Here is a 144,179-nt window from a genome sequence, read left to right on the forward strand (position 1 = left end):
ATCAAAGGCTTCACAACTAGACTAAAAGATTATTCCTTAAATGGAAATTTTCAAAGATATTACTATTTTCTTTGCGACAAGTATACATGCTCATCGATCAGTTGCTAAAGGCGCACTTGATAAGACAAAACGATTATATTAGGAATCTAGATGCAAAACTGAAAGTGTTCCCCAATGCGAAATTAACGGACACTGGTCGTACTATTTTGAGATAGATACACATGTATATCGTGTAAACCAAAAAGAAAGTTGTTGTCAGTTGTCAAAATATTGCCAAAATATTGCAAAGTTTTAGATTTATTCACGAAGCTACACGTTTTCAGTGAAAACATGCAATCACTTTCGCTTTTTGGAATAGATCATTTTCGATGGAATTTAATCGGAGGGTGAATCAGCAGATACCATAGGCGCTTGCTGATCAGTGATTTGCAGTGACGTTGGAGTATGATCCGTAGGACTGACCGCTAAGTTACGAATTGATGGAGAACCTGGCAGTTACACAAAATGCCTTATATAGTAACATGAATAGAATTGGTACGAGAGAGGATGCGTCCGGGCAATAATGTGTGAAATATAAATTTAAACCAGAAATATAAATTTAAACCATATGAAACATACTTTTATTCTTTCAAAGTTACAATTCGATGAAAATTTTAAGTTCTGAGTTAAGAACGAACCAACAGTAAACAAGGACCGTTACAAACACAAATTACTTTTTGCTCACACAACCAATAACAACAGCGCTCCTTGAAGTGTCGCCCCATCTGTTAGGTGCAAACATCAATAATGAATATTGTCATCAATCTAATCTGGATCTTATAAAGTGTCCGATGTATCTATAAAAATCATGTCTGAATGAAAAAGGATGTGAATGGAGAAAATAAGATCGATCTATTTTAAGCAAATTATATTTTGTTTTCCGTTATAATATGCATTTGGCTTCAAAACGGCTGTTTTCTACGCATTTATAGAATAAATTGTCGCTACAGCAAGGTGCCAAAAACAGTCGACCATTGTCGGGCACACCATTTTATTTACACAGTACGTGCCTGATACACCATTCCTACTAGTACGGTATACCTTTCCAAACAATGTAAAAAGAAAACAGTTCAATAAGGTAGTACTCTTTCATTTTAGGAAATACAAAAGCCCCAAAATACCTTTATGTAAAAAATCTAGCGTTCTCTAGTGATACTATAAGAATCCATTTCCTTGTCACCCTGGTGATCTGAAATGAAATAATAATGACATAAAGCATAGGATATGAGCTATTTGCATTTAAGGCTCCATTTATAGCTTTTTTTAAATTTTAGTATTATTTGTTTCATTACGGGGATTTGGTTTTTGAAGCCAATTCCAAGAAGCAAACGTCATAATGTGCAGTATTCGCCAGTCACTCAGTTAATATATTTTTACCATATATAGAGACTACGTCGTTAACGAACGATTGGATTTATGCCGCTGAAGAGACGCTAAATACCTACATTCAATATCCAAATATTTGGCGGGGGTGGGTGGTGGTCTATGATATAAAAGACGTTAATTTCAACTCGAGGTCAACATCTATTGATAAGATATATTGAACTGAAATGATTTACCGTAGTTACCCATTTATAGTAGAACCAAAATGATAACATAGTTAAACACAAACACAAACTGCCCAGATTACCTTTGCACATCGGAGTTCATTTTAATTATTGGTAGAACGCATATCGTAAACTCGTAGACCGTACGTCGGTGTGAGAGTGGAAACGAAATTTGAGATCGACAAGAATTATGTGCTGGTTTGGTCATTCAGTGCAATGAGTAGAACAGGCCACTCGATACAATAATATTACCGTATATGCATTAAATATATATAGAAGGGCAAAATTATCTCCCTCACGTGAGCCATGCACAGTGTAAAACTGTCATTTAAAGATAGAGCAATCCTCAAGATCTAGGCCATATGTAAAATCCGTCTCAGAAGTTAAGATGAAAAGAATATTTAAATTTGATTACAACACTAAAATTTCAAAATGTATTCCAAAATCGAGACCACATCACATAATTTGCATACATACAGTGGTAGATGAAATAGGCCACATCCTGCTTCAAGTGAACACAATTTTTTAAAAATTTATTATTGCAGCCGTGATAAGTTCCGCATAAACTCGTATTCGTGAATGTAATCGTATCGAACTTATTGCATCGGCTCTGTCACTCATAAGGGTATTATTTATATAGCTACAACAATAATTCCGATTGGTGTTTCTGTAATACCTGTCGTAGGCGTGTTTTCCGCCGCACCAACGCCAACGGTAGATGTACTGCGGCGATTCCGCAGATAGCATATTTGACCACAGACACGCGCTTGTATAAGTAGCTCGGTTCTCTTAATGATTTCCGATTTGATTATTTTTCTACTTTAGCCGCATAGTTCTTCGATTAATAATGTAATCCCGAAGAATACTTATTAATCTTAGACAAACCTGCAACCAAATAAGTTCTAAAGGATTACATATTCCTTAATAAATGGAGCCTTGCCAACTACGACCTTGATAACACTTGAGTTTTATATCCATGTATTATTTTGTCGCAGTATCATCATCATCGATGAGTTCTTGCAGGAGTTAAATTCAATTTCCGTTCATATTTAGGTATCAGTTCCTTTCATCGTCACGCTTTTTAATTTTCGATTTGGTATTTGTGCCGAATGAGTCTTTGATAAACGCAATCGACATGCCAGAGTCTTTAATTCCACCTATTTCACTGATTTTTGCCAGATTTTTTGCAACAGCAAAAACCTAGAATGTTCAACGTTTTCCAATTCAACCTTCAAAAATCACAAGCTCTCCTGGTCAACGTTAGCTACAACCCAGCTGACGTGTGTGAGTGTGTGTTTGTGTGTGTGTCTGTTTGTTTGTGTGTGATTTACATTTTTAAGGTAGCTTTATTATTGTTTCAGTCGTATCGCTACGATGTCTGCAGTGTGGCAGTTTATAGTGGTGTCTAGCACTAAGAAATCATAATGCATACAAATAGCATCATGTCCCACACAGTCACATTATCCTGACACCAGGCCGACCAGTCCTAACACTAACCTCTTAATGCTGAGCGCCAAGTGAGGTAGATGCTTTTACCATTTTTATAAGTCTTTGGTATAACTTGGCCGGCGTTCAAACTCGTGATCTCCGCATCTGATTCGGACACTTTAACCACTTAGTCCGCCGGGACGGTCTCTCTCTAGATCAGTGATACATTTTCACTTAAAATCTGTAATAAAGTGAAATCAAAGAGAAAACAATGTAAAAACATTCGTAATATCCGCTCCTGGTAAATTTATCCAAATCCAGTTTGGTGGCAAAGATGAACCGCAGATACAAACAATAATTTAGTATACTAATTAGGCGTAATTTCTATGTTATAGTATTAAATCATGGTGTATGTGGTGTTGGTGAGCGCTCAAGTGAGCATAGCGCTTTAACATAAAAATATCTACATAGTGGCCTGTCCACCCAAGTCTTCAATTGAAGAGTCGAATAAAACAGTGGTTGTCGTCCCCAGTCTCGGGTTAAATAATCGACAACTTCTCGTCTTCTTATCAAATAAAGATGGAAATTACCTGTTTTCCACTTGCTGGTAATCATGGCTCCTAGTTCATCACGCATAAAAAAATATCGGAAATGCTTGATTGACGTGGTCATAGTTACTGAACTAAAATTATTAATGGACGCCTGAGAAGCTTCGCTTTTTTCAACGACGAAGTTATGACCAAAGGCTATGTGATATTGTCTCGAGTAGTCAAATACATTATTCTGATCGTATTCTGCGGGTCGTCTCTGGTAATCGGGGGTCATTTCCCTCTTGTATTTGTTAGGGAAACGCTGTATGGCATACAATAGCTTTTTGATCAAAGTGATCTCAGTGGCTGTTCCGTTTGCCCCATGCGCATCCACTTTTGAAACCGGAGAATCCGCAGCAAACAATGCTGAGATGGCCGCAAAGTCTTTGGGTTCACCATTAAGGAATCATGTCCAGTTAACTGTGTTGAAAGCCTTCACGTGAACTCGCAATCGTTTCATATTGCGTAACTTATTTTCAGAAGCTGCTATGGGCTATGGCCAAACTAATTTCGTGATTGGACATTATTATTTGCAAACGTTACAGGTTAAATTACTAGTTTGAGAATTCTTTAATTGTTTTCAACAGGCGGGTCAATAGGTCTCATACGGTCACATGTGCCTTCCAAGAACAGCATTTATCGAGAAAATCACAACAATGCATCTGTAACCACCGACGGAAATGGTCCATTTGCACATACATTAAAGTGCGTGTCAATCACAGATTGCATTATTCAGGTCCATGTGTTCGTATGAAAAGTAATAAATCGGGTAGAGTGTACAAAAGTCGTAACGGAAAATCTGCTGACCGTGTCAATCTTTGTATGCCGATACATGTACGACCAAAGTTTATGAGAAGCAAGTGCGACATAATTGATGGTCAAGTCAGGCAAACTTTATTTCAGTGGGTTTCCGATGACCGTTTAACTGCAAAGAAACTGCATAAACTCCTAACTGGTCAAACATAGTTTTACTAGTGATCTGTTCACCATTCACGAAAGGTATAGTCTGAAGAGTCAGGAACGAATGTCCTGGTTAATTAATTCCTCGCTGGGTAGTTATTTGTCATGAAAACTGTTGATTGTTGGCTTCACGGGAGCCTAAGGTAAACATGTGATATGATAGTGCTGAGGTACGTCCATAAATACTAACAAACTCGTTTATACTGCTTTCGAAGAGGTTAGTACAGGCATCCATAATATTAATCTTGTCAACACAATTTTGCCATCATTGATAACATTAATAACATCATCACCATGCCAAATATCGCGACAGTGTCTGCAGTGTGACACTTTATAGTGGTGTCCAGCACTATCATGTAGCATGATGTCCCACTCAGTTACATTATCCTGACACCAGGCTGACCAGTTCTAACACTAACCTCTTAATGCTGAGCGCCTAGCGAGGCAGCTGTTAGTACCATTTTTGTAAGTCTTTGGTATGACTCGGCCGGGGTTCACATCGAGCGACCTTCCGCATCCGAGGCGAACTCTCTAATCACTAGGCTACCGGAACGGTCGGCTTTGAAAATAACATCGCGGACATCTCTGTAAAACCCTAATATATGACTGAGAGGAATCTTACACGAAAAAAGATGAGGGTCCATGAAGATGTCCTCTACGATTTGCAAATCCAATATAATAATTATTATCGATGGAACCCAGCCTTGGATATGCCAGGGTGTTGTGGGCCACGAAATCACGCTGGTCAGTTTGACGTATGATATGCTAGATAGGATCTACATGGCCCGGTCAATCCTCCTTTCGAAACATCATATACGGACCAACGGATCTCACGTAATCATCGCTGTATCCGGCTAGTCCGATAATTTCTCTGACAATGTCAACACCGTTTATAATGGCTTCGATTTCCTTTCCATCCATGAGATATATTGCGCTCCTGAACAACGCTGAAATATCATTGTTGACGAATTCAACCTTGCTACAGAGGGCGTAATTGATATCGGTGAAGTTGTCTTGCACATGTTTTCTCTTCATTTCTGAAAAGGCACCACACAGAAAAAAATGCCGGGATATGTCAGGTACTTGTAGTACTAATATTTGTTCACCAGGGTATTTACCGGGTACGAATAATACTGGAAATTGCAGACACTTCGATCTATTAATACAGGCGTATCCATGTCAAACGTAGGGTCTGGTTCGTTAGTAACTTTTATCATTCTTTTTAATACATTTCCGGTTTCGTCTAATACGCCTCTTACGTTCAGGCTTACTCGGCTTAGTCCACAACAGTAATCCGTTTCGCATTTCCTCCGTTCAGGCTTATTCGGCTTAGTCCACAACAGTAATCCGTTTCGCATTTCCTCATTTGCAATAATCAGGCCGACGTTGTTGAGCGGCTTAAGTGATTATTTTACGTTGGCGTTGTTGCTATTAATGGTAATGGATCTGCACAAAGTACTAACCACGATGCTCGAGTCACTAATCGTCGTAGTCGATCTCGAAACGATTGAACCGCCTCTAACACTAACTTTCTTAACCGATTGGCCGCTTGGTTTTTTTTAAATATTTTCAACGATTTGCATTGCAACTTGCCAAATGATTGGTGCAATACGCGAAGCCAGACCGGAAAGAATCTTTGATCATCGTGTAAATAATCCACGAACTACATCTCTAAGACCATTTCCATAATATACCACATAAATGGGTTTTATGGCGTTTACAGTACTCTTCACATTCCCTAACACGTGTATATTAAGAACTTATAGGGGCGGCATAAAGTAGTCATAATACAATTATTAAGCTTTATCCCATGGTTAGTGAGGATAAAACAATAATGATGGCTGAATTGAATTCTACACGACGTTGGCCGAAAAATACAGGCAGTAGAAGTCTATTAATGTCCTTGTAAACGCAAAAGAATATATGAATGCGAAGAAAACATGCAGACTTTACACTGCATTTTATTGCGTAAATATAACGACTACATTGTTATATTCCTGCGAGACAAGTCCAATAAATGTATGGAATCATCTCAAGAGGCGTGCACACAGATTATGTACCATTACAAAAAGAAAGAATGGTAAAAAAAACCAAAATACAAACCTAGGACACCATTTTTGGTTCTGTTATTTTCTTGCAGTATTACAAGACAAAGATAATGAATACAACCATACATTCTATGTGAAAAATGTTCATTGTTTTCATTGATTCATCAATTTCATGAAAAAGGTAGTAAGATATTTATTGTCGAATGACTGCATAACATTTGCTTAACATATCCCAAATTTATGAGATGTCCTGTGTTTTGCAGCACACGCTAAAACAATGTTGCAAAATTTTCACAAATCTAAGGGCAGGGAAAAAAGCAGCACCGAAACTCGCCTTGTTCTATCCACAGTCTAAACTGAGAGATAATAGGAGAGAAAATAGGTCGAGCATTGTTACTTATTTTCTGAACGCATGTTTTGGTTTTATAGTTCAGAGTTAACCATAGTCAGGGTAATGCATTGTAATTTCACTCGCACCATTCTTGAAAAAGCCGTGGGTTTGTTGACTTTCTGAAAAACGATAGATCTAATGTTAGAAATGATTTCAGTGACACATTGCTGTGCCAAAATAGGGGCAAGCTAAGATAGCCGAGTTGTACAAGCTCAAGTCAACTCAAGATTTTATTTCATCCAACGATTTCCTGATGGAAGAAATAAAATCGTTCTACAGTTTTTAGGGTGTAAGTTTTTGAAAAAACAATTACACGACAAACGAAACAGTTCAGGTACTTATTATGACTACTGATCCCAATTTTGGAGAGGTATCTTCAAACAGCAACATATGCAATTAGATTTCAATCAAAATTAATATGACGGAGAGAAATAGAGAGAATGTTATTTCTACTTTTAAAAATACCGCGAATCTTACGCTTGTATATTTTCCTTACTAAATTTCAAAACCACGCATATCATTGAAATAATTACTCTGATTGGAAAAACCCACTATTGTAAAATATCACAAGAGTGAGCTGGAGACATAGGTTGCTAAAATCATTCAGTCAAAAACGTCGATATAAAGTTTTCACAGAATAATACATCCAAACATGCCATACTTATTTCTACGAGTCGCCCATGGAACGAATGTACATTAGTTTTATCGTTTATAAAGTGGCTAGTGGTCATGTACAAGTAAATCACGTCTGATCTTCTCGCGGTGCGAATAACAACTAAAAAGGATTTGAAGCTAAGGCGGTTGAAAATATCGTTAGCCAATGAAGTTTATTACAATGAGTGACACGTTTGTTTGGTTCTGAATTCATGACAAGTAGTGTAGTGGTCAGGGGCAGAAAAACATGTCTGATCTTGTCCTTGTGCGAAGCGCGAATAAAAGAGATTCGAAGCTAAGGTGGTAGAAAATAGGTGTAGCCAATACAATTTCTTCTAACGACTGACGCATTGTTTTGTCTAGGCTCTTGCGTTTTTGCTATTGCAGTGCAGACTTACAGGAGTGTGAACTTACAATCCTGAGTTGTGTACCGTAACATTTCTTCTTGCCACATCAAATACTTAACTGTACCATTATTGCTCGCGTTTAGAAACAGACCAAAACAAAATATTTTCTCATTTGGACATGTTGACGTACACACATTCGCATAGGTCGAGAGAGAGAAATGATGTAGTATTGATTATTAGTTTTTTTTTCAAACTAGTGAATTTGGGGTTAGGATGAAGTAAATAAACTAAAGTACAGTGAACCTCAAGGATGATAACCCAAGCTATCTGTCCAATTGATGCATGCATTTACATCCGAAGAAATATGATCTCTAAAATACAAAGATAAAAGCCAAGCATGATTAGAATAAATGCAAAGACAGCAAACTTTAGTAACAAAGGGGTGTTTTCCTTCACGTTCACGTGACTTATAGTTTCAATCCCCTTGCAAGACAAATCTGGTACCTTTTGTAATGCTCGAAATAAGAAAACTGAACAAATTTTAGCACTTTGCTCTGGATATTTTCTTTTGCAACAACATAAATACCGTTACAACAATAAAAAAATCTTACATCTTCTATAACAACAAAAAATACATAAAAAGAATTAAAGATTAACGATGAGTAACCAACAAAACCGAATTTAACAAAGGCTATGACATGTGTAGTAATGATTCTCACTTTGAGATGGTATGCGAATGTAATCTGCCATGCACCATCAACTTGAAAAAAGGAAAGAAACAACAGAGAGGAACCTGAATTCGATATTAATTTTTTTCAAAATTACACGTGCATACCTAACACTAATAAAGAGTGGAAGAGGAAAAATACACATAAAAGCTTTTATATTTCTGAAAAAATGAGCCGATATTCCAGCTATATATGCTTGGACTTGTCTGTGTGATGTCCACAAATAAAGAAATACACATTTCTAGTCACGTTGCAAGTTTGCGAGCGTTTGGAAAAAGGTAACATTTGGATATACAATTTTCTCCTGACACTTATAAAGTGAAGAGTCTGTGCAAATGTCAAAAGCCAAAGTCATATAACTTTTGTACGGCTTGTAAAGATTTCCACTTTAGAAAATGTGAAGTATTACAAGTTATCACCAACAGAAGTGGAACACAGGAGCTTGACAGTTGTTGTTTATATACATCCACTAAACTTCACAACTTGCTTGCTCTGTCTCATGCGTTGGTCCAAATTAAAAAACCTCAAGACCAGATGTGTTTAGCCCGTGTCATCGTCATAGGAGGAACGTATGCCGACAAGAACGACACGGTAGAATGGAAAAGAGCCTGGAAAACTAATCAATAATCGGACCGAGCCAAACAACAAAGAGAAGCAGAACTCCTGTTTAAACAAGCTGGCCTGTCCAAAGACACACCCTGTGGCATTCCTGAAATGCAAAAATTGCAAGACGTCCTAGCTCCACGCTAGACATTGAACGTGCACCCTCAAGAAGTGAGTGGACCTCTGTTGTTTCGAGGCAAACATTTCAAGGACGGAAATGCATTCATGTCTATCATCACAATGAACATTTCTATACCATTACCAGTATCAGTGGAATCCTGGGATACTTATATTATTGTGAGAAATCTGACCATGGCTATAACAATTGATAGCAACACAATCATTGTGGATCGAAATGCTCAGGATGTCTTGCCTCTAAGCCTTGTCTGGACGAAGGAAAACAACGAGTGCATTGCTTGTTAGTGCACTTTTGTCAGCCCTACCTGTTACCAACAGCTTTTAAAAACACAAGGTTCACAGCAGTAAAGTGCTTATCAACTCCTGAGATTATGCCCTTCTTGTGGACAAGTCATACGTAGTAATAATGCCAAGGCACACGTATGTTCAGGAAAGAAACGATGTCACATTTGTCGCCAAATCGTGGACTTAGAACATGAATGATACATTCAAAATTACCTTTCCAAACATTAAAAAGAATATGACCAGAAGAAAGGCAATTTCATCTTTATCGATTTCGAATGCATGCAAGAGATCGGTATCCAAATTCCTAATTTCTGCATGGCTGATCGAGCGTGCGAGAAGTGCATCCAATATCCTATCTTTAGTCATTGCCCTCATTGCAGCAAACTTCCTGGCGCTTAGACCCCACCGACGAGACGTGGAGACAAGAGGATATCGAACGTTATGGAGATTTTCATCGCCATGCCACGGTGATGGCTCACAATTTCTCGGGATACGATGGACAGTTTCTTCTCAGATAAAATACGGATCAAAGTACGAAACATCCTAAAGTCACTTTGAACGGAGCCAGAATCATTTTCATGCAAGTGGGTCAAGTACAGTTTAAAGATTCGATGAGCTACTTAGCTATGTCTTTGAGTCGAATGCCTAATGTTTGGAATGACAGAAATGGTCAAAGGTTATTTCCGCAATTTTTCAATACCGAAGCCAATCAACACGTCTTTCTACCCCATTTGTCTGAGGCTCACAACTACGACCCTACACCATGCGTACCAAACAACGAGAAGCTTTCTACGCTTTGTACCAGGCTGACGTCTCAGACCCCTTTGACTTTCAGGAAGAAATGTTAAAGTTTGTCGTTCCGACATGGACATTTTACGACGTTGCTCTGGACAATTTCGAGAACTGATCATGGGATACGGAGGGATCGATCCTTTGAAAGAAGCCTGCACCATTGCTAAAGCGTGTTAGTTAGTGTATCGCCAACGTTTCATGCCCTAAAACACCCTGGCTGTCATCAGCGTTCAAACCTTGACAGGAACGTGGGTCAGTCAAAGCTCTGGACTTGGGATACCAACTGTTAAAAGTGTACGAAATCTACCACTTTCCGAAGACATATACCACAAGGGCGACGAGACTCAGAAAGACATTTGCGCAGACTACATGAATGCCTTTTTAAACTGAAACAAGAAGCCAGCAGCTATCTTTCCTGCTGCCACACTCGTGAAGACCAAACAAATTCAAAGATAAATATTGGGCGCAGGAAGGCACAGCTTTAAATCACGTGGAGAAAAACGAAGGAAGGCGATCGTTTGCCAAAGTGATGTTGAATTCATTGTGGGGCAAAATGGCACAACGACCCCGTTTACCCAAGACGGAGTATTTGACAGAACCTTCATGTAACTTCCCGATGATTCATGTCAAAACCATGTACATGAAACACGTGAACGTTCTTCGCGAAGACTTGATCCTGGTCAATTACGATGAAGAACTGGAATCACTCTACGCAGATGAAAAAAGAGAAGGAACAAACATCACTGACCTCTTTCATTACAATGCCGTCACAGCAAAGTGCGACCAAGAAGAGAAATGATTCAATAGACCTAAATGAGTATTTTAGCATCCAAATGACTCAGGCAACGACCTCGTGAAAATGTAGAACGACAACCTATACCTTCACGGTGAAATTTAAAGATTTCACGTCTGACGTTCCAGCCGAGGAAGTAGTAGGGTTTATTACGGACCTACTTGACTCACTGGAGGAACTCAAATGTCAATGCCAAGTCAATGATTGAACTTGTTTGAGCCTATCTATGTATCACAACAGTTAGAACTCGCCTCTATGCCTCAGGTTTAGTACATCTGCAGAACTAACTTCAGCCTAACTCTTGAGGGCTATAGAAGGCGTGCAGAGGATGAGAGAAAAATTTGACCACCGATAGAGAAGTGGCCATTTATATGGCATACGTTGTACCTCCAAGGGAAGAAGACGATGACTGCACTTGATCTGCTTAGCGATAAGTGTACCTATCACGACGGACATAACAGCAGATTACGAATGAAAGGGAATACGTGATGGGAAACAACTACGCTGGGACACATATGGTAGATGACCAGATCTTAAACAACGTGTGTGACGGATATAGAAACATGAACTTTGTCCTATTTGAATGGTTGTTACTTGTTTTGTTTTAGATTTTTCTTATAAATGAACCGTTAATGTAAATACGTTGGATATGAAGTGATTTTAGAAAAGCGTGAAGTTTAATTTTAAACAGTAGTTTACTAGAACCAAGAACTAAATGACTCGTAAATAGGTATGATTCGTATTAAATACATAGTGCTTAGACCAAAGCACAGGCCAGACAGCCCATGTATATACTTGAACAAATATTTTGAACTCATAAAATAGACTTTTCTTTTTCGAGTCTCTATTCTATGTGTGAGTCTTTCTTTCGAACATTTCTGTCCTCTTTTCTGTGTGTTTGGATGTGTATTTGTTTCTTTTTGTAAGTCTATGTTTGTCCCTATAAATCCTTCATCCCTACAAATACAATTCACCCTATAAAATGTTTTGACCCTACAAACCCCATGACGCCACCCAAGGATCAATTCCCATTGACCTCCAGGTGACATTTCCATGTTAAAGTCCCATTGATGCTAAAGTGACCCCATTAACTACTGGTGTAACAAAACCTCTTTATCGAACTATCGAACAACACCTACGTGAGGCTGGCTTGAGGTCAATAATTTTAGGTACAAAAACGACGATATGCGGAATAATGTGATGATAGTATGATTGCTCCTTTGAGTCGATTTGGGGAATATTATAGAGCTTGGGGAAATTAACAACAGCTATGGACCTGAGACCCTCCCATATCACTTACCTCTAAATAAATGTGTTGGATGATTTATGCAATAAAAGCGATTTAACAGTTAGCGAAATATTTAAGTTAAATGTACATGTAAAACTATTCCCCATATGCTATGGACAACTTCGGCAGTATCCGTGACTAGAGTATGTAAACCGATCGAAGTATATGTATACGTCCTTACCAACAACAACAAAATCGATAAGCTAACATTTAAAAAAAAATTATACGATTCGTTCCTAGCGTAGAGGCCCTTACAGATCAAATTATCAAACATGTTCAAATTACATTACACCTAATAAAATATTTGCTAGTTCCACGATTTTAATTTCTTTGACTCCTACTGCACTGTTTTCATTAACTTTTATTTCCCGAAATATTTAACCAAAATTACAATAATGACGTCATGTCATTATGTCAAAGTCTGGCACGACTTTTATGTTTGGGACGGAATTATATATTGCCGCTCTGCATGGGGACCGTAGCGAAGATAAAACCTGATATGTTTGGCACACACTAACAATGTATTGACTTGTCTATGATACAGAATTATTGGCATTATTTCAAATACCTCGTGTTTATTTAGATATCATCTCTACTCAATGCTATCAGGTCTCTCATTTGCCCTTTGTTCTAAAGGATACCCTTTTCTGAATAAAATACTTCATCAAATTAAAATGATAACTGCAAACCTCGACAGCAAGAAAGATGGTTATATCGAGCATTACAGTGATGTTAATTTAGAACTCTAATTTATAACAGAAGGTGCTAGACACAGAACTCACCATTTTTGCAGACATTGTGCGTAATTACTTCCAAGGAACTGTGGTAAAATTGGTGTAATGTTATACTTTACTACTGTACTGTTGCCAAGACAAGTTTTGCACACAAAAATAAATATAATAACAGTCGTACCCATAATACTTTGTAGAAAATTGCTCGCAACGAGTTCCAAAAAATGGACGATATGTAAATAGAATTTCGGCATTTACTATTGTCTGCTAAAACCTATACGTCCAACTGAAACTTACTTTCAGTAAACTGATCAAAATTAACCGAATTCTCGTGATGTCACGGTTTTTGTTACAATTTATACGGTTGTTGAAATAATATGTTTTAGAAAAGTGGAAGGGTTCACGTTTTATATCAAGATGAAGTGAACTATAATCCCCATGTCTACATCTGCCTCCATCTCTAGTTCCAACCAACCTCCAACCTCCAACTTCCAGCCACCCTTCTCCCGCCCCCCCCCCCCCACCCCCAACCCTTCTTTTGATACTAATCGCTCTTGGTTTAAAAAATAACTATCTTTGTCCAGTACAGATATGTCTCAGTTAGACGATATGCTCAATTGAAATATATCATAGAGTTGGCTACGAATTGAATATATACTGTATCTCAAGAAAACATATTACTTAACTGATGTATTGCTTTACCAGAGCGGTGGCCTAGTGGTTAGAGCGTCCGCCTCGGATGTTGGAGTTCATGGGTTCAATCCCCGAGCCGAAACATGCCAAAGACTTACAAAAATGGTACTAACAGCTGCCTCGATTGGCGCTCAGCATTAAGAGTTAGTGTTATGACTGGTTGGCCTGGTGTCAGGATAGTCATAGTGTGACTGGATGGGACATCATGATACATTTCTGCGGCATTATGTCAGAATGGTAGACATCACTATAAACTGTCACACTGCAGACATCGTAGCGATATGACTGAAAAGTTGTTAAAAGCATCGTTAAAAATCCAAATCACACACACACACACACACACACACACAAATTTATTGATTGACCGCTGATTTGTCCAGATATTGTAACCCCCCGTGTGTTATATAACGAAAAGACGGGAGTTCAAGGTTAAAAATGCATTTTATTAATAATAAAGGTGAGATAGAACATGCTTCTCAATATGGCATAGTGACTTTGAATAAACACAGTGTTTGTCACAACACTATCAGACTTAATTGTCTAAATGCCAAAAGACAAAGTTATAATACACCATATTATCGTGAAATTAATTCTATTATTAAATTCCTGTGTATATTAACAGATAAATATTGGATTGACTGTGATACATTCTGACATGGTAGCGTGCTCTCGAATAAAAAAAATAATGTTAGTACTAGTGTACTTGAGCAGTGTGATGGGAGACAGCAGCGGCTTTGTGAAGAATTATATAATAATTATAAAGCATTTAAATTCAATAGCAATCATGTAATAAATCTAATTAAAACTTTTCATAACAATTTGATTCAGTTTTGGGATTTTAAAGTGCCAGAGTTAATATCGGTTGTGTAAAATATATAAGTGATGGTTTTAGAATACATGGCCGAAATTCTTTTCTATTTCGATTTTCATACTTTGCCGCTCTGGCAGCTATCTGCCAGTGCACTGTCTGCACTCGTATTTATAGACTCCTATTCACGTCACAAGACCTTAGTTACCCAATCAATGTTTTTCCTTCGCAGGGTTAGCCATGGCGGTAACCGATTCAACTGTTCAAAAGGCATTAAAAAGTCCCTCTGGACACAAAATTTAGACAGAATTAAGTTGTCTTCTCAATGTCCGTGGTGTGCGTTTTTACTTTTATCTTATTTATATATTCATACCTATGATTAAGTAGAACTGAACGAAACGGACAAGTGTATTTCGATGCGAATCGAGCGAGAGTACAACGTACTGCTGATGCAGCGAGTCTTGATACGGTTAGAAGTAATCCCTATCAAATGCATACTGTTTCGCACGTTAAAGTAAAATAATTTCTACATAACCAAGAACTTACAATAATGAACAGTAACATTAGTTCTAACTTATTGTTCAACAAAAGTCTGACAAGAGAAATGTGATTCATGCCTGGGCACATTGATTCCATAACTATCATGCATCTCCGCTGTTTCGGTACCAATACTCCAACCGGATGGTTGAAGTCACTAATTTATGGACTAACACTATATTTCTGGCTTTGATATTCCAAACTCATGGAAGGTAAGATAATTCATTTCCTAAACCATTCATGTGAAATTCCAGCACGACACACACATGGTCCAACATGAAAATGAATATGGCACAATAACTGCTATTATGCGAACTTCTTTCCACTTAATGTTGATGTCCCGGGGCTTGTAGAACTGTTGATGTCTTTAAATGAATTCCTTGACGAGTTCATTAATACTCATGACAGCAGCATGACATTACAAGGACCAGAGCAAGGTTTTATACTCACATTTAGTATAAAACACAGCGTACACATTTATGAGAGATGCCGATGGTAATCTAAGTAATGGTGGGTTGGTGGCATACGTTCAGGAACGGAAGAAGTAATTCACACGTGGTAGATGTTTCCAGTGACAGATAAAAATGACATGATCAAATATGAACAAGTCTCGTAGTTCAAACATCATATCACATCTCAACGTTTAATCATCAAGTAACCTTCACACATTAATTGGACAATGTGCATGCAAAATTTCATTTACAATACCATTAACTGCCTTATGTTTTTCTGACTTTGTTTCATGTTTTTACATTATCATTATTAGTATTACTATTGAAAAAGAAATGTAGTTCTTAATAGTGCTAAGTATTTTGGTTTGTTGAGTTAGGTATTACAATATTTATATGATCACATCTTTTACTACACTCAATCATATCACCCGTGTCAAATGCATCCCTTATACTTTCACCTCAGCTTTTTAATTGTATATCGTTACGTCATTTTATCAAGATAGCGATAATCATGATGAGCTTCCCACTGTGCGCCAATCAATAAAAATCAAATATTAATTTAAAATACCTTCAAAGATGACTTCACGGTTGTAATTCTTGTTATAGGTTGACCGGTATTTCTTTGAGAGGATGGGCTTTAAACAAAGCAATGTGCAATGGAACACATATATCACTTCCGGATCATCACCAAGAAGAACTGGAGTGGGTCAGCCGACCTTTCTTGGGAGGGGGGGGGGGGGGCAATCCGGGCCTTGGAGAATGATGATTTCCTAATCGCCAAAATCCAATCGAAGTATTGTATCGTGAACAGACCTTTTCCCTCTGGGGCGACGAAACCACTCTCCAGTTTATTATCCGGGCCATGGAAAACTTTTTTTTTTCTTAATTGCCAAAGCCTTCAATGTAAGCCTGGTTGACAAAATTCCGGTGGCGTTTTGAAATTCACTGGACCAACTATTTTATAAAACTGAACACACACACACACACACACAACAACAACAACAACAACAACAACAACAATAACGCCCAGTACATCAACATGATATGTACGGATCGATGTTAATTTGTGCATGGACACCATTCTAAGCTCAATAGAAAAATATTGGCACTGATCACTAGTGACAGATCAATTTTAAATACCACGAAAAGCACCATGGAAAAATACAGGCACTGATTACTCAACCATTCTAAGCTCAATAGAAAAAATATTGGCACTGATTACTCTTGACAGACCAATTTTAAATGCATCATTTTAAGCTAAATGGACAATTAATGACACTTGTTACTCTTGACAGACCGATTTTAAATACCACGAAAAGCACCATGGAAAAATACTGGCACTGATTACTCTTGACATAAGAAAAGGATAAATAAAAAAAAATCAACTAAAATGAAAATTTATCAGCCACTCTCGATCGATTGATATGTCATTTATGCGTGAATACACACCGTTTACAATCAATAACACCAGCGTCTGTTACAAGTGGTTTACACAATTAAAATCGGGCTGTCTGACTATGCTAGAGACCGATGAACACCAAATTAAAAGTGTAGTTTAGCGTTTTGATAAATATCCACTTATTAATTAAATTAATGAAAATATAAATGGACAATTAGTTATAGTGGGATCAGGTCAATTAACTTAAATACGTCACAGGGGCAATTCCATGTTATTTTCAGCGCAGTATAAATCACGACGAGGTCCGGACTTTGTAAGTTCGGTGGTAAACAAATAACGGTACATTACTTACTTTTGAACTAATAATTTCATGTTACTGAAAATATTATCACGATTGGTTTCTAATCATGGATTTTCTATCGAGATACTCTTTAATGTCTTTAAGTGTGCCCCCACCCCCAAACTTCGCATCGTTTATCATAGTATCATTCTAGCGCTGTATATTTTCCTCCCACATTTAACACAAGTTCAGACACTCCCATCACCCCATCCCGCATTTCATGTATGGTTTTTGGCCCTAAACGTCCTCGCCGGACACTCGCTAAATGAGATTTACAATAATCATTTCAATATTTTTTTCTACATGGGGTTGGCGATCCAATCGTAAGCCACATACAAGAGTTTTGGTCTCGTGACATTATTGTATAATATTCCAGGATCATGTTCAGTTAGAAAAAAACTTGCCTTAATTATAAAATGGGTAGGTGGCCTGAAGTAAAACAATTGCAATAATATTATTTTAATCGGTGGTAGACGAGACCTTGATAATTCAAAAATTGACTTTGAAAATTTGCGAGATCAGACTAAAATCGTTAGAAGCAAAGAGAGAAGTTTGCAAGATTATCTACGATTAAACCAACCAGGTTTGATTTTGTACAATAGACGAAACAAAAGCAACCCCCCCCCTCCACACACACACACACAATTTGATTGACAATTAGACGAACTTAGAATGAACAAAGAGAATTTGAAGAAGGACGATGCAATACATGTTTAGACAACATTCCGGATCGATCACGACGGTAATTTCATTGGTGCTACAATGAATGACCAACACGAGGGGATGATTATTGATCGTTTAGCTGATGATAAAAGGTATTTATTTAGAAATAAATTTATTATCGAATATGATCGTATGGATGGCCCAACATGGATTATCATCGATAAACCCAACTTCAAAAATCACGTGCATGTGGCCCGCATTGACAGGCCATATTATGAAAATTATATCATGTAACTACTGTTGCCTACGCACTTTATTGTTTAAAAGCGGCCGATTTTTAAGTTTCTTCAACCGATGTGACTGGTGTCTTAAATTGTGCAGCTCAGCGGGTCACAGAACATATGATTAATGCCTGACGAGGAAAAGAATTAACAGAATCATGAATCAAAATAATAATGTTAAAAAAATGGGTAGAGCGTGTTAACGACCATGGAACTCGCATGAAAGACATGGAACCACTAGACCACCGGAGCTGTCATTGTACTCTTTGGCGCCGAAGCTATGTGAAAATTGTGTAAATTCGCAGACCCCATGGAATAACCCCGCGCCCCTCTCCATGGTGAGTGGGGCGATCCGCTACCTACAGGTTGGTAACAACTGGTCTACAATATTCAAGAATGTTTTGCAACGTCAGTTAGAAAATATTATCGGAAAAATATAACATCCACATGGAAGCAGTGTTCTATATGTCAAGCAAAATGTATAACTTCTTAAACCGGGTTACAAGTAATTGTGCGCATCGTATTTCATTTTGGGTAAGACATATATGGTATTGATGTAAGTTAAACGATTACAAAACCAGTACGAACAAAGAATATTGATTTTACATTTATGATTCAAGTGCGCAGGACGGTAGTCTTTACAAAGTTTAATTGAATCGCACGTCAGGAAAACGTACATATCGATATGCGCTCGACTGTGACGGTCATAGGTTGTCATAGCGTAAATTGTATTGTCTATGTAAACCTGTGTTCAGACAGGAGTTTATTTCTTTCAGGTAAATTGGATGATGTTATTGGAGAGCGAGGGAGTGGAAACGTCGTGTTGATTGTATTTATTCTCAGATAACATTGAAAATGTTGGAGTTTTACTTTATTATAGTTTGTACGCTTTTTCTTGAAGGTAGGTATTAAATGTATGTGCGTGTTTGTGTGTGTATCTTAATTTTGTACAAAGGCATTTACATTATATAAGGACACCTATTTTCCTCTTTAAATTTATGAATGACCTTGTGGAAGATTCAGAGCTGTCGATGATGCAAAACCACCATTATAAAACAGATATGTAGATGAAGTGCAATCAAAATTAATTCCGATCTTGAATAATGAGGAAAACAGAACAGAAGGACAATAAATAAAGATACCAAATACATGTTGATATGTGCATCAAATAAACACAGTAGACAAACACAATAAAGTAATGAAGGAAGATAGGTCACTTTATATATATATATATATATATATATATATATATATATATATATATATATATATATATATATATATATATGTGTGAGTTCAAATTTCTTTAATCTAAGATAGCATTATTAAGTGAACAGGATCAGTTTACCCCTACCCATGTCCGCATATTCTGTCTATTATAATATACTTTAACAACTTTGGACTACAAAATATAATTTTCCATGCTACTATTTTCAGTTTAAATTTAGTCCTTTTAATTTTTGTTTTGTCCAAGTTTGTGCATTTGTTTGTTAATTTTAGTTTGTTTTCATCCATTTACGACCATGTCACTTCATTTTTGGAATTTAGGCACCACGTTAGAAAGCACATACCTTTCTGTGTCAAATTGATTTTGATTCCCATTAATGTATACGGAAATATCCGCTTGTTACTGAATACTACATACTGCAATCCATTAGCTAAGTATAATTCTGTGTCAAATTGATTTTGATTCCCATTAATGTATACGGAAATATCCGCTTGTTACTGAATAATACATACTGCAATCCATTAGCTAAGCATAATTCTGTGTCAAATTGATTTTGATTCCGATTAATGTATACGGAAATATCCGCTTGTTACCGAATACTACATACTGCAATCCATTAGCTAACCATAATTCTGTGTCAAATTGATTTTGAATTCCCATTAATGTATACGGAAATATCCGCTTGTTACCGAATACTACATACTGCAATCCATTAGCTAAGCATAATTCTGTGTCAAATTGATTTTGATTCCCATTAGTGTATACGGAAATATCCGCTTGTTACCGAATACTACATACTGCAATCCATTAGCTAAGCATAATTCTGTGTCAAATTGATTTTGATTCCCATTAACGTATACGGAAATATCCGCTTGTTACTGAATACTACATACTGCAATCCATTAGCTAAGCATAGTTCTGTGTCAAATTGATTTTGAATTCCCATTAGTGTATACGGAAATATCCGCTTGTTACTGAATACTACATACTGCAATCCATTAGCTAAGCATAATTCTGTGTCAAATTGATTTTGATTCCCATTAATGTATACGGAAATATCCGCTTGTTACCGAATACTACATACTGCAATCCATTAGCTAAGCATAATTCTGTGTCAAATTGATTTTGATTCCCATTAATGTATACGGAAATATCCGCTTGTTACTGAATACTACATACTGCAATCCATTAGCTAAGCATAATTCTGTGTCAAATTGATTTTGATTCCCATTAATGTATACGGAAATATCCGCTTGTTACTGAATACTACATACTGCAATCCATTAGCTAAGCATAGTTCTGTGTCAAATTGATTTTGAATTCCCATTAGTGTATACGGAAATATCCGCTTGTTACTGAATACTACATACTGCAATCCATTAGCTAAGCATAGTTCTGTGTCAAATTGATTTTGATTCCCATTAGTGTATACGGAAATATCCGCTTGTTACCGAATACTACATACTGCAATCCATTAGCTAAGCATAATTCTGTGTCAAATTGATTTTGAATTCCCATTAATGTATACGGAAATATCCGCTTGTTACCGAATACTACATACTGCAATCCATTAGCTAAGCATAATTCTGTGTCAAATTGATTTTGATTCCCATTAATGTATACGGAAATATCCGCTTGTTACCGAATACTACATACTGCAATCCATTAGCTAAGCATAATTCTGTGTCAAATTGATTTTGATTCCCATTAATGTATACGGAAATATCCGCTTGTTACCGAATACTACATACTGCAATCCATTAGCTAAGCATAATTCTGTGTCAAATTGATTTTGATTCCCATTAATGTATACGGAAATATCCGCTTGTTACTGAATACTACATACTGCAATCCATTAGCTAAGCATAGTTCTGTGTCAAATTGATTTTGATTCCCATTAATGTATACGGAAATATCCGCTTGTTACCGAATACTACATACTGCAATCCATTAGCTAAGCATAATTCTGTGTCAAATTGATTTTGATTCCGATTAATGTATACGGAAATATCCGCTTGTTACCGAATACTACATACACTTCTTTAACGTAAAGCTTTGGCATGTGTTTTCAGGATGCCAGCTTCGTGTTCTATGCCATAGGTTTAATAAAAAGATTGTTTGATGGTGAGTAGGGACACAAATCCTAGAGAATGTACATATCGTTTGAGGAACATGTAAAACATGCTAAAAGCCATTTAATACAAAGTGTAAGAATACTTAAGCAGACCGACCAGTGGTATACCAGGAGGATGTTGAGAGATCATGGAATATCAAATATAGCTGGTTTGATACGATTCAAGATGGCTGCCAGAGCTAGTATCTAATGTAAATTTCTCTCAATTGGTGGTGTTTTTCTTTAAGTTACAAATGTAATGGAGTGATTCAGGTTAGAAATATTAGTGTTTGAACGTTTCGTCATAGGATGTATGTACTCAGAATTCCGGTGCACGATACTGTTTAGAAGGAAAGCCTTATTTTTATATTCTACGGAAATGTTTTGGCATTATTTCTATGACGTGTTAGGACCTACAGTGACTACCTGAGACGAATCGCTATTGTATGTGGGTGCCTGCTGTAGAGACATTCATGTATTTAGGTTATATGTAGGCTAACTGCCAAACTTTCATGACAAAAACCTAAAGTACTTGCTATTCTAATATTAGCACCATGAGTAATAAGAAAACAGTTCAGACCACCCTCTACTCAAGTCAGCAAGGGCAAAGTAAGTTCAAAATCCCAAACCAGGTCAAGCAATAACTCAGAATCCAGTGCCAAACAAGACTCAGGGGTCTTAATTATGGACACAGAGGAACTGAGTGTTGTTTACCAAATCCAGAGAGATTTGCAAGATATTAAATTAACCCCGAAATCGACCGTGACAAAGGAAGACATCAACTTATTGTTTACAAAAGAGGAATTAAGTGGGATAGTGTCAGGCATTGTGTATCAAATGTTTGCCAAAATGAAAATAGAGTTAAAAAGATAACCGAAGCATCAAATAAAAGATGGGATGACAGAAATGCAAGAAAGGATGATGGAATCTTTAGTGCTTGAAAATGAACTACAATGTCACTGTACCTACCACATAATATGGGTAGTATTACTAAATGTTTAATTGCCTTACTGTCAGTCTACGTACTCCATAATATGAATAGTATTACTAAGTATTTGATTGCTTTAATGTCACTCTAGGTACTCCTCAGTATATTTAGTGTGATTCTCAGCTCCCAAATGGTCATGGCAGATCATTGCACTTCTCTAGGTTTACTTAAGTGTGTGTGTGTGTGTGTGTGTGTGTGTGTGTTTACTGTAGTCTGTTCCGGTCTAGAGTCAGTGCTAGGTAGACATTTTCCTGGCATATATCAAATCACAGATGTCGTTCATAATCAGTATGAAATGTTTCTTAATCTATATGTTGTATTTTCTACCACTTTCTATATTGATCACAAAACATGGAGCATTTCCAGCATGATGACTTTATACGTTGATAGTGAAACCGATAACTCAAAAATGAAAATACTATCTGCCAACTGTTGGTGACTTAGAGAATTTTAAAAATGTAAGGATGTTTTTGATTATCTTAGAAAAAATAGTGTAATATATATTGCCTACAATATAACATTTTACAGTGGATAAGGTTTCATATATCAGCGCACAATGGGGTTATGGATGTATTGTAAATTGTTACGGATCCAACTCTCGAGGAGTTTGAATTCTATTGAATAACAACTTTGAGTATGATATAAAAGAATGCAAAAAGGACACTGATGGTAATTTGATTACATTAGATATTCTAATTGGTGAAAGAAGTAAGATTTTGATTTCCATATAAAGGTGACAATTAATTCACTTTAATTAATGTCAATGGGCCAAATAATGATCACCCAGAATTTTACAATAATATAAATGATATTATAAATGAATAGGAAAATGAGTATGTTATTATATGTGGGGACTTAAATTTGGCTCAAGATCCATAATTAGATTCATATAATTATAGAAATGTAAACAATCCTAATGTTACAAAATGCATTATTAAATATAAAATAAACTTTTGGTCTTGTGGATTCATTTAGGGTAGTAAATGCAGGATTAAAGAGATATACATGGACAGGAAAAAGTCCTCTAAAACAAGCAAGACTGGATTCCTTTCTTGTGTCAGGATCTATTCTGACAAATGTAGGTAAAGCGACATTTGAACCAAGTTATAGGTCTGAACACTCCATGATAACACTGTATTTAAATTCAAATAATTTCATAAGAGGTAAAGGTCTGTAGAAATTTAATAACAGTTTACTGTTTGATAAAAGCTATACTGATGAAATAAACAAATTGCGTGCAAGAATAAAATTACATTATCACATAACACTGGTCAATAGCCAACACGCTTCCTAAATAAATGGAGTCAACATTCTGGATCACTGAGAACGAAAATGATACTTAAAATTGTTGATTGACTCTAGTTTTAAAGATATGAAACTGGGTCAGTATATAGGGCCCTTGACATGGGAATGGCGGAGGATAAGTAAGTTATAAATGAAAGGGATCTCAATTTAAACCAGAAATTGCTACAATCATCTTTGACTGGATCTATCAGTAAATATATGACCGAGTTGGGACAGTACTTGCTTTTTAGGCAAAACAATGAATGATGCAATGTAAAACTGGTATTGCGTCATACATGATATGAATTGTATCATGTTAGTCTTAGAAGCCATGGATGATGCAATCATAAATAAGCTTACCTCACTGTGCTGAACTAATTGCCCTCTATCAGCTCTAGAAATCACAGTGCCTCGTGTTCTCTTATTTGTCAGTGTTTGATTTTGCAAAGGGACACATTTCTGCTATCCAAAGTTAGCAGAGATGCCCTGTAAATGTGTGAACAATACTGATAACCTCTGCTATATTCGTGGTGATTTCACTTTTGAATCACAAAAGCGCAGTATAACCACTATGGTTAAAAAAACCTATCACCGTTATTTTTGGCTACAAAATTGGAGACAAGGACAAGAGATGGGCCCCACATATTCTGTAACACAGGACAGGTGAAATATTGTCATGTAAAGCAGCCACAAACACATGAAAAGCCATAGGTTTACAATTTATGATTAAAACTCTACCATCTACACAATATACACAAACGTAGAATGTAAAAACTTAAATATCTTGGAAACAATAACCAATCAGGTGTTTTAATTGCTATATTTGCATCCAGCACATCAAAATCCATAATAAAATGTACATTTTATCTTTGAAGTAGACTATTTCTATAAAAAAAAAATGCAGACCAGTGTAATCGGTACACTTTGCCTAAAGTGTATGCAGTTCCATATTTTTGATAATATCACATGTTAACATATCACTTTATGTGAGTATGATTGGTCCAAATCAGCCCATGAAATTATTTTGCAATATTCTCTTCAACGATTGGATGCGAACGGCGGAAAACTTTTTAACCCCGTCTTCTGGAATGTTTTGTTTTCAATGAATATTTTGGCGGCTACATTTCCGTTCGACTCAGGAAAGGGAATTGGGGAAGAACATGGTCTCGACTGCCTGAATATGACCAATTTACCAACACTGGGGCATGTTATGTCATGTATAACATATCATAACATGAAAACTGGCTAAAACCCCAGGAGAAGTACAACAGCAACAAGTACAACTAAGGGCACTGTTCCGTTCATAGTGGTATGTGCGGTGGGGTTGGAGGGGAGAGGTAAACCTGTAGCATGGAACCCACCCTTTAAACAAGCGTGGTTTAAATATAAACTTACAAATGTAAATAAACTCATACGTCTAATAAGAAAGAGCTTGAAAGTCTGAAAAAACATAAGCTTCATTGAAGTATTATTAGATCAAGAGTAGAATAGATAAAAGATGTTGAGGAACCAAGCAAATAATTTTGCCACCTAGAATACAGAGGATATGTTAATAAAATAATTTTAAAAAATATTTACAGGTTAAAATGCAATTATTACTGATCAATTTGATATTCTAATGGAAGCAAAAGAGTATTATATTATCCTGATTAATGAGGAAAAGAGGCAGAGAACATAGACCTAGAGGACCTTCTAAAAACTATTACATTCCTAGACTTAACCAAGAGCAAATGGAAGTATTTGATGCTTTTAAAAGTATGAAAAATAGCAAAAGCCCGAGATCAGTTGATTTCACAGCTGAAAATTCTCTTGAATTGACATTGGGAAATTTGTAGTGGGAACAATTAATAAAGCATATAAAACTGAATCATTTTCAACTATTTTGAGACAAGGTATTATAACTTGTACACCCCAAGAGGACAAACCTAAGCAGCACCCGAGGAACTGCTGTCCACGTTCTCTGCTTAATGCTGTATACAAACAAGCATCATGATGTATTGCCAAACGAATTAAGTCAGTACTGAATTAAATAATATCTAAGGATCAAACTGGTTTGTAAAAGGAAGATACATTGATGAAAATACAAGGATTGTATATGATATTATCAACATTACAGGAGAGTTACAAAGTCCGGGTGTATTATTAAAATTGATTTTGAAAACACATTTGATTCTATTTCATGGAAAAAATTTCACAATGTTCTTACTTCTTAATTTTTGACCAAGAAGAAGGCGCTGGGCTAAAAGGTTTTATTGCAATATCTCATCGGTAGTTTTACAAAATGGCTTCCTTTCAGAATTTTTCACACTGTCCATACGTTGTTTACAGGGTGATCCAGTATCACCATATCTCTTCCTATTATGTGCAGAAATATTGTCTATTTTATTAAAGAATAATAAGAAAGGTATCAAGTCCAAAAAAAAAAGAATCTTTACTATCACAGTTTAAAGATGACACTATTTTAGGTCTTTATAGCTCTTATGAACTCTAAGAATCCTCTATAAGTATGGAGCTTCTTTGCAATGATTTCAGGACTGAATTTTAACATTGCCAAAACAAAAGTAGTTTGGATAGGAAGCAAGAAGTACAGAGCAGAAACATTTCATGACTGTCTAAAGTCAAAGTGGTTAGATGAATTTACATTTTTGGGCATAACGTTTTCGGTGGATTTTGACGCAATGGTAAAAATGAATTTTGAAGATAAAACAGAAATGATTAAAACTCGTTTAAAACATTTGGAAAAGCGATTCTTAACACCAATTAGTAAAATAACATTTATGAAAACTTTAATTATTCCAAAGCTTAACCATTTGTTCATCTCATTGCCAAATATATCGCAAAATTTTATCAGAAACTTCAATGAATTAATTTTCACTTTTATATGGAAATCAAAAGTGAGCAAAGTTAAAACAGAAGTAATGATTCAAACTTTTTCTAAAGGTGGCTTGGTGATGACAGATATTGATAAATTTAAATTAGCTTTGAAAACAACATGGATTCGTAGAGTTATTCTACCTAACTAAAATCGCTCAATTTATTCGAATATGAAATACGCGAGATTAGACACCTGTTCCTACTAGGAGATAAAAAATGTGATGACCTTACCTAAAAAGACAAATAATGCTTTTTGGTGTGATGGTTTATTGCATTGGAAGCTGTTGCTAGAACAAAATATACCCGGGACAGGCGAATATGTAATGAAAACAAGGGTATGGATGAACTCCCTTATAAGTGTGAACAAGGTACCAATTTTCTATAGGAACTGGTTTGAATATAATGTAATCAATATTAGTGATATGCTTACAGATCAGGGAACTATGATTGATTCTGATAGCTTTAAAGCTATATATGGTCTCAAGACCAACTGTATTGAATTTCAAGAGATAATTCAGTGTGTAAAGTTGTTTTGTAAAAAGTTAGATAAAACGTCACTGGTATGACCATTTATCCCTTTCCATTTAGAAACCGTATCTTATAACAATAACGGATGCACAGACTATTACAATTTACATTTAGAAAAGGATGTTAAACCGACTAGTGAACAGAAATTGAATAATATTTTCAACCTGTATATGGATAAAAAACTTGACATATAGCCTAACGTTTTTAAATTAAAAGGAAACTCAAAATTACAATGGTTTTAATTTCGATTCACTCTTATGACTTTACTAAAAAATTCTTTTCTGTATAAAATAAATTGGTCCTGTAATGATAATACAGTTTTTATTAAAGTTACACAGAAAAATAATGCATTTCGTTTGGGAATATAATGTGATAATCAAGCTGGATTCAGAATAAAGTGAATATAGATACTGTACCAAGTGCAACAACTGTTGTATATTGGAAGATACAAATCCAGATGGAATATATGAACAACCTTTTTATTTTTGCTTCCATTTACTCAAATACTACGTAGGTATATGTAAAAAGAAAGGGGATAAGCCTAGATTAGATAATTTTAAAGTTTTTTTCCTCAAAGACCGCTATAATCTGGGAAAATATATTGCAGTCACATTTGAAAGGAAATAAGTATTTGTGTTGATTTGGGAACAATGGGAATCATTATTCCACCAGTAACTAAGAGTGATGTGTAATAGCATCATAGTATAGTGTACAGTATGTCAACCTCGACTCTGTATATTTGTAATTGTCTTAAAAGAGATTGTGCACTATACGAATGTGAGCACGTGCTCTTGCAGATATATATATATATATATATATATATATATATATATATATATATATATATATATATATATATATAGTTAATGTTCCTAGACTATATTAGATTTAAGGTGACCTGTGGATGGTTCCCCGACCCAAAGGTCAACATATTATGGGGACAATTAAAAGGTCTACTAAACTGCCAAAAAAATTTCAATGTCTCGTATATTTTACATTTCTAGTGCAGCTATCCTGGCAATATGTACTCTGTCGAATAAAGGAAAGGTCAATATCAATTCATTAGAATTTAATGGGTGGATATACCTTTAACTTTCAGTAGGTAAACATGTTTTTCAGTAATTCCCATTTTTTAAAAAAAAGGTTATATGTTGATCATGCATAGAGATTGTACAAAACCTCGGGAACAACATTAACAGAAGGTGTTGAAATAGATCAACTTTGCAATGATAGGTAATCGCCGTAGTTTCCGGATCAAACGCTCCTGAGCCGACAATTGCCTAATTACCATGTACGTGAAATTCTTTTTCACGAATCGACATGTTAAAAAAAAAACAGTTCGTGTCTGCAGTGACTGGGGGGAGGGGACTTAAATATATCCAATGAAAGTGTGATGCTCCTTAAATCATGTTTTTCTTTTTAAGGTTACATTCATTTTTGCCAATGATTGTAAAAGCCGTCTTGTTGGTAAGATGACAATGATCACTAAATTAGTTCCACTAGATCAACAAATACTAATCGGAAATAACTGTAATAAAGTCGCCCAAAGGGCCTCCCATCGATGTCTAAATAACTCTATCTCGAACTTCCAAAAAAGCCGTCCGTACACTTTCGATTTTATCGAACTTCTAATAAGGTCGTAAGTTCCCTTTGGATTCTAAAACTAATTACCACTAAACTGAACAAAAAAACAAAAACAAAAACCAACAACCATACTCAATCCAGAAATATTACTGAGCTCCACCTTGTGTCGTCTGCTCTCATCTCTGTCAACACTGCTGTTTCCAGTCTCTCCCTCTGTCAAAAATCAAACACTGCAACTCTGTGGAAAATATAAAACAATGACATCAGATAAGGAGCAAGATTATGAAGCAACATTTAATCTACTAAACTGTGAGTTAATTGGAGAGTTTCAAAGAGACATGGCTGAGACAGTTGTAAATGAAAATGATCAATGTGTTAGGGAAGACATATTTGTACACCATGAGCCTGATAAACAGAAATTTATAGAAAGTACGCAGAATGCAAACACCTTAAAAAAGACACCAAAGAAAGATGTGAATGGCCTCGATTATCCTGAACTCAATGAAAGGCAGACACAAACAAGAACAGGAGACAATGTCAAGGGCATCAGGGCTATTAATCTTAAGATGTATGAAAATAAAAACAACAAAGAGAGAGATCCAAACTTGCTATCTACAAACGGTATGCTGGGCTAAGACCAGCAGACCTTTGTCAACGTAAAGATTCTTTCTATATTGCGCCCAACACTATGCCAATCTCAGCGACAAACCCAAACTGGTTTAGGAAAGAAAGTCGTTGGAATTAACAAACTTGAATGCATCGTGAGAAAAATGAAAGAAAAGGGATCTATTACAGAAAGAAAGAAATTAACAAACACTAGCAGCCGAAAGTACCTAATTCAGAAGTTAAGAGATAAAAACATTCCCTCAACTGATGTCATGCAAAATTCGTGCCACAAAAATGTACAGTCTATAAACAGCTACTCAAACATTAGTGACAAATAACAACAGACGTACTCCAAATACCGGAGGAAGACCGGCCACCCAAGTAACGATGCTGCCACCCCCCCCCCCCCCCACCCCACTCCAACAACAAAGAAATATCCAACTGCACAGCAACAGACTGTATTATATAAAGTTCCCAAATGTGTAATATTCAAAAGAATCAGATTATCAGCAACCCATTCTACGGATCAAACATCGTCGTACAAAATATGTTTGTTAAGAACCTTCCGCAAAACGTGAACGAGATCGCTAACTGGGTCCACATGGGCTCGTAGCGTTGCTTACAGTTGACCTGTTATACATGTAATATATAATAACTACTAGTTATTATATAGTACAAGTACGACAGGTCAATTTTAAGCAACGATACGAACCCCTGTGACTGGGTCAACTTCTTTCAACAGGCGAATTCTCAAACAATGCCCACACAGCAGAAACGTAGGAGAATTATTGGAAGTGATACTGACGGTCAGTAGGTATAGCGAAATAAGGACATAAACGATATCAATGAAATGTGGTTAAGGTTAAATTGCTTAATTACCTCTTGTTCTTTCATTATTTTGATGTTTCTGGCTCAAATCGTACTGCTGCTATAAATGCAAATGGCCACCCTGTTACAAAACTGTTCATGACAACAAATGCTGCAAATTTAATGTTTGCATGCACATTATTTAAAAAAAAATTGAATGTTAACTATCAGCCTAGTGTTTTCGTTTCATTTAATATTGCTAAAGGAAACATATAGGAATTAATATGAATGAAGTGTACAGGAAATTATAAATCACTACAGAACTTCTACTTTGAGCGTACAAACATACATACGAGAGGTTGTAAAGAGTTCACTCCCCTAAAGTGCACTGTTTATGGCCGTCAGTTTTATCTCCCATATAAAATGAAAACTTCAACGTGGTATAAATAAAATATTAGCATAGTAAATACACTGTATAAATGATATACAACTCGTTGTATAAATTGTTCATTAAAAGGAAACTCGGGCGAGCCTCGTTTCCTTTAAATGAAAAATTTATACATATTGTGGTATATCACTGATATAGTGTATATATATATATATATATATATATATATATATATATATATATATATATATATATATATTCAGTGATCGATGGTTCCTTTTCAGCCACACCGGTGGAGGCTGCCGAATATTGCCAGTACGGCTACAGTTCCTATTATGGTAGCTACTACTCAACATACTGTGAATATGGGTGTTGTGACAGTAAATACAGCAACGAAGAGGACGTTTGTTGTGCGTAAGTAACAAATATAGATTTATTTATTTATTTATTTATTTATTTATTGATTCATTTATTGATTTTAGAGATTGATTTTAATTTTGTCATCAGGTAAGGCAGTTATTTGGTTTCAACCAGGCCAGGATTTGCACTGGAGAGATCAAATAGTTATTTTATGGGAAAGTTGAGAATGAGTAATTTTTTTACTTCTATCTTTTGAGTAATTTTTTTACTTCTATCTTTAATCCAATATGACAAAACATTGGCATATACCTGTTCAGTACATATAGTACAAAATCAAGCACTAGTTGACTACATGTTAGTATCAATTTAGTAAAACATGAAGCACTAGAAAATGAAACTACGACCAACCCCAATACTCCTAATAAAGAGATAAAACAACCGTGCTCATCCACTCATCCCCCCGCAGAACGTCATGCAAAATGTTTTTTCCCCCTCTGACAGTGGGTACAGCTAAGGTAACAAGAAGAACGAATCTCGTAAATCACTGTATATAGTGTATTGAAGAAATATACCTTTCACTATTAAGTGAAACAGGCACTCATTACGTCTGTTTGTGTCAGTTGTTGTTGCTGTAGGGTTTTAACGCCATTTTTCAGCACACGATACGCTATTCATGGCGGCCAGTATTAATGGCGGAGGAAGAACCCGGAAAAAACCGGGAAAGAACCGGTATTATACTGGCTGGCAAGTTTTCTCACGTACCCACATTGGTCGAGCCCGAGACTCGAACCCACGCAGACAGAGGTGAGATGGCAGTGATCCTTAACAGTGAACGCTTTAGACAACTCGGCCACTCGGGGCCCCTATTTTTGCCAGTAAAAACCAGTATGTTCCGAAAATAATTCCTACCAATACGTCTTTTCGTTCTAGCGATGTTTCCGGTATCACAGCGGGGGCAGTGATTGGGAGTCTAGTTGGGCTTGCTATCATCATTGGCTTCATCGTATTATGTTGTGTTGTAGCAAACAATGCAAAAAGACGTACAGGTGCCGTGATCCAACCGCCGAACCCTACCACACAGACGTTTGTTGGTAAGTAATCGAATAATTAAGTAATTACTAGTGATAAATGGAAAAAGGATAGTAGAAAGAACAATATTGAACTGGACTGAAATAAAATCGAAGTTAGAACAACAGTATGCTGCATTGAAATCAAATAGCAGTCGAATCAATTCTGTGCTGCATTGAAATCAGTATATTAGATACAGTGAGATAAATCAGTATATTAGATATCGTGAGATAAATCAGTATATTAGATATCGTGAGAGAAAATATTCTGCAACAGATTTATAAAAACATTTTTTTTTTTGTAGCGGGACAAATTATCTTCCTTTTTCATGTTCAAGATTTAATTATGGATAACACTCGACTAATGCAATTAATACCTAACGTAATACTTGTAGATCCAATCTTTAGCAATTAATACCGAACATAATACTTGTAGATCCAACGTTTAGAAATTAATACCGAACTTAATACTTTGGCATCCAACATAGAGCAATTAATACCGATTATTAATAATTAGATATCCAGCCTTTATATAGAATTTCATCATACAATTATTTAGTTTCAAAATTGTTAGAATATCATATAAATACTCTTGATTTATATTTAGATTCTACTATTTGCGTTTGCATGGATTATATGATTTTCGGCCAGATAAACGTATCCTGCTTTATTGTTCATTAATGTTGTCACAGGCAGACATTCAGAGTCACAGGAAGGAATTCTATACCTCTTGCTGCTGTTTCTAAATGTCTACTTTTTGATGATGGGTGTGAGGATGCTCTCTTTTACCATAATACATTTACTACAAGTTAAGGAGGTCTTTGAAATAATACCGTTGTGTTTCAATTGGTTATTCACAGTACAAGTCACAATAAAAAATAAAACAATGATCATTTTAAAAATAGCACTTACAAGAAAAAAATTACAGCTTTTGAAATATTCGTTTATCTCCACAGATAATGAACTAAAACATAAATCACACATAAATAGTTATTGATTATTTACTACTCTTGATTGAAAATATTACAATGACAGGAGGAAGCAATAGTTATTCATTCAGAACATCCACAGATCCATACTTTGTAGATTGCTTACAAGGTCACTGGTGGCGCATTAATACCATGTACGTTTTAGGGTTACTTAGACATTCGACGGTATCACGGTTATACTTCTAGCAGTTCTCTGCCTTGCAGACTTAGGACAAAAGATTAACTGTCCTAGCACTAAACGGTAAATTAACAATATGTCCTAGAAATTCTTTGTTCTGAAGGACACGGTTTGTTGATGTGCAATAACGTCATTGTCACCAAAGGTCACTCTTTTTTTCAAGGCACCAGCTTCGATCATAGGTTAATACACAATCTCGTATCGTTGCTCCATCGTCGGTTGCACCTATCAGGTGTAGTGCAGCAAGATTGATACCTTCAGCGATTTTTATCACGAAACAATTCTTTAGAGGGCAAATAATCCTTGGTTACTTCTGAAAACGAATAAGAACGAATTGAAACGATTTGCAAAAGTTTTGACGTAAAGGATCAACAACTCTTTTATTTGGAGACGTGAAAACCTGAACCTCTTTCCCAAGTAGAGAAACACTCTTGAATTTGATATATCTCTACAGCAAATGGCGAATCGCTAATTAGCATCAATGAAGGAGAACATTCCTTCCATATTTTCAAAACCACATTAAAGATCTGGCATATGTATTGTAGTCCAGTACGCCTTCTGACTGGAGTGCAACGGAAAACAACCTAAAAAATGGAATGTGATAAATAAGTAAATGAAACTGTTGCTCTTGCCGACGCTTAAATTGTTGTAACACACTTTTGACGCATACAATGGGCATCAAGACAACGATTGTTGTCAACTGAAGAACATTAATGGTCGTAATGCCCATTTACTAAGAACACATAAGGAAGTACGTCCGCATACCTACTTCTCAAGTACAATTATTCACTTGTTTTCATCTGCTTGAAAACCACGACTGTCATTGCTTATCCAGTTCAGTCATGTGATATATAGAGTAAGATGACTACTAAACATAATTCTCTTACTGCTATAGTATAATTGCTTTAAGTATTTTAGTTCAATATCTGTCGCACCACTTTACATTATTTTTTCTCCGTATACGTTATTCATAATCTACATTGAAAAACATTCGTTACGTTGTTCTTTTCCAACAACTACCAAACCTGGCTGTTCACTTCCTACCGACGTTGTAAATATCTACAGACCAGCTCTCGTCACATTTACAGCAAACACACACACACACACACACACACACACACACACACACACACCACATCTCCTTTCCCTATAAATAATACCGCTCCGGTGACCTAGTGGTTAGAGGGTCCGCGAGATGCCGTGGTTTCGAACCTTCTGTCGAGTCATATCAAAGACTTAAAACCATAGTAGCAACAGCTACCTTGCTTGGCGCTCAGCATTAAGAAGTTAGTGTTAGGACTGGTCGGCCTGGTGTCAGAATATAAGTGACTGGGTGGGATATCTTGCTACATGTCTGTGGCATGATGTACCAGTGCTAGACATCACTATAAACTGTCACACTGTAGACATAGTAGCGATATGACTGAAACATTGTTAGACTTACGTTAAAAATCCAAATAGCACACACACACACACACCTATAAATACTTTACATAGAATAATCGCATCAAAGAACCAGTCACCAATTAGTATTGCAGATGGATGCTAGAATACAACTCCTCCGACACTGTCTAAATCACGTTAAAGAGTTATTGTACATACAGCGGTGTATTACATGTTCTGATTGGGTACCACTGAATGAAAGTAAAACAGCTGACGATGGATCTTTTCCTTAGATGAAATCTGAATCAACATTCAGAAAGTTCAACTTAATTTTTTGGAAACTTGTGAATGAAATCCTGTTTACACATATGGCAAACAGGGTTATTTATAATCAGGATGTTGTTGTTACAGTCATTATTATTATTACCAATAGTGTGTGTGTGTGTGTTTGTTTGTGTGAATAGGATTTTTAACGTAGCTTTAACAATTTTTCAGTCATATGGCTACGATGTCTGTAGTGTGGCAGTTTATGGTGATGTCTAGCACTGGGGCATCATGCCGCAGATATGTAGCATGATGTCCCACCTAGTCTTATTATTATAACAACAGGCTGACCAGCTTAACACTAACCTCTTACTGCTGAGAACCTAGCGAGACAGCTGCCAGTGCCATAAGCCTTTGGCAGAACTCGGCCGGGGCGGACGCTCTAACCACTAAGCCACCGGAGCGGTCGTAGTATACATATTGTATGCCAACAGTGTGTGTCAAACAAAGTGTATCGACGACCTTTGCGAAGCGAAGATAATAAAAAGTATAAATAAGAAGAAACGCTGGCATATTTCGGACAATACTTTGACTCCAGCATTACTATGATTGCGTTAGACAATGACTATACATAAAAAGTCTGTCGTATATTTGCAATTTTTGTATAATACTTTGAATCTAGTATCGCTATGACAGCGTTAAACAATGACTACACATAATATCTCTGTCGTATTTTTTGCATTTTTTGTATAATACTTGAATCCAACATCACTATGATTGCGTTAGACAGTGCCTACACGTAATATGTCTGTCGTATATTTGCAGTTTTTTGTATAAATCTTTGAATCCAGCATCACTATGATAGCGTTAGACAATGCCTACACGTAATATGTCTGTCGTATATTTGTACTAGCATAACGTACATGCATTCGCATAAACTTAGTGACTTTACTTTTAAGTAAATAATGCATATCAATTTTACAACTATTTGAAATTTCTCAACACAGTTGTTGAAAGAAAATATTTACATTGCAAATTATAACAGGTTTATAATGTTATTTACGGGAATGAAGATATCGTAATAATAATAGGTCTCCCTGTTATGTCAACACTAAAATCAAGGAAAATTGACAGGGTAAAGTGTGGGACGATATATGATTTCTACAAAGAGATCTCTTTAAACAATCACTAATATATAGGGACTTTATAGGAGTACTCATTTCAAAGAACATGTATGCAGCCAGTAAAATAATTTATATCGTTCTTGCGCTTTGGTCAGTCAGTGATTGAAATTATTCAATAAAATTCGTAAATTTCATAAAACATATAGAAGATTCTTATCAAAGGGAAAAATATTGTTTTATTCAATGAAATTGCGATATAGTTTAGTAACTCAGTCATATGATAATCTTAGATTTTAGTTCCTGACCGAGGTAAAAGTCTTCTACCCTGATGACATTGTCCTCATGTCACATGCGCACACATGCAAACTCAAGCGCGAGCATACGATTGTAACACGTGAATATTAGCATTTGGCACCCATGCAAGAGAATAGTCACGTGGAGTAGAAGTCTTTGACATAAATCAGTAACCCACAAAACCGCTACTATTGATCGCTGTTGTTTATCATGATTACTTAGTATACACGTCGCTGAGATTGTCCATCGACGTGACAACACACATACACAAAGCCGTATGTCAAATCCATACGCGAATGCATCAGCAAGAACACGCATTTGTGTCAATGTCCACGTGGTAAACAAACCGATCATTAATTCTGGAATTGTATTATAGACAACGTTTACACAATAGTAAAGCTCCAAATGCAAATATTGTAATTGTAGTACAGACAAACCCGTAGAACATGAGTCCAGACATCAGCTATCAGTACAGCCGTCGCTATTCGTTATGTGCTTGCAGACATGTCGATATTTGCCTGCATATTTAGAACATACTCTAAGTTACTTTGTAGAATAGAGGGACTGACTTTTGTATGAGGATGTATTAAATTCTGTTTAATACATCCTTATATCTGTTTTCCCGAGTGCCTTTTAATTCTCAAAGGGATGAAAAGACTTGAGTGAAAAATATATTATTTTGACGTGCCTATTATTATCTCAAAGCAAAATGGTACACTTCTTGGTTTTATACATGAATCAGCCAAACTGAAAATCTTTAATGTGCAAAGTATTCACATTATTTCATGGGACAGTGCTGTAAATATTTGAGACACTTATAGTTATTATTCAAAGACTATGCATGATTACCATTAAACGGGACTATGACTATGTATTTAATAAGTCATGGAATAGTAGTTCTAAATGGCGTAGCTTTCACGTTGATTTACTATAGGAGGAATGCGTGCGCATGTTTTGTCACCAACCGCTTAACATCAAGTACGAGATCTTTCATTTACATGCTAAGAGTTCTGGGTTACCTATTCATTTAATCGTAGTTCTGATGATAATATTGCAGAATTGACTCTTACTCATATTTGTCAATCGAGGAAACGTGGAAGCTTTGGTTGGTTATACATAAAAATGAAATTGAATATATATATATATATATATATATATATATATATATATATATATATATATATATATATATATATATATATATATATATATATATCATTTTGAAGTATTCAACGAATATCATCAATGATGTTTAGCCGTGTTTGCCGTTTGTGTCTTAGATTAGATTTAGCACTACATATCAGTGATGGATTCTGACCGCGTTAATAAGACTGCGGAATTTTCCGATGGTGTGTTTTTAACGTAAAATTAGCTAAAGACTTTTCAACAACCATGACGTGAAATTCAACGCTGAATTCACACCGGTTACAATGTTACATTTCCCGGCTAATATGTTAAACCAACATTGACTAAGAAGAGAACAACATCGACTTAATTTAACAACGACCCTCTTGTCCGTACAAGCGCTCTCTGATTCAGCCGATCATTAGATGCATAAAACATATGTGTATTTCTAAATGACTCAGGAATGCGCAATTGCCAGAGATTTAATTATCCATCCTGTAGAAATTTACTGTGATTGTTTCACGGTTAAACAAGTAAAGAACAGTTTGAAGTTTGAAAACTAACAGCACCTGAACAAGGTCAACCTAATGAGCAATTAGTCTTCTTAATGGTATTATTTATAAAAAAAACAAAGATAAATCCTCAAACGTACCTCCGCAAAGAAAGAATCGAAGGGGAACCACATCTTCGAGATGAATTCGCCAAGTGAACCACGCTACTTGTAAAATACAAAGTATTTTATGGGCGGAATCGCTGCGACAAAGACCTTTGGACATATAGTGTTGCAGTAATCTTGACTCCATTAAATATTATAGACACACCAATCAGAATTGTTATCATCAGTAACGGTGTGCATGGTGCGCTGGTAAAATTATCTGATTATTTGCAAATACGAATCTATTCAGAACTTCTCGCGCCGGCACAAATCAATCTCAATACAGTTACAAAGCTCTACTCAATGGGTATTGAAAATAAAGCGATAAATATGTCTGACTTTGATATTGTATTGGCTGAAATTGAAAACTGCCCTAATCTCCGATCACAGATTGGTAACCTAGGGAAGGGGTCGTAGATTTACAGGCAGTAAATATCGCAACAGTATCCTTTGAAAGCATGCAAGGTACATAAATGCCAAGAAAACATACAGACCTTACAAATCATACATCGCCTGTATGTTTTCATTCCTGAAAAAGAAGTCCAATAAATGTATGGTATCAGCTCATCTGGATTGTATCAGATATGGAATGATGTGAAATACGTAAAACCATCTGGTATCAGTCAGAAAGATATGCAGTCTATAACTGAGAATATTAAGTCCATAAAAAACATCTGGTGTCGACCAAAAAACTTTCCAAACTCATAAGTGAGCGGATTCAGTCAGTGACGCTTGGATTTGATGATATGATCTAAAATTATCAAATCATGACTAAAGAATATCATTAATAGAACACAATATTTTAGAGCCATTAAATATGCTGGTTATAATTGCTACAGTTTCAGCAGTATGAGTACACTGTATTGGAAAACTCGGAGTATTTCATATAACAACAATATGGAAAAGAGATCAAATAGATAGCAGACGACATTGTAATTGAAATCCAGGAAGAAATGGAATTAGAAGAGTGTAACTCTTCTGTTCGTGGCAGAAGTTTAATTCTCACATACCCGAGAACAAGGATGTTCTACCTAGACAGACAGACTGATATATAGATAAATATATAGTTGGAATGGCGAATTCATAATATACTTTTGGTCTATGTCCTTCATTGCGAATAATATCTATCACAATAGCTACACATTAACTAGTATGATCTGCTATCCTAACAGTGATAACTTTGTACAACGGACCTAACACTTTTTTTTTCCATTTCAGTGAATAGCACGGCAGTTACTCAAGGACCATCAACCATCCCTGTCCCCTACGGACCCGTCAGTTATGGATATCCCGGTGGTTTTCCCCCACCAGGATATTCCCAGTATAATTATATGCCTCAGGGAGGCACCGTCCCGGCCTATCCACCACCACCACCGGCAGAGAAATATTAGGACTTAAGGTCTCCTTTATGATTGTTATCAGTTTCTTGAGAATGACACTATTAATATTTTGGTCAGATTACACGAGACAGAGAGAGAGAGAGAGAGGGTGTTTGTGTCATTCACTTTGACAATCGGAATGTTGTCCTGCAAAACTAGATTTTATTTGGTACTGCTGTTGCTGCTAACGTTTTACCGACACTTGCAAAACTAAAACATTTCCATCTTAGAATCATCTGCTTGTTAAAAAAAATAACTTATTCATCCTTGATTTGTGCATTATAATACATAAATTAGATACATTTCATATAAATGGTATTGACAAATTGAGTGATGTATGCACTTTTACTTACAATTACATTTTTTTTCAATAAAGCTGTTTTTATAACCTACCCCAGAAAAAGGAGTTACGATTGTATCCGACCACCTCATTATTCTTTCACATCAACAAAGAGAAAAATTTTGAATGAAATATTCCACATTCCAAACACCATTGTCTGTCAAACTTGTTTAGAATATTTCATATTTATAATACAATTTTCTGTCGAACTTATTTACTTTATTCCAGATTAAAGGAGCATTGTTTCTCAAACTGATTGAAAATATTTCAGGTTTAAAAGAACATTGTCTCTCAAAATATTAAACATTAAAACACCATTATCTCTCAAACCCAGATAAGATAATCCAGATTTAAAACACCATTATCTCTCAAAACCCAGATAAGATAAACCTCATTTATAATAACCATTATCTCTCAAACCCAGATAAAATAATCTAGATTTAGATAATCTAGAAACACCATTGTCTCTCAAATTATCAAAATATTTCAGATTTAATACACCATTGTCATTCAAATGCTTTTAAAATATTCCAGATCAAAAGCACCGTTGTCTGTTAAATCCATTTAAATGATTCAAAATTTCAAACACCATTATCTTAAGGTCGCTTAAGATAAGCGGATTAAAAACACAATTGTCCCTCAAACTGATTTAAAATGTTTCGATTAAAAACACGATTACCTCTGAAACTCACTTAAAATATTTCAGATCTTAAGAGACCATTGTCTCTGAAACTAATTTAAAATATTCAACATTTAAACATAATTGTCTCTCAAACTCGTGTGAGATAATCCAGATTAAAAACACCATTGTCTCTCAAATCATTAAAATATTTCAGATCAAAGACAGAATTTTTTCTCTATCCATTTAAGATAATAAAGATTTAAAACAAATGCCATTGTCTCTCGAGCTTATTTAAAATATTCCTGATTGAACCCACCTTTATCTCAAATTCACTTAAGATATTGCAGATTTCACCATCGTCTCTCAAGTTCACTTAAAATATTTCCAGTTAAAAACACTGTTGTCTCACATTTCAATCAAACATCCCAGATCAAAAGCATCGTTTAATATATTAAAAATACCATCTTCTCAAATTTCTTTAAAACATTTTTTTGTCATTTACTGGGACTCGCCTCCATTTTTAGACGATCTAAGTCTTCAGTCATTATCACACTCAAACAAGAAGAGATCGTGAAGGTGACATCCATAATGGTTTTAAGATTTTTGATAACAATTCGTTACATTTTAAGCCACAGCATGATCTTGAACTAAATTGACTATATATAGCTAATATGGATGTAATATTTAATTTGACAAAGCCATAACTACTTCACTTCCTTTACACACCTCTTAATTAAAATTTCTTGAATATTTTAACACAAAAAGACTCCATGCACATTTTGTAGTAACATGTATTTCTATCAAAAGGACAGACCAGTGGGTTTGGGATTCTCTAACATATACAATTCATGCAACATGTAGCTAAAGAAACTTTGATCTAGTACTTGATTCAGATTAAACAAATAGTCACTCCAGTCTCTCTACACATGCACTGAATACTGTTATTTTATTGGCATGCAGAACTGGGGGAAAAAAATGGTTTTCTACACATTGGCAAGTGAACTAGACATTTTTTATTTGTATAAAACAAGCATAGGTTATACTAATTTGGTGTTGACATACCATAATATTAAAATCATATTCGATTTGACCGATATCAAATACTATTTTCATAAGCTGATAGTCTCTGTTGACGAAATGAATTTATGAAGCGAGAAATTATCAAAAATAGACACACGTCTGTGAAATGTTAATATTCATAAAACATATAATATATGAAAAAGCACAGTTCAACAACGGATATAAACTCGACACACTATATTACTCATATAGCGAACGTGAATTTGTGGAAATACACTCTTCAGATGCAGTTTTGTTGTACCTTAATTCACTACAGTAGTGTATAAACAAGTACTGAGTCCATATAGTTAGGGCCGTAGAGAGCGACCACAAACCCTGGGGTAAGAAACGTCCGGGCCTATCCTAGTTCTTGTTCAAACCAATGTTTTCTTTTATAAAATTGAAAGGGGTTGTTCGGCCCTGGCTCCCCTTACGTGCCCGGGCCCGAGGGATATATCCCCGGTTCCCCACCCCCGTCAGCCCTGCATATACTACAGTATTTCTCCATCTAACGAAGGACACAGAGAGAACTTTAGTTCTGAACAAACACAGGTTGAAACATCAGAAGTCAACCCCTCAAACACTGAGATGGGCCAAAACAACTGTCTCCAAATAAAAGCGGAAGTCAGCCAGAAATTTACGCAAGCATAAACTCTAATGTGCTTTAGTACAAACATGTCTGTACAGGTTAAGTTTGCGTATGCAAGAAAAACACTTGTCAAACATCAACACCATTGGACTTTTAGAATGACTATATGGAATTAAACGACAATAAAATCCTTCATGTTTCTGTCTACAAGATTAATCACATATAATTATAAACGTTATAATGATTGTCATTATTTTTATTATACACAACATATGTAATTCAACATAACTTATCAATTCAGATAAAATGCCACTGCAGCCTAAAACATACTATTAAATCTGATATCATCGTGTCATATTGTCATGTATATTTAATTTAATTGATTGTTTGTTAGTTTTAAAATTTCTTTTTCATCACATGCTGTTGTAATGTAACATTTTATGCTGACCCGACTTTGTTCCAAAGCTGACTTCATTTCTACTTGACCAGATTGTCTTTTTCATTTTTTAAAATATTTTTATGTGTAAACAACTAATAATAGCTTCACTATTCTCTATGTGTATGAGCTTATTATCAGGATTATTATTCAGGTAAGGAGCAAATATTTTGATCAGGGTCAGAGTTTTGGAGATTCATATGTGAATTTTATAGGCTATTGTGTTGTAAATAAACAAGGTTCATTAGATAATTCTAGAAGGTTATTTTCTATTAGGTAATTTTTGTTTTTAGAAAATGCTAATTTTGACCTGAGGTCAATAAGAAAATTATATTATCTTGTCACTATGATGATTTTACCAGTCGTGCTTTAACATCTAGCACCTTAAATTATGTTATAACGTGGCCAGATTGGGGTGAATTTTATTTTTTCAAATTATTGAATTCAAGTAATTATTTTCTCTGGAAATCCAAAAGTGCTGTGACAAAATTCTTGGATAAAGACATTTATTAGAATTTATATTGAATTAAAACCTGGAATAATATTTCTGTGATTCAACAAGAGACTGTCGAAACATTAGCGATTCGCAGGCTATAACAGACACGTCATCGCCTTCAAGTTTACATATCTTCATGACTTGAACTAACTTTTATTCAAGACTTTCTATTTTTGGATTTATGTCTTTAATTCTTGGATTATTTTGGGATTTAATTCGCAACACCGTAAGTTCCTTTTTCATTTTCACTTTGTTTCTTGGGAAATAAATTATTTGTTAAATGTGAGAAAACTTGTTGTCTTCACTAGTTTTTTCTACTTATTTTTAGAGCATTTGCACGTAACAGTATGAAATTGCACTAGCTTAAAATATATTTAGGACTAATACTAAATTATCTAACGTAACAAATACCTTTATCGATCGTACAAATAATGATAAAATGGAAGAGGAACATCTTTAATTATTTAGATATAATTACAACTGAAAGATTTGTATCGTGAAGAATACATCTTCCTGATACGGCATCAATGCAGTATATATAGTTGTACGTAGCGGAAATCACGGACGGGAAACATAAGGTAAGTTAGCTCTACTACCGCAATCCACATGCACGTGGTGCAATTAGTCGGTTACATATGTGAGTACGCCACGTTGTATTCGGACGTGGATCATATTTACAAGAAAACACAATGCACCACTAACTTGTACATATTTCCAGGAAGGTCTTTACCAAGCACAACCTATTGTCAAGTCCTAAACAGTATTTTTGCTTCAACAATGTAACGATGAGCCGACAAATGCAAGTGAAAACTCGTCGTCGTTGTAAGAAAAATGACAATTTAGTTCTTACTGGGCCAAATATTCATTCCGACAACAAAATATTTGGTTTTATTTTCCCATTTACGGAATATTTCCCTAAATCTTCATAAGGCATATATGATTATGCAAACAATGGTATTACAATCTCCTGGGTTAAAAAGCATGGACTTTCGATTGGGACATTTTGAACTGTAATAATATTGACATTATGTGAGAAACTTCACCGATTATCCTATAGTATCCACATAAACAAAATGACCAATTATTCTGTAGTATCCATATCTAAGCAGTATATTAGCATCACAATTGTAAGAAACAAGCCAGAACCTAGATGAATCACGCCAACAGTCAAACGTTGGAGGGCCTATCGGAATGCCAAACAACCATAATGACGTCATCAGCGTTCGAAATTGTGCTACTTGCAAATTAAACAGTGGCTATAACTGGAATAGCCAAGCTGCTATATGCCAATAAGAAATTAGAATATTTAAATCCAATTCAACCACTTTAAAAGCCTGGTGGTTACCTCTGAAGTCATGTATTTAGCATCTGATACAATTTCCATTCCATACCTCAAATACAACGGTTTATTGATGAAATGGAATATTACAAAGTAATAAATTTGCCAATTAGTTTACGGATTAGTCAGTAGTTGATGGAACAAGCATTCACCTACCAACAATACCCTCACAGGCATATGGAAATAGTCAAACCTCAATGGTACCAACATCCGATGAAATGCATGACGTCCTTAAAAGCATTGCTTTGGGAAAGGTGTCTGGTCTTGACGGTGCGGGTAACCGCATCCTACTCGAGTTAGCTAACGAAATCTTTCAAGAACTAGTCTCTTAGACATGTTATATTTCCTAACTCTTCCACAGAAATAAACATCTGCTCTAGCCTAAAAACAGGGATTCATCCAAGTTGTCCAAATGCAGAAAATATCTCTTCCTAATACTTCTCACCAAAGGCTTTGAAAGTTTAGTTTTCACAACATGCATTCAACTACTTTAAAGACATATCCACACCATTGCAATTCGGCATTTCAGAGTGGGTACCTACGATGAATTATCTAACATATCTCATGAATACTTTTTCTCACGCAATAGATTCCGATAAAAATTATCAGATTTGTTGTTTGATGATACACATAAGGCTTTTGATCGCCTTGGCCAAAGACATGCACGCAGATGGAAAGCAAACGGAACATCACGCAGTCTCCCAAAATGGTTTCAGTTATCTCTGTAATAGGATGCAACAAAATAGTACTTCCAAGAATACGCTCAGAATGAAGTTCATCCATTCTCTAATCAATGGACACCATCATCATCATCATCATCATCATCATCATCATCAAACCCTTAACTCAAGAGGTCGTTGGGGCACCACAGTTGACTTTACAACCATTTCCCTCCATCTTCCCCTGTTCACTACTGCCCTTTCGGAATCTCTAAATCTCATGCCTGTCCACTCCTTAATGTTGTCTTCCCACCTTTTTTTCTGTCTACCTCTTCTTCTGCACCCTCGCACTGTGTCTTGCAAAATTGTTTATGCCAGTCCAGATGATCTTGAGACATGACCGTACCACTAACATTTACGTTTTGTTTAAAAAGTGGTCAAGAGGTCTTCATAAGATCCGATGGCTCGTTGGATCCTGTTGTCGTTGGTTACATGGTCAATGTATGAGATGCCCAAGATTTTCCAGCAGGATCTAATTTCGAAGGTTTGAATCCTTCTTTGCAGATCTGATGTGAGCTACCATTTTTCATAAGCATACAGAAAGACTGATATGACAATAGAGCGCATCAGCCTAATATTCGACCCAAAAGCAATGTTGGTATCTTTCCATATTGATCTCAACTTTGTTATTGCTGCTGCTGTCTGGGCAATCCTGAAAAGTAGTTCTGGTTTGGAGCCCTCATCTGTTACAACTGATTAGAATTGAAGCTTTTGACTCTTTCCAGCTTCTTCTGTCCACTGATTTTTATTTCTGCACTGATGCCGTTGGTGTTGTTTGTTATACGTTTGGTTTATTTCTGAGCTAATCTCCACACCGTATGCTGTGGAGGTTGTGTCAATACGCTCAACCAAGTCAGCCAGTTCTTTTTCCTCTCCTGCTAAACCATCAATATTATTTTCGAAGCGAAGGTTGGTGATTGTTCTTCCTCCGATGCTGACAGTGTCCTTGTGGTCATGCAATGCATCATCCATGATCCTTTCCAGGAGAATGTTGAGAGTGTATGTGACAGTATACATCAATGTCTGACTCCAACTGTTGTTCGAAACCAATCTCATCTGCTGTCATTGATGAGGACAGCACTGGTGACTTTCACATAGAGGTGCTCAACAACCTGCACCAGGTCTGAGCTGTTGTTCTACTTCCTCATAGTTGCCCATAAGGCTGCATGCCATACCCTATCAAAGGCCTTTTTGAAATCTATAAAGACACGGTATATGTTCTGCTGATGCTGAAGGTAATTCTCGGAAAGGAATCTGAGATTGAAGATTTGTTCTGTGATGTTCCTTCCACTTCCGAAGCCTGTCTGCTCTGCAGCAATAATTTTCTTTTCCTGGGGCTTTAGTCTGTTAATAATTATTTTCAGCATGACTTTGCTCGTGTGATTGATCAGACTGACGATTCTGTAGTTTTGGCTTATCTGTAGGTTTCCTTTCTTGGGAAGCACGGTGACCAAATTTTGAGTCCATGTGTTGGGCCAATCTTCTGTTTGCCATATCTTGTTCCAGATTGATGTCAGGACTGTGACTGTCTCTTCTCCTCCTGCTTGAATGGCATTATCATCAATTTCTTCTGCCTGAGGGCATTTTAGTACTGCTGGGTCTTATGACTGTACAATTCTGAGCAGTATCCTGTACATCGCTTAGGGACCTCTTGATCTTCTCTGAGGTTTTGGCATGATTGTTCTTGGATGGTGGTCACAGTTTTCCCTTGTTTATGGATTGTGAGATCTTTTACCAGTTGATATGCCATTTTGCTATCATTTCTACTGAGACTGTCTTCAATTTTTTCGCAGTGTCTTTCTATCCAGGATTCGTTTGCCTTTTTCATGCTTTTCCTGATCAAGTTGTTTATCCCTGTATATTTTTGCTCCTTCATGGTCTATTTTTCCCTTTTTCAGTTCTCTTCTTTTGTTTCATAGTTCAAGGACATCTGATGTGACCCAATGTTTCTAAGGCAAGGCAAAAACGTTTACCAATTTTGACTTATGATTTTGTAATTTATAATAGATTTTGCTAGAAACAGATATTAATGGCTTGAGTTTTAAATGTCAAGAAAAAAGAAAGTATATTGTGACGTTCCTATAATTATTTGTGCTGACGAGACAGTTATTCTTGCAGATAAGGAGAATGGTTTGAGACTTATTCGTGCTGATAACAATAACGATCTTTGGAAACAATTTAATGAATTCTATATACACTGTGCAGAATGTAGATTACAAGTGAATGCCTAAACAAGTTATAATGCCTTCAAGGCAATCAAGCCATTTCTTTTGTATTTGATAACACATCAATGAGAATAGTTCATCGGTATTTATATTTATGCTTTTTAACCATTATGGTTCATCTTATTCTGCAAAAAAAGAATCTCTGAACAAACTAAAAATAAGTTTTGGAGATATTGCTATATCGATGTGACAGCTGGCATTTTTTTGATAATCATGTTATTTAACAAGTACACATATATGCCTTTCGAACGTTTTATTGCAGTGATAATTAGGTTATTGAACGTGTACACACTGATGTCTTACGAACTGCTCATTTTCAATGACACTGTATTTGTTGTACAGAGCGATAAGTATTTTTCCCACAAGCATTTTTATCAGTATTATAGCTGTAATATATTGTTCTTTAATGGTCACTGAGAAAATGAGTAAAATTTCAAAAAATGATTATTTGATATTCTGTTAAACGATGATGAAACTGTGTGTATAGTTTAAAATCTATTTTCTTTATTTAACAGACTTTGTGTTATTTAATTCTGACTAAGTTATGGTCATCACAATCATTCTCTTCTGTCCACCGTCTTAATACAATAGCCACCGTCTTAATACAATAGCCACCGTGTTACCGAAACATTTATTACAGACAAACATGGAATTCTAGAATATTTTATTCCTCTAAAAGTAAAACGCGTTTAATAGTTGAAAAAAACTGCTTGATATTTGAACCATTATTCATTGGTATACACCAAATTATAATATTTTTTAAAACAATTCCGTGCAACGAATTATAGGTTTCGAATCAAACAAGGCAGGTCACAAAATGTGTGAATATAAACAACAGAATGCGAATTGAATGCCTTGAAAGCTCGAGGGCGTGAATTTCGCAATGCCAGTATTTTGCTGAAATAAGAAATCACTATATAGGTAGAAGTAGCTGAAAAGTTTTAATATATACATATTCACTGAGTAGCAAAAAATACTGATTTTAACTTACTGATTATATTACGTAAATTTATGCAACTGATATTTAAATTCATTATTATTATATGCATATGAACATATAAATTCAAGAAATATGAGCACCCCCAAAATTGCGTTAATTTTAATGCCAAAACACGTAGGCAGAATTTGACACAAACAATGAAACTTTTTGACTGAATGTTTCTAAGCGCATCAGGATATCATCTTACGAAACATCAACTCTTGTGTCGTCGCTCTGTAATTTCAACTTGCAGATAAGAACATTGGAAAGAAAGCAAAAGAAATTCAGATTAATCGAAATCTTAGTTTGACTCATCTCATTAAAAAGGGAATCAAGTAACTGCTACGTTTATATTCAGTATTACAAACGAACCGAATACACGGATAAAAATGTAATGTAATTAAGTGAGAATGGAAACTTTCATAAAATCATGCCTTATTTATTAAAGACTTACGTTTTTATTTGTTGCTGTTGAATACGAAATAAACGAAAACCTCTTTTGATAATATATTTATGATTGTCACTTTTCTTACCTCTGGAAAACACATTAATATAATCATTTTATAGTATATCCACACATCTTTGTTATCTTGGCTGCAAGACAGATACAGAATATACAAAAACGATACGTTTTTTACTTAAAGACATTTTAAAATTCACCCTGAAGAAATGTTAAAATAACAACATTCATGTATCAGTGTAAACAGAAAGTAGAAAATGAAATGACAACTCTATCTGGTCATATTCGTACTCTTTAGTTCACTCTTGTAGATATTTAAATATACAACATGTTTTACTGAACATCCGAATAGATTCCTACTTTCGCCTGATTTAAGCATATTAAAAAACGAAACTTTGCATTTTGTTATCTCAGAATTAAATTGCACAGTTCGAATAGGCACAGTTCCATGAGCTAATCAGGATTAAGAAATACAAATCGAAACATACAGTCATTCGTATTATAACAGAACAGAACAAAATGAAACTGTACTGCCAAATTATGCCAACGATTTGTCGTAAGTGCAAATTCAATGAATAATGATGGTGTACGGATAAAAGAAATGCAGACAAGGGAAGTATAGAAGGAGAGGTATTCCGATTTATTTCTTTTGATATTCCTGACACAATGAGATGAAAAGATAATAGTTGTTGCTAATCATAGTTTACATAATAATAATAATAATAATGAGGACTTTGTATAGCGCCTAATCTTCAGAAGTTCTAAGCGCTTTACAACATTGGACAACAACTATAAGATAAAAAGCATATAATAATATTATTACAAAAACAAACACCATGAAATTAGAAAAACATTAAAAAATAAAAAAAACATGCTGACAATATTTCAGGTAGGAAACATTATTAGGTCTTTAAGTTTGTTCTTGCAGTCGAAATAAGTGAGTTTTGAGAGCCCTATTGAATGTGATCACTATGTCTTTCTGTCTAAGTTCAGTGGACAATTGATTCCACGTTGCTGGGCCCTGGTATGCAAAAGAACGCTGTCCATATGACTTTGTTTTCATAGTGGGAATAATGAGTATATGGTTGTCAGAAGAGGAGCGTAAGTATCTTGCTAGTATGTACACATTGGTGAGGTCAGATAGGTATCTTGGACTAGAGTCAGACAGTGAAACATTGCACAGAGAACAAATTTTGCGTTTGATTCTGGATCGAATGGATAGACAGTGTAGGGTACGGAGCAGCGAGGAGGTGTGCTCTGATCGTGGTACTCTAAGTATGATCTCAGCAGCTGTATTTTGAACACGCAAGTGTTTTAGTGACATCAACTGAAAGATATTTGCGAATGGAGCTGATGCGTCTCAGCTCAAGATATGCAGCCTTGCATATGTTCATGACATGTTGGTGCAATGTGAGAGTATTGTCCATAGTAACACCTAGGTTTCATACTGATTGTGTGAATTTAATGTTGGCGTTGCTGATATTTCTTGTTTGAGGTAAAGGATGTGAATGAGAAGGTCTTTGTCTTATGATCAGAATGGCCTCAGTTTTATCATCATTATCTGCAGCTTGTTACATGTCATCCATGATTTCACATCAGAAATGCACCTTTCTTCATCTTGGATGGTAGCATCAACTTCAGTTGGGTGGCTAGATTTGTATATTTGGCTGTCATCAGCGTACAATTGGTGAGACACTGGATGATGATCTATGACATTTGAGAGCGACTGAGTATACAGAATGAAGAGAACACGTCCAAGAACAGACCCCTGTGGAACACCACAACATAGATCAACTGGGCTGGAGTGTATTCCATTTGCAGGTACAATTTGTGTCCTGTTGACCAAGTAGGACTTGAACCACAGTAAGGCTGTATCATGAATGCCAAATACATGCTGGAGAAGGTGAAGTCATATATCATGGTATATTGTATCAAATGCTGTAGACAAATCAAGGAGGGTGAGGACTGCAATATTTCCGCCATCCAAAGCAGAGAGAATGTCATTAACTACTTTCAGAAGAGTAGTTTCAGTACTGTGGTAAGGGCGATATGCAAATTGTACATTGCTATAAAGACTGTTGAATTGAGATGAGATACAAGCTGGGACAGAACAACCTTTTCTAAGATTTTTATATGAATGGGAGATTAGAAACTGGGCGGTAGTTCTTTAAATCGTTATGGTCTAGTGTTGGTTTCTTCAGCAGAGGCTTTACAATGGCAGTTTTGAAAAATGATGGGAATTACCCTGATGAGAGAGAGGTATTAATAACATCAGTTATTGAAGGCAATACTGGATCTAAGCACTCAAGCAGTAGTGATGTTGGAATTGGATCAAGTTCACATGACTTTGGTGCACTTTTAATCAGGATTGTACGTACGATAGCCATCGAGACAGTTTCAAATGCTGCTAATGGTTGCCGCTCAAATGCTGTATCCCAACTGTATGGTGACGACGAGTCAATTGAAATTGTGTTGTCAAGGTTATCTATAATGGTTTGTACTTTGTCACGGACGAAATTTGTAAACATGTCCGTAAGGTCGACTGGAGAGAAGGTTGTTGGAAGTGGTGTAGATTTGTTCCTTGACATTAGCTTGTTAGTAATCTCGAAGAGCTCTTTTCAGCTGGAACTTTCCATGATCTTAGTAGTGTAGTGGGCTGATTTCGCTGCATGGACTATATTTGTGACATTCTTCTTAGTGGCTTCATAGATTTGCTTATGTATAGTGAGCCTGGTGGAAAGCCAAGCCTCTCATCTTTACGGCGGACTCTTTTAGCAGTGCGAAGCTGGTACCTAACACTGCTATGCCATGGAGAACATTTTTGAATTGATACTATGCACTTGGTAGCTCGGGCATGTTTGTCGAGCAATGAACGCAGGCATTTATTGAATTGTTCTGCTGTAGGAGGTAAGCATGTTGTTAGGTTTGCTTGGATGTCATGCATTAGTTTGGTTCTATTTATAATACGAAAGTTTCTCTTAGTAACAGATAAAGGTGGGGGGTTAGGGACTAATACGTCAAGATGGCATACAATGATGAGTTGGTCTGATACAAGTTCATGGGATACCAGGGAGGACCGTAGAATGTTATCATCAGGTCTATGAAGAATCCAGTCTAAAATGTGATCATGTTTATGGGTGGGTTGGTTATCTAACTGTTTGAGGTTGAAAACATTAATGTAATCTATGAGTTTTGATGTGTTTGGGTTTCCGGGACAGTCAAAGTGAAAGTTGAAATCTCGAAGAATAATCAGGTTGCCACCAATCGAATTTCCATACTCCAGGAGATTCGGAAACTGCTCCAAAAAGAGAGAGTCAGCCAGCTTGTTTTTTTTCTACTAGGCGGAGGGCGGTATAGGCAGAAAAAATGGACTGACTAAACCTCCAGTGTGAGTGTGGTTAGGACTAGTTCAAACGATGTGTGGTCGAAACTGAATGTTATGGTGTGGTTAAGACGTTTGATCATGGAGTTCTTTGTGATGACAGCAATAACCACCTCCGCGAGAGTTACGGGGGAACGACTTGATGGAGTAACCAGTGGGTGTTAGATGCACGCACTTGGGTTCATCACCTGATGCTTGTAGCCATGTTTCTGTCAGGAAAAATACGTCGATATTCTGGTCTTTGATAAAATTAACTATTTCTGTGCGCTTTTCCGGTGGTCCTACTGATTGGGCATTGAATAATGCAATACGCAGAGGTATCTCTTGGATAGATGACACAAAGGTTGACGAATTAATTGGGATTTGAATTAGGTTGTCTAAATTAACGGTCGAATTTTGAAATTGTTGAGTCGGAAAGGGCATAAGGGAGATAACTGGAATTCTTCTTCCTGTTCTACGCCGGCCAGCTTTGAAACAACGTTTTGTTTCTTCTGTCGCTTCTGTTTACATTCAAGTAATGATGAATGTAGTCCCAGTTCGTTTAGTGTAGAGCACAATGTGGTGGGGAAAACAAAGGAGTAGTCATTTAAATCGATTTATGTTTAGATTCTTTTCTTTGTCCTTGCACTGGTCATGTTTACTCCAGTTAGATAAACGTAACCTATTTCATTATCTATTAATGTGGTCACTTGCGTTCCTGTTCACATAAGTAGTTGAGAATTAGAAAATTCTTGACCACTTGCATTTTGTCGGAGAGCGGGATTTGGGGTACGAGGGTGCTCTCTTTTAAAATAGTCCACTCACCACAAGTTCCTGACAACGTGTGCATAATGTTGTTAAGTTTCAGTTTGTTTTTCATGTTTTAAATCAAAATAAATGAATGAAACAATGATCACGTTAAAAAGTGCACTTACTAGAGGAAAATTACAGCTTTTGAAATATTGGTTATTCTTCCACAGTTAATGAACTACAACAAAAATCACATATAAATGGTTATTGATTACTTACTGCTCATGATTGAAAATATTACAATTACTCAAAGAAATAATAGCTATTCCCTCAAAACATCCACAGTTAAATGCTCCACAGATTCCTTAAAAATTCATCAGAGGAGCATTATTACCATGTAACTTTGACATTGATTTTTATGGTAGTTTGATTGTGCTTACAAGCAGACAAAATACAATTGGTCATAGTACAAAAGCTGAATTTATAACGTGTTCTTGAAATTCGCCGTCGTGGAGGACCAGCTTTGCTGTTGAACAGCAACGTCATTGTTTGAAAGGGTCAATCATTTCATATATGAACCAACCATCGATCGTAGGGCAAAATGCAAACGCATGTCGCTGCTATATATACAGGTTGAACATATAACCTGCAGCCCAACAAGACTTGCACCATCAGTGATACAACGGAACAATTTTGATGATGAAACAATCCACTAGATAGCATATAATCCTTGTTTACTTCAGATAGTCAAAGAAGAACAATGAATTGGAGCAACGTCTCAAAGTTTAGAGCAAATGGTAGTCCTGTATTATAAGCCAAACTTTTGACAAGATACTATAGCGCAAGATGAAGACAATGTCTTACGCTGAGTGACATAGGAATCCTGCTATAACAATCATATCATTTCAAAATAAAAGTGTGAATAAAAAAATTACAGCAGTACAGTACAGTAATAAAGATATATACTGCAAAAGAATTGCAAGACGAAAGATAGAGTAAATATTTTCTCCATGCTATATTATCATCTGGGTCTATAGTGCGCCTCCACACCCATACCACTATCACCACATACATAGGTGATACATTCCCGTCTGGGCTTAGACATTTTGACACATGACAATCCCATATGGGCCCCATGTCTCCATATTTTCTTTTAGTAAATTTCATTTTAAATGAAACGTATTCAAGATAATCAAATGAATAAAATGTTTTATTCAATAAATTTGCCATATAGCTCAGTGAAATTTGTCATTTAAGACGTTGTGATGTATTGTAGTAATATGATAATAACAGTTATAGATTTTAGCTACTCCGCTCAATCGAAGTCTTCTACTACCATGACTTTGTCCTCTGATCACTTGGTCGCGCATGCGAAACCATGCGTGAATCATCTGCGATTATAAAACACGAACGTTACCATGAAGCGCCCATAAAAGAGGATTTTCATGTGGGATATAATGCTTAGACCTAGACCATTAACCAACTAAACAACTATTATCATAATACATCTGACAACTGTCCACGCCAACCATTTTTTTTTTCGTGATTACTTATTATACACATCGCAGAGATTGTCCCTCGACGTGAAAAGTATATAGGTAAAGACGTACGTGAAAAAATACGGGAATATATAATTGACGGCATACACAAATAAACATGATATGTATCAACGTTCACATAGTTATAAAAAAATGGTCAATATTATTGAAATTGTATTAGAGAGACAACGTTTGTTTAGGAGTGTAGCCTTAACTACAAATATTGCAATTGTATTAGACACCAAAGATTTGAACATGAGTGCTGTCTTCAGTTAATAGTGTAGCCGTTGCTCGGAACTGTGCACATAGACCGATCAATATTTACATACATATTTTTATAGACTCTGTGTTATATCCTAGGATAGCGGGGATGACTCTTGTATAAAGATGTACTAAATTATGTTTCCCGATTGCCGTCTAATTCTCAAAGGGAGAAAGACTTAATCAATAAATGTATTGTTCTGGCGTGCATATTATTATCTCAAAGCAAAATTGTACATTCATATCTCGATACAAGAATAAGCCAAACTGATGATCTCAATGTGAAAACTACTCAAATTATTGCTTTGTGAAAGTGCTGTCAATATTTTAGAGACTTAGAATTATTATTTGAAGACAATGTATGATTATCATTACACTGTACTACGAATATGTATATAGTAAGCCATGGAAAAGCAGCTCAAAATGACTGCTATCACATTGATTTAATTTTGGAGATGTACGTGATCATGTTTTGTCAAAAGCCCCTTAACTTCAAGTATGAGTTCTCTCATTTACATTCTTAGCGGTCTCAACTGGCTAGTCAGGCAACGAGTTATACGTCTGATGAGGATAATACATTTTGAATAAAACTCGCGGAAAATGATATTTGTCTTAATAACTGAGGAACATTCGTCGCTTAGGTTGGTTGAATGTGACAATGAAAGTGAATCTGACGATGTAAGGTCTTTGTCAATTACAAGTAGGAGGACACACACAATTCATAAAACGTTCGAAACAGCCTCTGATGATTCTACGTTGTTCTTTGGAACACTAAAGGAGCATCTGGGATTGCAAATTCATCGGTATTGGCTACTCTCGCCGGTTGACGATAAGAACGTCATGTGTAGCAATTTAAAATCAGCAGCATGCTTATAATCTCGACGAAATACTGACTCAGAAGCACAATACAACTTGCATAGGGATAATTTCCTTTTATCTTAAACAATTACCACGTATATATATATATATATATATATATATATATATATATATATATATATATATATATATATATATATATATATATATATATATATATATATATAGTGACAAGAAGTTCATAAATCGACGTGTATGGTATTTTGAAATGATTTATTAGCGTATCTTAAGCTGGCATCAGTGTACCGAACAATGGAGTTTTTCTAAAGTGATCGTAAAGTTTAAAACGCTTTGTCGTTTAAGTGTATCAAACATATTTGTGAATGATGCTCAAAAAGATGTGTGATTTTTCAAATACATATCAGGAGCACCTTGATAAACTAACTGACTAAGGGAATAACATGCAACAACAACGACACAGACTTGGATAATAATACAAATATATTCATAAAAAGCAATTTTTGACAGTGGGCAAGAACACTTGAGATCGTGGACGTCTAGTGAGAGTGAAGACAGTGAGAATAATCAGAAAGATTCTTTCAATAATAATGTCACAGTGGCATCTACACTCACTAACCAACGGGAAAGAGTTTATGAACTCCATTCTATATCCAGAGAAGTAAATACCATATGTGAGTTCTACAAACAATCCAAAACATTTAGACTTCTTGGATTTGAAGCTGCGAACGGCAGAATGCAGGTTGGTTCTATACATAGTGATGGATCATTAAAACTCATTTGGGCTGAGATCTACGTAAGACACATTTTACGTAAGTGTATTGACTTCTTTCTAACTGATGATTTATATTGCTCGCCTCAACATTTTACAAGACAGGACACAGTATTAGAAATAACTATCAAGGAAGACACGATATTATTTTCTTCCCCAATTCGATACACATTTGCATATAAACAAAACGTTCAATCGTATTTGTACGCAATCACTGCAAAGGCGTATATCCTGGATCCTAACTGACAACCGATGCAGGCGGTTTAACATTCATTTTTCATTATTGCAGTCTAGAATGCCTGCGCCATAATATATGGATCAAAACTTGTCGAATAATGTACAGCCATAGTGTGTACGAGGGTATAACAATTTCCATGCGCACGTTACATGCACCCATGTAGTACCCAACAGCGGCTTGACGATTAAACCTTACATTGGAATCAGTGAATTTCACAGCAGTGCAACGAAACAAGCCCAAAGCTTAAGACCACTGTCACGTTCCTTGGGTGCTTAGAAGATCCGCACACAGCGCATGCAATCTACAAATGCGAATTGATCCAAATTGAACAAAACTCCCCGTTGTGCTTCATTATCTACGGGATTATGATGGTCACCTAATTGTGCAAGGAGTTTCCTCAACATTAAAGGCGTCAATAAGTGTAATCCCCAAAAACGTGGAAGAATACATGACGTTTAGGTTGGATCAGTTGAAGTTCATTGACTCTATGCAGTTCTGAACTCAAGCCTGGACAAACTCGTGAGCAAGCATGGCGATGATTGTTTTACAGTCATCCTTACAATGTCGCCGCGGTTGATTAAACCTTTACCTAGGTGACTCGCAAAGGATTTATCCGTACTATGGCAAGTTTATTGAAACTCAGTTACCACCGTTTGAGGCAATCCAGTTATTATTGTCTCGCGACGGGATTTCGGCTAACAACTATGAACACGCAAAGAAAGTCGGGTCCACATTCGAATGCAAAAATACGAATAACTATCGAGATCTGTATCTGGGTATAAAAGCTCTATCTTTCGTCACCGGAAATGGCCTGCGATGCACTTCTTTTAGAGACAGCGGTCGAACTAGAGCGTTAAATCTGTGGCGGTATCTCCATGTCGAGTAACCGCTACACAAGAGCACACAAAGTTGGTGTGGACGGATATGACCTGGTCTTAGCATACAGTTACATAAAGTACCATGCCCTCCTCAATTTGCATTGCTGGAAATGATGCAGTACATGCCTATTAGCAGATTTCGGTGGATCCATTAAAAAAGCATATACAAAAAACAATTATTAAAGCGACGGTGATATCAGGTATATTTGTGAATTTAATCTACAGTACACGGATGAGCTACCCAAAACTCATAACAATTATCCGCTTGCACTGGATGTGCTGTAAGTGCTCTGGATCGGTTGTCCCCGTTTGAGCGCGATATCATAGAGGGCGCAAGTTACAGAATGCGTCAAACGTATTCAGAATCTTAAAGACTAAAGGGAGCTATGTAGTTTACACACGAAACGTGCAGCTGTGTCTGCTACTGGGAATGTGTATATGCCATGTACACAGAGCGTTACAGTTTCACCAGAGCGCTTGAATGACCTTGTACATTCAAATGAACATAAACCTGAGTTTGAGAAGGATCATTTCAAATTCATAAACAACATAATTTTCGGTAAGTCTATGGAAAATCGTCGAGTTCAGAAGAACGCCGATGATGGGCTCATTGCCGAATGCAGTAAGAAAATCGAAACTGAGACAGACGAAACCTATTTAAGTTGGCTCGTATGTGTTTATACTTATTGAAACTGTTATTGTGCACGTTTTATTATTTTAAGGATAATACCGCGGTTATGAGACAATGTAATAATTATTTGCACCTACAAATATTAGTTTCTGATGTATATTACCGTTAATGATGTTAAGGTGGACAAGGGTATTGTTATTGCTGGTAAATTAATTTGATACAAGAGAGTATCAAAAAGACCATCCACTCTTTAGTAACGAACTTAAAAGGGTTTTTGGTAAGTTTAAAGATGGGTGCTCTGGTAAAGTTATTGAAGGATATGTGCGACTGCGACTCAAAATGTATTCGATCTTGGTCGGACCACAGAGCGGTCTCGCCTCCAAAAAGAATAAAGAAGGCGAAAGGAGCTCCAGGCGCGGTTGTCCAAAAGGGTGTTCCGAACAGTATGCATGTGGAATGTCTTCATCAACGACGCCATTTCTCACACTTAACAAATTTTTGCCGGCTGAAGAAAGGTCGCATTGGTGTGTACCATTGCACCGATTAAGTTTGTACCTGCTTAACACCAAACTGTGGGTACCAAACTGTGGGTATTTCCATATGGAATCACTTATTTTGCGTACGGATACCACGCATTTAATGTGTTAGAGCATTAAAATAAATTTATGTCCACTATAACGACTTGCAATTTTTTCTAACACAAATACTTTATTTTGGTGTCTTTGGTTCCGCCAAATGGCAACATGCGTTTGGTTGCCTCGAAATGTTTATATTATATTGCAAATACATCGACCAACCATATCAGGTCAGTAGCAAGACATTGTCTGCCATCTAACTTACCCGGTTCATACAGATACTGAACGTAATTGTTTCCGAGTAGGACTAGCGGTTGTGATTTTTAAATCATTTTTTTGTAGCGGTGGTAGTGTTCTTTCGAATTGCCGCAGCGGGTTTTAATTCAATAATACGTTTGGTTTCATTATTTAGCGCTTGGATTGTGAAACGAATGTAAGCCGTGTTACCCCCTCGCCAGATCAAGTGTGGGATCTCAGCAATAATTCCTGCGCATACTTAAGTTCGAAAATTTGCCATAGCGCTTGTTTGTGTAATGTTTGCTCGAGCAATCTCTTGGGTGACTTTTGCCTAAATCGTTAACATTTCAACAGGAGCTTCACCTTTCCAATACTGGCGGAAACTGTAGTAGATTTTATCGATGTTTATTTACTCCGTAGTGTCCCAGATAGCTTCGTCATTGCAGAAACATGATCCCCGGCGCCAAGATTTTTCTTAAACCCGTTTTTGTTTTACCATATCTCACAAGCGTCAACAAATTTGGTATACTCTCTATGCAAGTTCCATCGATCGCAAATCCGCCATTACGTGTTTGAACTTGAGTGGGATTTGCAGCACGTATTTTGTATGGCATCGAAAATAGTATGAAGACATTATTGTTTTATACAGCAATTGAACATGGCGAGGGCAAAGTAAAATCCAATCAGGAACAGTGACATGCTTCCAAACTAATGATGTTTTTCATGGGTCCGGCCGGGTCGGAGAAAACCCAACTGTTTTTGACTCTGATTTTAAGATGGTTAACGTTGGATCGGTTGAACATAATTGTGCAATCGCCGGACGGTCAACTATGTTGTGATGTACCCAGAAATTTTCTGGTTCGGTCGTCGCCAAGAAGCAAATCCTGCCATTGACGACATTGATGGACCTGAGGATAATATCGTTGTGCACGATAATGTGCTGCTCATTCATGGTACTTGGCCCAATATTCGATATCAGCCGATTTGGGGCTTCTGCGCGAAGAACTCGCTTGTGTTCTCATCAGAGCGGAGTCGAGAAGGTACCTGGAACGGTGTTCAACTTTCCCCGGGCGTGTACGAGCTTTTGTCAATGAATGAAGATGTCTGATGGGGTATTACATTGGCGACTAAGCGCATTCTAAAATTATTTATACACAAATATCACCCTACACCCAGATATGCTATCTGTATTGAATTTCAATGCACGCGCTTGCACAGTCATCGTTAGGAACGGTTTTTGGGTAGCATAAGGATTCCAGACAACAAGCGAATCCTATACGCAAGACCCGACGGTACAAGTTACAGTATCGCGCCATAAAGTTTCAGAATTACCACCAAAACTCGGATTAATTTGACCTGTGCATCAGCAAAGCAAGAGTTTCAAAGTTATAGAATGTTTGGGTTTTCCACGACTGAGACACCGGGTGATTTGATATCAATTACTCCCACGTATCCCCCATATTATATGCAACAATCCCCGCCCATCGAACCTACGTGCTTCCGGGTGGATACGGTTTTTATTCTGCCATGGCTGTTGAGAGTATATTGAACATTTTTAATTCACTTGCGATGATAAAGGCAGTAAACATTTCTGAAATTGTGCGAGATGGACTTGCATCAATGCTTCCCCACACAAAGGAAACTGGAATTTGTAACCTGGATTCAACAACATGACATGGGTTGCATACTTGGTGACGCACAAACATCTGTTGCATTCAACGCTGTCTTATCAAACTCGGCTGGACGGCCCCACATGCAGACATCTTCTTAAAGCGAAGCATGCACTCGTGCGTTCACCTACTCCGAAACGCTTATAGATATTACCTTGTCACTTAGAAAGTACGCTTGATAGTATACAAAATGCCTATTAATATTTATAGAAACTCAATCGCACGACGACGCACCTATTTGGATCTGACTAGGTTTGCCACCAAAACGGTTTAACCCATTTTATTTGTCGGGTTGTTGTTGACGTTGACCGGGTCAAGTTTGTGATTTTGAAGTTGAAACTGGAAAAATTAAGACATCTAACGTGGGCATCAGCAATGTTATTTTCAATCAACGAGGCGCTATCCGGAATACCTGACCAAAGTCACTGGAAATCGGTTAATAAGAGATTCTGGTGTGAAGGTTTCGTTAATCAACGACTACTTCGATATTGCTGATGTTGCGGATGAAATGTGGTTGAAGCAATAGATGGAAATAAAGATCTCCGAGTTAACTTCACCACCACTCATAGTAACTTGATGGAGCCATATTCAGGGAATGTTAATTAGTCAATCAAAGGAACAAACTGACACAATAACCTTAGCAAATGGTCGACTTGTTTTCCATTCTCTTGCAAATAGCTTTGATAGACCTAACCGTCACATAATGAAGTGGAACGTGTCACGCGTCTGTATCATTACCGGAACTTAAGGTTGGATGGGTAGAATCTTAATTTTAATAAATCACGAGCTTCATCTTCATCTTCATCTTCATCTTCGTCTTTTATAATCAGTGCCACGTATCGACAAACCCTGTAAGTTACAAATTATTTCCCATATACTGTATCAACAGCTTTAGTCACCCTAAATGATATTCTCTCGGAAGTATTCAACGACAGTCCGCAAGGATACTTAACCGTCTTTGGCGTTTGTAATTACATGTGAGCGATTGATTCTGACTACGGTGACTGGGTTGTGAAATTTGCCGAAGTCGTGATGGATGTTCAGAAAGCGGATGCTAACATTGATATTAATTGTGTTCCATTTTTCGATGAAGATTTACTTACAACGGTGTTACCAAGCCCTCGTATATACTCAAATACTCTAAATAACAGCATGATAGAACTTGACCATTGGGACCATGGTGTGCCATTCCCGACTCGAGGCCAGTTTGCAATTGTTACATTAGAACCTGAATCCACCAGACAAAAAGAAACGTCGCCGTTAGGCGTAAAATCAACCAAAGACCCTTTCAACGACCATAAAGTGAAATTCACCACTGAATCTGCTCTGATTATATTTTTACATTTGCCAGCGAATATGTTCAACAAACATTGATTCAACAAATAAGAGAAAGATGTTGAGAAAGACGGTCTTGTCCGCATAAGAGCTATTGGACGAAAATGATCGGGAGAGGCAAAAAGCAATGCGTATTTCTAAATGAATGTGGTGCTGCCAGGCCCAAGTCGTACAATTTATGGAGACTTAAGTATTCCTCCAAGATATATTTATATGATTGCATGACGGTTGTACAGGTAAGGAAAACTGCTTGGCTTGATGGTCAACATATTGAGTATTTATGTCCATAATGAAAATATTAATATATAACCTCAAAGCTACTGATTCGAGAAACACACACACACACACACACCTGACACTGCAGGGTATTGCGGTACTACAATGCCTGTATGGTTCTATTCCTGCAAAACAAGGTCAATAAATGGATTACATCAGATGTGGAATGCCCGTATGTAAAAATATATCGTATCAATCAGAAAGAATTACGGCCTATGGTTCATAATATAAGACTCTGAGGCTTGGATTTGATGATATCCAAGGCTTGGATTTGATGATATGGAACGAAAACTATCAGATCTAGATCAAGGAATATCATAAATGGAAGGCTGCTTTTTAGAGCCATTAAATAATCTGGCAACACTTGCACACATTTCAGCAGTATACTGACGCTGTATTGGAAAACGCATAGTATTTTATATAACAAAGATATGGAAACGATGGCAAATATATATCAAGAGACGTTGTAAATGAAATCCAGGAAGAGACGGAATTTGAAGAGAGAAGTCACTGACTGGTCAATCCAACAATTGTATTCTGCCGAGTCTTTGTGTCTGTAATACAATTTCAAAACTATCGACTGGTTTGCTTACCTGGCGATCTCTGATGTAAATGATGGCAATTATCTGTGGATGTACTCGCGTTGTATCTGCGCTGCATCCACGCTTGTATTTGTACTAGTGCATTATACTTCTGCAACAGCAAAAGGTAATTGTCACATCGACGGATAATCTCAGAGACATGAGTAGTATGATATCAGTTGTTTTGTTCGCTACTGTTCAAGATTGAAGTCTTCTACCCTGAATGATTATCCTCTTGCATAAGTGCCTGAGGGTACCGTACGCGGATTACAATCGCGGGTTCATATGAGGGTGATTTGAGGACCAGGTCAACGTAGTGGAAGGCTTAATCCTCGATCAGTAACAAAAATCTAAACCAGCTACTTCCATACTACTACTGTCGGAAAATGCTTCATGCACATGTTCATATTAATTTGAATAAGACACAAACCATGTGATAAATGATGATAGAAATTAGTTTTTCTTGTGTGCGAGTTCGGATGTTGTAGTACTTTACACAGCGATTGCTATGGAACTTATATCTTGTTAGAAAGATGTACTTGCCAATAACTAGTCAACACCATGACTAGACGAAGGTGGTGCAGGACCATTTTTACCCCATAACAACGGTGGTTGTGAAAAACATTTTGTTCCTAATGTCAGCTGTTAAACCCAGTTCTGAGAGCATTCTCTGGAATCAGATTTGTTTCATTACTGAATCTGTTGAGACAAAACGAAAGAAAACAAAAACATAAATCCATTTTGTACCCAAACGCCATCGAAAGAGTTAATCATGAAGTTTTATTTTATAGCGGTATGGATTATTATACCTTTTAACATCATGCTGAATTGATATTATGCATTATTCAATAATTTGAGGACTAACAAGAACTGGCATATTTTTATTATACTCACTTGTACTTTAACAATATTACATGTGTTATTATACAAGTTTTCCTTTGCCAACTACATGTTCAATTATACTATTTTGGAAAACCTAATTTATCATACTTTAATAGTTATCAACCTTAATTTTATATAGCAGAAAAGCAAATTTATATCGAGTTTCATTCAGATATAGTCCCTATTGATTCTCATACCTTGTTTTGCAATCGGAATGTCCTCGACCTTATCCCTCACATACTAAACAAATATCATATGTAATTACTGGCTATATTAACTGCCCTCACGCATGAGGTTGTCATTACACCATAATTACTTGGTGATGTGTAATTGCTACCAGTAAGGTAAGCAATATTTTCAGGCTATTAAAACCTAATGTTTTCATAATTTTACCTTTCATTCAAAAAAGTTGCAGAAATGAGATTAATTTTAAGTGCAAGTATTTCATGGGTTATCGCTGATGTTGTCTTCTGTTTCAGGCGCCGTTTCAGCACATGATAAGTTATACATAGAGGCCAGTATATCTGGTGGAGAAGAAATCGGAACGAATCCGGGAAGAGCCATGGACTCACGGGAAGATACTGGCAAACTTTCTCACATCCATACTCTGTCCGAGCCTGAGAATACAACGCACACAGACCGAGGTAATCTGTAAAGGCGGGCGGATTGGACCATTCGCCCAGACGAGGCCCTTTTACATTGATGTAACCTCGTCGAATGCCTTTTATTTTAAGAACCTTTTCTTCGCACATGTGACTGGATGTTTGTCCGTTAAAACTTACAAATCTTGGAAATATCAATCGATTACCTTAAGGTATCTTTCAGAAAGTCAAAGTTAATGGACTCGCACAGGAGAGAGAGAATTATCCATTTTCTTTATTTGATTGTTTACAACATTTTACATGAAACAAAGATGATAACTTTTGGTGGCATGAAGATAAGTGGACAAAGTGAATAAAAGGTGCAACGTCAAAATGCAACATTAATGTTGCACTGCCTTTCGATGACCTCTCCTTCAACTATAAAATAAACCAAAATATACCAGGCAACAACACCGTTGTCCCACTTAGACAAGCATTGTTGATACGCAACAACTTCTTTGGTAGGGTTCAACATTGATTCAAGTTGTTGTTCATCTTTGTCAACGAGGTGGAACACTACAACGTTTGTATCATCAGTGCTACAACGGAACGTTTCATCAGGCACAACTACAACGTTTGTAGCGTCAGTGCTACAACGTAACTTTTCATCATGGAACACCACAACGTTTGTATCACCAATGCTACAACGGAACGTTTTATCAGGCAAGACAACAGCGTTTGTATCGTCAGTGCTACAACGGACCGTTTCATCAGGCAACACTACAGCGCTTGTATAGTCAGTGCTGCAACGGAACGTTTCATCAGGCAACACTACAACCCTTGTATTGTCAGAACTACAACGGAACTTTTCATCAGGCAACACTCTAATGGTACTTAGTTACTTCAGATAAACAACAGGAACAGTTAATTTAAAAAGTCATCACAATTTAACTTCAAAGTTGGTCCTATTATAAAACCAACAATTTTTGTACAACAGCATACTGTCAGACACAATGAACCCTATGTCTCAGGTCAAATGATATAAAAGTCATACTTAAACAATGAAAGAATTCCAACATCAATGCAATCTTTAATCATATTTCAAAACGATACAGCGATGTTGGATTAATTATATTTGTTAAAACCTGCAGTGATTAAGGAGTTCAATTTACTTTTCTACTTGTGCTGTCTCTCTGGACCAGTACATGTAGACAGACAGACAGATAGAAAGATAGATAGATAGATAGATGCCATCTTGGTCTGTGTATTTCATCACAGGTAATATCTAAGACGACAGCTACATGTTAACTAGTACCATCTAATATACTAACAGTGTGATAAACTTGTGCTACAGGCCTTACAATTCTTCTTTTCTGTTTCAGTGAATAACACAGGAGGCATTCAGGGACCATCAACCAACCCTTGACCCTACGAACCTATCGGCTATCGTTATTCCGGTGGTTTTCCCCACCAGCATATGTCCAGTATAATAATGTGCCTCAGGCAGGTGCCGACCCGGCCTATCCATCACCACCGGCAGCAAAATATTAGAACTTACTATCTCGTATTGACTTGTTTTCATGTTTCTTGAGACACAGGTGTAACGAACTTATTTTACTTTTTGTCATATTACACGTTACGAGAGAGAGAGAGAGAGAGAGAGAGAGAGAGAGATGTGTCATTCACTATGACACTATGAACGTTTTTCAGCAACTCTAGATTGTATGTGGTATTTACAGTTGCTACTAGTGTATTACCAATACGTGCAAAATTCAAACATTTACAATTTAGACAGTTCCCCTGCAGGAATCGTCCATTTTATTTTTATCCAAAATTGTTTCATCGTCCTAAATTTGTGTGTAATACGTAGACAGATTATATAAATTCCTTATAAATGTATTTGAAATTTAACAAGAACGTAAGTGATGTGTGCCCCTTTACTGACAATTACTTATTTTCAGTAAAGATATGTCTTATAACCCACTCTAGAAAAAAGGAGACACGATTTTATCCGACCACCTTATCATCTCAGCATAGATTCCTAATCCAAATCATCCATTTCTTAATCGTGACGTCACCAGTACCTTGATGGTGTATAAAATATAACATAATGACTCGCCGCGCCAAGACGTAAAGAAAATATACGTTATATTTCTTTTATTTGTTATTGGCGGCGGAGTGAGTGATCATTCACATTATATTGTTCTTGAATAAATGTCTGCTAAATCAAATGGGTTTTCTGAAACCCTTACCAAATTTTCAGAGAATGAGCCAATGGGGTACGTTGGCTATAGTTCCTGTCTAGAGCGGCGCGCTCTACCGGTTGTTTGTGTTAAATGCACGAATGGCAAAAGAGCCAACCTTATTGACACAAAATGATGCAATAGGGTGAGGCACAAGTTCTAACAACGTAATTAGGCACCTCGCAATATTATACCAGTATTTCAATATGACAATATAGCAGAAACTAGTAATAAAAAATGATGGGGGAGGGGATAAAAATGGCACAGTGGCAGTGTTTGCGATTTGAATACGTTTTTGAAATCACACAGTATCAATTTATATATTTGCATACATGTTGTTCTATATTTTTATTTGAACTGTCCTTTACTCAAAGCAGTAAATCCAAGCTAACAGCTAATGTCGCACTGACGGTAATTGTTTACTATACTTGAGACCGAACACGAAAAAATGCAAAGTGATTTATATCCCACCGCTGGACCAATAAGAATGTTCACATTTTTAATGAGGTTATGATCATATTTAACGAGATTCCGTTATGTCGGTGCCTAAAGCTATGCATTTAACTGGATTCAGTAAGTGGATATAAACACTCTTTCAAAGCACTGAAAGACATACTACATTGAATATCCTGTTCGAGATTGTTCCACGTGGCCATTGTTGAAGGTATAAAGAATGAATTAGTAAGAGTTTGGCCTGAAACTGCAAGTGACTATATTATATGAACATCAAATGTTATAATTTCCATCTTCGGACAGGGGGTGGGTGGGTTGGGTCATTCAGTGGGATAGTACACATTTTTTGTCCATTAATTTTGTCTCTTTCGTCTAGAATGCAACCTTTTCCAAACTGTTGTCAAAATAGAATATTGCCTACAATTGTATTTTGAAAGTTTTATTGCTATTATTGCCGCTACGAGCAGTCGTTTTTCAAATTTTACTGAATCTGTCAATAACCATTCTTTCCATTCTATATGTGCATATTTCAGAACGGCCGTGATATAAGTTAATCACAATTTAGTTAAATATTTGTCTACTAAGTTTGTCTTTTAGTTTTAGAAGGTTGACTGTTAGGACGTTATCGATATTTAAACCATCCAATATTTGATGAAAGTATCAGTCTAAGATAACGACTACAATTCACATACTTAAGAGCAATGTTGTCAACAAATTAGGGAATATTTGCTTGCTTGTTTAGTTTGTTTCGTGAGGGATTGGGTTATGGGATTGGGTTGTTATCATTAAACTTTATGAATCATTGCTTGGACCATTTATACACTTTAGTTAGATCATTAGTCCTGAGTAGTTGTATCTGAGTACAATAAGGTCATGAAAAATGCGGAGAAGAATCATTTGCACCGATATTTTTACAACGAACTAGAAAGCACATGGGTAAACCATGGCAGGTGCTTGGTTTGCATAATTATTAGACGTAGTGCTAAAGAGATAATGATTTTTGTAATAACCAAAACTTTGTTCTCATCATGCATCCAGCCAAGTAGGTATCTTACAAAACCAGGAATGTTCGCCCCAATTTCTTCTTTCCATATCGTTAATGAAAACAATTTTTAAAAAGTCTTCTGAATACACATTCAATATTCGTGCCGAACTAATGCAAGACATATGCTGCACATATAATTGTATTAAAGATATGTGTACGTTTAATGTTAGACTCATGAAAAGAAATTAATATGACATTGCTTTTAAAGTGTTGGTGTTTCAGTTGGTGATTCACGTTTAGTGTAATCCAATCTGATATAACTTTACTACTGGAATTTCAATTGGTGATTAAGTGTTGGTGTCCTCCAAACTGATACACCTTTACTAGTGGCAATTCAATTGGTGATTCAGTGTTCGTGTAATCCAAACTGATATAACTTTACTAGTGGTATTTCAATTGGTGATTCCCCTGTGGTGTATTAATGCACACCTAATTATGGTTTCAAAAATTGATTATTGCTTACAGACTCTGTAGATCAGAGACGAATTTCCACTTTTTAATTATTAATTATATAAAAAAATTAAAGAGAAAAATATTTTTTTATATCGTTGTTTGACTTAATTAAATGTTACACATTGTCCTTACAATTGCATTTACTTTTTTTGTTTCTCTCTCTCTCTTTCTCTCTCTCTCTCTCTCTCTGTCTCTTTCTCTCTCTCTCTCTCTCTGTCTCTGTCTCTGTTTCTCTCTCTCTCTCTCTCTCTCATGCCATGAGGTATAAACCTACGTGGACAGAGATAAAAGAAATTTGAGATATAAAGGTATCTGTATGAGATGTTTCTACACCTTAGCTAATGATACAAAATGAATGTAGCCTTCCAAGATTAAATGTTCGTGCTGTGAATATTTAGACTAGAGTTGATTTTTAAATAGTAACACGTCTGAAGGTCTCCATAATGTTTTAATTATGAGTGTGCCCTGTCAAGACCCCATTGATGTATAGTCAGGCATAGTAGACGAATTTATAAGTCATTTTTTAAATGCAATAATCGAATTGGGCTTCCCTTTTCAAACAAGACAGCAACATGGTAATATTTTGTTAAAGTGTGACTTGAATTGCGATAGTTTATGTGGATGCATGTCTTTTATATATAGTTAGAAAGAATGGTTTATGCACACACATTTTAAAAGTGGTGAATATCCTCGTTGTTACTTCATTTTCAAAAGCTTTCTTGTACATTTATACAAGTATCACTTTTCATAAACTTCCTGGTACATTTATAAATGTGCATCAGCCCAAAATTACAGGTAGATCGTTCATGTCATTAACTCACAATTTGTGCAGAAAATATTCATGATTCATACGTATTCTGTCACCCAGGTTTTAGTGGTTTTTTGTTGTTGTTTGGAGACGGGTAAACATCCTAGTGTGGATAATAGTGACGTAAAACATCGATTACTTGGATCTACGCGTGCGTTTGTCCAGTCTCAAATACTAGCTACACGCAAGGTTTATTATTCTCGTCTGGTTCAAAGAGCAATCGACTGTAAATATGTTTTGAAAACATAAGTTGAATGATAAGAAACCGTAACTATTCATCTCGTGCTTTTCTACAAAATCTAAAAGAAATATTAATAACATAACTACACGTACATTGTTTTATGGTCAATCCCTCCACACCCACCTCCCTCTCTCTCTCTCTCTCTCTCTCTCTCTCGGTTGGTCAGCAAGCATGTTACTTGTACCTTCAATAGATCTAGATACATCACTCTCTCCATCGATCGCTTTGTCGCAAGCCACTGGCTATAATCTGTGAAAATAGAGCATAGCGGAATGTTTGGTCGTGGCATGCGATGATGTATCTCGACCTGTGAAGTTACATCGGAATGGTAAACTGACCATGAGAGGGAGACAGACAGATAGACAGATACTGAAAGACAAAGGGAGACAGACAGACAGATACTGAATGACAAAGGGAGACAGACAGACAGATACTGAAAGACAAAAGGAGACAGACAGATAGACAGATACTGAAAGACAAAGGGAGACAGACAGATAGACAGATACTGAAAGACAAAGGGAGACAGACAGATACTGAAAGACAAAGGGAGACAGACATGGCTACACGTACAACATTTCTAATCGTCACGAGAATGTGGTTGTTTTCATTTTTCAATGACGTATATGTAGTCACCATTGAGAGATTATTTTACAAGACCGCTTTGCTTTTTACGGATTTGTCAGTAATGTTTAGTCATCATGGAGAAAACTAAGTTTTTAAAACCCCTTTTTGTCTTGTACGCAGTTTGTCAGTAACGCATACGTTTTCGTCATTAACAGAGTAATTTTTGAGGTCGCATAGTCACTGAAACAGTAATTGACCGTTATACTTTGTATTGGATTTATATCCAGAATGGAGTGAATTGCAACTTGGTTGCCATGCGGGCTCCATGTTATATACAAAAGTGACCATTGTCCACATTAACACATTTGCAAAAATTAAAAGAGTAAAAACAGACACATTCGTATGTATTAGAATTGAAGAATGAAAGCGATATTCAAATTTATATTTCGGACATGACGGGCTTTCTTGATGCGTGCATTTTTAAATGTATAGCTTATATATCACGCACGCATGAAGAAGACACGGTGTTTCATTCACGTTTGAATTACCTCCCTATGCACATACCTGAGATAATTGAATATGTTTGTGTGAGACGAAAGTTTTAAAGGGTAAATCGACGATGAATGAGTAACCTCTATTATTATGGAGAAAGAGTGTCTCAGAGAGAGAGAGACCGACCGTTTCATCAGGCAACACTACAGCGCTTGTATAGTCAGTGCTGCAACGGAACGTTTCATCAGGCAACACTACAACCCTTGTATTGTCAGAACTACAACGGAACTTTTCATCAGGCAACACTCTAATGGTACTTAGTTACTTCAGATAAACAACAGGAACAGTTAATTTAAAAAGTCATCACAATTTAACTTCAAAGTTGGTCCTATTATAAAACCAACAATTTTTGTACAACAGCATACTGTCAGACACAATGAACCCTATGTCTCAGGTCAAATGATATAAAAGTCATACTTAAACAATGAAAGAATTCCAACATCAATGCAATCTTTAATCATATTTCAAAACGATACAGCGATGTTGGATTAATTATATTTGTTAAAACCTGCAGTGATTAAGGAGTTCAATTTACTTTTCTACTTGTGCTGTCTCTCTGGACCAGTACATGTAGACAGACAGACAGATAGAAAGATAGATAGATAGATAGATGCCATCTTGGTCTGTGTATTTCATCACAGGTAATATCTAAGACGACAGCTACATGTTAACTAGTACCATCTAATATACTAACAGTGTGATAAACTTGTGCTACAGGCCTTACAATTCTTCTTTTCTGTTTCAGTGAATAACACAGGAGGCATTCAGGGACCATCAACCAACCCTTGACCCTACGAACCTATCGGCTATCGTTATTCCGGTGGTTTTCCCCACCAGCATATGTCCAGTATAATAATGTGCCTCAGGCAGGTGCCGACCCGGCCTATCCATCACCACCGGCAGCAAAATATTAGAACTTACTATCTCGTATTGACTTGTTTTCATGTTTCTTGAGACACAGGTGTAACGAACTTATTTTACTTTTTGTCATATTACACGTTACGAGAGAGAGAGAGAGAGAGAGAGAGATGTGTCATTCACTATGACACTATGAACGTTTTTCAGCAACTCTAGATTGTATGTGGTATTTACAGTTGCTACTAGTGTATTACCAATACGTGCAAAATTCAAACATTTACAATTTAGACAGTTCCCCTGCAGGAATCGTCCATTTTATTTTTATCCAAAATTGTTTCATCGTCCTAAATTTGTGTGTAATACGTAGACAGATTATATAAATTCCTTATAAATGTATTTGAAATTTAACAAGAACGTAAGTGATGTGTGCCCCTTTACTGACAATTACTTATTTTCAGTAAAGATATGTCTTATAACCCACTCTAGAAAAAAGGAGACACGATTTTATCCGACCACCTTATCATCTCAGCATAGATTCCTAATCCAAATCATCCATTTCTTAATCGTGACGTCACCAGTACCTTGATGGTGTATAAAATATAACATAATGACTCGCCGCGCCAAGACGTAAAGAAAATATACGTTATATTTCTTTTATTTGTTATTGGCGGCGGAGTGAGTGATCATTCACATTATATTGTTCTTGAATAAATGTCTGCTAAATCAAATGGGTTTTCTGAAACCCTTACCAAATTTTCAGAGAATGAGCCAATGGGGTACGTTGGCTATAGTTCCTGTCTAGAGCGGCGCGCTCTACCGGTTGTTTGTGTTAAATGCACGAATGGCAAAAGAGCCAACCTTATTGACACAAAATGATGCAATAGGGTGAGGCACAAGTTCTAACAACGTAATTAGGCACCTCGCAATATTATACCAGTATTTCAATATGACAATATAGCAGAAACTAGTAATAAAAAATGATGGGGGAGGGGATAAAAATGGCACAGTGGCAGTGTTTGCGATTTGAATACGTTTTTGAAATCACACAGTATCAATTTATATATTTGCATACATGTTGTTCTATATTTTTATTTGAACTGTCCTTTACTCAAAGCAGTAAATCCAAGCTAACAGCTAATGTCGCACTGACGGTAATTGTTTACTATACTTGAGACCGAACACGAAAAAATGCAAAGTGATTTATATCCCACCGCTGGACCAATAAGAATGTTCACATTTTTAATGAGGTTATGATCATATTTAACGAGATTCCGTTATGTCGGTGCCTAAAGCTATGCATTTAACTGGATTCAGTAAGTGGATATAAACACTCTTTCAAAGCACTGAAAGACATACTACATTGAATATCCTGTTCGAGATTGTTCCACGTGGCCATTGTTGAAGGTATAAAGAATGAATTAGTAAGAGTTTGGCCTGAAACTGCAAGTGACTATATTATATGAACATCAAATGTTATAATTTCCATCTTCGGACAGGGGGTGGGTGGGTTGGGTCATTCAGTGGGATAGTACACATTTTTTGTCCATTAATTTTGTCTCTTTCGTCTAGAATGCAACCTTTTCCAAACTGTTGTCAAAATAGAATATTGCCTACAATTGTATTTTGAAAGTTTTATTGCTATTATTGCCGCTACGAGCAGTCGTTTTTCAAATTTTACTGAATCTGTCAATAACCATTCTTTCCATTCTATATGTGCATATTTCAGAACGGCCGTGATATAAGTTAATCACAATTTAGTTAAATATTTGTCTACTAAGTTTGTCTTTTAGTTTTAGAAGGTTGACTGTTAGGACGTTATCGATATTTAAACCATCCAATATTTGATGAAAGTATCAGTCTAAGATAACGACTACAATTCACATACTTAAGAGCAATGTTGTCAACAAATTAGGGAATATTTGCTTGCTTGTTTAGTTTGTTTCGTGAGGGATTGGGTTATGGGATTGGGTTGTTATCATTAAACTTTATGAATCATTGCTTGGACCATTTATACACTTTAGTTAGATCATTAGTCCTGAGTAGTTGTATCTGAGTACAATAAGGTCATGAAAAATGCGGAGAAGAATCATTTGCACCGATATTTTTACAACGAACTAGAAAGCACATGGGTAAACCATGGCAGGTGCTTGGTTTGCATAATTATTAGACGTAGTGCTAAAGAGATAATGATTTTTGTAATAACCAAAACTTTGTTCTCATCATGCATCCAGCCAAGTAGGTATCTTACAAAACCAGGAATGTTCGCCCCAATTTCTTCTTTCCATGTCGTTAATGAAAACAATTTTTAAAAAGTCTTCTGAATACACATTCAATATTCGTGCCGAACTAATGCAAGACATATGCTGCACATATAATTGTATTAAAGATATGTGTACGTTTAATGTTAGACTCATGAAAAGAAATTAATATGACATTGCTTTTAAAGTGTTGGTGTTTCAGTTGGTGATTCACGTTTAGTGTAATCCAATCTGATATAACTTTACTACTGGAATTTCAATTGGTGATTAAGTGTTGGTGTCCTCCAAACTGATACACCTTTACTAGTGGCAATTCAATTGGTGATTCAGTGTTGGTGTAATCCAAACTGATATAACTTTACTAGTGGTATTTCAATTGGTGATTCCCCTGTGGTGTATTAATGCACACCTAATTATGGTTTCAAAAATTGATTATTGCTTACAGACTCTGTAGATCAGAGACGAATTTCCACTTTTTAATTATTAATTATATAAAAAAATTAAAGAGAAAAATATTTTTTTATATCGTTGTTTGACTTAATTAAATGTTACACATTGTCCTTACAATTGCATTTACTTTTTTTGTTTCTCTCTCTCTCTTTCTCTCTCTCTCTCTCTCTCTGTCTCTTTCTCTCTCTCTCTCTCTCTGTCTCTGTCTCTGTTTCTCTCTCTCTCTCTCTCTCTCATGCCATGAGGTATAAACCTACGTGGACAGAGATAAAAGAAATTTGAGATATAAAGGTATCTGTATGAGATGTTTCTACACCTTAGCTAATGATACAAAATGAATGTAGCCTTCCAAGATTAAATGTTCGTGCTGTGAATATTTAGACTAGAGTTGATTTTTAAATAGTAACACGTCTGAAGGTCTCCATAATGTTTTAATTATGAGTGTGCCCTGTCAAGACCCCATTGATGTATAGTCAGGCATAGTAGACGAATTTATAAGTCATTTTTTAAATGCAATAATCGAATTGGGCTTCCCTTTTCAAACAAGACAGCAACATGGTAATATTTTGTTAAAGTGTGACTTGAATTGCGATAGTTTATGTGGATGCATGTCTTTTATATATAGTTAGAAAGAATGGTTTATGCACACACATTTTAAAAGTGGTGAATATCCTCGTTGTTACTTCATTTTCAAAAGCTTTCTTGTACATTTATACAAGTATCACTTTTCATAAACTTCCTGGTACATTTATAAATGTGCATCAGCCCAAAATTACAGGTAGATCGTTCATGTCATTAACTCACAATTTGTGCAGAAAATATTCATGATTCATACGTATTCTGTCACCCAGGTTTTAGTGGTTTTTTGTTGTTGTTTGGAGACGGGTAAACATCCTAGTGTGGATAATAGTGACGTAAAACATCTCCGATTACTTGGATCTACGCGTGCGTTTGTCCAGTCTCAAATACTAGCTACACGCAAGGTTTATTATTCTCGTCTGGTTCAAAGAGCAATCGACTGTAAATATGTTTTGAAAACATAAGTTGAATGATAAGAAACCGTAACTATTCATCTCGTGTTTTTCTACAAAATCTAAAAGAAATATTAATAACATAACTACACGTACATTGTTTTATGGTCAATCCCTCCACACCCACCTCCCTCTCTCTCTCTCTCTCTCTCTCGGTTGGTCAGCAAGCATGTTACTTGTACCTTCAATAGATCTAGATACATCACTCTCTCCATCGATCGCTTTGTCGCAAGCCACTGGCTATAATCTGTGAAAATAGAGCATAGCGGAATGTTTGGTCGTGGCATGCGATGATGTATCTCGACCTGTGAAGTTACATCGGAATGGTAAACTGACCATGAGAGGGAGACATACAGATAGACAGATACTGAAAGACAAAGGGAGACAGACAGACAGATACTGAATGACAAAGGGAGACAGACAGACAGATACTGAAAGACAAAGGGAGACAGACAGATAGACAGATACTGAAAGACAAAGGGAGACAGACAGATAGACAGATACTGAAAGACAAAGGGAGACAGACAGATACTGAAAGACAAAGGGAGACAGACATGGCTACACGTACAACATTTCTAATCGTCACGAGAATGTGGTTGTTTTCATTTTTCAATGACGTATATGTAGTCACCATTGAGAGATTATTTTACAAGACCGCTTTGCTTTTTACGGATTTGTCAGTAATGTTTAGTCATCATGGAGAAAACTAAGTTTTTAAAACCCCTTTTTGTCTTGTACGCAGTTTGTCAGTAACGCATACGTTTTCGTCATTAACAGAGTAATTTTTGAGGTCGCATAGTCACTGAAACAGTAATTGACCGTTATACTTTGTATTGGATTTATATCCAGAATGGAGTGAATTGCAACTTGGTTGCCATGCGGGCTCCATGTTATATACAAAAGTGACCATTGTCCACATTAACACATTTGCAAAAATTAAAAGAGTAAAAACAGACACATTCGTATATATTAGAATTGAAGAATGAAAGCGATATTCAAATTTATATTTCGGACATGACGGGCTTTCTTGATGCGTGCATTTTTAAATGTATAGCTTATATATCACGCACGCATGAAGAAGACACGGTGTTTCATTCACGTTTGAATTACCTCCCTATGCACATACCTGAGATAATTGAATATGTTTGTGTGAGACGAAAGTTTTAAAGGGTAAATCGACGATGAATGAGTAACCTCTATTATTATGGAGAAAGAGTGTCTCAGAGAGAGAGAGAGAGAGAGAGAGAGAGAACTACGAGGGTTCAGAGACCTGCCATTTCATGGGGATACACTTTTGACATGTATACAAAATTCAAGTTTATTAACCAAATTGACAAGTGCGTGTAAAATCACCAAATTTCTTTCTATTTGTATAACAAGGAATCAGTCAACGAAATATGTGTTATTATTTGGTGAATTTTGTTATTTCTTCTCCACAGTAACAAAATACAATGATTACGATTTGAGATATGCCCTATTATTAATTTTAGAGTCGATATTTGATTAAAGTGAGTGAAAAACGAATATTTTTCATCGAGTGGGTAAGAAACTCATTAATTTCACGAGTGCGAACTTAATTTTTTCAACCACGAAATTTATTCGCTAGCAATATGTATAACAAATTGAAGTAGCATATTTCTTACTGGATCCCGCGTGATGTCAGCGAGCGTTTGTTTATGTTCTGCTGTGTTTTGTAATTATTCCTTCAGAAAATGTTAACTGTAAGGTGATTCTCCTTCACAATTCATAAAAGTAGCACATTAAATAAAAAGAGAATTTGCGCCTTCCTGCAGTTGAAGTCGGTTCGTCTTTAATGTAAAGTGATCATACTTGCATATCAAGCGTATCCTTTCTCATTGGTATGTTCATTACAGTATGGACCATAGACTTACCACCAGTCTGCCTGTGCGTCTTCTCCTAATTTGGCATATTCCAGTCTCGTGAATAACTAGAATATTCTTATTGGGTGTCTGGTCAATGAGAGTTTGAAGCTGGTCGTAGCACGCATCCACATCCTTATCATCATGGTTAGATGCTACGGCATAAACCTTTATGATTGTGATGTTGAAGGAACATGCACTCTCAAACGGATGTACAATAAATCAGACTTTTCTACTAGACCGTTATACATGGGATGGTATGGTGTCGTGTTCTTTTGTTTTATGGATAACAGCCTACTAACTTCACCCATGAGGTCGGAAGTGAATTGGGCTCCGCAAGCCGTTAAAGGTTCTTTCGGCACTCCTACCATACTGAATATATCCACTAGCGCTTCGGCTGCCCTCTCTGTTTCGATACTAGGCAGTACTACGGTTTCAGGGTACCTGGTAGCATAATCCACGAGTGTAAGGATATACCTATTTTTCTTATCGGTTATAGATTTTATGGACCATACAATATCCATCGCCATTCGTTTGAAAGGTGTGTCGATCAAGGGCATTTGGCCTAGGGGAACTCGTGAAACTCTCTCCTTTGACACAATTTTCTGACATTCTGACATTTGTCACGCGAGAATCCTTCAACTGATTCGGGGACGATTAACTTCCGAAATGCACATTTTTCCCGCTGAGATTGCGCTCGCGTTCCAACGGATAGATTGGGGGGGGGGGGTGTTGAAAATCCTCCATTGTCGGCAGACGAGAAGCTTCAACGTTGCCGATTGTCAAGTGGTAAATTGGATTATCCATTCATAGTGCATGAACTGTTCCGGTCAAGAAAACAGTTTCAATCTTGACTCTTGAAACAGGTACGCGATCGATCGTCCGATCGAGTAGCATGCAGGGTGTCTCTATCCTCAGCATTTGGTTATCCTTCACGAGACTACGTTCGATAACCACACCTGTGCAACCGGTATCACGTACAACTGTGCCCCCCCCCCCCAACGTTAACAGTACTCCAGGAATCCGCGCTTCCGGAAATATACACGTACCGAATAAAGGAATATAGTCATGAATAGATCTATCGGAACCGTTCTTGTTATGTATTAATACAGCTGCCTTAAGTATTGGACCTTTTCTTTTAGGACAATTTGCTTTTACATGACCGCATTCGTTACATTTATAGCATTGTACACCTTGACGTATCGTTTCTCTATCATATTTACCTATCTCAGTTGGTTTCACTGGCTTCTCTGGGAGTCGATCCCTTAGACTGATTCCCAGACTTATCTTTCGAAACCACGTTTTGAGTTCCACCATGTGCCTCGTCGAAACGATCTGCTTGCTGAGTCATGTCTTGAACATCTGTGAACGCTTTTTCCTTAAGAAATTGGTTCAAATCCCGCATTACTATACTTAATAACTGATCTCTGAGCAAGAAATCCACTAAACCCTCAAACGTCTTGTTCACCTTAGCACATTCAATCTATTATAGCGATAAATTGCCAAAAGTTTTCTACCTTCTCAGATTTAATATATCTAAACTTGTTCCGGAAACCTTGCTTTGTCCATTCATATCGTTTTAGTAGTGCTTCCTTTAGAGCGTCGTAGTTAAACACCTCGCTACTAGGAAGTCGAGAGTATACGTCGAACGACTTACCGTTTAACAAAGCACTGAGATGAAGAGCCCAATCATCTCGCTTCCATTTGTGATTATCGGCAAACCGCTCGAACCGTTGAAGATAATTATCCATGTTATCTTTTTCATCGTCAAAGAAATGTAATTTAGGGCCTTTTAGTTTGCTAGAGGCAGAACAGGTAACACTTAAAATCTATAAATACATGCTACTAAATTAAACTCTTAATAGCGACTTGCAACATTTCAAAAGTTTACAACTTTTCGAATTGGTAAAGGCACCATTTCACGCTACGACATTAAAAACTGAATATACTTCACATATCAACTAAAACAACAAATGTAACACTTACCCCTATGGCTGTAGAACGAAAATGGAGAATGTATACTCCTTCACAAGATCCAAAAGACCCGTGTGTCAATAAGAGAATAAACTTGCCTTAAATCTAACGGACAATAAGTATTAATAAGGGTAAAATACCCGTGCATACCGTGCTTTTGTGTCTCTCGCCGCAGCGATCTACGGCGATCTACGACGAGATACATGCTGGTTTAGTCACTTAACTAGAAAAACAATTATACACCCTAAGCAACGTTGTAAATTCCGTGTCCTTCATCCGCTGATCTCACTCTAAAATTCTTGCAGCGAATCGCGCAGAGTCCATCATACAAATTGATATTATTAATAGTATTTATGTTTATCCAACAGCAGCAACAGAAAGACACAATAAAAAAGGGTTCCTGGATGTGGTTAAAGATTGTATTCATGTATCTAAAACTCGGTTAAATCCGACGATTTTACTGGCAGGGCTAGTGTTGGATTAATGAGAATAGACTGTACCCTGTACTCTCTTATCGATAGATATTTCATATAACCAAGACAGTCTCGTCGAGTCACAACATTTTTTCTTTTGAAAAACATGAGATCAACCAAACTGTCTGGCAATCCTTTTAGACTGTGAAACATCTGCAATACAATTATCTGCATCTTAGCGTTATAATGCCGTTCTTGTCAGATAGGGGGAATTCTGATAAACGGGGGAAAAAACTGTACCGCTTTATTCCTTTCTTTACGGTCTTATTTTCTTTTCATCTAGGAAACACCCAAAATCATTTGCAATATCGGTAATTTTTTACATCACCAATTTCTAAAACGATTAAAGGCAGGTCATGTGAACATCCGGAACGACTCCTTGTCCGTCCCATGTAGTGCTTTATTTATCATCCTTGCAACGAAGATATCCATTTTCCACAGTCGCTCAGTATGCAAACAACTGATTTCGATATTTTGTTTCATCCCTCAAAACAAATAAAAGTTCACTAGGTAAGATCCATGCCGTCAAGACATACATTTGTTCTACTCCAGTGGTTCCCAACCTTTTCGATTACACGGATCCCTTTTTAAGCTTAAAAATTTCGTTGATCTCCGCATGCTAACTGTTGTACTTTTAGTGTGTGTGTGTGTGTGTGTGTGTGTGTGTGTGTGTTTAAGATTGTTAACGTCTTCTTACTAATTTTTCAGTCATATCGCTACGATGTCTGCAGTTTGCCAGTTTATAGTGATGTCTAACACAGGGGCATCATGCCCCAGACATGGAGCATGACGTCCCAATCAGTCACATTATACTGACACCAGGCCAACCAGTCCTAACGCTAGCCTTTTAATATTGAGCGTCAAAGGAGTCCGTTGCTAGCACCATTTATAAGTCTTTGGTATATGTATGATCAGCGGGCTTTAGACATTCCGGATCGGAGGCGGCCGCTCTAACCACTAGGCCACCGGAACGGTCATTGTACTATTAGGCTCCGAAGCTATGTGAAAACTATTAAATTCACTGACCCGGTATAATAACCCTGCGCTCTCTACCACGACGAGGGTATGGTCTGCTGCCCACAGGTTGGGAACCACTGGTCTACGATATTCAAGAATATTTTGCAACATCAGCATTAAAATATTATTGGAAAAATATAACATCCACATGGAAGCAGTGTTTAAAAAAATCTTACATGACTAGCAAAATGTATAACTTCTTAAGCCGGGTTCCAAGTAATTGTGCGCAGCGTATTTTATTTTGGGTAAGATATATATTGTATAGATGTAAGATAAACGATCACAAAATTAATACGAGGATATAATATTGATTTTGCGTTGATGTTTCAAGTGCGCAGGACGGAAGGCTTTACAAAGTTTAATTGAATAAATAGCACATCAGAAAAACGTACATCTCCCTATGCGCTCGACTGACGGTGATAGGTTGTCATAGCGTAAATGTGATTGTGTATGTAAACCTGTGTTAAAACAGGTGTTTATTTCTTTCAGGTAAACTGTATGATGTTACTGGAGAGCGAGGGAGTGGAAACGTCGTGTTGATTGTATTTATTCTTGGATAACCATCAAAATGTTGAAGTTTTACTTTATTATAGCTTGTACGCTTTCTCTTGAAGGTAGGTATATTACGTGTGTGTGTGTGTGTGTGTGTGTGTGTGTGTGTGTGTGTGTGTGTGTTTGTGTGTGTCTTTATTTTGTACAAAGAAATATACATCAGAGGTTATATTTACACTTATTTTCCTCTTTAGATTAATTAATGACCTACTGGAGATTGAGATCTGTAGATGATGCAACACAGTCAGTATAAGAAATGTATAGACGAAGTGGAATCAAAAATAATTCCGATATTGAATACTGGGGAAAACATAACAGAAGAACAATAAATAAAGACACAAAATACATGTTGATATGTACATCAAATAAACACAGTAGACAAACACAATAAACCAATGAAGATAGGTCTAGGTCTCTCTCTCTCTCTCTGTATATATATATATATATATATATATATATATATATATATATATATATATATATATATATATATATATATATATGTATGTATGTATGTATGTATGTATGTATGTATATGCAAATTTCATTCATCTAAGATGGCATTGTATATCCTATTAAAGAATAATAAAATGGTATCAAGTCAAAAGAAAAACAATTTTTACTGTCACAGTTTGCAGATGACACTGTTTTAGTTCTTGATAGTTCCAAAAAAAAATAATGATTACATTATATTCAAACCATTTCCTATAGACAATTGGTACCTTGTTCACCCTTATAACTGAGTTCATCCATACCCTTGTTTTCTTAACATCTGTCCAATTTTCTATAGGAAATGGTTTGAATATAATGTAATCTATATTGGTGATTTGCTTACAAATCAGGGAACTATCATTGACATTGATAGCTGTAAAGCTAGATATGGTCTCAATATGAATTGTACTGCATTTCAATGGATAATTCAGTGTGTAAAGTCATTTTGTAAAACGTTAGATAAAACATTACTGGTATGACCATTTATCCCTTTCCATTTAGAAACCTTATTTTATAACAATAACGGATGTACAGACTATTACAATTTACTTTTAGAAAAGGATGTTAACCTGACTGGTGAAGAGAAATGGAACAGCAGTTCCAACCTGTATATGGAAATAAAGCTTGAGATATATGCTAACGTTTTTAAATTAAAAAGAAACTCAAAATTACAATGGTTTTAATTTTGTGTTACTCTTTTCAGTTTACCAATGAATTCTTTTCTGTATCAAATAAAATTGTCCAATAATGATTAATGTACTTTTTATTTTTAAAAACATTCAACTGAAACAATATTTGCATTTCGTTTGGGAATATACTGTGATAATCAAGTTGTGAAATGATGCATCCCATTGGATTCAGAATGAAGTGAATATAGATAATGTACCAAGTGCAACAACTGTTGTATATTGGAAGATACAAATCCAGATGGAATATATGAACAACCTTTTTAGTTTTGTTTCCATTTAGCCAAATTCTACATAAGTATATGTAAAATGAAAGAGGATAAGCCAAGATTAGATGATTTGAAAGTTTTTATCTAAAAGACCGATATAATCTGCAAAAATATATTGCAGTCACATTTGAAAGGAAATAAGTATCTAAGATTGGTGTTTAATAGCATCATAGTATAGTGTACAGTATGTCAACCTAGACGCTGTATATTTGTAATTGTCTTAAAAGAGATTGTGCACTATATGAATGTGAGCATGTCAACCTAGACGCTGCATATTTGTAATTGTCTTAAAAGAGATTGTGCACTATATGAATGTGAGCATGTCAACCTAGACGCTGCATATTTGTAATTGTCTTAAAAGAGATTGTGCACTATATGAATGTGAGCACATGTTATTGCAGATGTGTGTGTGTGTGTGTGTGTGTTATTTCTCCACTATATTTAATGGTAGATGTAAGGTGACCTAGGGATGGTTCCCCGACCCAAAGGTCAACATATTATGGGGACTATGAAAAAAGTCTAGTGCAGTTATCCTGACAATACGTCCTCTGTCGAATAAAGGAAAGGTCAATATCAATTCATTATAATTTAATGGGTGGATATACTTTAACTTTCTGTAGGTATAGATGTTTTTCAATAATTCCAATTTTTAAAAAGGTTCTGTTTTGATCATGCATAGAGATTGCACAAAACCTCGGGAACAACATTAACAGAAGGGTGTTGAAATAGATGAACTACGCAATGATAGGTAATCGCCGTCGTTCCCGGATCAAACGTTCCTGAGCCGACAATTTCCGTATTACCGTGGACGTGAAATTCTTTTTCATGAATCGACATGTTAAAAAACAAAACAGTTCGTGTCTGCAATGACTGGGGGGAAAAAACCTTAATTATATCCAATGAAAGTGTGATGTTCTCTAAATCATGTTTTTTAAGGTTAATTTCTCTGTTTACCAATGATTGTAAAAGCCGTCTTGTTGGTAAGACGACAATGATCAGTGTATTAGTTCCACTGAATCAACCACTACTATTCGGAAATAACTGCAATAAAGTCTCCCAAAGGGCCTCCCACTGATGTCTAAATAACTCTAACTATCTCGAACTTCGAATAAAGCCGTCCGTACACTTTGGATTTTATCGATCTTCGAATAAGGCCGTATGAACTCTTTCGATTTTATCGAAATTAGAATAAGGTCGTAAGTTTGCTTTGGATTCTAAATCTTATTACCATTAAACTGAACAAAGTTCTTTCATTCAGAGGAATCAAAACTGAAATAATTTAAACAAAGGCTCTTGAAATCACATTTCCCCATTTTCAAAAACGAATTCTAATTTTTCCCAAAGTTATTACCTTTCATTCCCTCAGATGGTCCTATTACATAGAAAATAATATGTGTCCACTTTGTACTTCAGGAAAATAAATACTCATTATAATCGTGTTCACCAAACATTAGTTAATGCCATTAATCCCTACACGGGTCTGACAAGTATAGATCTACAGCTTTGGTGGCACATTGACCTAAGATTGATATTTGATGCTTCCGAAATATATTTTGTACCGTCAATGCATATATATATATATATATATATATATATATATATATATATATATATATATATATATATATATATATATTCAGTGATCAGTGCTTCCTTTCCAGCCATACCGGTGGAGGCTGCCGAATTTTGTCAGTACGGCTACAGTTCCTATTTTGGTAACTACTACTCAACATACTGTGAATATGGGTGTTGTGGCAGTAAATACAGCAGTTACAATGACGTCTGCTGTGTGTAAGTAATAAATATTGGTTAAATAATTGATTGATTGATTGATTGATTGATTGACTGATTTTTGTCATGAAGTAAGGCATTTATTTGGTTTCAACCAGGCCACGAGAGATCAAATAGTTGTTACATGGGCAAAGTAGAGAATGAGAAAGTTTTTCTTTAATCCAATACGACAAACATTGGCATGTACCTGTTCATATAGTACAAAATCAAGCACTATGTGATGACATGTTCGTATCAATTTAGTAAAACAGGAAGCAATAGAAAAGGAAACTAGCACAAATATCCTCAGTGTTTGCAACTAGTGCACGGCATTACTCCTAATAAACACATGAAACACCCGTGCTCATCCACTCATCCCAGTGAGAACGTCATGCAAAATTTATTTAGCTTCTGACAGCTTAGGTACCATTAAGAACTGTCCGACTGTAGAACGAATCTGGTAAATCACTGTATATACAGTGTTTTGACGAAATAAACTTTTCACTGTTAAGGGAAACGGGCACTCGCTACATCTACTTTTGTCAGTTGTTGTTGATGTAGGGTTTTAACGCCATTTTCAGTACATGATAGACTATACATGGTGGCCAGTATCACTGGTGGAGGAAGAATCCGGAAAATCCCGGGAAAGAACCACCGATCCACGAGAAGCTGCTGGCAAACTTTCTCACGTACCCACACTGGTCAAGCCCGAGACTCGAACCCACGCAGACAGACGTGAGACGGCAGTGATCCAATACTGTGAGCGCATTAGACAACTCGGCCATTCGGGGCCCTTATTTTTGCCAGTAAAAAGCAGTAGTTGAACAAAACATATATGTTCCGAAAACAATTCCTACCAATCGGTCTTTTCATTCCAGCCAAAATCTTGCCGGTGTCATAGCCGGAGCAGTGATTGGGAGTCTAGTCGGGCTTGCTATCCTGATTGGCCTCATCGTATTCTGTTGTGTTGCAGCAAACAATGCAAAACGACGTACAGGTACCGTGATCCAACCGCCGAACCCTGCCACACATACGTTTCTTGGTAAGTAATTTTTATAATTAAGTAATTACTAGTCATAAATGGAAAAATGATAGTAGCAAGAACAATATTGATATGGATTGAAATAAAATCGCTGTTAAAACAATTTTATGCTTCATTGAAATCAAATTGCAGTCGAATCAATTGTGTGCTGTATTGAAATCAGTATATTAGCTATCGTGAGATAAATCAGTATATTAGACATCGTGAAATAAATCAGTATATTAGATATCGTGAGATAAATCAGTATATTAGATATCGTGAGATAAATCAGTATATTAGATATCGTGAGATAAATCGTCTGCTACAGATCTATAAAAACATTTTTTTTTTTGTAGCGGAACAAATTATCTGCCTTTTTCATGTTCACGATTTAATTATGGATATCACTCAACTAGTGCAATTAATACCTAACGTAATACGTGGAGATCCAATCTTTAGCAATTAATACCGAATATAATACTTGGAGAACCAGCCTTTAGACATTAATACCGAATTTAATACTTGGAGAACCAGCCTTTAGAAATTAATACCGAACTTAATACTTGGAGATCCAATCTTTAGCAATTAACAACGAATAAAATACTTTGAGACCCAACGTTTAGAAATTAATATCGAACTTAATACTTTGGCAGCCAGCATATTGCAATTAATAGCGAATTTAAAGAATGGGATATCCAGCCTTTAGTTAGAATTTCATTGTGCAATTTTTTAGTTTCAAAATTGTTTGACTATCTTATAAATACTCTGATCTATATTCAGATTCTTCTATTTGCGCTTGCGTGGATTATATGACTTTCAGCCAGATAAACGTATCCTGTTTTTGTCCATTAAAGTTGTCACAGGTGTTGTAGAGAATTGGGGAATTCTATACCTCTTGTTGCTGTTTTCTAAATTTCTACTTTTTGGGGATGGGTGTGAGGATGCTCTCTTTTACCATAATAGATTTACTACAAGTTAAGAACGTCTTTGGAATAATACCGTTGTGTTTCAATTGGTTATCCACAGTACAAGTCACAATAAATAAATGAAACAATGATCACTTGAAAAATTGCAATCACAAGAAGAACATTACAGTTTTTGAAATATTCGTTTATCCTCCACAGGTAATGAACTGAAACATAAATCACACATAAATAGTTATTGATTACTTACTACTCTTGAATGAAAATATTACAATGACAGGAGGAAGCAATAGTTATTCCTTCGGAACATCCACAAATCCATACTTTGCTGAATGCTTACAAGATCACTGGTGGCGCATTGATACCATGTACGTTTTAGGGTGACTTAGACATTCGACGGTATTATGGTTGTACGTCTAGCAGCTCTCTCCCTTGCAGACTAACGACAAACGATTAACTGTCCAAGCTTTAAAAGGTAAATTTACAATTCGTCTTAGAAATTCTTTGTTCTGAAGGATACGGTTTGTTGATGTGCAACAACGTCACTGTCACAAAAAGTCGCGTCTTTTTTCAAGGCACCAACTTCAATGGTAGGTTAAAACACATTCTCATGTCATTGCTCCACCTATGAGTGCTATGGCGGAGCGATTTTTATCATGCATGAAACAATCCATTAGAGGGCAAATAATCCTTTGTTATTTCTGAAAACGAACAAGAACGAATTAAAACGATTTCTAAACGTTTGATATAAAGGATCAACACCTCTTCTATTTGGAGGACATGAAAACATCAACATATTTCCCAAATAAATAAACACTCTTGAATTTGATGCATCTCTACAGCAAATTGCGAATGGTTAATTAGCATGACTGAAGGAGAACATTCCTTCCATATTTTCAAAACCACATTAAAGAGCTGGCATATATACAATAGTCCAATGCGCCTTCTAACTGGAGTGCAATGGACAAAACTTAAAAACGGGATGTGATATTTAACTAAATGAAAATGTTGCTTTTGCCGACGCTTAAGTCGTTGTAACACACTTGTGACGCATACAATGGGCATCAAGACAACGAGTGTTGTCAACTGAAGAGCTTAAATGATTGTAACGCACTTTTACTGAGACCGTAGAAGGAAGTACGTCCGTGGATCTACTTTTCAGGTACCATTATTCACCTGCTCTCATCGACTTGAAAATCGCGACAGTCATTGTTTATCCAGTTCAATTATGTGATAAATAGAGTACGATGACTACTAGATACATAATTTTCTTACTGCTGTAGTATAATTGGCTTTATGAATTTTAGTTCAACATCTGCCACCCAACTTTGAATATTTTTATTACGTATACATTATTCATACTCTACATCAAACATGGCTGTTCACTTCCTACAGACATTATAAATATTTGGAGACCAACTCTCGTCCCATTTACAGCACACACACACACACACACACACACACACACCATCTCCTTTCCCGATAAATGCTATAAATAGAAAAATCGCATACAAGAAGGATTCACCAATTAGGATGGCATATGGATGTTAGAGATACAACTCCTCCGACACTGTCTAAATCACGTTAAAGAGTTATTGTACATACAGCGGTGTATTACATGTTATGATTGGGTACCACTGAAGAAAAGTAAAACAGCTGACGATGGATCTTTTCAACGTTAAAAAAGTTCAACCTAATTTGTGTAAACTTGTGAATGAAATCCTGTCTACACATATGGCAAACAAGGTTCATTGCGATCAGGATGTTGTCGTTACAATCTTTATTATCATTTAACCGTACTTGATAAGGTTGCGGGATTTTCCGACGCTTTGTTTGACGTAACAATTAGCTAAAGACTATTTCAACAACCATGACGTGAAATTCAACGCTTAATTCACACCGGTTACATTGTTACGTTTCTCATCTAATATGTTAAACCAACATTGACTCAACTAAGAAGAGAAAGAGCTCGACTTCATTTAACAACGACGCTCTTGTCCGCCCAAGACCTCCCGGATTCAAACGATCGTTAGATGTAAAAAGCAAAGGTGTATTTCTAAATGACCCCAGGAATTCACAAATGCCAGAGATTTAAATATTCCTCTTGGAGATTATTACCATGATTGTTTCACGGTTCAACAAGTAAAAAACAGTTTGAAGTTTGAAAACTTATAGCAACTGAACAACGTCAACCTGATGAGCAATTATTCTCCTTCATCACAATATTGATAAAAGAACAATGATAGATCCTCAGACTTACCTACGCAACGAAACAACAGAAGCGGAACATCTGCGAGATAAATTCGCCAAGTTAACCACGCTGCTTGTAAAATACAAAATCTTGTATTGACGGAATCGCCTCGGCAACGACCGTTGTACATGATAATGCAGTAATCTTGACTCCATTAGATAGTATAGGCTCAACAATCAGAAGTTTTATCATCAGTAACGACGTGCATGGATGCGCTGGTAGGATTATCTCATTATGGCTACGTTTGCAAATGCTAATCTATTCATAACTTCTCCCGGCGGCAAAAAGCAATCTCAATACAATTACAAAGCTCTACTTAGTGGGTATTGAAGATAAAGCGATTCCTATGGCTGGGTTTGACATTGTGTTGTCTGAAATTGAAAACTACCATCATCTCCGATCACAGATTGGGAACCTAGGGAAGGGGTCGTGGATTTACAGGCAGTAAATATCGCAGCAGTATCCTTTTAAAGCATGCAAGGTACATAAATGCCAAGAAAACATACAGACCTTACAAATCATACATCGCTTGCGTATTTTCATTCCTGAAAAAGAAGTCCAATAAATGTATGGTATCAGCTCAGCTGGATTGTATCAGATATGGAATGCTGTGAAATACGTAAAACCATCTGGTATCAATCAGAAAGATATGCAGTCTATAACTGAGAATATTAAGTCCATAAAAAACATCTGGTGTCGACCAAAAATCTTTCCAAACCCATAAGTGAGCGGATTCAGTCAGTGACGCTTGGATTTGATGATATGATCTAAAACTATCAAATCATGATTAAAGAATATCATGAATAAAAGACAATATTTAGAGCCATTACATATGCTGGTTACACTCGCTACAGTTTCAGCAGTATGCGTACATTGTACTTGAAAACCCGGAGTATTTCATATAACAATGATATGGAAAAGAGATCAAATAGATAGCAGACGACGTTGTAATTGAAATCCAGGAAGAAATGGAATTGGAAGAGTGTAATTCTGGTCGTGGCAGATTCACACTTACCCGAGAACAAGGATGTTCTACCTAGACAGACAGAATGATATATATATATATGGTTGGATGGGTGAATTCATAATATATTTTTGGTCTATGCCCTTCATCGTGAATAATATATATCACAATAGCTACACATTAACTAGTATGATCTGCTATCTTAACAGTGTTAACTTTGTACAACAGACCTAACAATTACTTCTTTCCATTTCAGTGAATAACACGACAGTAACTCAAGGACCATCAACCATCCCTGGACCCTATGGTCCTGTCAGTTATGGTTATCCCGTTGGTTTTCCGCCACCAGCATATTCCCAGTATAATAATGTGCCTCAGGGAGGCACCGACCCGGCCTATCCACCACCACCACCGGCAGCGAAATATTAGGAGTTACGGTCTGCTTTAGGCTTGTTATCAGTTTCTTGAGAATGACACTATTAATATTTTGGTCAGATCACACCTGAGAGAGAGAGAGAGAGAGAGAGAGAGAGAGAGAGAGAGAGAGAAAGAGAGAGAGAGAGAGAGAGAGAGAGAGAGAGAGAGAGTCATTCACCTTGACAATCGGAATGTTGTCCAGCAAAACTAGATTTTACTTGTTTTACCGATATTTCCAAAACTCAAACAGGGAGGCACCGACACGGTCTATCCACCACTACCGCCGGTAGCGAACTATTATTCTCCTTTAGGCTTGTTATCAGTTTCTTGAGACAGCCACTATTGTTATTTTGGTCAGATTACACCAGAGAGAGAGAGAGACAGAGACAGAGAGAGAGAGGGGGAGAGCTTGTGTCATTCACCTTGACGACTGGAATGTTGTCCAGCAAAACTAGATTTTATTTTGTACGTGCTGATGCTGCTAACGTTTTACCGATATTTCAAAAACTCAAACATTTCCAACTTAGAATCATCTGCTTGTCAACCAAAATAACTTATTCATCCTGGGTTTGTGCGTTGTACATGAATAAATTTGATAAATTTCTTATAAATGCTATTGTACATTAAGAAGAAAGTGAGTGATGTATGCACTTTTACTTACAATTATTTTTCTTCTTCAATAAAGCTGTTTTTATAAACTACGCCAGAAAAAGGAGTTACGATTGTATCCGGCGACCTCATCATTGTTACACATCAACAAATAAAAAGATTTGGAATGAAATATTCCACATTTCAAACACAATTGTCTTTCAAACTTGTTTAAAATATTTCATATTTATAATACATTTTTCTGTCAAACTTATTTATTTTATTCCAGATTAAAGCAACTGATCGAACATATTTCAAATTTAATAGAGCGTTTTCTCTTAAAATATTAAACATTAAAACACTATTGTTTCTCAAATCCCGGTAAGATAATCCAGATTTAAAAATCCAATGTCTCTCAAATCTTAAAAATATTCTAGATTAATACACCGCTGTATCTCAAATTCTTTTAAAAATATTCCAGATCAAAAACAAAATTGTCTCTCTGATCCATTTAAAAATTAAAGATTTCAAACACCATTATCTCAAACTCGCATACGATGTTGCGGTATAAAATCACCATTGTCTCTCAAACTTATTTAAAGTATTTCCAATTAAAAACACGACTGTATCTCAAACTCATTTAAAATATTTCAGATTTGAAAGAGCACAGTCTCTCAAACTGATTGAATTATTTCAGGTTTAAAAGAACATTGTCTCTCAAAATATTAAACATTAAAACATCATTGTCTCTTACACCCACGTAACATAATACAGATTTAAAACATCATTGTCTCTCAAAACCCAGGTAAGATAATCCAGATTTAAAACACCATTGTCTCTCAAACCCAGGTAAAATATTCCAGATTTAAAACACCATTGTCTCTCAAACCCAGGTAAGATAATCCATATTTAAAACACCATTGTCTCTCAAAACCCAGGTAAAATATTCCAGATTTAAAACACTATTGTCTTTCAAACCCAGATAAGATAATCCATATTTAAAACACCATTGTCTCTCAAACCCAGGTAAAATATTCCAGATTTAAAACACTATTGTCTTTCAAACCAGGTAAGATATTCCAGATTTAAAACACCATTGTCTCTCAAACCCAGGTAAGATAAACCAGATTTATTACACCATTATCTTTCAAAACCCAGGTAAGATACTCCAGATTTAAAACACCATTGTCTCTCGAATCATCAAAATAGTTAAGATTTAATACACCGTTGGGTCTCAAATTCTTTTAAAATATTCCAGATCAAAAATACTGTTGTCTCTTAATATCATTTAAAAGATTCAAAATTTCAAACATCCTTATCTCAAAGTCGCTTAATATATTGCGGATTAAAAAGACATTTGCCCCTCTAACTGATTTCAAATGTTTCGATTAAAAACACCATTGTCTTTCAACCTCATTTAAAATATTTCAGATTTTGAGAGATCATAGTCTCTGAAACACATTAAAAATAATCAACATTAAATCATAATTGTCCGTCAAATTTGTGTGAGATATGAAGATTAAAAGCACCATTGTCTTTCAATCGTTATAATATTTCAAATCAAAGACAGAATTTTCTCTCATATCCATTTCACATAATACAGATTTGAAACATCGTCTCTCAAATTCATTTAAAATATTTCCAATTCAAAACACCATTGTCTCAAAATTTCAATCAAACATCCCAGATCAAATACACCATTGCCTGTCAAACTCGTTTAATATATTTCCAATTAAAACACCATTGTCTCTAAATTTCAATCAAACATCCCAGATAAAAAAACACCTTTGCCTGTCAAACTCGTTTAATATATTCTCAATTAAAACACCATTGCCTGTCAAACTCGTTTAATATATTTCCAATTAAAACACCTTTGCCTGTCAAACTCGTTTAATATATTCTCAATTAAAATGATCATTGTCTCAACTTCATTAAATATACACCAGATTAAAATCACCGTGCTCACTAGAACCATCTTAACATTTCAGATTTCTCTATTTCTCTTTTTCAATTCGCTTGATTTTTCTGAACACTTTTTCAAAGTTTAATATCATCTTAAGATCTTCTTACCCACGTTAGGCACTCTGAATATTGATGTAAATTTCGTTTTTCGTCATTTACTGGGACTTGCCTCCATTTTTAAACGATATAAGTCTTCAGCCATTATCACACTCAAACAGTAAGAGATCGTGAAGGTGACACCCATCATTGTTTTAAGATTTTTGATAAAAATTCGTTACATTTTAAACCGCGGCATGCTCTTAAATTAAATGGACTAGAGTGCAAAAGAATGTAATATTTAACTAGAGTGCATATGGATGTAATATTTAACTTGACGACGACATAACTACTTCGTTTCGTTTACAGACCTCCTAATTAAAATGTCTTGTATACTTTAGAACCAGAAGACTCCATACGCATTTTGTAGTAACAGGTAATTCTGACTATCAAAAAGACATACCAGTGGGTTTGGGATTCCCTGACATATACAATTCATACAACATGTAAGTAGTGAATGGGGATACCCTAGGGGCAATGGGACTTAACATTAAAAACATGAGAGTTGTACCCTGGGGACTATGTAAAATTTAACATTAGTGGAAAAATGTTTGTACCCTAGGGACAATGGGAATTAACATTGGGGAATAGTTCGTGGGACTGTCTAGGGACAAGGGGAATTTAACATGGGGGAATAGATCGTGGGACTGTCTAGGGACAAGGGGAAATTTAACATGGGAATAAATTGTGGGACTGTCTAGGGACAAGGGAAATTAACATGGGAAATTGAAACAGAGAGGGTTTCTATTTTTTTTATTTAAAAAAAAATAAAAAACAATGGGCTAGGCAATTGAAAGTCAAGATCTTTTCGAGAGATTGGAGTGGCCCTGGAAAGGGCCTTTGGGTTTCTTCTTCTTCTTCTAACTCCTCCACTTCTTCTTCTTCTAACTGCTCCACTTCTTCAACCATCTTCTCACTTTTGCCACTATTCCTGTCTCCTTCTTTTTCTCCTTTTCTGGCATCCAGTCAGGATGGCCCAAGGCTCTGAACTTTTCCTGGACTTTGATCCAATTTTGATTGAGCCTCTCAAACTCTGTCTGTTTCTTTTTGTTTTCCTGATCTTTTCTTTCTTTACACCATATCTCTTTAATCTTCTCTACTTCTTCCTCCATCACTTTTCTCATCAGATCTTACCCTTTCTTCATCTTGTCCAACCCCCATTTTACATTCCTCCACTCTGTCCAGTACAATATCTTTTCTAGGAAGCACCGGACTTGGATGACATGATCCAGTGCTTCCTTCAAACTTCCCACTCTGACATAAGGTGGGTCAATGAAGCCTCTTGACTTACTGACTTCTTCTTCTATCATCCCTGCTATGAGATCTCTGGCTGCCTTTAGACGTTGAACTTGACTGGTTACCAAGTCTTTCATATCTCCATACCTCCATTCATTTTCTATTTTTTCCACCACATATTCTACATCCATTATCCAAAAATAGATGTCTCTCAATAGATTAAATAAAACTGATACTTGAGTTATTTTGTCTCGGTTATTCCGTAGAATGGTGCGAACGACGAACCTTGTGGGTTCTTATACGAAAAGCGCGGACGTGAAGGAAAACATCCCCCTAAAAACCCAAAAGTTAGTTAGTTAGTTGGATTATAGTGGTTTTCGTTCTTTTGAACATGTACCACTTTTTTATTCACGCACTGCGTGATTTTTAATTACTCCTGGGGGAAGGAAAAGGAGCCTCATCCCCCAGGCTTTTATGTACTCAAAGAGTACTTTTTAATTTAGCCACTCAGGTGTAGGACTAACTAGTCCTTAACAACCTGACTGAAAGGCTAATAGACATGAGTGGGAATAGTCACACCACACACTCGTGTTTCTTAGTTGGATTGAAATGCCCCAGGTGTCAAACCAAGCAGTATGTGACTCCCGCCACGATTGGTCGGCAGCGATGACGTCACATTAGGACACCCGGTCTTGTGGCATTGACGAAGTGGCCCGCTTTTTTGATATCATCAATTGCCTTTCCCAGTCCGATATTCCGGTAGACAGAGCCTTCCTTTTTTCCACTCTGTTTAGGTGGTGCAGGTTCATCAGCTTCATCGCCGCTGGATGATGATACTTCCAGGGCCGCTGCCAGCGTGGAAGTTTCAAATTCTTCAGTGTCGTCTGCCAACATTGCCTGGATTTGGCTGAGTATGTTAGTAGAAATAGCTGTGGAAGCTTGATTTAAAAGTTCAGCCAGATGTTGTTTTAAGAGACAAGGAGACGGTTAGGAGTATTTTTTTTTTTATTTTTTATTTTTTATTTTTTTTTTTTCGTTTTCTTTTTTTTTTTTTATTCATCAATTCCTTATTTATTTTGATTCCCTATCTTATTGGTTTGGAATGAAAACTTGTTTTTATGGTTTTTTGTATGTTATTATGGAGTCCTGTTTTAATTAATTCCTATTTTCCTATTTTAATTTTTTGTGGCCTTAATTGGTTTTTATTATTCGGGGTATGAACGGCTGTGTCAGTTTGTGAACCTACGAGACCTAGCAGGCCGTCATAATTCCCAAACAGTGATTTTGTAATATTCGTCCTTAACTGGTTTTTATTATTCGGGCTATGAACGGCTGTGTCAGTCTGTGAACCCACGAGACCGAGCCGGCCGTCATAATTCCCAAACAGTGATTTGTTATATTTTTAACTGGTCTTTGATTTACTTTCTTAGATTTTTTTGAGTAGATTGGATTCGTGTATAAAACTTATGATATTTTTGAATGTTAGATTAATATTGGGGTTTGTGTTCATCAAGAATTCTGGGTATGTTGTAGGGGATCCAATTTTATGCTGTTTAACTTTAAACTTAGCCCTTTCTTTTTCAAGTGTATGGCAGTTGTTAAAAATATGCTCTATGTCTTCTGGGACCCTGCAGTGGTAGCAGTTAGGGTTATGTGGTTGTGGTCCTATGTACTGTCCGAAGCTGTTAGCCAGCTTGGTTTTGCCCGTGAGTATTCTATTTATGAATTTTTGTTCACTGCCTTTTGTTTTGGGTGGTTTCCTATTTCTACATACTTCTTTAATGATGGTTTTTAGTTTCCTGCCTTGAGTGCTTGTGTTCCATAATTCCTGCCATTTATTATCAATGAGGGTTTTAGATATGCTATTGAGTTCGCATATGTTATAATCTAGGTTGATGTGAGTGGTTTCGTTTAGTTTTTGTTTAGCTGTTATATCTGCCATATCGTTACCTGGTATGTTAATATGGGATGGTATCCACATAAATTCTACTTGTAAGTTATTATTGTTCAGTATTTTTAACAATAAATTGGTTTGCCTAAGATAGTTTTCTCTTGATTTGGTGTTGTTATTAAGTATTGAGTTTATGACGCTTAGCGAGTCACTTATTATTACCGCTTGGGGTATTTTGTTCTCTTTGATCCATTTGAGTGCTTCAAGTATGGCCCAGAATTCAGCTGTGTATATAGAGCAGAGGTTAAGTAGTCTTCTTCCTACTTTAATGTTAAGTTCGGGGATTACGTAAGCTGCTGCTGTTCTGGGTGGTTCTGTAATTTTGGATCCATCAGTGTAAATCTTAATGTAGTTGCAATATTTTGAGTTGATTTCTTCTGTACAGATTGTGTTTAGTTTGAGTTCCTGTTCGTTTTTATTGCCATATTTCGTAATGAGGGTGTTAACTGTGGGGTTGATATTTATCCATGGTTCTTTGTCATAGTGATTTGCAATTTCTGCTTGGAGTTTGTCTATAGGAAGTTGTTCAACTAATTGATGGACTAATTTCCCTGCTGGTATGTTTTGTGATAATTTAGTTCTAAAAGGTATGTTGCATTTATTTATAGCTAGCCGGGTGGGGTGTGTGTCGGGGTGTGTTGTTAGCCTGGCTGCATATCTGAGGGTGAGTTCTTGTCTTCTAAGGTGGAGCGGCAGTTCTCCAGTTAAGATTTGAAGTTCCACTAGTGATGTGGATGGTAGTGCACCAGTGCAAATAATTAGGGCCTTTCTTTGTATGCTATCTAGTTTTTTGAGGTTATTTTGCGGTGCCGAGTTGTAAATTTGGCATCCGTAATCTAGTTTAGATCTAATTAACGATTTATATAAAGCTAGTAAGGTTTCTTGATTGGATCCCCAGGTGGTTCCTTTAAGGGTTGTAAGGAGGTTAAGGTCTTTATTACACCTTTTGACTAGTTCGTTTATGTGGTGTCCCCAGTTTAGCTTGGAGTCATAATGCATTCCTAAAAATCGTGCTACATTTACGAATTTAATTTCTTGATTTTGGATGGTGAGTTTGGGAAACTGATTTTGTAATTTACGTTTGGTGGTGAATAATACTGCTATGGTTTTTTCATGGGATATTTTGAAACCCCATTTATCAGCCCATTTCCCTATTTTGTTTAAACTTGTTTGAATATCGCTGATTACTTTGTGGTTGGAAGGGTTTCCTGCTCTCCATAATCCACTATCATCAGCAAATTGTGAGAGTTCAATTAGTTTTGATGTTAAGTTGGTGTCCAAGTCATTAATCATGATGTTGAAAAGGGTTGGGCTGAGTACGCTCCCTTGTGGTGTACCGTTTTCAAGTGTGTGTGGTTCAGAGTAGGTGTCGCCGACTCTGGTTGATATTTTACGGTCAGCGAGGAAGTTTTCAATGAATTTAAACATTCGACCTGTGATGGCGTAGTGGTTGAGTTTGGCTAATAAGCCTTTGGTCCATACAAGGTCGAATGCCTTTTCGAGGTCAATAAATACTGCAATTAAATTCCTATCAGCTTTGCGTTTGGAGTTGAACGCCAATTTAATTGCGGTTTCTAATCGTATTAGTTGATCCGTGGTGGATCTTTTGTTTCTAAATCCGCATTGATTATCGGAGATTAAATTATTGCTCTCTAGGTGGTGTTTGAGTCGGTTGGTGACTATGGTTTCCATGATCTTACAAATGTTGTTTGTTAGGGAAATGGGTCTGTAGGAGCTAATATCGTTAGGGTCTTTTCCTTGCTTGGGTATTGGAATTACTATTGCGTGTTTCCATTTATCGGGTAGTTTGCCTGAGGTCCATATTTGGTTTAGTAATTTAATAATTGTTTGTTTAATGTTATTTGGGATATTTTTGTATATTGTGTATCCTATTTGATCTTCCCCTGGGCTAGTTTCGTTTTTGGTTGTCAATGCTAGGTCCCATTCGTAAGTTGCAATGTCTTTATTTAGGTTCGAGACTTTGGGACCGAGGTCTTTAAAGAGATTACTATGGGTTCTTTCTACTTTGTCCCTATGTAATTGAAATGCTGGGGTGTGGTTGGTGTTGCTACTCATATCTGAGAAATGCTGAGCTAGTCGGTCAGCCTTTTCTTTATTAGTAATGGCTCCAGCTATTTTTGGAGTGGTGTTAGTTGTCTTTCCTCTAATTGATCTAATCTTATCCCAGACTTGTTTGGTACTAGTTGTGATATTGATATTCGTGCAGTAATTATGCCAAGTTGATTCCTTTGCCTGTTTAATTATGTTTTTAAGGTTTTTCTCCTTTTGTTTATATATAGTGAAATCAATAGAGTTTTTAGTGCGTTTGAATTTATTGAGGGCTTTTTTCTTATCAGTGATGGCTTGTTTGCATTCATCATTCCACCATGGGACTCCTTGTTTATGTGGGTTACCACTGGTTTTGGGTATGTTAGTGGTGGCTGCCTTTAGTATGGTATCAATCAGGTCTTCGTAATATTTATTAATATTATCATTTCTATGTTTTTGGTGTGTATTTTGCTTAGTGTTTCATTAAATGAGGTCCAATCTGCTTTTGAATATATCCATCTAGGGGTTCTTTTTAGCGAGTTGTATTGGACCGTCATCTGCAGGGTGACTATTACTGGAAAGTGGTCACTGCCCAAGGGGTCAGTTTGATCCACTCTCCAGTCCGCCACCTGGGTTATTGATGGCGAGCAAATGGTGAGGTCGATGGCGGACATGAGACCGTTTTCTGGGTTAAGGCGTGTTTTTGTACCGTCATTTAAAATGGCTAAGTTAGATTCTGCGGTCCATTCTTCAATCAATTTGCCTCTTTTGTCCGTCACACCGCGCCCCCCCCCCCGCCCCCCCCCCCCCCCATAGCTCGTTATGGGCATTGAAATCTCCACAGATGACGATCTGATTTACTCGTTTGTGATCATTTATTTGTTTGTAAGTAATTAAGTTAGCTGTGCCTGATGTTCCCCCTGGGTCATAAATATTGAATATTTGTATTTGACCCTTGCCTGTATGAATTATGAGGGACTGAATTTCGAATGCTTCGTTGCTACCTGGGGTTGGTGTTATGGTTATTGTTGTTACATTCGGGATGTTATCTGCTATATAGATGGCTAAACCCCCACCTCCTTGTCCCGTGGTTCGATTTTTGAAGTGACCTGGGGCATATCCTGGGAGTTTGGGTATTTGTTTGGTTCTACTTGTTATTTTTGTTTCTTGAATGCATATAATATCTGGTTTGTGTTCTAAGCTTTGTAATTTGGCTTTGAGTTCACTGATATTACTTATTAAGCCTCTAGCATTCCATTGCCATATTATAATGTTCCGGTTTGTTGTATAATCCATTATTGGGGTGGTCATTTATTGATTGTTTTGTGTTGAGGGTTATTATGTTAACTTCAAATTTGATTCGATTTTGCTTATTATGCTTATTATCTGTGTTATTTTATCCACGATGTAGTGGTGGTTGTTGATAAGTTCGGCTTTGATCTCTGTGAGTAACTTTTCTATTGTCGGGTTTGACAGTGATTTGTTTTTGGTGTTAGTGTTATCTGATTCTTCGGGATGGAGTTGTGAGTCTTTGTGGGATTTGATTAAGAATGTATCTTGTTTATTTAATCTTGTTTGATCTTGTTTGACCTTGTTTGACCTTGGTAGGTTGGGTGTTTGGGCTGTGGTTGCTTTAGTTGCTGGTTTGTTTGGGGTCATGATGTGGTAATTTTTATTACTGGGGGTTTTTTCGCCGCATGATACGGGATTTGCTTGTTGTTCATGATATCTATGGTTTGATATTCCTTGATAGTGTTGGGGCATTCGTGGGATTTAGGTAGGTGGGGGCCCCTGCAGTTGGTACATTTGGGTGTGGTTCTACAACATACATCTTTGTGGTTTCCCCCACATTTGTAGCATAGTTGGGTATATCTACATCTGTTAGAGAAATGTCCCCAGTGTTGGCAGTTGCTGCAGAACCTGGGTTTGTTTATGTATGTCTCAAGGCGGTGACGTGCCCCAGAGTGATCTAGTCTTATCATGGTTGAGAGTGGAGAATTTGATTCTAGTATCGCTGTATTGGTTTCCTGTCCTAAATGATTTTTGAGTTTATACGCCCTATTTATGGGGGTACCACTGTCTTTGAGTTTGGCAGTGAGGATTTCATTGTTTATCCCTTTATTTTGTCCTGTGAGTTTTAGAACTGCTTTAAATGTGGGGGTGTTCGTGCGGGAGTATGTGGCTAAGTCATTTGTTCGTGTGTTATTGTTTATTGCCATGAGGGTCTGGTTGCTATTGTGTGTTTTGGTTATTATGTTCTTTGTCCCTATTTGTTTGTGTCTTTCGACGTTAACCCTAATGTTGTTAATAATTTCAATTTCTAGGAATTCGGCCATTTGACTGCGAGTGCTGCAGTGTACTATTATGTATCTTGTGTTTGGCCTAAATATTTTGAATTGTCCTTGATGAACCCTAAGGAGGGCCTGTGTGAGACTGTTAACAGTTAAGTTTATCAGTTTATTGGAGTTGCTACTGATATAAAGTGTGTGTTCTATGGGGTGGTATGAAAATTTGGCCTGTTTCTTTGGTTCTTTGGGGGGGTGTGAGTTTGAATTATTTTGGGGGGCAGGTTTGTTCTTGGTAAACATGGGTCCCTTCCCTTTACCCTTGCCATCCCACACGTTAGGTTTTGATTTAGTGGTTGGGTTAGCTTGTGTTTTGTTTCGGCTGCTGAGTAATTGTTCTTCAGTTAAGGGTTTTGATGGTCCAGGGGTCTGACTGTTAGGTTTTGATTTAGTGGTTGGGTTAGCTTGTGTTTTGTTTCGGCTGCTGAGTAATTGTTCTTCAGTTAAGGGTTTTGATGGTCCAGGGGTCTGACTGTTATGATATTTCGGTTTGTTGTTACTGATATGAATGGGTGGAGTTATCGTTACCATGGGCCCCATTTTGGGTGTAGTTTTTCCTTTGTTACATGAGTTGGGCCCTATTTTCGGTGGGTTTCTTATTATCATGGCTATATGTTTTTTTTCCGGGGATTGTGCAATGACCATGTATTTGGGGGTGGGTGGCTGGTCTTGTTTTTGGAGTGGCGATATTGGTGTTTCTATAGGTATTATATCATCCAGGTCCTTGTTTGCCGATGGATCTAGTAAGTTTTTGAAACTTACAGTTGAGTTGATACTTAAGTCGGCTGCTGATATTTGAATTAGTTCATTTCTCTCAGGGGTGGTTAGATGCGGTGTTGTTAAATCTTTCCTTTCAGGAGTGGATGAGAAGTTGAGATTCTTCTCGCAAAGTTCAAGGTGCCTGGAGTTTTCACTGAGATCCAATTTCCCCGTGATTATTTGCGGGTTTGGTGTCATAGGGGTGGGAGGTTTATGTGATTTCATTTTCTTTTCAAGCCTATTGTTTCTCAGAATTTGTTTTCTAGTGTTAAAGTTAAGTTTGTTTGTGATTGATTGAGACATTCCTACTTTGGTTTTGAATAAGGTTTAGGTTACTTATTGTTGTTAATAGTGGTTGTGGTTATGAAGAAACAATGAGAGATGAGATTCTGTTACGTTCCGTGAATCGGAAAATCTCACAGCGGTTAGCTTGTGCTTGTAATTTGTGAGATTCTGACCAGGCGTGGTATCAGTGTGTTTCCTAGTGCCTGTTTTCGGGAACAGTGCTAACAGCTAGAGTTGTTATTATAAGAAAAAGGTAGTGGTTAGTTGTGTAATTTGTCGAATTTATTCTCTATGATTGAAAATCACACAATGATATTTGGTGCTTGTATCATGTGTGGGTTCAATCCAGTCGGTTCTAGTATGTTTCTTAGAGACTGTTTAAGAGAATAGGCGGCAAATTGAGTAGATACGGAATTTAGTACAAGTAAGGTAAAATATATTATAGTGAGATGTAAACAGCATAGAGTTTTAATTGCCCGCAGGCTTAGTAATTTTCCTACCTTGTACTAAAGTACTTAGCTTTTATACGAGGTGGTATGATCCAAAATGGCTGCGTGGCGGGCTGCTTGGCTGGATTTCCTTTGTCTGATATATTACTATCTTACTGCGTGTTCCTATCGTTCCTTTGTGAGAGTTCCTTAGATCTGTGCACTTCCTTTGTTCACGGCTTGCCGGGTTGCTAATCGTTTCCTCTTCTTAGCATTATTTCTTTGCACAAGTTGTCCTGTTCCTTTTTTCTATATTAATTGGTGTTGGTGGTGGCCGCACTCAGTAGAAATTTTAAAATTATACACCAAGCCGGTTTTAAACAGTAAACAAGTCAAGCAAATTCAGAGATAGTTTTCAAACTTGACTTTATAGGAATGACGTCACTAAAATAAACAACGTTAGTTTGTCAATCTATGTAATTCTGAATATATTTAAACGATATTGAAACAATAGTCACAGAAACCTTACATAATTCATTCTCAGCAAAATGGTGTAATATTCGATAACAAAACTGTATCCATTTGCGAAGTAATTTCAATAAAATTTTCAACAATATCAGAGCTCAAATATACGTTTGTTCGCTGTGACGTCAGGAACGAGACTGAAAACCCAAAACTTATATTACCTAGATCATCACTTAAAACGCGGACGTGAAGGAAAACACCCCCCTACTTTTCTCTTCTCATATTATCTACTATCCACATACGCGAATCAGCAATAAACAAACCCCAAATCTACTATCACACACGCAAAGCATTAAAATTAAACCCAAATCTACTATCCACACAAACCAACTTAAGCTCTTACAAAACCCAATAATCTACTATCCACACAAACGTACGTGAGCGCTTACAAACACAAACACATACACTCACACTAGGAAAAAAAAGAGTCAGTGTTTATATTCACACTACTCTACATACACACAATGGCAAATCGATTACTATTTCTTTTCTAAAGGTTTGGGTAGCCCTGAAAAGGGCTGTTTGTTTTGAACTCCAAGGCACCTGGTTAATGATGGCACCTTCCAGGCCTAGCACCACACACACATCTTCTACTCCAGTCTCCTTTTACTTTTTTTGTTGGGAGCGCAGAGGCGGAATGAGTGGCTTCAGAATCCCAATCTTCTGTCTCTGGGATTCTGAAATTTCCTTCTTGTGTCTGTGGTACAGCCATTCTTCTCTCCTTTTCTTCGTCTTCTTTTTTTCTTCTCTCCTCCTCTTTCATCCTTCCCACTTCGACGATGGCCTCCGCGGCCAGTTCATTTAGTATGAGCCTGGCATATTCCAGGTGCACATGAAGTTCCAACAGTTTCGCTAGCCTTCTGCTCATTCTCTAGTGTTGATCAATCAACAAGGGTAGCTAGACTGCTGAGCGATTTTCAATTTATAAAGTGCGGACGTGAAGGAAAACATCCCCCTAAGACCTAAAACTTCTATTACCTAGATCATGACCAAACAATGCGCGGACCTAAAAGAAACACTCACTCACTTTTTTATACTACCCATCACTATTCTAAAAAAATTTTATTAAACAAATAATATACTATCCACATACGTAAAGCACTTTAATCAAACCCAGATTTACTATTCCCACACTTCAAACAACAAAAAACATTATCATAACCTACTATCCACACAAAACATAAGTGAGCGCTTACAATGGCACAAACACACACACTTTCTAAGCAAGATAAATAATTCATGTGCTTATACACGCACTTCTATTTTTTAACTTATTATAGGCAATCGATTGTTATTTCTTTTCTAGAGATTGGGGTAGCCCTGAAAAGGGCTGTTTTTTTGTGTGCGAAGTTGAAGCTAGGGAGATCTTTTATATTCTAAGAATGCGACGTCCTCTGACGATAGACTTTCTGACGATAGGTCTGCTTCTTCGGAAAGAGAAGAAGAACTCTTTGGTGTCGATACGACAATCGACAAAGCCTCTGTCAGGTTCAGGTTTCTGCTGCTGTTGTTGTTGTTGTTGCTGCTCTCTCTGCTGTTTCTGAAATCTGTACTTCTCTGTCCATTCTTCTTTCTCCCTGTTCATTTCTTCTCTGAAGAGCTCTTCTATCAGGTCTTCAGTGACTTTTAACATTCTCACATTCTCTATCTCTTCTGGCTTCGGTATCAGACTGTGTCTGACCCGATGCAAATTCACGTAGGCTTCGTTTAGCTTAGCTAGTTTGGAGCACATCTTCGTAGGAGGATGAGTCGACAATGGATGGTTAGATTGGAAACTACCCCGGCTTTAAAGTCAAAGCGTGGACATGAAGGAAAACATCCCTACACGGTTTTCGAGCCGGAACGTTCAATGATTGTCATGAGAGGGATAGTAAGAAGTCAAAGAGCATGAATCAAGATTGCTATAGCCAAACAAACCACAAAGGCCTTTTTTTTCAAAACACAATATTTTTTTTATTCAAAATCACTTAACACTAACAAACAACTATAACATTTTTAACAATAATCCAACAATATAACATCAAACATTTTTTTCAAATGACAAACATTTTTTTCAACTAACACATTATTTTGGACAGGGCTGACAACGTTGTGAATGAAATTGTGATTTCCACTGTTGGAAGTCATTAGGCCATTGATGGACACTACGTTTCCTAGCTTGAGACAAAAGATAAGCATAATGGTCACAAAACCATCGATCTACTTTCACGTCGTTTCTAGAAGAAGAACGAGGAACAAAATGAGTCACTAAATGTTCTAAGGAATAGCCCAGGCTGCGATGATGCAGAAAATGCACACAATATTGTCCACACACCAAGGAATCTGTGCCTTGTAATTTCACATTATTGAATTGGGTGGTCTGAGCATTTCTTCTCATAAAGTCAATGATATCGTCTTCCAAAGGGGGCAATCCATACGAATCGAAATATTCCACACATCCTTCTTGAGGAAAGTAGGTTCCTGTGGGTTCCTGGGAGATGACTGTCGTCCGTGTTGATTACATAAGCTTGATGGTCTTGAGGTTTGCGATGAGGGAGTTCATCTTTAGCACAGACGACAGGATTCCAAGAAGCAGTGTACGAACTGTGGTTCAAAAGGTAATAAAGTTCCCAGGTATCCATTTATTTGTGTGGTTTCCTTCTTCACAGGTAATGATAAGTGATCAATTCGATCCTGATTTTTTGCATGAAAATGTCTGACAAGTAAAAGGCGTTTTTCTCCGACTTGTTACTCTGGTCAAAGAGAGATTCGATGCGACGGCACTCCAGAGACGTTAATGGAGGAGAAGAATGTTTATCCAAGCCTTTATACCACTCATTCAACACGAATTCTATCTCGATGTGACCCCAAGCTTTGTCCAGATATTCGTCCAATTTTTCTTCTTGACTCAACATCAGACATTTTCGTGTTGAATTTGACTGGGATGATCGTTGTGACATCCATAGCACTCATCCTTGATCAATTCTTTCATTATATCTGCCAGGACTGTAGCAAAACAGGAGACTAAATGGGCTTCTTGTTCTGGCCATCTCGACTTCATCATGATAACTTCTTCGTCTTCTTCTTCGTCGGATTCTTCTTCTTCCACGGTCTCCTCACATTCCATCTTCAAAGTTTCTCCACTAGGTAAATAGGGATAACAGTCTTCCATAGCTTCTAATAATCTAGAATGATTTCTCTCAAACTGTTGATTTCTATCGTGTTATCAAATTCTGCATACAGAATGACGTCCACCGTCTCCAATAAATTTGAAGTAAACTGAATTTCCACACGAATCTGGCAGGATTTTATAGGGTGGAAATGTCCCTCGTCGCTGCCTTGGTCTGGAGTGAAATCAAAAGCTCACAAAGCATAGCCTTCTGCGTAATCGTCATACGTAATGCCGTGACTGATGTTGGTTCCTAACTGACCGGTGGCTTTGTACAGGGACAAGTACGATCTCAAGTAATTCTTCTTGTCAAAGTTAGGTTCGAAAGGTCGGGTACACAAGGTCTTGCCATCGCGACTGACTTCGATCTTGGACACGCCAAAGTGTCGAAAGTGGAAAGGATTTTTAGCGATAGCTCCGTTGAAGGCTGCATTCTCGACGATACCAACGATCAAACGTTTGGGTAACTGTCCTTGGAACAGATGATCTTCGATCATGGATCGCTGCCCCGTAGGAATGGTGAAGGTTTTCACTTCCACGCGTCGTATGGGATACTTGGCGGTCGTTCTGCTCAACGTCTGACTGATGTTATTACCCACTTTAGGTAACACGCGTCGTACGTAGAGCCTGGCGTCCTCGATGACAGTTTTGCAAGCGACATTACCCATCAAATGGAAAGCGGCACTACTACGATTCAGTCTCAGGTGAACATTCACCCCGTTCAGCAAATATTTCTCTTGCAACCACATGTCCAAATGCAAACGATCCATCAGTTCTAAACTCTGTCCGTCTTTGATTTTGTCTCTTCGTTCTACAAATCCCGCATTGTGTGCATTCCTTGTATTAATTTCGAATTCTTCAAACTGGCCTGCATCGTCAGCTTCCCATACCACACAGGCATTGAGATGAGTGTTCTTGGCGTCTATTCCGTACGTCAAGAGATTTTCCAGGTACGCTCGATAAGGGTAAGTATCCATGCTGCAACTGACTAGTTTGTTATTCAAGTACAAGTCCACTCCACTGTAAAAAGAATGCATGAAAGTGTTGAGGGGAGCTATTACCTCATCACCTTCTAGGGGCGAATTGTCCTCATCGACAACTTTGACTTTCAGGTACAAGTAACTGCTATTCAGATCGATGTAATCTTCGGGCTGTCCTTTGATTTCAAATTCAATGGGAGCTGAGGCTGTCAAAGAGGAGACGGGGTGAAATTCCACCCACTGGGATTCTTACATGGTCATCATGGTGGGGGGCATGGCAAACAGATCCAGTTCCGTCTTGGAACAAGCGCAAGATTCTCGGTGCATCATTTTTTTCTCTTTCTCAATACTTTAATAATCAAAAACGTCTAAGTCTCGAACGGTTCTTCTTTTCTTAGTCTTTCTAGCTTTAGACGTGTGAAGTCTGGTAAAAGGGTGTTTTCTACGTCGTCTCTTTCTGCCTTGTCCTTGCTGTGGCGTCAGGGAAGTAGGAATGCCTGACTCGGTAGCGTGCAGGGCATTTATAGGTGTTACTCGTCGGCCCAAAAGGACTTTACCCGTTTGCAGCAAGACATTTTTGCCAGCCCTCATGAAGGCTTCTTTAGGGTTTTGTTTGTCGATGATGACATTTTGGAGAAATTCTTTGCCTTGTGTCAATGCCGCATCTTTCAAGGCGTGCAATCCGCGTGTCACCATCAGTTTCAACACCGGAGCCACCGAACGAAAGGCCGATTTTAACATATCTCCTAAACCGTGTCCTCGCTGTCGAGCAACCCCTCGGTACACTAGATACATGACTTACGAGTCGTGAGAGAACCGTTTTCGAAAATGGAGTTTCACCGTGACTTTTCCTTTGGTGAATGAAATATTTTGTCCCACATCTCCTTTTATAGCAATGTTGACCGTGTCCAAATAAGACTTGCTGGCAGGCAAATAGTGAGGATGTACAAATTCGCGGTGAACGTGATAAGTGTTTCCACCTTCCTCGTCAGCGGACGTGGCAGAATCCACTTTGAAAGGAATGACACGCAGTAACGGTACAGAGGTGTGTCCCACCACGTTGTACTCCACCACATCGGAGTACACAAAGATCAAATTCAGTCCTTGGTTCAGTTCTACCGGGGAACGAAAAAACTTGGCAAAAGTATCGTTGTCGGAAATGACTGATAATGCGACTTTTTGTTGTTCTACTTTTTTCCTCAACTCCATGTCCCCGCCCAACATGGCAAACAATTCAGGACAAAATAAGAAAGACATGATTTTACCCCCCTCAGGAAATTTCATCAGGAAGCGACGAGCTGCTTTGTGGTATTCCAGGGTAACACTTTTTTTGACACTTTCCAAAGCTTTCAGAAACACGACATTAAACCTGGAGGCTATGGTGCTCACCAAATGTTGACCACTAAAATAATAGCGTGGGGGAATGAACAAGTGATAGATGGTCCACTTTTGATTTTTTTGTGCTAGGGGTTTTCTTGTCATATTTGACATGGATATCCAAGTACTGTTGCATTTGCTCGTCATGAACTTCCACCGTAAAAGAATTTTGATTGGGAAGGACATTGAGGACTTGGGTTGGGTGAATGATTTCTACCAAAGCCACTTCCCAATGGGCTTCGTGATCTAATTGGATGGTCTGAGGTAATTTGGCCGTGTAACAGCACAACGTGTTGTTGGGAAACACCTCCATAGAACTATCACTGGGTAAGGTTAAGTAAAATTGGTTGTTATTGTTCATAATTCCAGAGTTCTGTGGCTGTCCGAGGGGTTACTGGACGTCAGAGGCGTGTCTCCGCCCAAATTGGAATTGTTTTTGTTGCTGGAGTGGTGACTGACACTGGCACTGGACACAAGGTTACCGTTGTTCCCGTTGGAAGAGAATTTCAGGGAGGGATTGGGAAGCAGGTAACCGATGCAACTGCTCAATAAAATGGTCCACAATTGTTTGTCTCCTTGTTGCAAACTCAAATTGGCGATGGCTGCTCCGAAGACACAATACACCACGAAGATTTGGCAGAAAAAGACGATTTGTGTTTTAGGCACACGTTCTCCACACCACACCCACAAGGGTTGTTTTTGTAAATCTTGCAGAGAAGAACTGGGTGAAGGAGTGGTAGCCGTAGTAGCTGCGTCTGTGTGAAAGGGCATGATGGTCACTTCTTTTTATAGTCGATGACTTGCGAAGCGTCGATCCAAGAATTAAAACTGGGTGGATATCCTTTCCAACGTACTTTGACTTCTTTGACACGTCTTTTACCCACTTTACGGGTTCTACGTTCGAGAATGCTTTCGATGTCGTACACGTCGTCTTCTTTTTTGGTGACACGTTGTAACTCGGGCAAATAAAACGTTCCTTTGAGCACTTCTCCGTTCATGTCTTCCAATTTATAGACGGCAGGATGACGGCCATGCACTCGTCCAGTGACACGAAACAATTCGGTAGTCCAGTTAGGTAAGTAACCTTTGTCGAAAGTGTGTTTGGTTTTACCCAATCTCCTACGGCCAACACTCCACTTTTCTTGGGGACAGCCCTCGTCGGGGACGTACCAAACAGGTGCTCAAACACCAGCACTTCATTCTTGGGAGTCACCTCTTGCGGGGCACGTCCAATGCTTTGATGGTAAGATTGGTTGTACGCTTGCACCAGGTGCGGTAAGATGTCGATGTACTTCAGAGTGTGGTGATGCGTAAAATATTTCCACATGCGTTCTTTCAAAGTGCGTTGAAAACGTTCCACGATGCTGCATTTTATTTCGGGATTCTCGGTGGTAAAAAAACGAATGTCACGTTTCTTTCTTTTTGGAAAGCTTGGTTCAGAAATTCGGTACCTTTGTCCGTTTGCCATCGAAGAGGGTGACGACCGCTTTGTTTCAACACTCGTTGCAGGGATCGCACTAACTCGTGGCTCGATTTGGAAGTCAAGGGTACGACCCAGGCAAATTTGGAAAAGACGTCGATGACATAAAACAAATATTTCTAGCCGCGATTGTAGCTGGCCAAATGAGAGACATCGGCTAAATCGGCTCGCCATTGATGATAGATGCCTTCCACTCGGGTGCGACTTCTGGAAAACTTGCGTCGAATGGGTTTGTGTAAAGTGTAGGTAGCTTGTTCTTGTAACCATCGTTGCACTTGAGGTAAACGGAGACATTTCAGTCGAGTTTTGGCAGCACGATACAATTTTTGAACTCCTGCGTAACCTGCAGGATGGGAGGGATCGTAGTAAATGCTGGCTAACACTTTCTCCATTTTTTTTGTTTCTTAATAAGGCACCCACTCTTCGAGGATGCTACTTTGGGTGGGACGAAAGGGTGGTTTGGAAACGGATTTACGTGTCCGATGGGCTACGGGAGTAGAAGTCGAAGGTAGTGGTGGTGGAGGTGGCAATGGAATGGCTTTGGTCTTCTTTTCTGTTTTCACTTCTAGTTTCCCTTCTTTCTTTTTCACTTCTGTCGAAGGAGGAGTGGACATCATCTTTTTAACCCAAGCTTTCATTTCTTCTCGTTGGGGTGTGGGGGACGGGGTCAACAAGGATGCTGCAATCTTACTTGAAATGGGAGCTGCTGACGGTGTTTGAAACACTTCTCGTATCTCTTCTTCATCAGGTCTTCGTGGGGTAGCATCTCTGGTGACCCCTGGGGATGGTAGTAATGGTGGTGGTGGTAGTGATGATGGTGCTGGACTTTTCATCAAGGTCTTAAAATTTTTCAGAGTGGGTAGAGCTGTTTCGTCTAAAGCTTTCTGGTGAAAGAGTTGCAGTCGTTGCAAGAGTTGACCGTACTTTTGCGATTTTTCTGTTTAGGACAAATCTTAGCGATGCATCAAGGACTGCAATTCGTGTTGTAACTGGGACATCTCGCTCAAATTGGGATTGGGAGGTAAATGCGGGGTGCGTTGTTCTTGCCAACGATGGTATTCCATCCATCGTTTGTAAGGCACTAAAGCTAGTTTTCGTCCTTCCATGGGGTTGTCAGGGGTCGATTCTGAGATCTTGGGACTTCAGAGAGCCTTTTTATCTTGCTCCCACCAGTCCTCCCAACATGGTTCCCAAGACTCCTTTCAGCAATGGGCCTAACAAGAGGGGTAAAATTCCTTCACGTTGGACCAACATCTTCTTCTTTTAACGAATGGGAATTTTCTTTTGAACCATTTGGCGAAGAACGTGACGATGTTTGCCTAAGCATTGTTTCTGGTGTTTGGACAAAGGGATCGTGCCTTTCAACACATTCAAACAACATTCGCACACGGCATCGATGACCTCTTTGGAAGCTGACTGAATGAGTTTTTTTCGTAGGGGTGGAGAAGCTTTGGACAGGACAGATAACATCTCCCCATGTTTGACTAAACGAGGAGGCAGTCCTTTCCTTTTCTTTCCTTGGGTTTTAGAAGAGGGATGTTTTTTGGAGGGTGACATCTTTGAGTCTTCAGGATCACCAAAATCACTGATACCCCTACTTGGTCACAGACCTTTTTTATACTGGAACGCGTCGCCACTGATTGTCTTTACGTCGTATCAACTTCAGGACAGGCATGACACGTCGTGCAGGGGTACGCAACGGACTAAATCGAGCCAGTTCTTGCTTGGACAAATCCAGTAAACTTTGTAACATGCCCGATCTTTCTTGAACTTTGATTTTGGGAGAAGGTACTTTGTGAGCAGCGGCCACTGCTGCTAAATTGGAGGGTCCTGCTACTGGAGAAGTTCTTGGGGTCATCAACGGAGAAGTTCTTGGTGTAATCAACGTCTCCAAGTACTTTTCAGTTCTTGGTGTAATCAACGGAGAAGTGAATGAACCTGAGGCTACCGGAGACGCAGTCACCGCCGTTGCTGGTCGTGGTTTGCGAGTGTAAGATTGCGTCCTGGCCGAAATGCCTCTCTTGCGACTAGTTTTCTTCTGTGGACTTTTCTTTTCTGGAGACTTTTTCTCTGTTTCTTTCTCTGGGGGCTTTTCTTTTTCCAGGGTGGTGTCTGGTAAGAGGAGGGTCCCGCCACTGGAGAAGTTCTTGGAGACACGGGTCTCCTTGGGGACTTGGTCTTGACACCGTGGCTCTTTTACTTCTTCTTGGAGCTTCGTTTGACTTTTTTCTTGGGGAGAAGTTTGGGAGCATTAGGATCCCATCTTAAGAGAGAGCGAATGATGACCCCTCCTAGAGTACCGCTCCCTCCAGGTTTCAAAATAATTTGTTTTTTGGTTTGAGTGTCGATGCGGGGATCGGCCAGTTGGGTCAAAGCGACTTTGTTTCGATCAAAAAAGCGTTTGGTTTGATGAGATATCTGAATGATCCCTTGTAGTAATTGACGTGCTGTCACCGTGAACCATCGTAAGACTTCTTTGAGACTAGCTTCTAAAACACGAGCCCGTATTTGTGGATTTTTTTCTCGACTGATGCCATACAAGGCACGAATGAATTTGACGGGAAGACGCGACTGAAGGAACGTCATGTTCAAACTGTGTGAGACAGACGAAAAGTGTCTGAGGTTTTTATAGATTTTTTTGTTGAGTGAAGTTAGGTCGAGGACGGAGACGTGTACAGGACAGGCCCTCCGTCTTGGCACCAGTGGTGAAACAATTGGGTACGAAATCGCAAATCATTGGGGGTCGTAGTTTTCAAATCGACGAGTAAATAGGCGTGTGGAGTTTGAGTGGCATCGTCGTACGCCTGTGTCAGTCAAGGCGTTCCTAACTGTTTAGCTAAGACTTGCACTTGCGATTTATCTCGAGGGCTTTTAAACAAGACCACGTAATGCGCATTGAGACTGATGGTACGATGGGCTTTACTTTGTTGAAACAAATTTTGGGTGATGTAAACGACACTGGCATTACGGCGATGCCCTTTGCGCGTAAGCCACAGTTTAATTTCTTCTTCGTCTTCTCCTAACATGTCGTCAAAAATGACCAAATGGGTTTGACGGGAGTCAGAGACGATGCCGTCATCTTCTTTAGGAATCCTTCCACAAACACGATGGAATCGCCTTGACTTTCTCGCAAGAGGCTGTACGCCGATTGCCACTCTTTGTAACACCACACGATGCGTTGAGGTGGTCGATCGATCAAATGATGTTTATGTTCGATCAAACGTTTGACGAATTCGGTTTTGCCTGAACCGCTAGGTCCAGCAATGAGCATGTTAAAGGGATGGCGAAGATACAAAGCCTCCCAACTGGCACGATCTAAGTGTTCGTCGATGACTTTGACAGTGGAGGAAGAGGGAGCAGAGACAGCAGAGGTAGCCATAGTGTTAGGAATGTCACTTGTGACACGAAAACAGACAAGACAAGAGTTTATATACTTTTATCAGGACACGTTTATTGAATGTTTTAAACATGAACACGAAAGACAAAAATACATAAAAGCCAAAGACTTAAGTACAACGATAAAATACACATGAAAACCATCAACGTGGAATAGAAATAAGTGTCTGTACAACATGTTTTGGGTAATGTTCTGACCAGTTCTATAGGGGGTAAGGTCACACAAGTGTCCTCCCGAAAGGGTCTTTCAGGTATGTTCACGACAGTCCTGTCCTGGGTGACGGGTTCTTCTTCTTCTGGCACTGTCACTAACACAGGTTGAAAAGTAACCTTTTTCCTTGAACAACTCTCATGTACACTGGGCCACTTCTTGGGTCCAAGCCTCAAAACCCCTTTTTTTCCAGTCACGGACATCTGTCTAATGTGGGTGTAAGTCACAAGCTACACACACATCGTCATACACGTCTTCGGTAGCTAAAAGTTGACGATTTTTTTTTTCCTGTTGAGGTCGAGAAGTATCCAGATGAAAACGCAAGGCTTTGAGCAAAAGGAGTCTTTCGTGACCATTTAAGGACATTTGGGTGGTAAGTACTGTTCGTAAAGAGTCCACAAGGAATCGGCTGGTAAACGAAATCCCAGAAAACAAGTTACTAAGACACACACTATGCGTCGTCCCAAATTGAATGGATACAGTTCTTGTAATAATTGATGGTAATGATCCACGGTTTGAATATGGTCATCGAGTTCTTTCCACGGAATCTGTTCAATCACATGTGATAAAAGTCGTGGCATGGATTCCTGTTTTTATACTCTCTTTGTTTCGGAAGCAATACACGTACTTTCTAGCCAGAGATCTTCGTTCTCCAGTGGGGAATCTAAATCTTGCATACTGTAACTTAAACTTCAGAGTTTGTTTAGAAGTTTCCTCTTCCTCTAAGTAGATTCCACGTAAAATATGTTGGTAATCCTTTAACTCGTCTTCCTCAATGCGTTGCACTAGGTGAATCTCGAAGTAACCAACATGATGAACATTTCGTTCATTCACTAACTCAAAGTGTTGAACAAGGTCTGACCACTGAAACAATTTCTGACGAATCAGTTCTCTTATACCATTCAGGTACCAGTGGTTAAACATCTGGTGACGTAACGGATGCAACTGTTCTTTACGTTTGACTTGTATTTTGACCAGCTCTCGGTAAATGCGTTATCTCAACTCCACAGGCAAAGCACGAATGTTTTCTTGTAAAGTATCCATGAAGAGGTCATACTAAATCCTCTTTCTGACACAAGAAATGTACCGTTTGCACAGACATGATTTTACTTCAATGTCGACTTTAAATCGTTTAATCACTAATTTACACATTACAATTCGTTCAGAAGTTTCCTCTTTCACTAAGTTGACATTGTGTAAAAGATATTGGTAATTCGTTAACACTTCCTCTGGAATTCCATGCGGTAAGTTTACAATGTAGTAGATAGACTCATCAATAGCAAACCAATCCTTTTTAAAACCAGGGGGTCGTTGATCAATGTCTGTCCAATGAACACTTTCAACTGAATCAGTCCTTGTATAGCATTCAGGTACCAGTGGTTCAAACACCGGTGACGTAACGGATGCAATTGTTCTTTACGTTTCACTTGTATTTTGACCAGTTCTCGGTAAATGCATTCTCTCAACTTCACAGGCAAAGCACGAATGTTCTCTAGCAAAGCATCTATGAATAGGTTAGTCCGTACAATTCACAATCTTCTCCTAGAGCAAAAGTAATCCACATAGTGAGTAATTTCTGACCACTGCCACTCAGGGTAACGTCCAAGAATCTCATTGAACTCTTTTGATGTAAACAGTTTAGAGTAATATAATAGGATGAATGCACCCTTGACCCAGGGAAATCTAACACACTGATTGACATTTTTCACTTTCCTCTTGTGAATTTCTCGGTACAAAAGTTCTACAGTCACCCCTTGAGATTTCACTCTGGCAAGCCCCTGCCAAACTTCCTTGTAAATCTTCTCTTGCAGTTCTTTAGGTAATGATTCAATATCGTTTTTGAAATGGAGTTTAAATACTGGTCTCGGTGATGTCCAACATTTGACTCCTAACCAATCTGGTTTCTTCTTCTTGAACGACATGGTAAGTTACTTCAGTGCCTCGGTCCCACTAAGGGTAAGTAATGACAATTCGGTGACCATCGAGCATGTTCTACGTAGGCCGAATCTTGTAGTTCCCAGTGGTGAAGTGACACACCGCAACTGAAGCACCTGACTTTATCCCCTTCGCCCAAGTAGAAAAATCCGGCTCTGGCTAATTCTTCGGGGGTCGGTCCTCCCAGATACTTAGGCCATTTTCCTTTGAACGATTGAAGACGATTTTCAAAGTCGCAGTATTCCGACAAACGCACAGGAAACGAATATTCGTCTTTCACAGGTTCGCTTCGATGAGGGTTGGGTGACATGGACAGGAGTTTACGCAGGGCTGGATGACATCCGTAGGGAGGTAGACGTGAAGGTGGACATCCACCTTTAAAACGAAACCCAGTAAAGTGTACAAGAGGACGAGCGGCATCGCTTTCGCATCCCTCAGGTTTGACACGCACAGCATCACTTTCCATGATAGGGGTAGTGAGAACAAAGTTCCCATGATGCTTTACGGCATCGCTAAGGTCACAACGTACAGCATTGTTCCCATCGCAAGGCTCACAATCGCATTCTACTTCAGAGTCCCCAAACTTGAATTGTGCCTGTCTGAATTTGTTTTGTGTTTCTCTGAAAGAATTCATCTTGTTTGCTTGGTCTTGGTAGTCACAATGAACTATCGATCTTGCCTAGGGTTCCTTTTTATATACAGACCAATACCGACGTGTCCATACGGTAAGGTGAAATGATTGGGAAGTCGCACTCGCTTCTGGTACACGATTTGATAGACTTTTTCCAAGGGTCGACTGACGATGTGGTTGGTGAGTAAACGTACAATTTTGTTGGGTTGATAGGTGGTCACTTTAAAGTGTTCATCTTCTCTAGACTGCAAGGCTTCTTTCAATACGTCAAAGTTCACCACTCGACTGGTACGATAATTCAGAGTCAATCCTTTCACTTTACACTTCGCGTGCACTTCTCCTTGTTTGTCCCGGTATTCGTAGCCGTAATTGTTTGGACCGCCACTGACGAAACTTAGAATCTTGTCGTCGGGGTGCTCGTCTGTCCAGGCTCCTAAACGGTCTCCTTCGATGTCAGGGTGATGTTGACTCGGGTGATGGATGTAAATGTAACTGTCCGTGTCAAAGTACAGAACACGTTCCCCTAACAGTTCTAACGCTTCGTACAGTTTTAAGCGAGTATGAGCTGTCACGTAAGCCGCAATGATGACATTTCCAAAGGGGTCGTCTTGTACAAAGTCCAGATCTTCTTCGTAACTGACCAAGATCAAATTCTCGCGAACGACGTCCACCTGTTTGATGAATTTGGTTTTGTCGTGAATCATCTGGAAGTAGCGGGAAGGTTCTGTCAAATACTCCGTCTTGGGTAAACACGGTCGTTGTGCCATTTTACCCCACAAGCAATTTAACATCACTTTGGCAAACGATCGCCTGCCTTCATTTTTCTCGATGTGATCTAAAGTGATGCCTTCTTGTTCCCAGTATTTCTCTTTGAATGTCTTTTGGTCTTCGGGAGTGTGACACCAGGAAGGATAGCCACTGGCTTTTTGCTTCAGTTTCAAAAAGACATCCAAGTAGTCGGCGAAAATGCCTTTCTGACTGGGGTCACCCTTGTGGTATTGTTGTGTCTTGGGAAAGTGGCAAATTTCGTAAACTTCTAACAGTTGGTATCCCATGTCCAGAGCTTTGAACAATTCTACGCTGACCCACGTCCCCGTCAAGGCGCGTTCTTCCTGGGTGTGCTGACAAAGCTGGTCTTGGTTGCACGTTTCGGCACAAGTACGCCACAAAGGAAACATCAGTTTGCCTTGACAATGGTGAGGTAGTACGGGATGGTATAGGTTCGTGGGAGGCAAAACTTTGTACTTGATCAAGCCTTCGTATTGTCGAATGTTTTTCAGGTCGATGTGTTCGGTGAACAGTTGTGGGTGCCCTCAGGAAAGCGACAATATTGCACACGTAGGGATACAGCGAACACACGTCCAAGTATTTGATTTCTTCTCCTTTCTCTTCGTCGGCTTGGTACAGCAAACAGGTGGCATTGGTCCTTCCTCCTTACAAACTTTCCCTCGGGTTCAGGGGGTCCATGAACTGGTAACTTTCCACGAGGAGTTTAAACTCGGGATCGGTTTTCAAACGGTGATCGTATTCGTGTTCCCACATTTCCACCACTTGGTATCCTTGCTGTTCTAACTTTAGGCGTCGCTGACAAGTGGCCTGGTACAAGTCTTCCATGGTTCGTTGTAAAAACTGATTTTTAGTGCCACGGTCAGGGTAACAGACGGGACATCCGTGAAATAAGCAACCGTTAAACTCGTACACGATCTTGGGGTTTTCTAAGTCCCAGCCATCTACCGAATGCGTTCCGATGGTCTTTTCGCCCCCTCCGTTGCGGGCATGCTGAATCCACTTGTCTTCCTTGTCGCACAAGTAGTGTAACCAGCGTAGGGCTTTGACCGAGTATTGACGTTTGACATAGTTGGTCGTTTGAGGACTAATGACAGCCACGGTGTTTTCAGGCATGAATCGTTGTCGATACACTAAGGAACACGTTTTGGCAATGGTGCAAGCTTCTTTCAAAGGATAGACCCCTCCGTGTTCCATAAACAGTTCTCGAAATTTTCCACAGCAACGCCGTAAAATGTCCACGTCGGAACGACAATACTTTAGCATTTCTTCCTGAAAGTCAAAAGGGTCTGAGGCGTGAGCCTGGTACCAAGCGTAGAAAGCTTCTCGTTGTTCGGTACGCATGTTGTCAGGATCGTAATAGTGAGCCACTGGCAAATGGGGTAGAACGGTGTGTTGATTGGCTTCCGTATTGAAAAAGTGTGGAAAGTACCCTTTAGCCATTTCTGTCATTCCAAACATTTTAGGCATTCTACTCAAAGGCATGGCCAAATAGCTCATCGAATCTTTAAACTGCACTTGTCCCACTTGCATGAAAATGATTTTGGCTCCTTTCAAAATGACTTTAGGACGTTCGGTGCCATGTTCTGTATAGTACCTCAAAAGAAACTGTCCATCGTATCCGGAGAAATTGTGAGCCATCACCGTGGCATGACGATGACAATCTCCGTAACGTTCGATGTCCTCTTGGCTCCATGTCTTGTCGATGGGGTCAAAGACCCATTGTGCGAAATCGGCTAGCGTGTTCGGTCCCCGAAAGATTTTTTCACGTCCTCCAGGAATCTTGCTGCAGTGAGGGCAATTACTCACGATAGGTTCTTGAATGCACTTCTCGCACGCTCGATGAGCCACGCAGAAATTAGGAATGTGAATACCGGTCTCTTGCATGCATGCGAAATCGAAAAAGATGAAATTGCCTTTCTTCTTCTTGTGACCATCCTCTTTCTCTGGTTGGGATTGGTATTTTTGCACGTAGCATTGGTGTTCCAAGTCCACGATGTGGTGACAAATGTGACATTTTTTCTTTCCTGAACATACGTGTGCCTTGTTACTGTTGGTAAGTATGCCTTGTCCACACGCGGGGCACAATCTCAGCAGTTGACAAGCACATTTCTTCTGTGAACCTTGCGTCTTCAGATGTTGTTGGTAACAGGCAGGGCTGACAAACGTGCGCAGACAAGCTGGACAATGCACTGGTTCTTGCCCTTCGCTCAGACAGGGTGGAGAGGCCAAACATCTTGAGCAGTTCGATCCGCAATGTTTGTGTTGCTCTCGATTATTATAACCATAGTCATATTTCTCACAGTAATAACCGTTTCCCAGGAATGAGGTGATACTGGTAATGGTATCGAAATGGTCATCGTGATGATAGATGTGAATGTATTTTCCATCTTTAAAGTCTTGGAATCGAAAGAACAGAGGCCCGCGCACTTCTTGAGGGTACACTTTCAAGGTATAGCGTGGAGCTAGGATATCTTGCAATTTTTGCATCTCAGGAATGCCACAGGGTTTGTCTTTGGGCAAGTCGGCTTGTTGCAACAGGAGTTCTGCTTCGTTTCGTTCTTTGGCTCAGTCCGATTTTCGAATGTTCTCCCAGACTTGTTTTGGTGCTGCGAAGCTCGTCCACCAATAACATCTTTTTGCGTCCAGTCCCTTGAGAAGGAGAGATGTGGGTCATGTCCAGTGTGGCTTTTCCATCAGTGATGTCAAACTGGTCATTGGATTGTTGCACGTGTTGAATTTTGTCCATGACTTTGGAAGCGGTCAATTCTGCAGGGCTGCTAAACTCGATCCAAACAGGGGATTTCAAACCGTCGTGTTGTATAGAAAGTCTCAAGCGATCGTCTTCTTTGGGTTGATATTGTCGCTTGAGTGTGGTGAGCAAAGAATCCCACATGTCGGTGATGAACCCTTCTGCTTTCTCTAACGGTACTTCGGACTTGAAATCTTTAAACTTCACCGTGTATTTGTAAGCCGTGGCTCTAAATTTTCTAGAGGGACGCTTTTCCGTCTCTCGAATGTCATAGTACTTTGCAGGGTTGACTAAGGGTGGTGAACTTTGTTTAGAGGGTTCGGATTCTGGTTCACTCATGTCCTCTTCAAAATCACTGGCATGAATTTGTGCCAAGACTTCAGCCCTGGTACGAGGCGATAGATCACGTTTCTGCCTCTTACTTTCTTCTTCTTTCTTCTCAAATGAATTGGATCGTTTCATCTTGATAGCAAAAAGTCAAATGACTAAAGTTTAAACACCATGGACTAATTTATAGTCATAGAAGACCAGCGTATATGAAAGGGTATGTGTCTTGTCCTTTCACTATTCATTTCACTCTCAAACCGAGCACAACGATAGAAGAGACTAGCCAGATCGAACGTTTCATCAGAGCTTTGCGAGGGGCCATCCGAAAATTCTCTTCAGACCAGTCGTCGGACTACTCATCTTCCTTTCGAGATAAAAGTCAAGATACTTGCTATATCTGTCAGAAGAAAGGGCATTGGTCTTCAGAGTGTCCAGACCGTCAAAAAAGAAAAAAAGGGGCTAGAAAAGACAAAAGTCAAGATTCCTGTTATTATTGTCAAGAAAAAGGACATTGGTCTCCAGATTGCCCAAGAAAGAAACAAGAGGAGTCAGAAAAAGAGAGGGATTCTGAAGAGGAGTCAGAAGAAGAGAGGGATTCTTCAGAGGAAGAAAGCAGCCAGGTAAAGAAAAAGAAACAGGAGAAGAAAAGAAGAAGGGAAGAAAGTGAGGAGGAAGAGGAGGAAAAGACTGTGACGGTAAAGAAATTTAAAAAACAGAGAGACTAAACAATGAGACAGAAGAAGTGTATGAACTTTTTAAAGTGTTCTGTTGCGAATTGTGAATTGTGAATTGGATTGTAAATATTTATAAAAGAATAAATTAAGTATAAAAAGGTAAGTGTCTTTGGGTTTGATTTTAAAATAAGAACGTACACTCACACACTCATAAACACGTACTATAGGGGTAAAATGTTTTGTTTTTTTTAGTTTGAATGGATGTTGGCAATTGAAAGTCTATCTCTTTTCGAGAGACGTGGATGGCCCTGAAAAGGGCCTTTTTTGGTGCAGGGGTGAGTTTAAGCAATCAACTTTAACTGTCTTAAGCCTTTGCCACGGCCAAGGCCTAGTTCTGGACTGCGTACTGTTGATGATGATGATGATGATGATTTGGTTGAAATCACTAAGGGTGACACGGTAGGCTTAGTCACAGGGTTGGAGTGTTTAGCTCTGGAAGGTCGTATTCTCTTCGGTCGTAATAAAGAAGTCTGATACATTTGTTTCAGACTTCTTAATTCCGCTAAAATGTCTAACAGTACCGTGACCGTTTGATTTTCACACCCTTGTTTCTTTGCTGCTGCTTCTTCTTCTTGTTGTTTTTTTCTTACCTCTTCTTCTTGCTGTTGTTGCTGTAGGAGAAAAGCTTGTTCCGCTTCCTTTTGCTGTTGTATAAATTTCTCCAATTCTTCTTTCTGTCTCTGTCTAAAATTCTCCACGTGTGGTGATGAAGGAGAAGGTGGTGAAGGTTCCGGAACAAATTCTTGCGAGGTAAGAAAATCCACAAAATCCCAATTCACCTCTTCTGAAAGTAAGTCCGGGTTCCCTTGGGCGGTCTCCACTGCTGGTGCACCCCAATTTATCGTTTTCTGAGTTTCCGTCATGTTGAAAAACTCTCGCATGAATTGACTGCGCACAGGCGCTAGCGAATCTATATAGACCACGTGACGTCACAGACTGCTCTCTTCGGATTGGATGCGGGCTGACTGAATTATGTAACGCGTGTTTGGATTGGTCAACGAACTCAATCCATTTCAATCTTTCCTTTCCCTATAAATAAGTGCAGTTCACTGGATTCCTTTACCTGTTCTCGACGCCTCAACATGCGGACCGACGTTCAATCTTCTACGCTTGTGTCAACAATGATGTTCAGGACGGACATACCGATGTATGTCCGATCCGAGTGGACAGTTGTCCATAGGACCGACACGAGCCTATCTATACGTAGGATTTACGTGGAGAGGCAAGGATGCCTCAAACGAGTTTTAGTCTATGGACCTACAGTTAGACGAAGTTTAAGAAGAAGAAGATGTCGCAGATGCCCTTTATGTTAAGGGCATATTAACATAAACCCAAAGGCCCTTTTCAGGGCCACTCCAATCTCTCGAAAAGATCTTGACTTTCAATTGCCTACCCCATTTTTTTTATTTTTTATTTTAAATAAAAGAATTAGAAACCCTCTCTGTTTCAATTTCCCATGTTAATTTCCCTTGTCCCTAGACAGTCCCACAATTTATTCCCATGTTAAATTCCCCTTGTCCCTAGACAGTCCCACGAACTATTCCCCAGTGTTAATTCCCATTGTCCCTAGGGTACAAACTTGTTTCACTAATGTTAAATTTTACATAGTCCCCAGGGTACAACTCTCATGTTCTTAATGTTAAGTCTCATTGTCCCTAGGGTATCCCCATTCACTACTCATGTAGCTAAACAAGCTTTGATCTAGTACTTGACTCAGATTAAACAAATACTCACTCCAGTCTGTCTACACATGCACTGAATACTTTTATTTTAACGACATGCAGAATCGAAATAAAAATATGGTTTTCTACACATTGGCAAGTGAACTAGACATTATTTTTGTATAAAACAAGCATAGGTTATGCTAATTTGGTGTTGACATAACATAATATTAAAATCATATTCGATTTGACCGATATCAAATATTATTTTCATAAGTTGGCAGTCTCTGTTGACGAAATGAATTTATGAAGCGAGAAATTATCAATGTGAAATGTTAATGTTCATAAAACATATAATATATGAAAATACACAGTCCAACAACGGATATAAACTCGACACACTATATTACTCATATAGCGAACGTGAATTTGTGGAAATAAACTCTTCAGCTACAGTTTTGTTGTACCTTAATTCACTACAGTAGTGTATAAACAAGTACTGAGTCCATATAGACAGGGCCGTAGAGAGCGACCACAAACCCTGGGGTAAGAAACGTCCAGGCTTATCCTAGTTCTTGTTCAAACCAATTTTATCTTTTATAAAATTAAAAATTGTTGTATGTGTATGTGATGTTTCTACACCTTAACTAATGATACAAGATTAAATGGTCGTGCTGTGAATATTTAGACTAGAGTTGATTTTTAAATAATAACACGTCTGAACGTCTCCATAATGTTTTAATTATGAGTGTGCCCTGTCAAGACCGCATTGATGTATAGTCAGGCATAGTAGACGAATTTACAAGTCATTTTTTAAATACAATAATCGAGTTAGACATTCTTTTACAAAGAAGACTGCAAAATATTAATGTTTTGTTTATGTGTGACTTGAATTACGATAGTTTAAGTGGATGTATGTCTTTTATATATAGTTAGAAAGAATGTTTCATGTACACAGCATTTGAGAAGTGGAGAGTAACCTGGTTGTTACTTCATTTTCAACACTTCCTGGTACATTTATACAAGTACTTCTTTACAAACACTTTCTGGTACATTTATAAATGTGAATCAGTCCGAAATTATAGGTAGAGCGTTCATGTCATTAACTCACATTTGTGCAGAAAATATTCATGATTCATACGTATTCTGTCGCCCGGGTTTTGATGTTGGTTTGTTTGGAGACGGGTAAACATCCTAGTGTGGATAATAGTGACGTAAAACATCTCCGATGACTTGGATCTACGCGTGCGTTTGTCGGGTCTCAAATACTAGCTACACGCAAGGTTTATTGTCGTCTGGTTGAAAGATCAATCAACTGTAAATATGTTTTGAAAACATAAGCTGAATAATAAGAAACCTTAGCTATTCATCTCGTGTTTTTCTACAAAAACTAAAAGAAATATTACTAACATAAATACACGTACATTGTTGGTTTTATGGTCAGTCCCTCCACACCCACCTCTCTCTCTCTCTTGGTCTTCAAGCAGGTCACTTATACCCCAATGGATCTAGATCAATCTCTCTCCATCGATCGCTTTGTTGCAAGCCACTGGCTATAATCTGTGAAAATACAGCATAGCGGATTTTCGGTCGTGGCATGCGATGAAGTTAAATCCGAATGGTAAACTGACCATGAGAGAGAGACAGACAGACATACAAATACTGAAAGACAAAGGGAGAGAGACGTAGTTACATGTACATCATTTCTATTCGTCAGGAGAATGTGGTTTTCTTCATGTTTCAATGACGCATATGTAGTCGTAATTTAGATAATATTTTACAAGCCCGCTTTGCTTTGAACCAGATTTGTCAGTAATGGCATGTTTAGTCATCATGGAGAAAAACATGTTTTTAAAACTTCTTTTTGTCTTGTTTGCAGTTTGTCAGTAACGCGTATGTTTTCGTCATTAACAGAGTCATTTTTGAGGTCGCGTCGTCACTGACATAGTAATTGACCGTTATACTTTGTATCGGATTTACATCAAGAATGGAGTGAATTCCAATTTGGTTGTCATGCGGCCTCCATGTTATATATGCAACTGTACATTTTCTACATTAACACATTTGCAAAAATTAAATTAAAAAAAACACATACATTCGTATGTATTAGAACTGAAGAATGAATGCGATATTCAAATTCATATTTCAGACATGATGGGATTTTTTGATGCATGCATTTTCAAATGTATATCTTATATATAATGAGAAGACACGGTGTTTCATTCACGTTTGAATTACCTCCCCATGCACATACCTGAGATAATTGAATTTGTTTATGTGAGACGACAATTTTAAAGGGTAAATCGACGATGAATGAGTAACCTCTATTATTATGGAGAGAGAGAGAGAGAGAGAGAGAGAGAGAGAGAGAAAGAGAGAGAGAGAGAGAGAACTACGAGGGTTCAGAGACCTGCCATTTCATGGGGATACCCTTTTGACATGTATATAGAATTCAAGCTTATTAACCAAATTGACAAGTGCGTGTAAAATCACCAAATTTCTTTCTATTTGTATAACATGGACTCAGTCAACGAAATATGTGTTATTATTTGGTGAATTTTGTTATTTCTTCTCCACAGTAACAAAATACAATGAACACGATTGAAAATATGCATTATTATTAATTGTAGAGAGGATATTTGATTGAAATGAGTGAATAACGGATATTTTTGATTGAGTGGGTAAGAAACTCATTATTTTCACGAGTGCAAACTTATGTTTTTCACCCACGAAACATATTGGCTAGCAATATGTATAACAGATTGAAGTAACAGATTTCTTACTGGATAAGCGCGATGTCAGTGATTGATTTTTTATGTTTTGATGTGTTTTCTAATTATTCGCACAGAAAATGTTAACTGTAAGATGATTCTCCTTCACAATTCATAAAAAGTAGCACATTAAGTAAAAAGAGAATTTGCGCCTTCCTGCAGTTGAAGTCGGTTCGTCTTTAATGTAAAGCTGTCATACTTGCATATCAAGCGGAAAAAAATAACTTCAGATTTCTTGTTCACAATTGTATCGGTGTCTATTGATGGGCTGTGCAAACAAATATAATATTCTGCCACTCGGGGGAATAACAAGAATATTTCCCTCAGTAAATCAAGTATATAACGGCCTAGCAAAAATACAAATATACATCGAATGAAAAATAAATGAATTCATATCACTAATAGCATTCATTATTGAACTAAGAATTACTGTTTTAATCTTCATTTCTCACGCAATCCAGCTTATCGCAGGGGCGCCACTGATAACTTTGCCACAATCTCTGTTCATTTATCCCTGTTCTCCAATGCTCTTTGGGACTTGCATAGTCTATGCCTGTAAACTCTTTAATGTTATTTTCCCATCTATTCTGTCTGTCGCGTTTTCTCTTTATTCTCACTGTGGTCAGTAGGATTGAAACTGTTCAGTACGGTTTCCAGTTTTTGTTCATCTCCTGCGGTTTGTGATTATTCAGCCTCCAACACTGTTGTCATTGCCCTCGGAAGTTCTACTGTTATATTGTCTACCCCTGCTGTCATCTCTTTCTTAAAGTAGTATGACTTTTACCGTTATTCTGGTTAAGGCTTTCCTTGATTTCCTTGCAATGTTTCTCTAAAAAAATATTTCCTTCACTCTCTTTAAGCTCTTCTTAATCCCGCTGTTAATCTCTCTATATTTATCTGCTCCTTCATTGTATCCCCGCTTCCACCTCAGTTTTCTCCTCACATCACAGAGGTCGAGGATATCTTTAGAGCATCTTTATCCTAAGATGTTTGCTAAGGATCTTGTTTGCCTTGCCTATAAATGCCGTGTTAAAAGTGGTGATCAAGGTGTCTGGGTTTATGTCTTCAGCACCCAGAAATGTTAGTGGTGCAGATTTGCCACCGATTGATAGATGCTTGTGCCATTTGTGGATCTTTGAGTTTTTCAAGGTGAAACCTTGGTTTCTTGATTTTCCTTAGGTGAAATGTGATAGTTATCATCAGCAATCATGGTTATTTCAAATGTCAGCTCCTTGGAAGCTACGTGTTCTGGCAGTGCTGACGCCTGATCGGAAGCGCTTCCTCCCTAAGGTGTAGTCAGTATGATTACGATGTTTACAGTCTGAACAATGGAAAGTCCATCTTCTAGATGGTTTGTGGGGGCCAATGGTTTTCCTCAGCACTAGATTATTGTTTGTGATGTCCAATATCCTTTCTCGTTGGTATGTTCATTACATTATAGACCATAGACTTACCATCAGTCTGCCTGTGCGTCTTCTAATTTGGTATATTTCAGTCTCTTGAATAACTAGAATATAATTATTGGGTGTCTAGTCAATGAGAGTTTGAAGCTGGTCAGTACAACAACAATTGATTTCGATAACTGTTTGAGCCCTCAAAACAAACCAAAACTTCATGAGGCAAGATCTCTGCAATCAAAGCATACATTCTTTAGCTTAAATATTTCGCTAAGCCCCACATGCTATTTGTTGTACTTTTAGTGTGTGTGTGTGTGTTGGATTTTTTAACGTAGTTTTATAAAAAAAAATTCAGTCATATCGCTACGATGTCTGCAGTATGGTAGTTTACAGTGATGTCGAACACTGGGGCATCATGCCGTAGACGTATAGCATGACGTCCCACCCAGTCACATTATACAGACACCAGGCCTATGAGTTCTAATATTAACCTTTTAATACAGTCGCCAAGCGAGGAAGCTTCTATTACCATTTTTATAGGTCTTTGGTATGACTCGGCCGGGGTTCGAACCCGCGACCTTCCGCAACTGATAAGGACGCTCAAACCAATAGTCCACAGGAGCAGTCATTGTACCTTTAGGTTCCGTATCTATGTGAAAACTATGTGAATTCGCGGACCCCATGGAATAACCCCGCGCCCCCACCCCTCCTCCACTAAGAGGGGGATGGAGTAGCAACATATGCAGGGGTTTCTAGCGCAGTAACGCGAAACAATGTCCAAAACAAATACAAATACGTCATTTCTTCCACCTCAAGGACAAACCCCAAGGAAATATCTGACCGAGAGAAGTTATCATTGTGTTGACAAACTTCATGGCGTTGTGCGAAAGTATTTGTTTAGACGATTTTTAGGGTTACTTCTCTAGAACCAACCCTGTATCTGTTACAGTTATGATATGTTATCATAATTGTTAGATAAAAATTATATTTTTTATTGATATATTTTAAACGTTGGATACAATTTTCAATTAATATTAAAATAAACAATAGGAGATGGAATTAGAAAGAACGTATATGGGAAGAGTAGTGCCAGATCACCGAATCAGTGTGATTTGGATTTTTAACGTAGCTTTAACAATTTTCCAGTCATATCGCTACGATGTCTGCAATGTGGCAGTTTATAGTGATGTCTAGCACTGGGGCATCATGCCGCAGACATGTAGCATGATGTCCCACCCAGTCACATTATCCTGACACCGGGCCGACCAGTCCTAACACTAACCTATTAATGCTGAGCGCCAAGCGAAGCAGCTGTTAGTACCATTTTTGTAAGTCTTTGGTATGACTCGGCCGGGGATCGAACCCACGACCTCCCACATCCGAGGCGGACGCTCTAACCACTAGGCCACCGGGGCGGTTGATCACCGAATCAAGATGATTGGATAAAATATTAGCAAGAAAAATATGGTGGAGTTTGAATCAAAGAAAATAGCAGCTATTGAGCTAGTTATACCAATAAGAGTCATCAGATATGAAATTGTTAAAACTTTTGATGAATCTTTTTGGATTTTATTTCTAGCAGACGATGAAAAACTGAAAGTTTGGATCAAATATCTCAATTCAATTTTCCATAGAGCGATCAAAAATCTTCCTGATAAAAAGAAAAAAAGACTGTGCTATCTAATTGATTTGCAATGCTATCTTTATCGATAGATACGATTTATAGTACTGTTCTAGATAAAATTTATACTTGACCGATGTCACCACGACTATCACTAACACATTCTACTTGATGTTGTTTTGATAACGGTTTTCATACTTGCTTATTCTTGTTGGCATGTTATTAGTTAACATACTATCATTTATTCTAAATTCACGTATTATATTAAATCGTCCATATCGTACTTAAGATCGAATTTGATCTAACAACATTTTTGTAAGTCACACTTGCGGTTTTACACGCACTTTTTGTCTCTAATCGATGCTCAATTCGTTTACACGACGCGGCAATAGAAACACCAACGACGGATATTATCAACAAGAACGGATTTACGAGATCCTGTCAACGCCAACGGAATGTACGATATCACACGTTAGATTCTGTTGTAATATTTGTAACGTCGCTTTACACACCAAAGTCTTTTGTGATAAAACTTGTAATATTGCATTAACGCATGAAGTTTGGTTTTCGGAATATTTTCAGAGACATGATTAAAATCTATTGTTTGCGCTTTCATCATTATCGCTTACATTATAGTATAAGTTGTACTACCAACAATTGAATCAAGAAGCTGTCTAAATTTATCGTTTCCGGGATCTGCCAGAAAATGTCTGTACTTGCAATATACATCTGATGATGTGTCATCATATCGACGATCTGTTAATATCTCATCTTTTATTAGCCAACTGTATGAATCAAACTTGCTTTTAATACCACTAACGTCATTTACCAAGCTTGCGTAAACTTTTATTCTATTTTATCAATAAATGCTATTACTAAACCTATATTTCGTGTGCTAAAATTTTTAAGCACAAGATGTGGTCTAACAATTGCGTATGCTGTGACAAATTTTGGCAGTATTACATTTTTAAGAGTATCTTCACTTTTAAGATTCATTCCAATAAGAATAGTAATTTCTTCTAGTAATCTGGAATATACGGATGAGTTCAACAAATCCAATTTCGCCGTAGTAATCAAGTAATGTTAGTTGTCTAGAGCGTTTGAGTGTTGGTGGTGGAACATCCTCAACTTCAGTTTGATGAAAGTAAGTTAAACGATCACAAAACAAAGTACGCGGATAGAATATTAATTTTACATTTATGTTTCAAATGCGCAGCACAACAGTCTTTTCAAAGTTTAATTGCAAAGCACATCAGGAAAACGTACGTGTACATCTGCACTCGACTGTGACAGACAGAGGTTGCCATAGCGTAAATATGAATGCGTATGTAAACCTGTGTTCAAATAGGTGTTTATTTCTTTCAGATAAATTATATGATGTTATTGGAGAGCGAGGTATTGGAAACGTCGTGTTGATAATATTTATTCTCGGATAACATTCAAAATGTTGGAGTTTTACTTTATTATAGCTTGTACCCTTTTTATTGACGGTAGGTATGTTAAGCATGTGCGTGTTTGTGTGTGTATTTTTGTATCGCTTTTGTATAAAGGGTATATGGACATTTTCTCTTTAAATTTATGAATGACCTTGTGAAAGATTCAGAGCAACACCGCCAGTATCAGACACATATATAGATGAAGTGGAATCAAATTAATTCCGATCTTGAATATTAGAACAACAGAGCCGAAGGACAATAAATAAAGATACAAAATGCATGTTGATATGTGCATCAAATAAACACAGTAGACAAACACGACAGATTAACGAAGATAGGCCACGATATATATATATATATATATATATATATATATATATATATATATATATATATATATACGAAAATTTCTTTCATCTAAAATAGCATTATTAAATGAACTCAGGGTCACCAACTCCAAAATATTCTGGTAATCTATTTTAATATATTTTACCAGTTATGGACTACCTAATCTAATTTTCCATACTACTATTTTCAGATTAAATTTAAACCTTTTAATTTTTATTTTGTTCAAATTTGTGCATTTTTCGTTAATTTTCGTATATATTCATCCATGTATGACCACGTCAGTTTAGTTAGAAAGCATGACACGTACCTTTACACGTTATTGATACCAGATTAGACATTTAAGGATACCTATTGCCGATAAAAATGAAGGACACAGTGTCCTTGACTTAACGAGAATACATATAGCCGATAACAATGAAGGACACTTTGTCCTTCACTTAAAAGAGAACTATTAGTGCCGTTTCCCGAAATAGAGATTGAAAGAACAGACTTCACTTCTAAAATGGTTGAGAATTAAACACTAATGGTTAGCCCTTGAACGGATGAAAGTAATCTTTCCATGATTTTCTGAAAGATGTTACCGCAATGATGCTGTACCAGCATAATTTGAGTACAAGTAATTCTAGAATTCTAGTGGTTCTTATTTTTCTTAAATATTGGAATTTTCAAACCTTGCAATCCATTAGCTAAAAACAATTCTGTGCCAGATTGATTTTGATTTCCCATTGACATATAGGGAAATACCCGCTTGTTCCTGAATACTATATATACTTCTCTATAGTGAAGTTTTAGTATGTGTTGTCAGGATGCCAACGTCATGTTCTATGCCATAGGTTTAATAAAAAGATTGTTTGATGGTAAGTAAGGACACAAATCCTAGAGAATGTATATATCGTTTGATGAACATGTAAAACATGCTAAAAACTATGTAATACAAAGTGTAAGAATATGAGCATACAGAGAGCAGAGGTATCCCACTAGGTCATGGAGTATCAAATTTAGTTGGTTTGAAGGGATTCAGTATGGCTGCCTGAGCTAGTATCTAGTGTAAATCTCTCTCAACTGGTGGAGTTTTTCTTTAAGTTACAAATGTAATGGAGTAAATCATGTTAGAAATATTAGTGTTTGAACGTTTCCTGATAGGATGTATGTACTCAGAATTCCTGTGGACGATGTAATTCAGAAGGAAAACCCTTGTTTCATATTTTATCGAAAAGTTTTTGGCATTTTTTCTATGATGTGTTAGGACCTACAGTGACTATCTGAGACGAATCCCTATTGTATGTGGGTGCTTGCTGTAGAGACATTCATGTATTTAGGTTACTAGTAGCCTAATTGACAAAATTTTCATGACAAAAACCTAAAGTACTTGCTACTCTAATATTAGCACCATGAGTAATAAGAAAACAGTTCAGACCGCCCTCTACTCAAGTCAGCAAGGGCAAAGGAAGTTCAAAACCTCAAACCAGGTCAAGCAATAACTCAGAATCCAGTGCCAAACAAGACTCAGGAGTCCTAATTATGAACACTGAGGAACTGAGTGTTGTTTACCAAATCCAGAGAGATTTGCAACATATTAAATAAACCCTGAAATCGACCGTGACAAAGGAAGGCATCAATTTGTTGTTTACAAGAGAAGGATTAAATGGGATAGTGTCAGGCATTGTGTATCAAGTGTTTGCCAAAATGACAATGGAGTTAAAAAGAGAACTGAAGCAACAAATAAAAGATGGGATGACAGAAACACGAAAAAGGATGATGTAATCGTTAGTGTTTGAACATTTGAAAGAAAAATTAGACAATTCAAAAACGGACAATGTAAATTTGCAAGAACTTAAACCCACAGCACATCGGGCCAACAAGGTAATTCAGAAATCAAATCAAAATGAACAATACTCTAGAAAAACCAATAAGAAAATATTTAACATGTCGGAGACACAAAGTGTAAATTTCAAGACCGAAATGGTCCAGTTAGTAAAGGAAATTACAGATAAAGACGTACATGAGAGTGATATACTCGCCATCAATAGACTTCCAGGATCCACTGAGTACCAAAACTAGTAATTATGAAATTTATGAATTCTGAGGCTAAAATAGCCATCGTAAAGGACTAAAGAAAACTGAAAGAAAACTATTCCATAAAAATGACTGAAGAAGTAACCCGACTAAACATGAATCTCGTTGACAAACTCTCTAAGTATTCAAAGAGAAAATCTGCCTGGAACTTTAATTGCCGGGTCTATGACATGACAAAATCACGGAGAAGACTCTGATTTGATCGTTTCAATAACACTGATGCAGTGATAAATTCCAAATCATAGATAGCATGTATGATTAAATGGTATCATTAGACTTTTCTCTTCTCCACCTTTCAACATGTTCAAAAAAGCGTAATCTTTGTAAAATAATTGCAGTTACTTAAGCTGATAATTGAAGGGGAATTTCCTTTGGTCGGAACATAATCATGTGATCATACCCAATTACGTTTATTTATGTATGAAGTGTACGGAGAACTACTTTACACTAATTTTATTAAATAGAGTCACGTGCACAGGAACTAAAGTAAACACTCACCTGGCAGGCATACCCACTGCATGCGGTTTAAACGAAATAAAAACGGCGGGTTTATATTGTATTTCGAAAATGTAATAAATTGCTTTGACAGAATCAATAACACCTGTTTGCTGTTTTTCTGAGTATAAATAATTCTTTCTTTGACTAGATTTGAAAATGACAAGCTGGGAAACTCAAAATCTGCCAAGAACACTGGGGCTACAGCACCTTCACTGCAGCTTGTTACGAATGAATTGAAAACTATAGGTAAATAGATATAGGAATTGGGAAGAGGGGGCTCATAGACTAACATTATAACAATTGGATTCACAGTCCTCCAGTGTCAGACGCCGACCTTGATAGTGACCATTTTGGGGTGGATGGCAGATCCGCTAAATCACCCCATCGTAACTGTCATGGTCGATGTCTTTTATTGTTTGACTATTGGACCCCCATCGCTATGACCATTTACTGGCAGTCTTAATTTTATTTGTAAGTAGCCCCCTGTAGGTATCCTGAACTGTTAATCAACTCGAACATAGATTTAAAGACACGGGAATTGGTTACTCACGTATCTGGACAAGAATGATTTGGCCAAGTCACAATGAACATATGTTAGAATCAAATCCAAGAGGCATTCATATGTCAAACAAAACAACACATCCTTTGCTTTGAATATTGTACATATCCTCGGATCACATATGCCAATTTAGATAAATGCTTAGGACCATGCTGTGGAATGTTGAAAACCTTAGATCGTCAACCATTGGTAGAATATTTTGTTTCATTTGACGCCAGAACAAAAATTCATAATCTTAAACAAGCTCCAAAACTGATTGAAAATATCCTTTTTTAATAAAAAGAACCACAAAAATAACAATTTAAAAAAAAGTTATAAATAATTCCAATTATAAGAGTTTAATATTACTGGGGCGTTATTTGCTGTTTCATTCGGCAACTCACAGTTTATACATAGATAACTCAGAACAAAGCATTAAACTCTTAATTATTCCGCATTTTGTGATGATTGTGCTGAGTTTGTAAATACCTTTTTATACCTTGGGCAAACGACATTTATTATTATAAATATCATGATATGTCTTAAAGTATCAAAATAAATATATAAAACTGGTGTTATGACTAAAACAAATACTTCATCAATTATTAATGTAGCAACAACATTTTCAAACAAGATCTGCATTATTGAGCCCGCACTGAGGTTTGTCTCAGGTGTATTTCTTTACTTATTTTTAAATATTTTTTTCTCATTATCTCATTCATTTAGCTAAACAAATTGCTTGCTTGTGTTTTTGTTTCAAATATTTATTTATTTCTGCACCTTCATATTCGGTTGGAGGAGGTAGGCATACTATTGTACAGATGACTGCTCTTATATATACTCTTTGTGCAAGCAAAGGTCTTCATTATCCAACTAAATCTTTGCTAGTCTAGAAATTTAAATTGTAACTGGAAAATATGAGTATTAGTTCACCTGTGTCTGAGTAACATGAATAGTATTACTAAGACTTATTCTAAGTATTACTAAGTCTTTGACTGCCTTAATCTCACTCTACCTCCTGGAATATCAGTAACACAGCTCAACATGAAGAAGCACTTTCTAGTCCTTAACTAAATATGACGATGGGATGGGTAAGTTATTATTTGTGTAATGCATGTTGCTGGGTGGGTTGAACTTAATAACGTTAAAATAATATATATATATATATATATATATATATATATATATATATATATATATATATATATATATATATATAGAGAGAGAGAGAGAGAGAGAGAGAGAGAGAGAGAGAGAGAGAGAGAGAGAGAGATTAGCATTAACACAAACAATCTTCCCAACTTTTATTTTTTTATGTGTATAGGTATGCATTAGGTTACCAAAGGTTCCACCATAACTCGTTCTCTCTTTGTTCTGTAGTGTACGTTTGTGTGAAACACTAAGGTATATGGCATATTGATAATCATACATGTTGTGATTCTCACCTCCCAAACGGTTAAGGGAAATCACTGCACTTCTCCAGGTTTACTTTAATGTGTGTGTGTGTGTGTATGTGTGTGTGTGTGTTTACTGTAGTCTCTTCCTGTCTAGAGTCAGTTCTAGGTAGACATTTTCCTGTCAGATATCAAATCACTCATGTTTTTAGTAATATATTTGAAATGTTTATTAATCTATATGTTGTATTTTCTACCACTTTCTGTATTGATAACAAAACATGATGAATTTTATACTTTGATTGTGCAAATGGATAGCCCAAACATATTAATACTATTTGCCAACTGTTGGGGACTTTGTCAAATGAAAGGATGTTTATGATTATCTTAGAAAAAAATCAGTGCAATGTATATTGCTTACAATTTGATATTGTTCAGTGGTTAAGGTTTCATATATTAGAGCACAATAGGATTATGAATGTATCGTAAATTTTTACGGATCCAACTCTCAAGGACTTTTGGAATAATTATATTTTAATAACAACTTTGAGTATGATATAAAATAATGTAGAAAGGATACTGATGGTAATTTGATTACGTTAGATATTCTAATTGGTGAAAGGAACTTCACTTTAATTAATGTATATGGGCCAAATAATGATTGCCATTAATTTTACAATAATATAAATGATATTATATATGGATATGAAAATGATTCTATTATTATATGTGGGGACTTTAACTTGGTTCAAGATCCAGAATTATATTCATATAATTATAGTAATTTAAATAACCATAATTATAGAAATGCATTATTAAATATACAATAAACTTTGGTCATGTGGATTCATTTAGAGTATTGATTGCAAGATCTAAGAGATATACATGGAGACGAAAAAGTCTGCTTAAACAAGCAAGATTGGGTTTCTTTCTCGTGTCAGAATTTATTATGCGAAATATAGGAAAAGTGACATTTGAACCAAGTTTTAGGTCTGACCACTCCATGATAACAGTGTATTTGAATTCAAATAATTTCATAAGAGATAAAGGTCTGTGTAAATTTAATAACAGTTTACTGTATCATAAAAGATATATTGATGAAATAAAAGAATAAAATTATATTATCATATAACACTGTTCTACAATCAACATGCTTCCGAAATAAATTTAGTCAAACATTACTAATTTTGGGTCACTGAGAACGAAAATGATACTTAAAATTGTTGATTGACTCTAGTTTTAAAGATATGAAACTGGGTAAGTATATAGGGCCCTTGACATGGGAATGGCGGAGGATAAGTAAGGTATAAATGGAAGGGATCTTAATTTAAACCAGAAATTACTACAATCATCTTTGATTGGATCTACGAATAAATATATGACCGGGTTCGAACAGTACTTGCTTTTTAGGCACAACAATGATTGATGCAATGTGAAGTTGGTATTGCGTCATACATGATATGAATTGAATCATTTTATTCCTAGAAGTCGTGGATGATACAATCAGAACTAAGCTTACATCACTCTATTGAACAAATTGCCCTATATCAGCTCTAGAAATAATACATTGTCGTACTCTCTTATTTGTCAGTGTTTGCTTTTGCAAAGGGACACATTTATGTTTAACCAAAGTGAGCAAATATGCCTTGTACTTGTGTGAACAATGCAGATAACTTCTGCTATGTTTGTGGTGAAATGACTTTTGCATCACAAATGTGCAATATAACCACTATGGTTAAGAAAGTCTATCACCTTTATTTTGGCTGCTACATTGGAGATCAGGACAGAAGGTGGGACCCACGCATATGCTGCAACACTTGTGCAACAAATTTTCACAAGTGGTTGAACAGAAAAGGAAATCTATGCTTTTTGTAGTGCCAGTGGTTTGGAGATCGCCAATAGATGCTGTCAGCAATTATTACTTCTGCGTGGTGCCTCCAGCTGGGAAAGGTGTGTCAAAGAAGAAACATTGGACTGTGCCTTATCCAAACATTACATCAGCTATACGCCCAGTACACCACGGGGAAGGCCTGCCGGTTCCTGATGCACCACAGTGTCATTCACACTTGAATCAGACGAGGAAGAGAGAAAGAAAATGAAACTTCTAGTCCTACGTCATCAATGTCACATGACCCATATTTTCTCATATTCGTCGACTGAACCACATATCATAACACAAGGTGAACTGAATGACCATGTCAGGGATTTGCAACTATCCATGAGCAAGGCAGAGCTGTTGGGCTCCAGACTACCGCAGTGGAATCTCCACGCTGGTAATGTTAGGGTTTCCATGTTCCGTGACCATCAAAAGGATCTTGTCCCATTCTTCTTCATGGAAGATGATCTTGTAGACTGCAACGACCAGTGTAATCGGTACACTTTCCCTATAGCGTGTGCAGTTCCATAATTTTGATATTATAACATGTGAACATATCATTTCATGTGATTCTGATTGGTCCAAATCAGCCCATAAAATTATTGTGCAGTATTCTCTTTAGCGATTGGCTGTGAACGTGGAAACAATTTTGAACCACTCCTTCTGAAATTTGTTGATTTCAATTAACATTTTGGAGATCACTTTTCCATTCGACTCAGGAATGGAACTGTGGACAAAAGTGGCCACGTCTGTCTGAATAAAACCAATTTATGACCACTGGCGCTTGTTATGTCAAGTATAACATATGATAACATGAAAACTGGCTAAAACCCCAAGACAAGGACAACAGCAACAAGAAGTAAAACTAAGAAGATTGCTCCGCTCATATCGGGATCTGTGCGGTCGTGTTGGAGGGGGGAGGTAAACATGTGGCATGGAATCCACCTTATATACAAACGTGATTTAAATAATAACATACAGAAGTAATTAAACTCACCTCTGTTCACAAAAGAATATGGACATAAACAGGTCTCCAAGCTGACAGAAGTTTAACCAACCACTGCATATTTGCGCCGTAATTATGTGATACACTGCTATTCCAACTCAAGTACTGTAAATATCCGATCACAAATAGATAAGAGTACATATGGGAATCTCTGCTTCCAGTAAACCGTCTTTTGCATGCACATTTCAACAATGTAATGTTTAGTTATGAAAGTGACATGTTTGCTTACGTAAACATGGATCGTCTACTGCAATTTAACAGGTACTTCATCAAACAATGCGACATTACGCTCATTGGACATACTGTGTTGAAAAATGATTTTGCATGTGTAAAATGTTCTGTTTATTCAGATGGACGCTTGTTCTTTGTCTTATAGTTTGTAAGAAAAGAATAATCTACTTTTAACGTTAACACTAGTTCAACTTTGTTTGGTGACTATTTTTTATGCACAACAAATGAAAGGTACAGCATCTATCAGAATTAATGAAATTATTCGTTCTTCCTTCTATCTAATTAATTTCCACTGAAATCGAAACTATATGATAAAAAGAACATCAAATGGGTAAAGATTAAATTTATGAAACTTTATGAAACTCACCAAGGCTCGCAAAAGCTGGATACTATTCAACTCGTTTCATAAATTCAGTATTAACTCATTACCCATTTTAGATTCTCAATATATGCTGCAAAGGATTTTGATGGGAATGTTGACAATGTAGTGAATTCAGATCTAAAAGTGACTTATTAGATTCATGTTTTTTATACGTTGTTCATAGAAATCCATAGGATAAAAACAGTTCAAATGCTTCATAAGAAAAATCTAAATTAAAACAGGAAATAGAACTTGTGCAGCAATTACAGTCCACATGAATGGTTCCATAGGATCTTATGATTCTGAAATATTGGAGTCCTATAAGTTTTAGACAAGATAAGCTTCAAGGAAGTATTATTAGATTGAGAGTAAAATGGATAGAAGATGTTGAGAAGCCAACGAAATATGTTTGACACCTAGAAAACAGAAATTATGGTAATAAAATAATTACAAAATTAATTACAGATGAAAATGTAATTATTACTGGTCCATTTGACATTCTAAAGGAAGTAAAAGAGTATAATAATAAACTGTAGAATGATGAAAAAGAGGTAGATGAAATAGACTTAGAGGACATTCTCTAAAAACCATAAAATTACTATACGTAACCTAGAGAGCAATCTTTAAGATTAGAAGACTGAGTTACCCAAATGAAAGTATTTGATTTTACTGTTGAATGTATGACAAATAGCAACAGCCCTGGATCAAATGGTTTCACAGCTGAAAATTGTAATGTCTTTTGGATTGATATTGGGGAATTTGTAGTGAGAACAATTAACGAAGCATATGCAACTGAATCATTTTCAACTGATTTGAGACAAGGTATTATAACTTGCACACCTAAAAAGAATAAACCTAAGCAGTACCTGAGGAACTAGAGTCCAAATTCTCTACTTAATGTTGTATGCAGCCTAGCATCAGGATGTATTGCCAAACGATTTAAGTCACTACTGAATGAAATAATATATAAGGATTAAACTGGTTTGTAAAAGGAAGATACAAGGATTTTATATAATACTATGCACAGTACAGAAGAGTTACAACGTCCGTGTGTATTATTAATAATTGATTTTGAAAACACATTTTATTTTATTTCATGGACATTGATTCATAATGTTCTAACTTTATAATTTTGGACCAAGTAAAAGGCACTGAGCTAAAACAAATTATTGCAATGTCGCATAGGCAGTTTTACAAAATGGCTTCCTCTCGGAATTTTCCACATTTGATATAGGTTGTCGACCGGGTGATCCAATATCGCCATATCTCTTCGTAGTATGCACAGGAATATTGTCTATACAATTAAAGAAGAACGTATCAAGTTAAAAGAAAAAGAATATTTACTGTTACATGTTGCAGACGACACTAATTTAGTTCTTGATGGCTCTTATGAATCGTTGGAATCCTCTACTGAAGTACTGAGCTTCTTTGCAATGATTTCAGGACTGAAATTTGACATTGCCAAAACAAAAGCAGTTTGGATAGGAAGCAAGATCTACAGAGAAGAAACATGTTACTAAAGGTTAAAGTTACATTGGTTAACTTGATTGATATTATTGGGCATAATGTTTTCTCTGGATTTAGATACAATGGTAAGCATGCATTTTGAAGATAAAACAGAAATAATTAAAACTGGTTCAAAACATTTCGGAAACTTATCCTTAACATCAACTGGTAAAATAAGACTTTTGAAAACCTTAATTATTCCAAAGCTTAATCATGTCTTCATGTCATTGCCAAATCCTCCACAAATATCAGAAAATTGCATGATTTATTGTTCACCTTTATATGGAAATCAAATATAAACAAAGATAAAATAGAGGTTATGGTTTAAACTCGTTTCAAAGGTGGCTTGGTGACGACAGATATTGATAAATTTATATTAGCTATGAAAATAACATGGATTCTTAGAGTTCTTCCCCTAACAGAAAGTAAGTCTATTTATTCTAATATGAAATATGCGAGATTAGATACCTGTTCTTACTAGGAGATGAAAATGTGATGACCTTACCTAAAAGGAAAAACAAAGCTTTTTGGTGTGATATTTTACTAGGTTGGAAGCTGTTAATAGAGAAAAATTTATAACCCAGACAGGAGAAGATGTTGTGAAAACAAGGGTATGGATGAACTCCATTATAAGGATGAACAAGGTACCAATTTACTATAGGAACTGGTTTGAATATAATGTAATCAGATCAGGAAACTATGATTGACTCTGATAGCTTTAAAGCTATATATGGTCTCCGGAGGAATTGTATTGCATTTCAAATGATAAGTCAGTGTGTAAAGTAGTTGAGTAATACGTTAGATAAAACGGCACTGATATGACCATTTATCCCTTTTCGTTCAGAAACTGTATTTAATAACATTAAACGATGTTTTCCTACACTATATTTACTGTCCCTAGACTATGTTAGATGTAAGTCGACCTGGGGATGGTTCTCCGACCCAGAGGTCAACATAATATGGGGACAATAAAAAGGTCTACTAAACTGTTAAAAAAATTGCAAGGTCTCGTTTATTTTATATTTCTAGTGCATCTATCCTAACAATGCGTGCTCTATCGAATGAAGGAAAGGTCTATAACAATTCATTATCTTTTAATGGGTGGATATACATTAACTTTCAGTAGGTATATATGTTTTTCAGTAATTCCCATTTTTTAAAAAGGTTCTGTGGTGATCAATGCATAGAGATTGTACAAAACCTCTGGAACAACACTAACAGAGGGTGTTGAAATAGATCAACTTCGCAATGATAGGTTATCGCCGTCGTTCCCGGAGCAAACGCACCAGAGCCGACACTTTCCGTATTACTATGGACGTGAAATATTTTCACGAATCGGGGGGGGGGGGAACCTTAATTATATCCAATGAAAGTGTGATGTTCTCCAAATCCTGTTTTTAAGGTACATTTCTCTGTTTGCCAATGATCGTAAAAACCGTCTGGTTGGTAAGACGACAATCATCACTCTATTAGTTCCACTTAATAAACAACTCATGTACGGAAGTAACTGTAATAAAGTCTTCCGTCGACGTCTGACTTACTCTAATAATCTCGAACTTCGAATAAGGCCGTTCATACACTTTGGATTTTATCAATCTCCTAATAAGGCTGTATGAATTCTTTCAATTTTATCGAACTTCGAATAGGTCAAAACCTTTTGGATTCTAAAACTCATTATTACTAAACTGAAATAAAGTTCTCTCACTCAGAGGAATCAAAGCTGAGCGATTTTAAACAGAGGCTCTTTTTCCGAAAGTTATTACCTTTTTTCGACCAGACGGCCTTATTACGTTGACAATAATTTGCTTCCACTTCAGTACTTCAGAAAAACAAATACTCATTACAATCGTGTTTATCAAACATTAGATAATGTCATTAATCCCTGCACAGGTCTAACAAGTATAAATCTACAGCTCTGGTGGTACATTAATCTAAGACTTCTATTTAATGCTTCTGAACTAGATTTTGTGCCACAAATGCAACTTTTTCCAAAGATGTTCAATAATATATGAAGTTGTTGTTTGATGACGTTAATTCTTTCAGATGCCGATCTTAACGAAATATATTACCAACAAAGTTGATACTAAGTAGTCCAGATCACAAAACGTTTGGAAAGCCGACAAGGTTGGGCTTTGGATGAATTTCTCGCACTTCTTGTACAACTACATTCGTTTCATCAGTCTTAATATTTCAAGTTCATTACCATGACTGTTGTCAGGCAAATGTTTTTTATTTGTTGTTTGTTTTCTTTTATGGTCTATGTCTGCTGAACACAAATTCTGCTAACTTATATCTCCCTTTTGTATTTATCTCTGTCTCCAACCCCTCCTTCCAACAGCATAAACTCTCTCTCTCTCTCTCTCTCTCTCTCTCTCTCTCTCTCTCACACACACACACACACACACATATATATATTCAGTGATCACTGGTTCCTTTTCAGCCATACCGGTGGTGGCTGCCGAATTTTGTCAGTACGGCTACGCTACTAACTATTATGACTACAGCACCTACGACTTAACACTCTGTGAATATGGGTGTTGTGGCAGTAAATACAGCAGCTACAACGACGTCTGTTGTCTGTAAGTAATATATATATATATATATATATATATATATATATATATATATATATATATATATATATATATATATATATATATATATATATATATATATATGATCCACCGCACAACCGACGACACGACTAACCCCAATACTCATAATAAGTACATGAAACACTCACGCTCATCCACTCATCCCCCTGAGAACGTCATGCAAAATGTATTCACCCTCTAACAGTGCTTACAGCTTAGGTAGCAACAAGAACTGTCGCACTGACGAACGAATCTGACAGTATATATATTGTTATGTATATTTGATTTAATTTATATTTGATGTAATTTAATTGTCTGTAAGTTTTAAAATCTTTTTATTTTTAATTTCCTTAAAAATAATGTGATTTTATTTACTAGGAATTCGATATTTTCCACATAATTCGTTTTGACCTGACTTTTTCATAAACACTTAATAATGAAAACAGTTTCTATTTTTGACTTAGTTTCCGACCTTGATTCAGAAATCACTGTGACAAGTACACAACTTTCTATTTTTATTTTATTATTGGAGTAAAATGATTGGTTTTTATCAAGGTCATACTGAGAGTACGTGATGTTTAGATGTAGACAGCCCTTTTTTTCTTCGCAATTCTAGGTTTTCCGAAATTGCGCAGTATTTAGATTTAATAGCGATGTTTAGAGAGATATTTCTCAGCTTGGGCTTTTACCTTGGACACTGGAAAAGTGTTTGTTTGTCACAGGTTTGGAGTTATATTTTAATTTTTAATCAAATTATTAGGATTCAAAGATTAATTATTTTTCCTGGAAATATTTGAGTGCTCATACAGAATTCTGGGGCAAGGACATTTCTTTACATTTTATTCGGAAATTCAAACAGCGGAATATTATTGTCTGTGGAAAAACAAACATCTGTAAACACATCAGCGTTATACTGACTACAGTATATGTCATCACCGACTACTAAGGTGGAGTTTGTTGTTACAGGAATATGGTATTGACATCAGGCACATCAAGTGAAAAGATAACGTAATACCAGACACACTTTCCCGTGTATAACAATGTATTATTTCATGTATAATTAATCTATGGTAAAAAGAAAGTTTTAACATATAAATCTTTCTTTTTCTTTATGTGAGAAGTGTTATGTATATTTGATTTAATTTATTTTTGATTTAATTTAATTTATTTCTTTGTAAGATTTAAAATCTTTCTATTTTTTATTTCATTACATGTCAAAAAATGTAGTCTTGTTTAGTAGGAATTCGATTTATTTCCAGAAAAAAGTTTGACCTTTACTCTTCAGTTGTAAGAACCTATAGATGACTTAGTTCCCAGCCTTGATTTAGAAATCAGTGAGAGAAGTAAAAAAACGTTTTATTTTTTTCTTATTCTTAGAGTAAAATGATTGGTCTGTGTCAACGTAATACTGGGACGACGTGCTTTTAGACGTAAATACTTCTCGAAAATTCTGGAGAGTTGACCCTCATCCGGGAATCTGTTTTCAGTTTCAAGTTACTGTATAACCTTTGTTTATACAGCTATTTCTCAGTTTGGGCTTTTTCTTTTCACTGGAAAGTGTGTGTTTGTGACCAGTTTGGGGATTACATTTTAATTTTTATTCAGATTCTTTGGATTCTAAAGGATAATTCTTTTTCGTGGAATTATTTGAGTGCTCATAAAGAATTCTTGGACAAAGACATTTATTTACAATTTATTCGGAATTCAAACACCGGAATATTGTTTTATGTAGTTCACCAAGGACTATACAAATAATAATAATAATAATGATAATAATGACGAATTTGTATAGCGTCTAATCTTTAGAAGCTCTAAGCGGTTTACAACATTAGACAACACCTATAAGATAAAAAAATATATATAATGATATGACTGCAAACACAACCACCATGAACTTAGAAAACATAAAAAAAATGCTGAAAATATTTAAGGTAGGAAACATTATTAGGTCTTTAAGTTTGTTCTAGCAGTCGAAATAATTGAGTTTTGAGAGCACACTTGAATGGGATCACTGTGTCTTTGTGTCTAAGTTCAGTGGGCAATTCATTCCACGTTGCTAGGCCCTGGTATGCAAAAGAACGCTGTCCATATGACTTTGTTTTCATAGTGGGAATAATGAGTATACGATTGTCAGAAGAGGAGCGTAAGTATCTTGCTGGTGTGTACACATGGGTGAGGTCAGATACGTATGCTGGACTAGAGTCTGTCATTGAAACGTAGCACAGAGAACAAATTTTGTGTTTGATTCTGGATCGAATGGATAGCCAGTGTAGGGTACAGAGCAGTGGGGAGGTGTACTCTGATCGTGGTATTCTAAGTATTATCCGAGCGGCTGTATTTTGAACTTTTTGAAGTTTTTGGAGTAGATATTGAGATGAACCAGACAGAATTGTTGGTACATTGTGAGAGTACTGTCCAGAGTAACACATAGGTTTCGTACTGGTTGTGTGAATTTAATGTTGGTGTTGCTGATATTTATTGTTTGAGGTAAAGGATGTGAATGTGAAAGTCTTTGTGTTGTAATCAGAATGGCCTCAGTTGTATCATCATTCATCTGCAGCTTCTTACATGTCATCCATGATTTCACATCAGAAATGCACCTCTCTACACCTTGGATGGTAGCATCAACTTCAGTTGGGTGGCTAGATTTGTATATTTGGGTGTCATCAGCGTACAATTGGTGAGACACTGCATGATGATCTATGAAACTTGAGAGCGACTGAGTGTACATAATAAAGAGAACATGTCCAAGAACAGACCCCTGTGGAACACCACAACATAGTTCAACTGGGCTGGAGTGCATTCCATTTGCAGACACA

At 37.1% G+C, this 144,179-nt stretch overlaps 3 protein-coding genes and 1 long non-coding RNA gene across 9 annotated transcripts in view; 3 read left to right on the forward strand and 1 right to left on the reverse strand.

The window, feature by feature from the left end:
* Window positions 1-606: 606 nt before the first annotated feature.
* On the reverse strand, window positions 607-79,229 carry LOC149788572 (uncharacterized). Of its 2 annotated transcripts, none has more exons than XR_016424170.1 (3): window positions 78,480-79,229; window positions 29,295-29,372; window positions 607-1,228 (listed from the first exon to the last, which is right to left on the reverse strand). It is a non-coding gene; the product is annotated as an uncharacterized LOC149788572 (long non-coding RNA). The 2 variants fall into 2 exon arrangements; XR_016424169.1 differs by having other exon boundaries at window positions 29,267-29,372.
* On the forward strand, window positions 19,270-43,586 carry LOC149788573 (uncharacterized). The gene is made up of 4 exons (XM_089974617.1): window positions 19,270-19,436; window positions 31,220-31,349; window positions 32,226-32,386; window positions 39,593-43,586. Exons 1-4 carry the CDS (start codon window positions 19,391-19,393, stop codon window positions 39,763-39,765), a joined length of 510 nt encoding a protein of 169 aa, XP_089830743.1. The 5' UTR covers window positions 19,270-19,390; the 3' UTR covers window positions 39,766-43,586.
* Window positions 79,230-81,126: 1,897 nt separating the features above from the next.
* LOC149788574 (uncharacterized) lies at window positions 81,127-90,867 on the forward strand. The gene is made up of 4 exons (XM_089974615.1): window positions 81,127-81,334; window positions 84,381-84,510; window positions 85,368-85,531; window positions 89,905-90,867. Exons 1-4 carry the CDS (start codon window positions 81,289-81,291, stop codon window positions 90,075-90,077), a joined length of 513 nt encoding a protein of 170 aa, XP_089830741.1. The 5' UTR covers window positions 81,127-81,288; the 3' UTR covers window positions 90,078-90,867.
* Window positions 90,868-128,797: 37,930 nt separating this feature from the next.
* Window positions 128,798-144,179, forward strand: part of LOC149788575 (uncharacterized) — a 23,033-nt gene continuing 7,651 nt past the window's right edge. The window contains exons 1-4 of one of the 5 annotated variants that reach the window (XM_089974621.1): window positions 128,842-128,986; window positions 132,003-132,100; window positions 138,704-138,852; window positions 141,207-141,345. In XM_089974621.1, the coding sequence (XP_089830747.1) occupies window positions 138,771-138,852; window positions 141,207-141,345 (221 nt within the window). In that variant the 5' untranslated portion in view covers window positions 128,842-128,986; window positions 132,003-132,100; window positions 138,704-138,770. The other 4 variants (XM_089974619.1, XM_089974620.1, XM_089974623.1 and 1 more) reach the window with 4 other exon arrangements.

Source organism: Sinohyriopsis cumingii, chromosome 11 (assembly GCF_028554795.1).
Source record: "Sinohyriopsis cumingii isolate HCF-2022 chromosome 11, ASM2855479v2, whole genome shotgun sequence".
Taxonomy (NCBI): Eukaryota; Metazoa; Mollusca; class Bivalvia; order Unionida; family Unionidae; genus Sinohyriopsis; species Sinohyriopsis cumingii.

Coding starts and splice junctions, on each gene's coding strand:
- LOC149788574 (XM_089974615.1), top strand. CDS start 81,289: ATGTTGAAGTTTTACTTTATTATAGCTTGTACGCTTTCTCTTGAAG. Junction 84,511..85,367: donor TACAATGACGTCTGCTGTGT/GTAAGTAATAAA, acceptor TTTTCATTCCAG/CCAAAATCTTGCCGGTGTCA. Junction 85,532..89,904: donor TGCCACACATACGTTTCTTG/GTAAGTAATTTT, acceptor TTTCCATTTCAG/TGAATAACACGACAGTAACT.
- LOC149788573 (XM_089974617.1), top strand. CDS start 19,391: ATGTTGGAGTTTTACTTTATTATAGTTTGTACGCTTTTTCTTGAAG. Junction 19,437..31,219: donor TTGTACGCTTTTTCTTGAAG/GTAGGTATTAAA, acceptor GTTCCTTTTCAG/CCACACCGGTGGAGGCTGCC. Junction 31,350..32,225: donor GAAGAGGACGTTTGTTGTGC/GTAAGTAACAAA, acceptor TTTTCGTTCTAG/CGATGTTTCCGGTATCACAG.